Here is a 144,179-nt window from a genome sequence, read left to right on the forward strand (position 1 = left end):
ACAAAGACCGCTGCTCCATAACCAGTCCGCCAGCTATGAGCAGGCGGACAGACATCGCAGGAAATTAACCCAATCGAGTACGATCAGGTTGATTGACACCCCCCAATTGGCTGCGAGTCTGCAGGGGGCGGCGTTGCACCAGCAGCTCTTGTGAGCTGCTGGTGCAATGCTGAATACGGCGAGCGTATTGCTCGCCGTATTCAGCTTGGTCTGTCGGACCTGATCCGCACTGTCGGATCAGGTCCGACAGACCTTGATAACTACAGGCCATTGTCACCAGAGAGGGATGTAGTATTTAGCCACCAGAGAGAGAGCTGCAGTATATAGTCACCAAACAAAGAAAGGTGGAGTATATATTTACTAAACAAAGTGAGGTGCAGTGTATAGTCACCAAACAGAGAGAGGTGCAATATATAGTCACCAAACAGAGAGAGGTGCAATATATAGTCACCAAACAGAGAGAGGTGCAATATATAGTCACCAAACAGAGAGAGGTGCAATATATAGTCACCAAACAGAGAGAGGTGCAATATATAGTCACCAAAGAGAGAGAGGTGCAATATATAGTCACCAAACAGAGAGAGGTGCAATATATAGTCACCAATCAGAGAGAGGTGCAATATATAGTCACCAAACAGAGAGAGGTGCAATAAATAGTCACCAATCAGAGAGAAAGCGGCTGTATACAGTCACCAGATAGATAGCTACGATATATGTCACCAAACAAAAAGAGCTGCAGTGTATAGTCACTAAACCAAGAGAGCTGCAATATATAGTCACCAAAGAGCTTTAGTGTACGGTTACCAGACAAAGGCCCCGATGATCTAAAGTTCCACGAGATGGTGAGATATTCATAAAGGATCTGTCACCTTGCTGAGAAAGCCTACAATGTTTTGCAAGCAGTTGATATCAGTGTTTAAAGACACAATTCAAATCTTTACATAATTGCATATGTTTAACTTTGCAATGTTAAACATTATGCTAATATGTAAAACTATACATTTGTCCTTTATAACATATTTATATAAGGAAAAATAAATATTATTGTTTAAAAAAAAAATACATGCAAGAAAACCCCCAGCTGTTTAAAATCAATAGAATACTTAAAATACATACGGCTAGATTACGAGTTTTGCGGTATGAGTGAAAAAAGCAACGTTGAGGCTCATTTTCACTACCGCTGGTATTACGAGTTTTGCAGGTATATCTGTACCGCACACTTTTTTGGCCGTAATGCAACGTAACTACCTCAGCTGTTAAAAATGGGACTTCCATAGTGCCGGTATTACGAGTTTGCCTGGGAGGCAAAAAAGTGAGCCGTACTGCCCATAACTACAAGATCCGTACCGCCACCTGAAAGTCAGTAGTTATGAGTTTTATGCTACAATGCCGTAACATAAAACTCATAACTTAAGTGCTAAAAAGTATACTAACACCCATAAACTACCTATAAACACCTAAACCGAGGCCCTCCCGCATCGCAAACACTAAAATTATTAATCCCTAATCTGTCGCTCCGGACATAAACATATTAACCCCTAAACCGTCGCACTCCCGCATCGTAAACACTAGTTAAATATTATTAACCCCTAATCTGCCACCCCAATGTCGTTGCTACCTACATTTATTAACCCCTAATCTGCCGCTCTGGACATCGCCGCTACTATAATAAACATATTAACTCCTAAACTGCCGCACTCCCACATCATAAACACTAGTTAAATATTATTAACCCCTAATCTGCCGCCCCGATGCTGTCGCTACTTACCTACATTTATTAACCCCTAATCTGCCACCCCAATGTCACCACCACTATACTAAAGTTATTAACCCCTAAACCTAACCCTAAGTCTAACCCTAACGCCCCTAACTTTAATATAATTAAAAGAAATCTAAATAAATATTACTATCATTAACATTATAATTAAATAATTCCTATTTAAAACTAAATTCTTACCTAGAAAATAAAACCTAAACTAGCTACAAAATACCTAATAGTTATATTGTATCTAGCTCTGGTTTTATATTTATTTCACAGACAAGTTTGTATTTATTTTAACTAGGTAGACTAGTTAGTAAATAGTTATTAACTATTTACTAGCTACCTAGTTAAAATAAATACAAATGTACCTGTAAAATAAAACCTAACCTGAGCTACACTAACACCTAACCTTACACTACAATTAAATAAATTACATTAATTAAATACAATTAACTAAATTACAAAAAAAACCCCACTAAATTACACAAAATAAAAAAGAAATTATCAAATATTTAAACTAATTGCACCTAATCTAATAGCCCTATCAAAGAAGGCCCCCCCAAAATAACCCCCCCTAGCCTACAATAAACTACTAATGGCCCTTAAAAGGGTTTTTTGCGGGGCATTGCCCCAAAGAAATCAGCTCTTTTACCAGTAAAAAAAAATACAAACAAAACCACAACAGTAAAACCCACCACCCACACAACCAACCCCCCAAATAAAATCCTATCTAAAAAAACCTAAGCTCCCCATTGCCCTGAAAAGGGCATTTGGATGGGCATTGCCCTTAAAAGGGCATTTAGCTCTTTTTCTTCCCACACCCTAATCTAAAAATAAAACCCACCCAATAAACCCTTAAAAAAACCTAACACTAACCCCCCTAGATCCACTTACAGCTTTTGAAGACCGGACATCCATCCTCAATGAAGCGGTAGAAGTCTTCATCCAAGCGGGCAGAAGTCCTCAACGAAGCCGGGAGAAGTCTTCATCCAAGAATTCTATCAGCTAATCAGAATTCAAGGGACGCCATCTTGGATGACGTCTCTTAAAGGAACCTTCATTATTCGTTAGCCGTGGAAAGAAGAAGATGCTCCGCGCCGGATGTCTTGAAGATGGAGCCGTTCCGCGCCGGATGGATGAAGATAGAAGATGCCGTCTGGATGAAGACTTCTGCCGGCTTGGATGAGAGCTTCTGTCGGCTTGGATGAAGACTTCTGCCGCTTCATTGAGGATGGATGTCCGGTCTTCAAAAACTGTAAGTGGATATTCGGAGGTTAGTGTTTGGTTTTTTTAAGGGTTTATTGGGTGGGTTTTATTTTTAGATTAGGGTTTGGGCAGAAAAAGAGCTAAATGCCTTTTTAAGGGCAATGCCCATCCAAATGCAATTTTCAGGGCAATGGGGAGCTTAGTTTTTTTTAGATAGGATTTTATTTGGGGGGTTGGTTGTGTGGGTGGTGGGTTTTACTGTTGGGGGTTGTTTGTATTTTTTTTTTACAGGTAAAAGAGCTGATTTCTGGGCTTCCTACCTTTAAAAATACATGCTTGTGGGGGGAGGAGCTAACTCTTGAAGCGGCAGGATGCGTCTTGATGAAGCTCCTGAACAAAATAGAAAAATTTGAACTATTCGAGATTATTGAGAACAAATTTGCGGTAACAAATGCTTTATTGAGTGAAGCAGAAACATAACATATAATTTGATTGAAGTTTGGAAGTGGAAATTTGACGGTTATCCTGGCCTATGTTCTTCAAGAACGCTACATGCAATCCTGGGCCTAGCTTATTTTTTGTGAACCTTGTGGCGGCAGCTGCTGCATAAATAATAAAGACTACCAGCTGCGTTTAGCCCACTCGCTTCTTGTTCACTGTGAGGACATAACATAGAGGTTAGCATGCATACTCTGGCTGGATTACATGACCTGCTGGACGCCTTTCAAGCCGTAATGGAAGATACGATCAAGATGGCGTTTCAACCTCCAGCTGTTCCTGCTTTGATGCCAATTCCTCAGCCTAATCCTATTTTGCTGAAGCAAGGTGGTGGCGGCGCTATGGGGCCCCGGTGCTTGCTGCTTACCTTCAGTACGACACAGCCTGACTCGAAGCTGGGCCGTTTTGCAGCGGAGGAGATGAGGAGGCCTGACATATAAATGGATACTGGCTGCTACCCTGAAACTTATACCTGGAGCTGCGTGAAGGCCTTTGCCGATATGGAGGAAGCCGATGGTAAGGATAGAGCAACAGGAGACGAGACAACAAAGCGGCACCGGACAGCTGAGAATCTGATGTCTACAGGGATCGCAACCCGGTACCCCTTGGCAGTATATGGGTGTAATATCCCTAATCATCTGTGCATCACGATATTATTTGGGACTTGTTGGCCGGCTAACGGTAAGACACTGCTGGGGGCTAATGCCTATGGTCCGGTGGATAGTGGTACTTTGGGCAAATCTCCAAAGGCTGGTGTTGGATGAACTCTCGGGACATGATACTGGCAAACACGAACTGAGCAAGTTGCCTGTGCCTTGATTTTTGCTGCTTGAAACTGTTTAAACCTCTTTAAGGATAGCATGCTTGGATTGTTGTTATTTGGTACCACTAAGTTAAGAGTTCATAGTTCCAAGAACAAATGTTTTCTTTGTGTTCATTGATGTTCCAGCTTTGATGTTGTATTAGGCATAAGAGCTTGTGTTAAAAATAAGAACGAACTATAGATAGACATCTTATTAGCATATATATTTTTACTATGCTCTATGTATCTTTTGTTTTTGAGCATTATATAGTACAGGTAGCCCTCAGTTTACGCCGGGGTTAGGTTCCAGAAGGAATGGTTGTAAATCGAAACCGTTGTAAATTGAATCCCAGTTTATAATGTAAGTCAATGGGAAGTGAGGGAGTTAGGTTCCAGGCCCCTCTCACAATTGTCATAAGTAACACCTAATACATTATTTTTAAAGCTTTGAAATGAAGACTTTAAATGCTAAACAGCATTAAAAACCTAATAAAATAATCACACAACACAGAATATATAATTAAACTAAGTTAAATTAACAAAAACATTTGCTAAACAGCATTATAAACCTAATAAAACAATCACACAGCACAGACTTCACTTGCATTTTTCGGCAAACAGTTCTTTCTATGCATTCCAATCTGGACTGATTTATAGACAGGAAGATCTTGTTCCTTTGAAATCTGCTCGATAGCTCAGGTCTGGTTAAACTGATTCATTTCAGCTTGCTTGGCTTTGCTGCAACACAAGCGAACAGCTCCACCTACTGGCTATTTTCACAAATGCACTGCTTCTCAATGCTTTTCAATAGTAGTCACATGACTGGAAAAAAAGGTTGTTATTCTGAAACGGTGTAAATTGAACCGTTGTAAACCGAGGGCCACCTGTACTTAAATTTGAATATACCCACCATCTTATTAGGCAGATAGCTGTTATCTATGAATATTTCTAGTTTCATGCGGAATTAATGTCCATTACATATTATAGTTAAATGTTGTTTCCCTTGTCTGCGGCCGGGGCGGGGGAACACGTTTTAGATAATAGTTGCTCCCAGATTGGTGGATACATGCTACGCTCTGATATCACTAATTTATTTAATTAGTCTGTGTTAATACTAAGTTTTTTTTTTTAGTTTTTTTTTTTATATGCAAGCAGCACCAGATGTGTATAACTCTATATAGAACACTCCTATCACCTAGCTAACTCTATTCTGATATAGGTTCATTAGACAGAAATTAGAAATATGCTGGTTATATCCAAGTATATCCAGGTGGGCCTAATAGGGCTATAATTTTTTTTTTTTTATGACCTACTTTGAGTTATCTCTGTCTCTTTTTCACTTAGTTTGTTTATGAAAGAATATGGGATTGTATATATCTGGGGATCTAAACTTTGCTTTCTCAAATATATGTGTCATGTACTCTATGGGGAAATTGGTCCCTAATGTGATTCATTGAGTCAGCGCTAACGATCCTACGAGTGACTGTGCAATATACTTAGTTGTTTAGATTACTGCATCATTAGATGTGCTATATATTTTGAACATTATTACTTTGCCACGGGGGATATGCTGCTATCCAGCGTCCTTAATACAATAGAAATATATGTGGTATTCCAGTGGTTATGTTCTAGAGAGTCATGTACTGGTGAGGCGGTAAAATTCCTATATATCTTTATTCATTGGTGAAGGGTAATCAGTGAGGGAGGCCTCTCTTATAAGAGGTAAGATTGCTACAAGTCTTTTACATTATGCTTTGCTCCCCCCCCCCCCCTACCATTTTGCTTACTGGTTAAGCTTGGGGGCACAGACCCCACTCGAAACTCCTAATAACTGTTTATATATGCTTTTTACTAGCGATAATTGAAATGTTCCCCTTCCCCTTTAAAATGAGGTGTTATTTTTCCAGGCTATATTGCTATATTTACAGTGTGATCATATAACATGTGAACTCGATTCTTTTATTTGGTTATTTATAATCTTCTGTTCTGACATCCGAGTATGATGATGTATATTTTTCTGTGTATTTTGTTTGCAAGAACCTCAATAAAAAAAAAAAAATAAAAAAAAAAAAAGAGCTGATTTCTTTGGGGCAATGCCCTGCAAAAGGCCCTTTTAAGGGCCATTAGTAGTTTATTGTAGGCTAGGGGGGGGGGGGGGCCTTCTTTTTGCCCTGCAAAAGGCCCTTTTAAGTCTAGGGTTTTTTTTATTTTTGGGGGGGAGGCTTTTTATTTTGATAGGGCTATTAGATAGGGCTATTGTTTTTGTAATTTAGTTAATTGTATTTAATTAATGTAATTTATTTAATTGTAGTGTAAGGTTAGGTGTTAGTGTAACTCAGGTTAGGTTTTATTTTACAGGTAAATTTGTATTTATTTTAACTAGGTAGCTAGTAAATAGTTAATAACTATTTAGTAACAATTCTACCTAGTTAAAATAAATACAAACCTGCCTGTGAAATAAAAATAAAACCTAAGCTAGCTAAAATGTAACTATTAGTTATATTGTAGCTAGCTTAGGGTTTATTTTATAGGTAAGTATTTAGTTTTAAATAGGAATTATTTAGTTAATGATAGCAATTTTTATTTAGGTTTACAGGTAAAACTCGAAAAATTAGAATTTCGTGCAAAAGTTCATTTATTTCACTAATGCAACTTAACAGGGGAAACTAATATATGAGATAGACTCATTACATGCAAAGCAAGATAGTTCAAGCCGTGATTTGTCATAATTGTGATGATTATGGCTTACAGCTCATGAAAACCCCAAATCCACAATCTCAGAAAATTAGAATATTACATGCAATCAATACAACAAACATTGTACATACCTGTAGAACAATATCGGACCTCTGAAAACTATAAGCATGCATACTGTATGTACTCAGTACTTGGTTTGGGCCCCTTTTGTAGCAATTACTGCCTCAATGCGGCGTGGCATGGAAGCTATCAGCCTGTGGCACTGCTGAGGTGTTATGGAAGACCAGGATGCTTCAATAGCGGCCTTCAGCTCTTCTGCATTGTTCAGTCTCATGTCTCTCATCTTTCTCTTGGCAATGCCCCATAAATTCTCAATGGGGTTCAGGTCAGGCGAGTTTGCTGGCCAATCAAGCACAGTAATCCTACGGTCATTGAACCAGGTTTTGGTGCTTTTGGCAGTGTGGGCAGGTGCCAAGTCCTGCTGGAAAATGAAACCAGCATCCTCATAGAGCTCATCTGCGGAAGGAAGCATGAAGTGCTCCAAAATTTCCTGGTAGACGGCTGCGTTGACCCTAGACTTAAAATGAAGCACAGTGGACCAACACCAGCAGATGACATGGCTCCCCAAATCAACACAGACTGTGGAAACTACACACTGGACTTCAAGCATCTTGCAGTGTGTGCCTCTCCATTCTTCCTCCATACTCTGGGTCCTTGGTTTCCAAATGAGATGCAAAATTTGCTCTCATCAGAACTTTGGACCACTGATGAACAGACCAGGTCTGTTTTTATTTAGCCCAGGTACGACGCTTCTGACGTTGTTTGTTGTTCAGGAGTGGCTTGACAAGAGGAATACGATATTTGAAGCCCATGTCCAGGATCCGTCTGTGTGTGGTGGCTCTTGTGAAAGTCCCCAACACTTTTGAATGGCCTTTTCCTGACAATCCTCTCCAGGCTGCGGTCATCCCTGCTGCTTGTGCACCTTTTTCTTCCACACATTTTTACCTTCCACATAACTTTCTATTAATGTGCTTTGATACAGCACTTTGGGAACATCCAACTTCTTTTGCAATTATCTTTTGAGGCTTTCCCTCCTTATGGAGGGTGTCAATGATGGTTGTCTGCACAACTGTCAGGTCAGCAGTCTTTCCCATGATTGTGATTCCTACTGAGCCAGACTGAGAGACTATTTAAAGGCTCAGGAACCCTTTGCAGGTGTTATGGCTTAATTAGCTGATTAGAGTGGGACACTTTGAGCCTAGAATATTGCACCTTTTCACAATATTCTAATTTTCAGAGATTGTGGATTTGGGGTTTTCATGAGCTGTAAACCATAATCATCACAATTATGACAAATCACGACTTGAACTATCTTGCTTTGCATGTAATGAGTCTATCTCATATATTAGTTTCACCTTTTAAGTTGCATTAGTGAAATAAATGAACTTTTGCACGATATTCTAATTTTTCGAGTTTCACCTGTATTTTAATTATATTAAAGTTAGTGGGTGTTAGGGTTAGGGTTAAACTTAGGGTTAGGTTAAGGGGTTTATAACTTTTAGTATAGTGGCGGCGACATTGGGGGTGACAGATTAGGGGTTGATAAGTGTAGGTAGGTGGCGGCCATGTTGGGTTCGGCAGATTAGGGGTTAAAAGTGTAGGTTGGTGGCGGTGACATTGGGGTGGCAGATTAGCGGTTAATAACTGTTATGTACGTGGCGGCGACATTGGGGGCGGCAGATTAGGGGTTAATAAGTGTAGGTAGGTGGCGGCGATGTTGGGGGCGGCAGATTAGGGGTTAATAAGTGTAGGTAGGTGGCAGCAACATTAGGGGTGGCAGATTAGGGGTTAATAACTGTAATGTAGGTGTCGGCGATGTCGGGGACGGCAGATTAGGGGTTAATAAGTATAATGTAGGTGTCGGCGATGTCGGTGGCAGCAGATTAGGGGTTAATAAGTATAATGTAGGTGTCTGCGATGTTGGGGGCGGCAGATTAGGGGTTAATAACTGTAATGTAGGTGGCGGCGACATTGGGGGCGGCAGATTAGGGGTTAATAAGTGTAGATAGGTGGCGGCGATGTCGGGGGCAGCAGATTAGGGGATAATTAGTGTAGGTAGGTGGCAGCAACATTAGGGGTGGCAGATTAGGGGTTAATAACTGTAATGTAGGTGTCGGCGATGTCGGGGGCGGCAGATTAGGGGTTAATAAGTATAATGTAGGTGTCGGCGATGTCAGTTGCAGCGGATTAGGGGTTAATAAGTATAATGTAGGTGTCTGCGATGTTGGGGGCAGCAGATTAGGGGTGTTTAGACTCGGGGTGTATGTTAGGGTCTTAGGTGTAAACATAACTTTTGTTTCCCCATAGGAATCAATGGGGCTGCGTTATGGAACTTTACGCTCCTTTATTGCAGGTGTTAGGCTTTTTTGTTATAAGACTCTCCCCATTGATGTCTATGGGGAAATCGTGCATGTAAAACCAGCTCAAAGCAGCGCTGATATTGGAGTGCGGTATTGAGCTCAATTTTGCTCTACGCTCACTTATTGCCTGCTAACGTGGGGTTTATGATAACCTGTAATAGCAGCGCTGTAGGGAGGTAAGCGGTGACAATAACTTGCAAGTTATCACTGAGCAGCTCTTACCGCAAAACTCGTAATCTAGCCGATAGTATTGTAGAATAGGTTTCATATACATGATACATTGTATATACATGTATTGAAATAGCTCCTATAGTTTTAATAGTAAAGATTTTTTTTTTTGTCTTTATTATTAAGATAGATCGCAGACTTGGCATAGATGTGACATTCAGTGTGAGTTAGCTGGGCGTTCCATTGGAGTAACCTGCAGTTTACTTATATAGTATATATATAGTGCAATATATATACAATATATTGCACTATATAGTATATATATATAGTGCAATATATATATATATATATAGTGCAATATATTCCATGCAGAAAAGAGTCAGAGCTTTTCCTCTTGAGAAAGCCCTGTTGCAGACTAGAAGAAACGCGTAGAGGTGGCGGCTAAGCACTGTCAGTCACCAAAGAGAGCTACATTATGTAGTCACCACACAAAGAGATGTGCTATATATGCTGCAGTTACCAGAGAGAGGTGCTGTATATAATCACTAGAGAGAGCTGATGTATTTAATCACCAATAAAGAGAGGTACAGCATATAACCAACAGAGAGGGGTGCAGTACCAAACAAAGAGAGATGCAGTATATAATCAAAAACAAAAAGAGATGCAGTACATAGCCAGCAGAGATGGCAGTGTTTAGTCTCCAAAGAGAGCTGCATTATGTTGTCACCACACAAAGAGATGTACTATATATGCTATAGTTACCAGAGAGAGGTGCTGTTTATAATCACCAGAGAGAGGTGATGTGTATTATCACCAGAGAGAGGTTCAGTATATAGTCACCAAACAAAGAGAGGTGCAGTATATAGCCTACAGAGAGGGGTGCAATTAGCAATATATTAGTCACCAAACAAAGAGAGGTGCAGTATATAATCAAAAACAAAAATAGGTGCAGTACATAGCCAACAGAGACGGCAGTGTATAGTTTCCAAAGAGAGCTACATTATGTAGTCCCCACACAAAGAGATGTACTATATATGCTTTAGTTACCAGAGAGAGGTGATGTGTATAATTACCAGATAGATGTTCAGTATAAAGTGACCAAATAAAGAGAGGTGCAGTATATAGCCAACAGAGAGGTGTCAAGGTATATGTAAGGTTAATAAATATATATATTTTAATCATATATTTTAAGGTTAATAAATATATATATTTTAATCATATATTTGGCTAGTCAGTAGCAAATGATTCATTCATTCAGAAAAACTGACTTCACTCATGTCCCATCCTCCCACATTCAGTATGCAAAGTTGTTTTAAACATCCAAATGAGGACAATAAAACATTTGGTCTGCTTAACTTAAAACAATCACTTAAAGGAATGTGCAAAAGTGATTTTGAGAAAGAACAGAGTTTATAGCTTGAGATAGGATAAAGCCATTGAGCCACTTCCAAACATCCCTTACCCCATACAGTGAGTGGGGACAGGGTGTCTGGGATATGTCTTTTGAGGCCTAATGAGATGGAAATTAGCTTGCTGGAATCTCAAAGGTACATGGTCATATATGGGCTTCCTGCCTGCTAAGGAGTCGATCTGTCTGGGAAGGGATCTGAGGATATAGGCATATTAAGGAAATTATGGCTTTTGACAGCTGCCTGTTAAGTGACCCCCTGTGAGCTATAGACACGTTACAGATAAGCTATTTTAAATTCAACTTTTGATACAGCCTACATGATAATAAAAAAAATATATATATAGCAATGTCTCATGGCTGTATGTTGTTTGAATATATATGTATATATAGATATGTGTGTGTGTGGGGTACACATGTGTACAGTATATTCACACACATATTAAACATGGAGACCTAAGAGCAACAATTTCAAGATGTTTTCACCTATATATATTTTTGGAAGCATAGAATACCTTGAGATTTAACATGAGCATTCTAACAATTATTTCTTTGGTTACATACAACAGTTGGACATGGGCATCAATTCATATATCCAGGAAGAAATACACAGAAATGTGAAACATGCTGTATTTGCATGAATGCCATATCAGGATTTTAAATGCTATCAATCTTGAATAGTTAGCAATATAAATTACTGTAATATAATATAATCTTAAAGACACATGATGTTTCATATCAAAATAATCAGAAAAATGATATGATACTACCCCATCTACAATTAATATTGTAATTTATTAATGCAATAAATTAGTATATGTTTAAAATAATAATTGTATGGAATAAATGTTAGAAATGATTAAATGTATTGCTGTATCATTTGCCACGCTGCCCCCTGATGGACAAGGTCCGGTGTTGCGATACAGGTATTGCAGCCAGGAGACGATTGGCTGTTGCAAGGATGCATCTCCTTGACAACATACATTCACAAGGTGAACCAATGGGAAGGGACAAGCACGTGGGCATGAACAAAAAAGATCATCAATGATTAAGATGTAAGGAGTAGTAAATGCAGACAAAAGAAGAGTTTTTTTGTAACTTGCTGAGACTGGTGATTGATATTGGAGGCCATACTTGGGAACACTTTCATTTCAGCAAGAAACTGAAAACTTATCTTGGTCTATGCGATAACTTTCCTTCAAATGAGATGATCTGAAGACAACTACCATTGGTTCAAATTGGTGAAGTATAATTGTTCAAATTTTTAATATTTGATACAAAGGTTATTGGTAAGAACATAGTCAATTTGTATTTAATAGATTTAAAGAGAGCAGTCTATATTTTAGCTCATATTCATAGTTTATGTATTGTTAAACAAATCCTTGATGCTAAATTGTTTTATCTGTGAAAATATACGCCTAGATTACGAGTTTTGTCGGTAAAGACCCGCGGTGCTAACAAGCCTTTTTTTCCAGCGCACCCTTAAGACAACGCTGGTATTACGAGTTGTCTGAATGGCTGCGTTAGCCTCAGATAAGTGAGCGTGGAGCCAAATTTAGCTCCACTTCAACCCGCAATACCAGCGTTGCCTACGGTAGCGGTAAACTGGCTAAACGTGCTTGTGCACGATTTCCCCATAGGAATCAATGGGGCTGAGCTGGCTGAAAAAAAACTAACACCTGCAAAAAAGCAGCGTTCAGCTCCTAACGCAGCCCCATTGTTTCCTATGGGGAAATTAATTTTATGTCTGCATCTAACACCCTAACATGAACCCCGAGTCTAAACACCCCTAATCTTACACTTATTAACCCCTAATCTGCGGCCCGCCCTACTGCTGACACCTACATTATATTATTAACCCCTAATCTGCCGCTCCGGACACCGCCACAACCTGTATTATAGCTATGAACCCCTAATCTGGTGTCCCTAACATCGCCGACACCTATATTATATTTATTAACCCCTAATCAGTCCCCCCCCAACGTCTCCACCACCTACCTACACTTATTAACCCTTAATCTGCTGACCGGACATCGCCGCCACTATAATAAAAGTATTAACCCCTAAACCGCCGCACTCCCACCTCGCAAACACTATAATAAATTTTATTAACCCCTAATCTGCCCTCCCTAACATCGCCTCTACCTACCTACAATTATTAACCCCTAATCTCCTGCCCCCAACGTCGCCGCAACTAAAATAAAGTTATTAACCCCTAAACCTAAGTCTAACCCTAACCCTAACACCCCCCTAACTTAAATATAATTTAAATAAAACGAACTAAAATTACTATCATTAAATAAATTATTCCTATTTAAAACTAAATACTTATCTGTAAAATAAACCCTAATATAGCTACAATATAACTAATAGTTACATTGTAGCTATTTTAGGATTTAGATTTATTTTACAGGCAACTTTGTATTTATTTTAACTAGGTACAATAGCTATTAAATAGTTAATAACTATTCAATAGCTACCTAGTTAAAATAAATACACATTTACCTGTAAAATAAATCCTAATCTAAGTTACAAATACACCTAACACTACACTATCAATAAATTAATTAAATAAATTAACTACAATGATCTAAACTTAAATACAATTCAATAAACTAAAATATAATGCAAAAAAACAAACACTAAATTACAAAAAATGAAAAAAATATTACAAGAATTTTAAACTAATTACACCTAATCTAAGCCCCCTAATAAAATAAAAAAGCCCCCCAAAATAATAAAATTCCCTACCCTAAACTAAATTACAAAGTAATCAGCTATTTTACCAGCCCTTAAAAGGGCTTTTTGCGGGGCATTGCCCCAAAGTAATCAGCTCTTTTACCTGTAAAAAAAAGAAATTCAATCCCCCCCCAACATTACAACCCACCACCCACACACCCCTACTCTATAACCACCCAATCCCCCCTTAAATAAACCTAACACTACCCCCCTGAAGATCACCCTACCTTGAGCCGTCTTCAGCCAGCCGGCCACCGATGGGCCAGAAGTGGACATCCAGAGCGGCAGAAGTCTTTATCTGATCGGGGCAGAAGAGGTCCTCCAAGCGGCAGATGTCTTCATCCAAGCGGCATCTTCTATCTTCAATCAACCGGAGCGGAGCCATCTTGAATCCAGCCGACGCGGAGCCATCCTCTTCTTCCGATGTCCTAAGGCCGAATGAAGGTTCCTTTAAATGACATCATCCAAGATGGCGTCCCTCGCATTCCGATTGGCTGATAGGATTCTATCAGCCAATCGGAATTAAGGTAGGAAAAATCTGACTGGTTGATGTAATCAGCCAATCGGATTGAACTTCAATCCGATTGGCTGATTGGATGAGCCAATAGAATGCGAGGTCAATTCTATTGGCTCATCCAATCAGCCAATTGGATTGAAGTTCAATCCAATTGGCTGATTACATCAATTAATCGGATTTTTCCTACCTTAATTCCAATTGGCTGATAGAATCCTATCAGCCAATCGGAATTCGAGGGACGCCATCTTGGATGATGTCATTTAAAGGAACCTTCATTCGGCCTTAGGACATCAGAAGAAGAGGATGGCTCCGCGTCGGCTGGATTCAAGATGGCTCCGCTCCGGTTGATTGAAGATAGAAGATTCCGCTTGGATGAAGACATCTGCCACTTGGAGGACCTATTCTGCCCCGATTGGATGAAGACTTCTGCCGCTCCGGATGTCCACTTCTGGTCCATCGGTGCCCGGCTGGCTGAAGACGGCTCAAGGTAGGGTGATCTTCAGGGGGGTAGTGTTAGGTTTATTTAAGGGGGATAGGGTGGTTTTAGAGTAGGGGTGTGTGGGAGGTGGGTTGTAATGTTGGGGGGTTGTATTTTTTTTTACAGGTAAAAGAGCAGATTACTTTGGGGCAATGCCCCGCAAAAAGCCCTTTTAAGGGCTGGTAAAAGAGCTGATTACTTTGGAATTTAGTTTAGGGTAGGGAATTTTATTATTTTGGGGGGCTTTTTATTTTATTAGGGGGCTTAGATTAGGTGTAATTAGTTTAAAATTCTTGTAATATTTTTTTATTTTTTGTAATTTAGTGTTTTTTTTGTATTATATTTTAGTTTATTGAATTGTATTTTAATTTAGATCATTGTAGTTAATTTATTTAATTAATTTATTGATAGTGTAGTGTTAGGTGTATTTGTAACTTAGGTTAGGATTTATTTTACAGGTAAATGTGTATTTATTTTAACTAGGTAGCTATTAAATAGTTATTAACTATTTAATAGCTATTGTACCTAGTTAAAATAAATACAAAGTTGCCTGTAAAATAAATATAAATCCTAAAATAGCTACAATGTAACTATTAGTTATATTGTAGCTATTTTAGGGTTTATTTTACAGGTAAGTATTTAGTTTTAAATAGGAATAATTTATTTAATGATAGTAATTTTAGTTCGTTTTATTTAAATTATATTTAAGTTAGGGGGGTGTTAGGGTTAGGGTTAGACTTAGGTTTAGGGGTTAATAACTTTATAATAGTACCGACGATGTTGGGGGTGGGAGATTAGGGGTTAATAATTGTAGGTAGGTGGCGGCGATGTTAGGAAGGGCAGATTAGGGGTTACTAAAATTTATTATAGTGTTTGCAAGGCGGGAGTGCGGCGGTTTAGGGGTTAATACTTTTATTATAGTGGCGGCTATGTCCGATCGGCAGATTAGGGGTTAATAAGTGTAGGTAGGTGGCGGCGACGTTTGGAGGGGACAGATTAGGGGTTAATAAATATAATAAAGGTGTCGGCGATGTTAGGGGCAGCAGATTAGGGGTTCATAGCTATAATGTAGGTGGCGGCGGTGTCCGGTCGGAAGATTAGGGGTTAAATATTTTTATTATAGGGTTTGCGATGTGGGGGGGGCCTCGGTTTAGGGGTTAATAAGTAGTTTATGGGTGTTAGTGTACTTTGTAGCACTGTAGTTAAGAGCTTTATGTTCTGGCATTAGCCCATAAAACTCTTAACTACTGACCTTTTTTTGCGGTTGGAGTCTTGGAGGTAGAGGCTCTACCGCTCACTTTCTCCAAGACTCGTAATACCGGCATTAGGCAAATCCCATAGAAAGATAGGATACGCAATTGACGTAAGGGGATTTGCGGTAGCCTCGAGTCGCGGGAATAAAGTGAGCGGTGAGCCTCTACCTGCCAAACTCGTAATACCAGCGTTAGGTAAAAAGCAGCGTTAGGACCCCCTAATGCTGCTTTTTAAAGCTAACGCAGAACTCGTAATCTAGGCGATAGAGTTATAACTCAGAGTTTGATTGTTGGCACAAATAATATATATAACTTTTAGTGTTTAAATTAGAGTATATATACTGTCCTATTGTTTAACTAAGCATTGTTAGAATTGTATTGCTTGGATATTAGCATTTAAAGATCTTGAAAACTCATTGTGTTAAGTGAATGAAATTCTACTGTGGATAAGGTGAACTCGTATGAACTCTGCATAGCATATTTTGATAGTTTTTAAACGCATATAATATTGACTCATACTCTGGTTCCTACAAATATATTTCAATTTGTTCATAGATATTAACTAATAATAAAGAATTCAGGTATTTATATTAATTTTATTGTCTTAGTATATATGCATATGTGATTGTGGGTTCAATTTAAAGAAAGATTGTTAAATATATTCAGTTATAACCCTGCCATATACTCACATATTATTTGGAGAGTACTGCTAAGATTCGTATAAATATACTGACAGAGGGGTACAATTAGAAATATATTAGTTACCAAACTTACAGCTAGATTGCGAGTTTGGCATTATGAGTCAAATAGCAGCGTTGTGGCCCATAACGCATCATTTTCCCTAATGCAGCCATTACGAGTCTTGTCAGGATAGGTGTAACAAAAGCCTTTTAGCCTGTAATGCAACGTCAGTACCGCACACGTAAAAATTATGTTTTTTAATGGGATTCCCATAACGCTGGTATTACGAGTACTGCTAAGATTCTTATAAATATACTGACATATTATATACAGGCGCTTGCATGAGATATTATTAATATTTATCATATTGATATAATATATTTGTAGTAAATAGAAATTATTATAAAAGAGAGAAGAAATTTCATATTTCAAAATTAATATTTTAAAAATATAGGTTTTTTTTGAAGATTGAAATATTGATGTTCATATTTTGAGATTGATATTGATATTTTGAAATATTATTAAAGATTAATTTTTGAAAAATTTATAAAAATATTAATTTTTAAAATTTCTAAATTAATCAAAAATATTAATTTTCATATTTCAAAATTCATAAAAATATTAATTTTTCATATATAAAATTCATAAAAAATATTAATTTTTCATATTTCAAAATTCATAAAAATATTAATTTTTCATATTTCAAAATTAATATTAATTTTTTTTGAAAGTATAACTTTTTTTCTCTCTCTTTTTATTGGTAAAATTTGTATTAGCGTTTTAATTTAACTAAATACTAAACCAATATAATAATGTCTGTAGCCAGAAGTGAATCTGTACATAGCGTTGAAAATGGTCCCCTGGCAATACCCCTTACTCGAGATCAGGTCCTTAAGAGGGACATAATAGACCACATTAAAGAAAAGCTTAATATTTCGGGTGAATTAAATGATTTTATGGATATGCTTGAAATTAAGGCTAAAAATATTACCGTTGATAATAATATGTGGAATGAAAACAATGAATTATTCCAAGAATTATTAATGATTAATCAATGCAAGACTCTCAAAAATCGAGACAAACTAATACTAAAATCTTGGCCCCTTGTGATATGCATTATTGATGAAATGTCGCTTTGTGTCATAGACAAAGAATTGCAAATACAGGAACTAGAAAGTAGTATTCGCTCCTCACGCAGATGCAAAGAGGATTTAAAAATAGCCAAAAATAAAATGGATGAGTTTGCCAAAAACCTAACCACTTTAGATAAGCATAACATAGACTTACTAGCACAGGTACAAGAGTTAAGTAAACAGCTTACGCAAAGCCAGAGAGAACTGAGTGATTTAAAAAGGTCATATCACCATAATGAAAACCCCTATATTAACAGTGAGAATAATGCAGATAATGCTAACACCCTTAGAGAACGCGTCAGGGGCGAGGTGCAGAAATATATGGAAGAGTGCAGACAAATGACCCCTGTTGGGTCAGAAATAGATTTTCCAAATAGGCAGTCACCTCATGATGTAAATTTAGGGAGCTGCTGCAACTCAGCTGATGAGGGGGAGGGAAACTTTAATAGATAGTCAGAGGGTAGAGCTAGATACCCAAATAGTCCACGTAATAATAATATATGTAGGGGGTCTCCCCATGGTGAAAATAGGGAACACTCAAACCCCAAAAATAAGGCTCCTAGAGAATCCCAAAATAGGTCTATTAAGGTATATGACTCCCATAAAATAGTTACTTTCCTAAAGGGTGCAGTACCTGTATTCTCCAACAAGGGAACAAACTCTGGAATTGATCACTTAGAGGCCTTTGAAAATGCATTAGCTATAATGTATGTTACAAGTGAGAAATTAAAAATTAAACTTCTGCCCTGGGTATTTGAAGGTAAACATCACAAATTCTTTGCTTCACTAAAGAATATGAATATTCATTCCTGTAGTGAAGTAAAATGACAGTGCAGAAAAGAGTTTGGGCAACATTGCACCAAAACTGCAGCGAAAATAGCTGTATATGGTTTAAAAAGTAGTGCGAATCAAAGTCCCATAGAGTTCCTTTCTGTATTGAAAAATGCATACAGCATGGCTGAAGATAATCCCATATTTGAATGCTCAGAATTTGTAAATTTATATTTTGAAGCACTTCCCACACCCATCAAAATTAATTTAGCTAGAGATTTTGATGACAACTGTTCCTTGGAGTGGCTGATCAAAGAGAGTACAAAGTTGTACTCTATTCAGCAGTCCAGTGAACAGGGGGTTAAAAACGAATCAAAACCCAAAATTGTGGCAGGAACTAGGGTGTCACCTGACCCCCTCAAGTTGGAGTCTAAAAAGAAAACCTACGCGGAGGTGGCCAGTCAAAACAGGCCATCTCCACAGAAGTTTAACTCTACCCCTTCCCCAACACGGGCTGAGGCGCAGAGAGACTATATCCAAAAGGGGGGACATAATCAGGTGAATAATTACTCACAAAGAGAATACTCACCAAATAATTGGTATCCGCCCAAGGGTAGATATAATAGATGGTGAAGATATTCTCAGGGTAACCAGACACCCCAAGTATATAATGCTCCTCAAAGTACTAATGCTGAACAAGCTGAACCCCAGGGGCAACCACGCCAGAATAGAAATAGCGGCCCTGATTCTGAGGGAACCCAATGGTCCAGGAATCATTATTATGGGGCACCAAGAGATAGGCCCAGGGGTAGAGGTAACTTGTACAATCAGGTAGATATGCTTTTTACCCAGTTAAATCGGTTGAGCGAACAATTTGCTAATATGAGTTAACCTTCTATGGCTCAGCAACCGAACAATACTTTTTTAGGGGTATAGCCAGTGGTCAGCAGTGGACCACAGGCACAGTCATAAATACTGCAGTATCACCTGAAAGGGAGGGGAGAGATATACAAAATGTAATGATAAATGTCAATGGTACTAATCATGTTCTCTCCCCACAGACCGGAAATGGACGATTTAGCTGTGATGACGAGCAACCTCGGCCTGAAAGCATTAACCAATCTTTTCCTTTGCAGTGTTCTCTTAACCTTATTTCCACAGATGCAGTACACAAGAATCCAGCCGACCCTGTCATAAAGGAGACCGGTAGGTATGAAGTTTCTTCTGCATCGGAAAACATGGTGGATTCAGGTAACAAGTGGCGAAGCCCACAGATGTATGATAATGCCAATTTTATGTGTGAAATGGTAGAAACTACAGGAAGATATTATGTATTAGCTGAGTCTGGGTCTCAGGCAACTATTTTATCCCACAGGTACTACACACAGCTAAATGAGCTAATACCCCACAAACCTAAAATAAAATAATTTTATGGTTCTCTAATAGGTGTTGGGGGTGACTCCCTAAAAGTCTACGGTACGACCTGGTTAAAAATTTAAATTGGGGAACAGGGACATAAGACACCCTGTCATTATAGTGTATCTGCCAACTGATCGTTTAATTATTGGTAGTGATCTCCTGAAGCGATTAAGCACCATAATTGATTGCATAAATAATGTAATTTGGTCACAAGTTAAAAGGCCTATCAATTATGAGAAATCGGGTATATCTCGCCCCCGACATAACTGTCACATGATGGAAGAGAAACCAGATGCTGTGGAGATTCATTTCAGGAATAACTCAGTACCTGAAATCACTATTTTACAAATAGATGATCAGACTCCTTTAAGTGGCTCTGATGGTAATACTTTTAAAATTTCGCCTGGAAAGATAGCGAATATTTCCTTAGACAGAGATGTATTAACCATATCTCTCCACAAGGGGGATCATAAAATCCCTAAGGGGGGGCCACGATCAATACCTCGCAGGGATTGAGAGAGTTAAAGAGTATCTATTTATCCCTATACAAGTGCATGACCTTGGTACGACAAAATATGCCAAATTGAACTTAAAACAGGAAGCTAGCTATATAAGCGAAGGTTTATTAGCACAGATAGCTGAACCTAAAGTGATTAAATATCTTTCTCCCCAAGACCACTGTGTCAACGGCCTGGATGGCAGGTTTGAAAGCTATAACATCACAGCTAAGTGCTTATTATCTGTCTCTTTAGGTAATAAGTCAGTGAAGCACCTGTTTTTAGTTTTAAATACTCCCCATAATCAAATATACATTGGCAATGATATCTTACATAGATATGCTATAAAAATAGATTTGATTAACTCTTGCCTCTGGAGCAGGTTAAAGGGGGACCCTGAAGTATTTCAGGATGAAAGTGCAGCCCTGAAATCGAACCAGCAATTGCCATATGCTGTGAATATGCAGATGTCTAGCGATGTTATAATTCCTGCCGGGGCTGATAAATTTATTTTACCATTACAGGTAAAGAGAGGCCAGAAATTAAAAAATTCTGAAACACTAATTTGCCTCTCCCATAGAATACAAAAGCTGGGTGTCACAATGACCTACACTCCTTTGGTAAATATTGGAACTATTCCAATACATGTTATTGTGCATAACATGACCCCACAGGATATAAACTTATCCAAGGGGACTACCATAGGATACGCGCTGGAATCAAGTTATTACCCTTTTGGATTCCAGAATAATGTTATTGGGCTAATACCTGAAGGATACTTAACTGAAAAACAATTAATAGAACAATCCGTTGCCTCTATGACAGAGGGTCTATTAACTATTCCTTTTTTTCCCTTCAGCTCAGAGGAAGGCATCTGTAAAATTGAAGAAGCCTCTCTAGTATTTGATCAGCCGATCAAACAGCAAGATAACCCCAATGCCCAGACTCATGGGGGCAATGTAAATTATAATCAAGGGGATCTCACCTCTAGGTTGGAAGAAGCCTATAAAATAGGACAGCCTGAAATCTTTCCAGGATTTCAGCAAATAGTCGAAGAGCAAATATCCTTAGCTAATGGCTGTTCCAGCGATGATGAACACCAACAGCTGCGAGAACTCCTGATGGAATACAAGGATATTTTTGCTAGGGACTCTTATGACTGTGAGACTACAGACTTGCACATTGCAAGAATACAAACAGATCCCAATGCGCCACCTGTCTTTGTTAAACAATACAGACTTCCTTTAGCCTCATATGATTCTCTCGCAGAAATCATAAGGAACCTGAAAGAAAGGGGTATTATACGACAGGTGCACAGCTCTTATAATAATCCTATTCTAGGTGTTCTTAAGCCTAATAGATAATGGCGTTTGTGTGCTGACTTAAGGTAGCTAAACAAACGAGTGTACATGTCTGGCTGGCCTGTGCCATATATTGACCAGTGCCTAGAACAAATGCAGGGATCCAAAATATTCACTGCCATTGATTGTGCACAGGGATATTGGACCATAAAAGTACATGAGGAAGGTCAGTATAAGCTGGCATTCTCATTCCAAAAGGTCCAATATGCATTTCAGAGACTCCCTTTTGGATACATAAATTCTGGACATGAATTTGCTGTATTCATTCATAAGGCTATGCCTGATGCACTGGAAAGGGGGACCTTATCTTATGTTGATGATGTTTTGATCAAAAGCACAGACTTTGAAAAACACATCGCAGAGCTTAAACACGTCCTCAGCCAACTTAAAAGGGCAGGTGTCAAATTATCCCTACAAAAAGCTCAATGGTGTCGCACTCGTGTAAACTTCTTGGGACATGAAGTTACTTCTGAAGGGCTAAATCCTCAGAAGAAAAAGGTGGAAGCTGTAGTAAATTCTAAAAACCCAACTAACTTAAAGGAATTGAGATCATTCCTGGGTATGACAAATTATTCTCGCAAATTCATTGATAATTATGCAGAGTTAGCTAAACCACTACTACTTCTTCTAAAGAAGGATGTGAAATGGCACTGGAGTGAGTCTCAAGAGAAGAGAAGTGGTAAACCTTTCTTCTTAGAAACAGGTTACACAGAGGTAAGCATGAGTGCTGTTTTATACCAAAAGCATGATAATTTAAACAAAGTCATTGCTTATGCAAGCAAAACTTTATCCCCAGTAGAAATAAAATTTAGCGATTGCGAAAAAGCCCTCTTATCTACTGTATGGGCTCTACAAAATTTCCGCAGCTATGTACAGGGTGAGAAAATTATTGTAGAAATGGCCCACCAGCCTTTGCTATATTTGCAAAGTGAGAGAATAAGAGATGAAAATGTGTCTAATAGCCGCATAACAGCGTGGACTCTTTCCTTACAAGGCTGGCCCTTAGAAATTCGCTACAAGCAGAATAAAAAGAATCCAGTTGCACAGGGACTCGCTGAGCTCCACGACTGTACTGCTAGGGATCCTGGGGAAGAATTATCACATGATGATTTTCTGGAGGAACAATTGCTTTCCCCATATAAAATGTACAATGAGGACCATTGTCAAACATTACCTTGGGTATATGTTGATGGTTGTTCTTACCATGCCACTATTGATAATGAGCGCAGACTAGTCGCTGGCATTGGTATAACTTGGGCAAATGGATTCCCAAATATATCTATAGGTTTCAACATTGGACCATGATCCAGTCAAGTTGCAGAACTCACTGCTATTCTAAAAACCATTGAAATGGCTATTGAACATGGTATTCATGAATTTGTGATCATAACTGACTCAAATTATGTGCGTGACAGTTTTGTTGAATACCTGCCAACTTGGAAAAGAAATGGCATGCAGAAAAGCAATAACAAACCAGTCAAACATGGCAAGTTGTTCTGCGAGATTGATAATCTGGTGGTATCCAATGATTTGACAATACACTGGAAAAAGACCAAGGGTCATTCCAGGGTTCTAGGCCCAGATAAGGAAGGCAATGATCTTGCGGATTCATTAGCCAAACAAGGAGCCATAACTGGAGAACTCCTTGATATTGACCACTTAATGGGTGCAATTCAGGTAGAAGCCATTACCAGAAACCAGGCAAAACAACAGAGTGAGCCTAACTTGGTACAATGGAGTCAGGATTCTCCTAGTGAGGACCTGATCACTAGTCAAAAAGACGACCCCCATTATAGGCACCTTCTATAAACACATAGAAGATCCTGAAAATAACCCCATATCAAAAGATGATTGTATTGGCAAAGAAGATCTTAGAATCTTATTTAAATCCAGAACACAATTCAAGTTACAACATGGTTTATTAATTAGAACCTCCAAAACTGGCATCCAGCAATAGGTAGTACCCACCAAGTTCAGAGGTCTAATGCTTCAACATGCCCATGATGCTCCCACATCCGGTCATCGTGGTGCCAAACTCATGTATGAAATATTGCATGATTATGCCTTTTGGCCACACATGTTGAAAGATGTTCAAACCTACTGTCAAGGGTGTTTAATCTTTCCACAGTTCCAACCCACTGCGCCAATGCATAGAGCGCCATTGCAGAAAAGGGGAATGGTCATGCCATGGTCATATATACAAATTGATTTTATTGGTTCAGTAACTAGGTCATCACGAGGTAACAAATACATGTTAACAGTAACATGCCTGTTCACTAAATGGGTAGAGTGCATCAGTGCACCTAACAATAGTGCTGAAACATGCGCAGCATTGCTCATCAACCATGTGTTTTCCAGATTTGGTTTGCCCCACAGAATCGAGTCAGATCGGGGAACCCACTTCACTAGCGAAGTGATGACCAAAATGTGGAAAATACTAGGGGTAAAAAGAAAGCTCCATATTGCTTATAGAGCTGCTTCAAGTGGTGGTGTAGAGTGTTACAACCAATCCATTGTTAAAATCCTCAAAAAGTTTGTGAGTGAAACGGGTAAAGACTGGGATGTAAAACTACCTCTAGTCTTAATGGCATTAAGAGCAAATCCAAGTAGTGCTACCAAGATGTCACCTTTTGAACTGATGACTGGTAGAAGAATGATTCTTCCTCAGCATCTGCTGTACCGTACATCAGACCAAAATTTGATAAACGCTGCCAATACACATCAATATGTGGAGAACCTAAGAAAGCATCTGCAATATGCCTTTGCTTTTGCTCAAAGGAACTTAGAAAAAGCCACAACTGCCACTAAAACCTATTATGATCTCAAAACATCCAAAAAGGAATATGAAATAAATGATAAAGTTTATCTTTATAACTTTGGAAGAGATCAGGTTAAGGAGAAGAGATTTCTTCCATCATGGAAAGGTCCTTTTGTCATTACTGACAAAATATCTCCAGTGGCATATAAAATACGGATCCCCAAAAATGAAAGTTTCATAGATAAATGGGTCCATATCAATCAATTGTGAGTGTGCCATCCTAGATCCAAACTACAAGTCATAGAGGGAGAATGAAGTGTCATATCCCCAAATGCACTAAAGACATACTGTAGTTTAAAGATCCCTAGCTGATAAGCATGAAGGCTAAAAAATGATGGACTCTCTACATAGAAGACTGTCTATGATGCGTACAGTCAACATCCTCACCAAATACCATTGACTTTAAGCCAATTTAAATACATGTGTTCTACATCTATTTAAAATTGGAAGGGGGATTTATGTCAAGGTATATGTAAGGTTAATAAATATATATATTTTAATCATATATTTTAAGGTTAATAAATATATATATTTTAATCATATATTTGGCTAGTCAGTAGCAAATGATTCATTCATTCAGAAAAACTGACTTCACTCATGTCCCATCCTCCCACATTCAGTATGCAAAGTTGTTTTAAACATCCAAATGAGGACAATAAAACATTTGGTCTGCTTAACTTACTTAAAACAATCACTAAAAGGAATGTGTAAAAGTGATTTTGAGAAAGAACAGAGTTTATAGCTTGAGATAGGATAAAGCCATTGAGCCACTTCCAAACATCCCTTACCCCATACAGTGAGTGGGGATGGGGTGTCTGGGATATGTCTTTTGAGGCCTAATGAGATGGAAATTAGCTTTCTGGAATCTCAAAGGTACATTCTCATATATGGACTTCCTGCCTGCTAAAGAGTCGTTCTCTGTGGGAAGGGATCTGAGGATACAGGCATATTAAGGAAATTATGGCTTTTGACAGCTGCCTGTTAAGTAACCCCCTGTGAGCTATAGACACATGTTACAGCTAAGCTATTTTAAATTAAACTTTTGATACAGCCTACATGATAATAAAAAAATATATATAACAATGTCTCATGGCTGTATTTTGTATGAATATATATGTATATATAGATATGTGTGTGTGGGGTACACATGTGTACAGTATATTCAGACACATATTAAACATGGAGACCTAAGAGCAAAAATTTCAAGATGTTTTCACCTATTATATATATTTTTGGAAGCATAGAATACTTTGAGATTTAACATGAGCATTCTAACAATTATTTCTTTGGTTACAGACAACAGTTGGACATGGGCATCAATTCATATATCCAGGAAGAAATACACAGAAATGTGAAACATGCTGTATTTGCATGAATGCCATATCAGGATTTTAAATGCTATCAATCTTGAATAGTTAGCGATATAAATTACTGTAATATAATATAATGTTAAAGACACATGATGTTTCATATCAAAATAATCAGAAAAATGATATGATACTACCCCATCTACAATTAATATGGTAATTTATTAATGCTATAAATTAGTATATGTTATAATAATAATTATATGGGATAAATGTTAGAAATGATTAAATGTATTGCTGTATCGTTTGTCACGCTGCCCCCCGATAGACAAGGTCCGGTGTTGCGATACAGGTATTGCAGCCAGGAGACGATTGGCTGTTGCAAGGATGCATCTCCTTGACAACATACATTCACAAGGTGAACCAATGGGAAGGGACAAGCACGTGGGTGTGAACGAAAAAGATCATCAATGATTAAGATATAAGGAGTAGTAAATACAGACAAAAGAAGAGTTTTTTTTGTAACTTGCTGAGACTAGTGATTGATATTGGAGGCCATACTTGGGAACACTTTCATTTCAGCAAGAAACTGAAAACTTATCTTGGTCTATGCGATAACTTTCCTTCAAATGAGATGATCTGAAGACAACTACCATTGGTTCAAATTGGTGAAGTATAATTGTTCAAATTTTTAATATTTGAAACAAAGGTTATTGGTAAGACCATAGTCAATTTGTATTTAATAGATTTAAAGAGAGCAGTCTATATTTTAGCTCATATTCATAGTCTATATATTGTTAAACAAATCCTTGATGCTAAATTGTTTTATCTGTGCAAATATAGAGTTATAACTCAGAGTTTGATTGTTGGCACAAATAATATATATAACTTTTAGTGTTTAAATTCGAGTATATATACTGTCCTATTGTTTAACTAAGCATTGTTAGAATTGTATTGCTTGGATATTAGCATTTAAAGATCTTGAATTCTCATTGTGTTAAGTGAATGAAATTCTACTGTGGATAAGGTGAACTCGTATGAACTCTGCATAGCATATTTTGATAGTTTTTAAACGCATATAATATTGACTCATACTCTGGTTCCTACAAATATATTTCAATTTGTTCATAGATATTAACTAATAATAAGGAATTCAGGTATTTATATTAATTTTATTGTCTTAGTATATATGCATATTTGATTGTGGGTTCAATTTAAAGAAAGATTGTTAAATATATTCATTTATAACCCTGCCATATACTCACCTATTATTTGGAGAGTACTGCTAAGATTCTTATAAATATACTGACAGGGGGGTACAATTAGCAATATATTAGTTACCAAACTTACAGCTAGATTGCGAGTTTGGCGTTATGAGTCAAATAGCAGCGTTGTGGCCCATAACGCATCATTTTCCCTAATGCAGCCATTACGAGTCTTGTCGGTATAGGTGTAACACAAGCCTTTTAGCCTGTAACGCAACGTCAGTACCGCACACATAAAAATTATGTTTTTAAATGGGATTCCCATAGCGGTGGTATTACGAGTTTTGTTGTGAGGCTAAAAAGTGAGCTTTACACTCTAAAATGACAAGATCCGTATCTAAAATCAGTAGTTATGAGTTTTACGCTACAAAGCTGTAGCATAAAACTCTTAACTAATGTGTTAAAAAGTACATTAAACACCCATAAACTACCTATTAACCCCTAAACTGAGGCCCTCCCACATCACAAACACTATAATAAATTTATTAACCCCTAATCTTCCGCTCCCGACATCGCCACTACTAAATTCTTTATTAACCCCTATTTTGCCGCTCCCCAACATCGTCACCACTATACTAAAGTTATTAACCCCTAAACCGCTGCCCTCCCGTATCACAAACACTATTTAAATATTATTAACCCCTAATCTGCCGTCCGCCCACATCACCCCCACTGTATTTAAGTTATTAAGCCCTACACCGCCGCCACTATAATAAACATATTAACCCCTAAACCGCAAGCCCCCACAATGAAATACACTAAATTAAACTATTAACCACTAAACCGGAAGCCCTCAGACATCGCAATAAACTAATTTAAACTAGTAACCCCTAAACCTAATGCCCCCTAACTTTATATTAAAATTACAATTTCTCTATCTTAAATTAAATTAAAACTTACCTGTCAAATTAAAAAAAACTATTTTACCTGTAAAAAAAATACAAAGATCCCCAAACAGTAAAACCCACCACCCAACCATTCCTCCAAAATAAAAAACCTAATTCTAAAAAAACTTAAGCTACCCATTGCCCTCAAAAGGGCATTTGGATGGGCATTGCCCTTAAAAGAGCATTTAGCTCTTTTACTGCCCAAACCCTAATCTAAAAATAAAACCCACCCAAAAAACCCTTAAAAAAACCTAACACTAACCCCAAGACGATCCACTTACAGTTTTTGAAGTCCCGCTTGAACAATCTTCATCCCGGTGGAGAAGTCCTCATCCAGGCCGCGAGAAGTCTTCATCCAGACGGCCTCTTCAAACTTCATCCCGGCGGAGAAGTCCTCATCCAAGCTGTGAGAAGTCTTCATCCAGGCAGCCTCTTTAATCTTCATCCCGGCGGAGAAGTCCTCATCCAAGTGGCGAGAAGTCTTCATCCAGGCGACCTCTTCAATCTTCATTCCAGTGGTGTGGAGCGGGTCCATCCTGAAGATAAACGGTGCGGAGCATCCTCTTCATACAGTCGCTGCCGTATACTGAATCTTCAATGCAAGGTACGTGATTTAAACAGCCAATAGGATTTAAGCAGCTCTCATTCTATTGGCTGATTCATCATCCAATAGAATTAGAGCTGCTTAAATCCTATTGGCTGATTTGAACAGCCAATAGGATTTTAGCAGCTCTCATTCTATTGGCTGATTCAAATATTTCAGCCAATAGGAATGCAAGGAACGCCATTTTAAATAGCATACCTTGCATTGAAGATTCAGTATACGGCGGCGACCGTATGAAGAGGATACTCCGCACCTTATGTCTTCAGGATGGGCCCGCTCCTGCGCCACCGGGATCAAGATAGAAGATGCCACCTGGATGAAGATTGAAGAGGCCGTCTGGATGAATGACCTACAAAAGGCAATTTTAAGGGTCATTGGTAGTTTATTCTAGATTAGGTTTTTTATTTTGGGGTGTTTTTTTTTTTAATGGGTATTAAAATAGGAATAAAAAGAGAGAAGCGGGGCGGAGTCAGCAACTAAACAATGCAGACGTGTTTGTGCAGAGCTCCTGCAATGGACCCTGCTATAAACCTTTTATCTTGGGCTATATTAGTTTGATTTGCCCAATTATGTGCCCAATGCACTGAGGACCATTATGGCTATGATTGGATGCCACTCAATTGTATGTCCGCATCGGGTGTGCTTGCAGACCACTATCCAGCCTCAAGAAACACTGAGGCTTCTGTGACCTTCAATGCAGTGGGCCCTGCTGGAGGGGAGCTGCACCGGAGAGGCTAGGGAGCTAGGCAAGACATGCAAGCAGCCACATCCACAGACAGAGGACTGAGGCTAAATGTTTACAAGTAGCCATTGGGAACCCCTTATGACGTGCTGCTTGCTCACTTTGGGGAACTTTCTAGCGCCATCTTGACTGCGCAGCACATATTACTTGTGGAACAGGGTTGGCTCTCATGGCGGAGCATCTGGATGAGGGACTGGCTTCCTGAAGGACAGTGCGCTGCCTGCAAAGAATTGTAGCCCATGGCCCCTGCTTGTCGCAGCACTCTTTCGCCTAGAAGACACGCAACGAGGTATGGAAAAGCCCGGCCCAAACTGCTACACAGCTGTTGTGCGCAAGCACTCGGGGAATCACCACTGCATTTCATTTATATGGCAAAGGGCAGCAACCAACCATGGGACTGAATAGGCCATTGGGCTCCGTAGTGGGTGAAGCTGCCCGGGACTTGTGGGGATTTTGTTCCCATCGATTCGGCTGATCCTTGCTCTGCAGCGGGCTGGGGACAGCTAAGCTGATTGCCTAACATGCGGCAGGAGCCGCAGATGATCGCAGACACGGACTACCACAGTCGTTTCGACATTTGGGACATGCGGCAGCACAGCAGTATGTGGAGACCAGACAACATTGTGGAACTTTCTATGATGATAGATCTCAGAAGCCATGGACCTGTAATTATATATGGGACAATTGCTTGCTTATAGTTAGTTGTCTGCTTAGCAAAAACGATATATAAGTGTCAGTGTAGTTATTTTCACTGCCTATGACATATAACACAGCTTGCTAGTTAGTGGCTTAATAGCGTATTATTTTGTGATCTAGATGGAAATTTGAGCGCCTAGACCTATGCGTAACACAGAAGGCATTTTCTTTAGCTATGTCTGAGAGTGTTTTTGATTTCTGTGATGTCTCTCTGGGATGATTTGGAGGGGTTTTAGAGACTTATATAAGATATATTATTTTGTCATCCTGTCTTTCTTACATGAAGATGATACATGCTGCCACATAGTTACTATGGGGTTTTTTTTGTTTTTTATCTGTAATGTTTTATACTGCTTGCTTCACCCTTCCACTACGGTTCATCTATTAGCCACAGGAAAATGCATCCTATGGTCCACATCCACAAACCACGGTTATATATGTTTAACCTTAGAAATAACTGAATAGTCCTTTCTTTTCCAGGTGCCCAGAAAAGTCACAGTGGATCTATATAGTAGTGTATCCATCTGATACTCCACCCTAGGTACTGAAGATATATAGTATGTACTTGAGTGGTGGGTTTGTGTTTTCTTACCCTCTTTACTATTAACAATTTCCCTATACTATCTTACCCTTTATCTGGCATGAGGTATCACTGCAATACCACACTTAGCTATCTTCCTCCAATTTAGGTACAGTGTGTGCTAGGTATGGTGTGTGCTGGGCACTATGTATGTAGTGCGTGTTGGGCACTGTGAGTGTTAGGTACAAAGTGCGCTAGGTTCAATACGTGCTAAGTACTGCGTGTGCTAGGTAAAGGTGGTGCCGGGTACGGTGTGTGCTAGGTACAATGTGTGCTAGGTACAATGTGAGCTAGGTACGGGGTGTGCTAAGTACTCTGTGTGCTAAGTACTCTGTGTGTTAGGTATTCTGTGTACTAGGTATTCTGTGTGCTAGGTATTCTGTGTGCTAGGTACTCTGTGTGCTAGGTACTCTGTGTGCTAGGTACTCTGTGTGCTAGGGACTCTGTGTGCTAGGGACTCTGTGTGCTAGGGACTCTGTGTGCTAGATACTCTGTGTGCTAGATGCTCTGTGTGCTAGATACTCTGTGTGCTAGATACTCTGTGTGCTAGGTATTCTGTGTGCTAGATACACTGTGTGCTTGATACTCTGTGTGCCAGACACTCTGTGTGTTAGGTATTCTGCGTGCTAGGTATATTGTGTGTTAGGCACTCTGTGAGCTAGGTACTCTGTGTGCTAGGTACGGTGTGTGCTGGGTACGGTGCGTGCGAGTTACAGTGTGTGCTGGGTACGGGTAGTGCTGAGTACATTGTGTGCTGAGTACAATGTGAGCTGGGTACTCTGTGTGCTAGGTACGGTGTGTGCTGGGTACTCTGTGTGCTAGGTTCTCTGTGTGCTAGGTTCTCTGTGTGCTAGGTACAGGGTGTGCTAGGTACAATATGTGCTAGGTAAAATGTGTGCTAGGTTCCATATGTGCTAGGTTCCATGTGTGCTAGGTACTGCATGTGCCAGGCAAAGGGGGTGCCAGGCGCGGCGTGTGCTAGGTACAGTGTGAGCTAGGTACAGTGTGAGCTAGGTACAGTGTGAGCTAGGTACAACGGGTACTTGGTACAATGCGTGCTAGGTTCCATGCGTGCTAGGTTCCATGTATGCTAGGTACTGCATGGGCCAGGCAAGGGGGGTGCCGGGTACGGTGTGTGCTAGGTACAGTGTGAGCTAGGTACAATATGAGCTAGGTACAATGGGTACTAGGAATTGCGTGCTAGGTACAATGTGTGCTGGGTACTGTGTGTGCTAGGCATAGTGTAGGCTAGGTACAACGGGTGCTAGATGTAATGTGTGCTAGGTACAGTGTGGGATAGGTACAATGTGTGCTAGGTACAATGTGTGCTAGGTACATTGTGTGCTAGGTACATTGTGTGCTAGGTACAATGTATGCTAGGTACAATGTGTGCTAGGTACAGTGTGTGCTAGGTACAATGTGTGCTAGGTACAATGTGTGCTAGGTACAATGGGTGCTAGGCACAAGGTGTGCTAGGTACAATGGGTGCTAGGTACAATGGGTGCTAGGTACAATGTGTGCTAGGTACAATGTGTGCTAGGTACGTGAGCTAGGTACAGTGTGTGTTAGGTTCAATGTGTGCTAGGTGCTGCATGTGCCAGGTAAGGGAGGTGCCGGGTACGGCGTGTGCTAGGTACAGTGCGAGCTAGGTACAGTTTGAGCAAAGTACAGTGGGTTCTAGGTACAATGTGTGCTATGTACAATGTGTGCTAGGTACAGTGTGTGCTAGGTGCAGTGTGTGCTAGGTGCAGTGTGTGCTAGGTGCAGTGTGTGCTAGGTGCAATGTGTGTGCTAGGTGCAGTGTGTGTTAGGCTTAATGTGTGCTAGGCTCAGTGTGTGCTAAGTACTGCATGTACCAGGCAAGGGAGGTGCCGGGTACGGCGTGTGCTAGGTATATTGTGAGCTAGGTACAGCGAGTACTAGATATCATATGTGCTAAGTACGGTGCATGCTGGGTACAGTGTGTGCTAGGTACAGTGTGTACTAGGTACAATGCGTGCTAGGTACAATGTGTGCTAAGTGCAGCGCGCGTTAGATGCAATAAGTGCTGGCTACAGTGAGTACTAGGTTCACTGTGTGCTAGGTTCTGCGTGTGCTGGGCAGGGTGGGTGCCCGGTACGGCGTGTGCTGGGTATAGTGTGATCTAGTTACAGTAGGTTCTAGGTACTATGTGTGTTGGGTACAATGTGTGCTAGGTATGACATGTGCTAGGTACAAGGTATGCTGGGTACAATGTGGGTTAAGTATATTGTGTGCTGGGAACTGTGTGCGCTGGGTGTGGTTTATGCTAAATACATGGAGTGAAGTACAGTGAATGTGTGCTGGGTACGGCATGTGCTAGGTGCAATGAGGGCCAGGTGTAATGGGTGTTAGGCACAATAAGTGCTGGGTAAAGTATGTACTAGACACAATGTGCATCTCACTTGTCTCTGGAATTAAATCTAAGTTATAAGTATCACCCCTCCCCCCCCCCTTATTACTAGAGCCCACACTAGGGTTCCACCTTGGTGAGCTATTTTCACCACAAATCCCTGCAATTTACTTATGATATATCAATGTTTGAACAGCTATTGCAATCGGACCTGAGTGTCCGATCCTTTTGTTTGTGTATATTTGAACAGGGGTCCTGTGTGTCCCCAAGTGTTACCTTTCCCTGCAATTTATCTACGATATATCAATGTTTGAACAGCTATTGCAATCGGACCTGATTGTCCGATCCCTTTGTTTGTGTATGTTAGATCAGGGGTCCTGCGTGTCCCCAAATGTTACTTTTCATTCTAAAACCGAATAAAAATTCATTTAAAAAAAAAAAAAAAAAGAGAGAAGCGCTCAACCTGGGAATGAACAATAGCATAATAGCTTGTTCTATGGCTAAGCCAAGAAGAAGCCTCTTTTTGCTCAACATGTGCCGTTCACAGAGAAGAACTTTCCTGAAGCATATCAGTCTGATCCTGACTTCACAGTACAGTCCAGCCCCGAAATACCAGGCAATCCTTCTCTGAATGAGAGAAACAGCAAAACCCAAGACGTACATTTCGGCCTATTGTGGGCCTCGCCAGTGAGGTGCAGCCATAACCCTCTAGGCACACTAAGCAACGGGTCCATGTCTAGATTCCCACATCACACTTAGGGAGACTTCCCTAAGTGTCATAATTTGCATAAATAAAAATAGAGAAGTGCTCAACCTGGGAACGAACAATAGCATAATAGCTTAGTCTATGGCTAGTTACCACCCAAGAACCAGCCTCTGTTCCAATCAGCCAATAGAATGCAAGCTCAATCCTATTGGCTGATTGGATCAGCCAATAGGATTGAACTTCAATCCTATTGGCTGATTGCATCAGCCAATATGATTTTTTCTATCTTAATTCAGATTGGCTGATAGAATTCTATCAGTCAATCGGAATCTAAGGGACACCATCTTGGATGACGTCACTTAAAGGTACCTTCATTCAGCTTTAGTCGTCGGAGGAAGAGGATGCTCCGCGTCGGATGTCTTGAAGATGGACCTGCTCCGGGCCGGATGGATGAAGATAGAAGATGACGTCTGGATGAAGACTTCTGCCCGTCTGGAGGACCACTTCGCCCGACTTGGATGAAGACTTCTCCTGGCTTCGTTGAGGACTTTGGCCCGGCTTGGATGAAGACTTCTCCCAGTAAGTTGATCTTCAGGGGGTTAGTGTTTTATTTGTAGGTTAGGGTTTGGGTGGCGAAAGAGCTAACTGCCCTTTTAAGGGCAATGCCCATCCAAATGCCCTTTTCAGGGCAATGGGGAGCTTAGTTTTTTTTAGATAGTATTTAATTTGGGGGGTTGGTTGTGTGGGTGGTGGGTTTTACTGTTGGGGGGGTTGTTTGTATTTTTTTTTACAGGTAAAAGAGATGATTACTTTGGGGCAATGCCCCGCAAAAGGCCCTTTTAAGGGCTATTGGTAGTTTAGTTTAGACTAGGGTTTTTTTTATTTTGGGGGGGCTTTTTTATTTTAATAGGGCTATTCAATTCGGTGTAATTATTTTAAATATCTGTAATTTGTTTATTATTTAGAGTTTGTTTTTAGTACTTTAGCAAATTTAATTTAATTTAGGTAATTGTATTTAATCTAGTTAATTTATTTAATTGTATTGTAGTGTTAAGTGTTAGTGTAACTTAGGTTAGGTTTTATTTTACAGGTACTTTTGTATTTATTTTAGCTAGGTAGTTATTAAATAGTTAATAACTATTTAACTTACACAAAAATTACTGCGCTTGCTGTCTGTACAATTGGTCAACAAATAATAATTAATTAATTCACCCCAAAGGGACTGGTGGTGAAAATACAACTTCAATATGAGTGTACAATACAATAAATGTCAGTATTGGAACTTCTAATATCAAAGTTAGACTTCTAATATCAAAGTTAGACTTCAAAACACACTCTATATTTATAATGGATATCACAATCAATATAGTAGCTATTAAATGTGTTTATGATAAAAAAGAAGAACCAACAGGCATATCTTTCATGACTTAAGGAGTAGGGTAGAAATACCAATAATGTTACTGCCAATAGGACCTCTTCAATCCTCCCAGTAGATTTCTCCTTAGTGATCAGAGTGGTGGTGCTGCTCCTTCACACAGGGCACTCAGGGGTGCGCTGATTATAAAAACTGGAACAAGAAAAGCACAGAGCGCATCCACGACTCAAGGTGAATCAAAAAACAATTTATTCCAAGCAATTAATATATTGCACTTACAACTTTTAAAAAGTCCTGATAGGTGGGACGAAACGCGTAGACGGAGGAGCAGCCCGTCATTGGTCATCACTATTTCCGGCAGCCGCATTGGAATTCAGAACAAGCCGAGACAAGCCGGGAGAAACAGCCTGCCAATAGCGAACTATTGATATTGAGTGTGAGCAGTGTATCCGGCTGATAAGTACTGCAGAAAGTTCATTGAGCTAACGAGTTGGAGTGTTTGTTTAAGGCGTCACTTTTTAATACTTCTTGTAAGTGCAATATATTAATTGCTTGGAATAAATTGTTTTTTGATTCACCTTGAGTCGTGGATGCGCTCTGTGCTTTTCTCGTTCCAGTTAATAACTATTTAATAACTATTCTACTTAGTTAAAATAAATACACACTTGCCTGTAAAATAAAAATAAACCCTAAGATAGCTACAATGTAACTATTAGTTATATTGTAGCTAGCTTACGGATAGATTTAGAGTTCTGCGGCCAAAGGGGTGCGTTAGCTACGTGTGTATTTTTTCCCCCGCACCTTTTAAATACCGCTGGTATTTAGAGTTCACAGAAGGGCTGCGTTAGGCTCCAAAAAGGGAGCGTAGAGCATAATTTACCGCCACTGCAACTCTAAATACCAGCGGTGCTTACAGACGCGGCCAGCTTCAAAAACGTGCTCGTGCACGATATCCCCATAGGAAACAATGGGGCAGTTTGAGCTGAAAAAAAACCTAACACAATTGCAAAAAAGCAGCGTTCAGCTCCTAACGCAGCCCCATTTTTTCCCTAACATGTACCCCGAGTCTAAACACCCCTAGCCTTACACTTATTAACCTCTAATCTGCCGCCCCGCTATCGCTGACCCCTGCATATTATTTTTAACCCCTAATCTGCTGCTCCGTACACCGGCGCAACCTACGCTATCCCTATGTACCCCTAATCTGCTGCCCCTAACACCGCCGACCCCTATATTATATTTATTAACCCCTAATCTGCTGCCCCCAACGTCGCTGCCACCTACCTACAATTATTAACCCCTAATCTGCCAACAGGACCTCACTGCTACTATAATAAATGTATTAACCCCTAATCCGCCTCACTCCCGCCTCAAAAACCCTATAATAAATAGTATTAACCCCTAATCTGCCCTCCCTAACATCGCAAACACCTAACTTCAAGTATTAACCCCTAATCTGCCGACCAGACCTCGCCGCTACTCTAATAACTGTATTAACCCCTAAAGCTAAGTTTAACCCTAACACTAACACCCCCCTAAATTAAATATAATTTTATTCTAACGAAATAAATTAAATCTTATGAAATAAATTATTCCTATTTAAAGCTAAATACTTACCTGTAAAATAAACCCTAATATAGCTACAATATAAATAATAATTATATTGTAGCTATTTTAGGATTTATATTTATTTTACAGGCAACTTTGTATTTATTTTAACCAGGTACAATAGCTATTAAATAGTTAAGAACTATTTAATAGCTACCTAGTTAAAATAAATACAAAATTACCTGTAAAATAAATCCTAACCTAAGTTACAATTAAACCTAACACTACACTATCATTAAATAAATTAAATAAATTAAATACAAATAAATACAAATAAATACACTAACTAAAGTACAAAAAATAAAAAAAGAACTAAGTTACAAAAAATAAAAAAATAATTTACAAACATTATAAAAATATTACAACAATTTTAAGCTAATTACATCTACTCTAAGCCCCCTATTAAAATAACAAAGCCCCCCAAAATAAAAAAATGCCCTACCCTAATCTAAAATAAAAATTGTAAAGCTCTTTTACCTTACCAGCCCTTAAAAGGGCCTTTTGCGGGGCATGCCCCAAAGAATTCTGCTCTTTTGCCTGTTAAAAAAACCCATACAATACCCCCCACATTACAACCCACCACCCACATACCCCTAATCTAACCCAAACCCCCCTTAAATAAACCTAACACTAAGCCCCTGAAGATCTCCCTACCTTGTTTTCACTACGCCGGGTATCACCAGTCTTCATCCTATCCGGCAAGAAGAGCTCCTCCAGAGAGTCCAAAGTCTTCATCCTATCGGGCAAGAAGAGGTCATCTGGACCGGCAAACATCTTCATCCAGGCGGCATCTTCTATCTTCTTCCATCCGGCGCGGAGCGGGTCCATCTTCAAGCAGCCGACGCGGAGCCATCCTTCCTCACTGACTGACTAACGACGAATGAAGGTTCCTTTAAGGGACGTCATCCAAGATGGCATCCCTCAAATTCTGATTGGCTGATAAGATTCTATCAGCCAATCGGAATTAAGGTAGGAATAATCTGATTGGCTGATGGAATCAGCCAATCAGATTGAAGTTCAATCGGATTGGCTGATCCAATCAGCCAATCAGATTGAGCTTGCATTCTATTGGCTGTTCCGATCAGCCAATAGAATGCGAGCTCAATCTGATTGGCTGATTGGATCAGCTAATCCGATTGAACTTGAATCTGATTGGCTGATTCAGTCAACCAATCAGATTTTTCCTACCTTAAATCTTGGATGACGTCCCTTAAAGGAACCTTCATTCGTCGTTAGTCCGTCGGTGAGGAAGGATGGCTCCGCGTCGGCTGCTTGAAGATGGACCCGCTCCGCGCCGGATGGAAGAAGATAGAAGATGCCGCTTGGATGAAGACATCTGCCGGTCCGGATGTCATCTTCTGCCAGGATAGGATGAAGACTTTGGACCCTCTGGAGGAGCTCTTCTTGCCGGCTAGGATGAAGACTGCGGACCCTCTTCTGGACGGATCGGTGATACCCGGCGTGGTGAAGACAAGGTAGGGAGATCTTCAGGGGCTTAGTGTTAGGTTTATTTAAGGGGGTTTGGGTTAGATTAGGGGTATGTGGGTGGTGGGTTGTAATGTTGGGGGGGTATTGTATGTTTTTTTTTACAGGCAAAAGAGCAGAATTCTTTTGGGCATGCCCCGCAAAAGGCCCTTTTAAGGGCTGGTAAGGTAAAAGAGCTTTACAATTTTTATTTTAGAATAGGGTAGGGCATTTTTTTATTTTGGGGGTCTTTGTTATTTTATTAGGGGGCTTAGAGTAGGTGTAATTAGCTTAAAATTGTTGTAATATTTTTATGTTTGTAAAAAAATTTTTATTTTTTGTAACTTAGTTCTTTTTTTTTTGGTACTTTAGTTAGTGTATTTATTTGTATTTATTTGTAGGTATTTGTATTTAATTTATTTAATTAATTTATTGACAGTGTAGTGTTAGGTTTAATTGTAACTTAGGTTAGGATTTATTTTACAGGTGATTTTTTAATTATTTTAACTAGGTAGCTATTAATTAGTTCTTAACTATTTAATAGCTATTGTGCCTGGTTAAAATAAATACAAACTTGCCTGTAAAATAAATATTAATCCTAAAATAGCTACAATATATTTATTATTTATATTGTAGCTATATTAGGGTTTATTTTACAGGTAAGTATTTAGCTTTGAATAGGAATAATTTATTTAATAAGATTTAATTTATTTCGTTAGAATAAAATTATATTTAACTTAGGAGGGTGTTAGTGTTAGGGTTAGACTTAGCTTTAGGGGTTAATACATTTATTAGAGTAGCGGTGAGGTCTGGTCGGCGGATTAGGGGTTAATAATTGTATGTAGGTAGCGGCGACATTGGGGGGGGCAGATTAGGGGTACATAGGGATAATGTAGGTTGCAGCGGTGTGCGGTCGGCAGATTAGGGGTTAAAAAAAATTAATAGAGTGGCGGCGATGTGGGGGGGCCTCGGTTTAGGGGTACATAGGTAGTTTATGGGTGTTGGTGTACTTTAGAGCACAGTAGATAAGAGCTTTATAAACCGGCATTAGCCCAGAAAGCTCTTAACTCCCTGCTTTTCTCTGCGGCTGGAGTCTTGTCGTTAGAGTGCTAACGCTCACTTCAGACAAGAAGTACCGGCGTTAGAAAGATCCCATTGAAAAGATAGGATACGCAAATGGCGTAGGGGGATCTGCGGTATGGAAAATTCGCGTCTGGAAAGTGAGCGTTAGACCATTTCCTGACTGACTCTAAATACCAGCGGGCGGTAAAAACCAGCGTTAGGACCTCCTAATGCTGGTTTTGACGGCTAACGCAAAACTATAAATCTAGGCGTTAGGGTTTGTTTTATAGGTAAGTATTTAGTTTTAAATAGGAATAATGTAGTTAATGATAGGAATATTTATTTAGATTTATTTAAATTATATTTAAGTTAGTGGGTGTTAGGTTTAGGGTTAGACTTAGGTTTAGGGGTTAATAACTTTAATATAGTGGCAGCGACATTGGGAGCAGCAGATTAGGGGTTAAAAAGTGTAGGTAGGTTGCGGCGACATTTGGGAAGGCAGATCAGTGGTTAATAAATATAATGTAGGTGGCGGCGATGTTGAGGGCAGCAGATTAGGGGTTCATAAATATAATGTAGGTGGCGGTGATGTCCGGAGAGGCAGATTAGGGGTTAATAATTTAATTTTAGTGTTTGCGATGCGGGAGGGCCTCGGTTTAGGAGTTAATTGGTAGTTTATAGGTGTTAGTGTACTTTTTAGCACTTTAGTTATGAATTTTATGCTACGGCGTTGTACCATAAAACTCTTTGTGGCAAACCTAGCCACTTCTGGACTATAACGTAAGAAAGGTTGTCTGTGACAGACCCTTCGGTCAGGACTGAAAGTGTTAACTTTATTTTCTAACCACAAGTGGCTGGCTCCAGCTACAATCTAATTAATGCTTAGCATTCTATTGTTTGATCACCCCCAGAGAGAAACGCCTAAGTGATAAGGAGAGTCAAGAGTGTCCTGTGGTTGAAGTGTTTAAGTAATATAATCCTATTGTATCATGTCAAGGGCGCTTCTCCCTTTTATCTAATGTACAACATTCTTTCCACCCCCATCTGGGGGGGGGGGGGTCAAAAACCTGTATAAATCTGTATGCTGCCTTCAAATAAAGTGTTATTCTGTTTAAAACCTGAAAACTGGCTGGGTTGTGAACTGCTGATTCCCTATGCAGGACATTGTTCCCTGGTGTTAACCCTTGGTATCCGGTTGGTACCGTTACAATTGGTGGCAAGCGACGGAATGAACCTTATCGCCCAGAAGAGCAACTACACAAGCCAGTAACCTCAGGAAGAGGGGGATTACTACAATACTGACTAAGATGGAAGGAGTACCAGGGACCGAAGTGAATGGAGATGGATTATTCTAAGCTAAAGAGACAAACGTAAAAGGAACTGCTAGAAGCCAGGGGAAAGATAGGCAGCAGCAAACCCAAGGCTATATTAATTGCTGAGCTGATGGAGGGAGACAGAGCTTGCAGCGCTACGCCTCCAGCAGCCATGGAGGAGACCCTATACCAGAGGGAAATGAGGACCAGGCTGGAATTTTTACCCCAACCTGTACCACGGGATATGCTATCCGTGGTAATGGCAGATGTGCAGGAGTACGTGATGGCACACAGTCCGCGGAATGCATCCTCCCGAGCAGAATCCATTTTGGACGCACTCAGCAACCCAGTAAGACCCAAAATCCCATACCATGCATTTAAAATGTTTTGTGAGGAGAAGGATGAGATTGATGGGTATTTACAGGATTTTGAGAGACTGTGCGAGTTACATGATTTGGAGCAGTCCGTATGGGTGCCGGTGCTAGCAGGCAAGCTAGCCGGTAGGGCAGCGGAAGCGTATCGCGCTGTACCCAGGGAGGACAGCAAGGATTACGCTAAAGTGAAGAGAGCGATCTTGGAAAGATATGCCATTACCTCAGAGGCATACCGGCGCAAGTTTAGAGGCCTGCGCAAGCCAGAAAGAGATTCCCATGCAGAGTGGGCCCACAAGCTGGATCAAGCATCTCAGGGGTGGATACAGGCCAGCCAAGCTACCACCATGGAAGAATTGCGACAACTGATGCTGTTGGAGCAATTCTTTAACGGCTTGTCCCCAGAAGCCCAAGAATGGGTGAGAGATCGAAAACCCCTCACCTTAACCGAAGCCGCCAGATTAGCAGACCAGCATTTTGATGCCAGGAGGCACCATGGACTACAGCCTAACAACGGACGGGCTAATATACAATGCCACACCTGCAAGCAGTGGGGACATATGGCACGTGAGTGCACCCAAAATCGGAGCAGACAAGCTTGGAACCAGGTCAGACAGAACCTGGCCCCAAGGGCGGCTGCTCACCATTACCAAACGGAGCCAGCCGCTCATGAGGTGTTGAGCACCCAAGCCGAGGAACCCCTGGGAATTCTGCATGAGGTGATGTCGGTCCAGGGACTTCGGGATTCGGGAGCTACTTTAACCCTGATAGCTCCCCATTTGGTGCCGGATACAGCACCCACTGGCGGATCCGTAGCAGTACGAGGGGCAGGGGGGAGCAGTATACCGATTGCCCACTGCTAGAGTGGAGTACAGACCCCCAGTCACCCCAGCAGCTGCCAGTTACCAACCCCCGGCGCACCGCTATACCACACGGCCTCCGGCCACGAACTACCCTCAGAGAGCCCGGTTCAATTCGCGGGGCTACTCACAACCTATTCGGTGCTTTGGATGTAAGCAACTAGGGCACAAAAGACCAGAGTGTCCCCTAAATGCAGCGAATCAAGCACAGTCCTGGAGAAGACCCGCTGGCGGAATCCCACATAATCCTCAGCCTGTGGCCCGCTACGTAGAGGCGCCAGAATGCTGGGGCAGCCTACATGAAGCAGACCCCGTGCAAGCTGCCCACCGGAATAACCGGCAACGGGTTAAAGTGAATGGGAAGGAGGTCAGTGGTCTACGGGATACTGGTGCTACCATGACCTTGCTTCAAGAGAACTTGGTGCCTGAGAAACAGCACACTGGAGACACTGTGGCTGTGAGGGTAGCAGGGGGCACTGTGTTCCGCCTACCTGTTGCCAGGGTACATTTGGATTGGGGAGTGGGCGCTAGACTTGTGAATGTGGGGGTCAAGAAGGACTTACCTGCTGATGTTCTCCTTGGAAATGACTTGGCCCCCCTTGTTTCTGCCTATGCTCCCATGGATCCCGCTAATGTTAACCCTGTGACTACCCAAGCCCAGTCCCTCCGGGAAGAGACGCTTCCATGTTTGGGGTGGGGGCAGTACTGAGCCAAGTTGGAGCAGATGGCGGAGAACACCCCGTAGCTTACTTGAGCCGAAAGTTGTTGCCCCGGACATCCCCAAGCCGATCCGTTGGGATCAGACTGTGTATGCCGGCTTGGTTCTGGGGGAGCATTGTGGCAAACCTAGCCACTTCTGGACTATAACGTAAGAAAGGTTGTCTGTGACAGACCCTTCGGTCAGGACTGAAAGTGTTAACTTTATTTTCTAACCACAAGTGGCTGGCTCCAGCTACAATCTAATTAATGCTTAGCATTCTATTGTTTGATCACCCCCAGAGAGAAACGCCTAAGTGATAAGGAGAGTCAAGAGTGTCCTGTGGTTGAAGTGTTTAAGTAATATAATCCTATTGTATCATGTCAAGGGTGCTTCTCCCTTTTATCTAATGTACAACATTCTTTCCACCCCCATCTGGGGGGGGGGGGGGGTCAAAAACCTGTATAAATCTGTATGCTGCCTTCAAATAAAGTGTTATTCTGTTTAAAACCTGAAAACTGGCTGGGTTGTGAACTGCTGATTCCCTATGCAGGACATTGTTCCCTGGTGTTAACCCTTGGTATCCGGTTGGTACCGTTACACTCTTAACTACTGACTTTTAAATGCGGTAGGACTCTTGACACGAGAGGGTGTACTGCTCACTTTTTGGCCTCCCAGGACAGACTCGTAATACCGGTGCTATGGAAGTCCCATAGAAAAAAGACTTTACGAAGTTTACGTAAGTCGTTTTGCAGTAAGGCCAAATAAGTGTGCGGTGACCCTAAACCTTCAAGACTCGTAATACCAGCGGGCGTAAAAAAGCAGCGTTAGGACCTCTTAATGCTGCTTTTTTACCCTAACGTACAACTCGTAATCTAGCCGTAAGAAAGGTGCAGTATATAGCCAACAGAGAGAGGTGCAGTGTATTGTCACCAAACAAACAGGTATATTACGAGTTATGCATGCTATAGGGAACAAAAGTTGCGTTATTTCACCCTCTATAGCGCAGCTATTACAAGTTTTGAAACAGCCGGCTTGTGCGTGCAATATGGTTGCATTGAGCTCCATACCGCACAAAAAACAAGCACTGTTTTGACATGCTCGTGCACGCTTTCCCCATAGACATCAATGGGGAGAGTGGGCTAGAAAAAAACCTAACACCTGCGATCGCGGAATGAAAAGCTCCGTAATGCAGCCCCATGATGTCTATGGGGAAAAAAAGTAAAGTTTAAACCTAACACCCTAACATAAACCCCATGTCTAAACACCCCTAATCTGCTGCCCCCGACATCGCCGACACCTACATAATGTTATTAACCTCTAATCTGCCGCTCCCGATATCGCCACCACCTAAATAAATCTATTAACCCCTAATCTGCCGCTACCGATATCGGCGCCACTATACTAAAGTTATTAACCCCTATTCCCTCGCAACCCCAACATCACCCACACTATAATAAATCTATTAACCCCTATTCCACTGCTCCCCGACATCGCCACCACTAAATAAAGCTAATAACCCCTAAACCTCTGGCCTCCCACATCACTACCACTAAATAAACCTATTAACCCCTAAACCGCCAGCCCCCCACATCGCAACAACCTAAATAAAAATATTAACCCTTAAACCTAACCGTAACCCTAAACCTAACACCCCCTAACTTTAACATAATTAAAATAGAGCTAAATTAAAGTTACAATTATTAACTAAATAATACCTAAAACTAAATACATACTTACCTGTGAAATAAAACCTAAGCTAGCTACAATATAACTAATAGTTATATTGTAGCTAGCTTAGGTTTTATTTTTATTTCACAAGTAAATTTGTATTTATTTTAACTAGGTAGAGTAGTTATTAAATAGATATTAAATATTTACTAACTACCTAGTTAAAATAAATACAAACTTACCTGTGAAATAAAACCTAAGCTGCCTTACACTAAAACCTACCATTGCAAAAAATAACAAACAAAATTATCCAAAATAATAAAAATTATTCCTATTCTAATACCCTTTTAAAAAAATAAAAAACCCACCCCAAAATAAAAAAACCTAATCTATAATAAACTACCAAGGGCCCTTAAAAAGGGCCTTTTTGTGGGCCCTTTTGTAAGGCATTGCCCTAAAGATAACAGCTCTTTTCCTACAAAAGAAAAACAACAGTATACAAACCCCCACCCCTAAACCCACAAAATAAAAATAAAGTAAAACCTAATCTACCCATTGCCCTGAAAAGGGAACTTGTATGGGCATTGCCCTTAATAGGGCATTCAGATCTTTTATGAAATGCACTCCTAATCTAAAAATAAAAACCCACCCCGAAACAAAAAAAAAAACATTACACAATTATCCAAAATAATAAAAATTATTCCTATTCTAATACCCATTTTTTTTTTAAAAAAACACCCCAAAATAAAAGAAACCTAATTTAGAATAAACTACCAATAGCCCTTAAAAGGGCCTTTTGTAGGGCATTACCCTATAGATATCAGCTCTTTTTCTGAAAAAAAATACAAAGACCCACTAACATTACAAACCCCCACCCCACAAACCCCAAAATAAAAAAAAAAACTATCTACAAAACCTAATCTACCAATTGCCATGAAAAGGGCATTTGTATGGGCATTGCCCTGAAAAAGGCATTCAGCTCTTTTGCTGCCCTTAAAAGGGCATTCAGCTCTTTTAAGAGTGCCCACCCTAATCTAAAAAAATAACCCACCCCAAAAAACCTTAAAAAAACCTAACACTAACCCCTCTTTAGGTACTCACATTTGTTGAAGTCACGCTTGAATGATCTTCATCCCGGCGGCTCCATCTTCATCCAGGCGGCATCTTCATCCAGGCGACTCCATCTTCATCCATCACAGGACCGGCATCTTCATCATCCCTGTGGAGGCGGAGCAGCGATGCGCGGAGGCGGAGGTCCAGGCATAGGTCCAAGGCGGAGGTCCAGGCAGAGGTCCAAGGCAGAGGTCCAGGCAGAGGTCCGTCGATCTGATGTGGAGGTCCTCTTCATGCGATCGTCCGCCGCACACTGAGGATTGAAATGCATGGTACCCCTTTTATACTGGTGGTACCATTGCATTCCTATTGGCTGAAAAATTAAATCAGCCAATAGGAATTAGGGCTGCTAAAATCCTATTGGCTGTTCAAATCAGCCAATAGGATTTAAGCAGCTCTCATTCTATTGACTGCTTCGAATCAGCCAATAGAATGAGAGCTGTTTAAATCCTATTGGTTGATTTGAACAGGGCAATGTAAAAGAGCTGAATGCCCTTTTAATGGCAATGCCCATACAAATGCCCTTTTCAGGGCAATGGGTAGCTTAGGTTTTTGTTAGAGTTAGTTTTTTTATTTTGGGGGGTTGGTTGGGTGCTGGGTTTTACTGTTGGGGGGTCTTTGCATTTTTTTACAGGTAAAAGAGCCGATTTCTTTAGGGCAATGCCCTACAAAAGGCCCTTTTAAGGGCTATTGGTAGTTTATTGTAGGCTAGGGTTTTTATTCTATTTTGGTGGCTTTTTTATTTTTTTAGGACTATTAGATTAGGTGTAATTGTTTTTATTTTGGATAATTTCGTTTGTTATTTTTCGTAATTTAGTGTTTGTTATGTTTTGTAATTTAGTATTTTTTATTTTTTATAATTTTAGACTTACATTTTTTTAGTAGTGTTAGGTTCTTTTTAATGTGTAATTTAGTTTTTTTAATTGGTAGTTATTTTAATTTTAGTATAATAGTTATGTTAGGTTAATTGTTAGTTTAAACTTAGGTTTTTTAATTTTACAGGTAAGTTTTTATTTATTTTAAGATAGGGATATTGTAATTTTATTTTAAAGTTAGGGGGTTGTTAGGTTTAGGGGTTAATAGTTTAATTTAGTTTTTTGGGATGTGGGGGGCTGGCAGTTTATGGGTTAACAACTTTATTTAGTGGCGGCAATGTCGGGAAGAGGCGGAATAGGAGTTAATAGCTTTATTATAGTGTCAGCAATGTTGGTGTGTGGGGGAATAGGGGTTAATAACTTTATTATAGTGACGGTGATGTCGGGGGAGCGGTGGAATAGGGGTTAATAGCTTTTATTAGTGGCAGCGATGTCGGGAGCGGCAGATTAGGGGTTAATAGCTTTATTTCGGTGTCTGCGATGTCGGGGGCGGCAGATTAGGGGTGTTTTGACTTTGGGTTTATGTCAGGGTGTTAGGTTTCAACATAACTTTTTTCCCCCATAGACATCAATGGGGTTGCCTTATGGAGCTTTTCATTCCGCGATCGCAGGTGTTAGTTTTATTTCTAACACTCTCTCCCCATTGATGTCTATAGGAAAAGCAAACCTTGGATTTTGTGCGGTATGGAGCTTAACGCCACCATAACACACGCACAAGGAGGCTTTTCTGAAACTTGTAATGGCAGCGCTATGGAGGGTGAAATAGCACAACATCTGTTGCGTTTGTTTCGCACCCTCTATAGCGCAAAACTCGTAATCTAGGTGATAGAGAGTTCCTACCTGTCCCACACATTGCTTCTTTCCTTATTAATCACAAAGTTAAACCCAGGACTCCCAAACCATTCCTAGAAATATAAAATTTTACTCACTCTATTTGTATTTCTTGGCTCCACCACAGACCAACTTCACTCTGCACCCCCCCCCCCCCAACACTGGCAAGTTGCCAACCACATCCATTGGTCCTTTATAAACTATTATAGATTGTGTAAGGTATAAAAAAGATGTACAAATTTAAAAGCACCAAATCCTGTACATATTTACGTGTCTTATGTTCTGGCCTTTGTATATCCCTTAGTTTTATTTTTTATTTTTTTTTAAATAAATTTTTATTGAGACATTAAATGGAAATAACAGAAAAGAAAGTAAGTCCCAGGGTGAAACAAATACAATAAAAATAACTGATGCATTTCACATAAGGAAGGTATACAAGGATTAATACATTGGTGTGCTAATATAGTATTTGTTATAGTAATATCTAGTCAATAGAAGTTCAATATTTATTTAAGAGTAGGAGACAATGACATGGGGGATATCTAGGACAAAAACAGAGGGAAAACAAATGACCTTAGTTATAGCACCACCTTTAGGACCTTAAATATGAAATGGAAACAGTGTAAACAAAACATGTGTAAGTGGGACGTATAGGAATGAGGACTCGATTTTTTAATGTTAAAGGTAGCAAGTGGTCCCTACTCCCAGAGAAGAGGTGTTCTATAAGCTGAGAATAGTGAGAGATAGGGAACTGGTATTTATCAGGCCTCCCGTAGGCCTGAGTGTATGGAGGGAAGGGAAACGCAGCAGGCAAGAGCCGCTCATAATGGAGGGGAGAGGGGGAGGGGGGGAGGGGGCGGAGCTAGATAAATTATTATGAAGCTACAAACTACAGGACTATTTAAAGTGAAATGAAGTTGGATATGAGGGCTTTTAAGTACACTCCTACACAGCGCCTCTCGTAGATTAAAACTAGGGCATGTAGAAGTAAGGGTAGATTTCTAGAGGAGATACTAACAGGGGGGAGCATTTTTATAGATACAAAAGGTAAAGGATTACTACATGAGCCCCTCTCCTGGGGAGGTGCCAACTATAGGCGATGTGGGTAAAAGGAGAAGGGATATGACCCGCAGGTATTAATCGCCGGCGGGAAAGGGAGGAGAGGGGTGAGATGGAAATGGGAGGTATCTGAGAAAGTTATATCCTGAAAAAGCTATAGGTCCCCCATGTACAAGCTTAAAGGAGGTTAGTATAGGAATAAAATATATAGCAATACTTGGGATAGCATGTGGTATACTATTGCCCTTATAACAAAACTTGCAATATAGCTCACATATATATCCATAATTAGTAAAAGATGGGAGCAATAAACAGAGTGGGAGCACACTTGAGAATTTTCCCTTGAGGTAATTTAAGTCATAATAGCAAATTTCACACTAAGATAAACCTATGAGCTAAGGACTGAATATCTCTGAGTAGACCAGCTATGAGCAATAGACATTAAGATGCTGAATTTACAATACAATAAGTGTGTGCTCAATATGGGAGCAAAAAAAAAAAAAAAAAGAAAAAAAATCATGTTCCAACATGTAGTTGAGAAAGTTCTATTACACAAGTAATGCATACAGTGGTCACAGACATAACTTTAGACCCTTTAAAAGAGAGGAAAATAAACTGGCGTTCAGGTATCCATATAGAATTAAACTGTAGGCAGAGGACATGGTCTAAAATATATCTGCAGATATGTTAGGACAGAGGAGACCAATCTTCAGGGAACAGCACGGCATAGAAAAAGAGTGTGACACTGATATATTCACTTATGTGAGTCAAGATAAATGGGATGAAAACAGGCTATAAGCAAACATATAGATAACGATGAACAATAATGTGAGCAAAATATTAGAAACTTACAGCTTCAAGTTGACTAGAAAGTATAGATGGCATACATACTATGAAAGATATGGTGAGAACATGGTAGTGTATTACAGATCCTCTTGATGGTCAGCAACGGTTGTTAGCTAAAGACAAGGCATGTGTGTCACCCTATACATATGTACAATTAGAGCTGAATACTTATGATGTAGTATTTGAGCTGCAGCAAACTAGTTGTTGAACAACCCTGAGATGATTAGCCAGAGAATACTGCTCAGTTGTCCGTTTACATCGGCATAGCGTTTATTCCTAAATTAGAGCAGGCTCTGTCATTTTGATAAAAAAAACAAAAAAAAGGTTCAGGCAGTCTAGGAAGATTAATGTATCCGGCGTTGTAGCCATCATAAATGTCTTCCAGGACCCTCGGTATCTGCAGAGGCGTCGGCTGCTTCACATGGTCATGATAACCGGAGCAAAAGTTTCAGTAAGGTTCAGTTAGTGGGAATACATATATATGTATAGGTGTGGGCTAAGCAACAGAAAGTAGAGAAAAGAAAGTTGTATTCACATGTGCCCCGTGAGGCAATCTAATCTGTTGTGAGCTTCCTTATAGATGTTCTTCTAGCCAATGCCCGCCGCAGCTATTATACAGGCCTCTAGATGTCTGCCTGGCAAGAGAGGACCGCAGGGCCATGATGACATGTTCCACGTAGATCTTCCGTTAGGTAAGGTTGGAGGATTGTGGGTATCTAACAGTCTGGAGGGCGAGAAACCTAAGGCAGCTCCGGAGTTCATGTTGTGTGATGGCGCTCTCATAGAGTCCATCAGGTAGGTGCGCAGCTCCATAATTTTTACTGAGCTAGTGACCAGCGCAGTTGATCCGGAGACTGATATTCTCAGGCTGTCTGTCGGGTTCCCGCTGCCTTGGTGGTAGCGCTGCCTGGGACCTCCAGTTGACACAGGGGCTGCTTTCTGGGACGCAGAGATTTCGGTAGCATATAGGGTTTGCATGCTAACAGTGCTTGGGATTCCTGGGTTGTCACCGCCATCTTGCGTGCCATGTGGTGTAGGGAACTGTTCGCTAAGCTGTAGAAATAAAAGGCTCATCTCTGTAAAGTGAGCATCCAGAGCGCCGCCAAAACGATCTTCAAACTTGTGCAAGGCAACTTCTAGGTCCATTCTAGTGGGATTAAGAAAGGGACTCTTCAGAAGTGTTAGCAAGAGTTATACCCGGACTGCTCCGTCAAATCCAGTAGTCTCTAGACTGTATCGCTGTTAGGGTAGCCTTTTAGCCCGCAAAATGACCAATATTATTTGATCTGCTCTCCAGAGAGTAAATAACAAAATATGCTTGAGTTTAAGAGTCCTTAATTTGCTTAAAATACTGATTTATTTGTTCATATGGCAGGAGCTCTAAAAAGATACGTCCTGCTGCTTCAATTGCTAGCTCCGCCCCCCCCTTAGTTTTATTTTTAATAGATGTTTATTTTGAAGCTCTAAAGGAAAATAAATAAATCTTTAGAATTTGTTTTAAACAGGTATATTTTTTCTAAATTAGTTTCCAGTAGCCCACACATTTGGTGAGAGGTATATTACATTATTTCATAATACTGTACTAAGACTTGTAGCTTTTAATTACACAGATGCTTTGCATAACATATTTAGGAAGGCATGTGATTACCATAGTTCACATAGCACCTGTCATTAACTCTTGAGTGCACCATCAATCCTGCGTGTGAAATAAAGATAAGGATTCTCAGCGTTTTGTTAGTAAATATGGGGCAATATTAAATAACAGAGGACACAATCTAGTAATTACAGGGGCAATCTTGTGTGAAAATAAAAAAAATTGTATCATTTTTACTTTTCATACTTAAATTTAATTCCTGCTAAAGGGTTAAACTGATAATTAAATACACACACATCTGTCATGTTGCCATGAGCACTTGTTGCTGGCTCCAGCTTGGCATTTCCATTCCTGTTACAGAAACACTTCTTCTAGTTCTTGGTCTGTTTGCTGTACAGATCACATTACATTTATATACATGTCCTAACCATTCAGCAGCATCCAAGATCTTTCACACCATCCAGTAACTAATTTTTAGACCCATGTATCAGGATATTCTTGACCTCTACCTCTTCTTTTATAATTTGTATTAACTGTATACAGGCTGGTATGTTCAGCATTACAAACACTCTATAGTGCAATTATGTAAAAACTGCCAAATCTGTCACATACTCACAAAGCTATTTGCAATGTGTTTTGGACTTACAGATAGATGAATACATTCTTTGTAGACTTTTAATACATACTCATATTGATAATTAACATGTTGATAAAGGTGCACAAAGCACAAAAATACTTTATTAATTTTAAGACAATGGTTGTCCTTCTCAGAGGCGTAACTAGAAACCACAGGGCCCAGGTGCAAGAATCTAAGAAGGGCCCATCCAAGCCACCCCCCCCCAAAAAAAAAGGTGAATTCGAGATATATATATATATATATATATATATATATATATATATTTTTTTTAACATTTAACACAGAAAAATGTGAATTAGATTACATGTCTGCAAAAGGAGGTACCCTGTGTCCACAGTCTGTGAGATGGTCTGACCGCCTATTACTGTATATAGTGACACTGTTTAACCCACCAGTACTGTATATAGTGAGTTAGTGACACAGTTTGTAATCTGCCGGTGAGATGGCTGGCCTGACCCTACCCGCTCCAGTACTTTATAAAGTGACCACAGTAGTCTGTGACATGGTCCAGCCCCCCATACTCTATATAGTGGTACTGTACAGTGACACTGTTTACCCCCTGCCCCCCCATGCTGTAGTAACAAGGTCTGTAATTTGCTGGTTCCACAAATATACACACACACACACATACATGCTTAAATACACACACAGTCACATACATACATACATACACACACACACACACATAAACACCAATGGGTAAAACAGAAATACTAACCCCTGTAGTCAGAGACAGAGACACTAGTGAAGCATCATGTCACACTCACATGATACATGCATAAATACACACACAGTCACATACATACATACACACATACACACACACACACACACAAATACTGATGCGTAAAACAGAAACACTAACCCCTGTAGTCAGTGAAGCATCACGTCACACTCACATGATATCACTGCAGGCAGTGGCAGGTCAACATTTTTTATTAGGGGGGGAATACAATTTTTTTTATTTTTTTTTAAGCTGGGCCCCCATCCTCGGGGGGGGGGGGGACCAGTCGCAGTTGCGACCTCTGCACTCCCTGTAGTTCTGCCCCTGTTTTGAAGTTTAAATGCAGTGAGTGCAAATGACTAAAAATAGCTTCAGCACAAACCTTTAAAATGGCAAAATCTTGAAGACGTTATAGCCTATGAAAATGTGGTTGTACAGTTTACAAGTGGAATGTGATCGTCAGTGATTTATTATGTGTATGCTTTTATGACTTGTGTTTTTTTGTGTAAAGTATTAAGCTGTTTTTTTTTTCTTTTTTTATTTCAGTCAGTGTTACAGTTGGGGGAAGGCAATACCTCCTTGGTTCTATGACACTGCTGGGCAAGTAAGTAAAATACATTTAATCTAAATGCTCTATAATGACATCATCCATTTATGTGTATCACAATTCTATAGACCTGCCCTTGTAGTTATTTTAAACATAGCTGTAAAAAATGTATTACAATTATTTGTTTTGATATATTTAGTATTGTTCACTTTAGCTTCTGCATATACATGCAAATTCATTCTACAAGATTCTAGACAACAAATTATCTTTCTTTTATCGTTTTAAAATTATAGAACACTTGTTATTGGTACAGAAGAGTTAACCAGATTACTACTAGCACTAAATATATCATATCATGGAAATAGTCTAATTATATCTTTTTGCTTGAAGACTGATTCTTTAGGGAGATTGAAAGACTTTTCAGCGAAGTAGAGAAATCTTATACTAGTCCAGAGATGTAACTAGAAACCACAGGACCCAGGTGCAAGAATCTAAGAAGGGCCCACTCCCCCAAAAAAGGTGAATTTGATAAATGTCTTTCTTTTCTTTTTTTTAACACAGAAGAAAAAAGTTAATCAGATTACATTTCTGCAAAAGGAGGTACCCTGTGCCAGTCTGTGAGATGGTCTGACCCCCTATTACTGTATATAGTGACACTGTTTAACCCACCAGTACTGTCAAGGTATTTGAAATATTATTAAATAATATATAGAGGTATATTTGTCTTTATTTAATAGATCTGTGGATATGAACATGGTCTGTAGACAAAGGTTTGTTCCTAAGAGATCTCCCACATTCATTATGTAAAATTATGCTGAACACACAGGGGGAGACAATGGAACATTTGGCCTGCCAAATTTCAGAACAGTCACTTAGAGGAATGTTGGGGGAAGTAATTTTGAAAGAGAACAGGATGAGTCATAAAAGGCAAATTAAGAGGATAGATTGTCAGATAGGTAACACCACACAAAATATATGGAGACGAAATGTCTGAAATACCCATCTTGGAACTGATCAAAATCATAGAGAAACCGCTTTTATACACATAGGTGTTAATCATCCTTAAACATCAAATACACATCTGCACTACTAGCTAAACAGGAAATATGCTGCATTAAGACTTTTACAACTACTCGTGGATTGACCCCATGTGGTGAGTATGAGACAAAAAGTCTGGCAACTGAAGTTACTGAAAAGTTAGAATGTTAGGATAATACAGTGAAGGCCCATGACTTACATTATGATTTCAAAACAACTGTATATATTTTAATGGATATGAGATGTATATATATATATATATATATATATATATATATATATATGTATATATGTGTGTATATATATGTGTATGTTTTGAAAGCATGAATATCTTAGCCTCTGTGTGTTTAAGAACATGAATAGATGTTTATGGACCTGAAGAGAAGTGATTATTAACATTTATTTTTATTTCAGATCTACATAGACAGGATTCACTTGGAATACAGTACAATACTGAATTAAAAATAAGCTATTATTCACATATAAATGCCAGGATACCGATAACATTGTAATGCATTTTAAACTAATAATTAGCAGTATTAAATTACCTAAATAAAATAAAATATTAATAATATAACATATTTGGTATCAGAATAATCAGAAAAAATAACCTAATATTAACCATCTGTAATTGGGGTTATATATGATTAATGCAGAGAGTGTGATCTGATTAAATAACCATTTTATGAAAGAAATTTTTTTTTTTAACTTGCTTAAAAATGTTAGAGATGGTCTTGTTGTATTTGTTTGTTTGTACGTCTGCTGCCACCTGGTGTTATGTTGCGAGAACTACAGCCAGAAGGTTCTCTCTGGTTGTTAAAAATGAAATTTCCAAGGGCCAATCCGATTTAGACTTCCCAGATAACCAATGGGAAGGTCAGCTCCCGCAGGGCCACCCACAATTTACCAGTGATGGGAAAACCAAATAAAAAGTGAATGCAATGGAGAGAAAGGGACAGATTTTCGGCTGAAGCTAAAACTTGTAACTGGTTCCCGCTGGTGTGAGATACCACTTTACTTGAGCAAAGCGAATCTACCCTTCTCATTGATTGCGATATACACTTATTGGTGATCTGAGGTAAAATAATTCCTACCAAGGAACATCGGATATCGACTGCTTTTTACTTTGGTAACGTATTCAAGGTTTTGTAAGATAAGTTATATGCATAGTTAATTTGTATTTAATAGATTTAAAGAAGCAGTGTGTTTTTCTCAAGTTAGCATTTCACAGCCTATATACATATATTGTTTAAATCTGCGTCTGAGTGACCAAGTAACTCATCTATGCAAATTCTGATATTGTCAGTTAATTTTGTATTAGGATAAATTGCAGTTAAATAGCAGAATATATATATTATCCTATTGTTTTATAAACACTGTTTAGAATTGTATTGCTTAGATGTTAAAGGTTTTTAGTCCCATTGTGTTAAATAAATAAAAGGCTGAATTGTGAAGGTATATTTTTCTGGGTTCTGTAAGAAGGATAGCATATCTTAAGAGTTGGTTTTAACGCATATAAACTTTTATTTAGTTTCCTTTTATTGCAAATATAGTTCAATATGTTCATGGATATTAACTAAATAAAAGAATTCAGGTATTTATATTAATTGTATGGTCTAGTAGGTGCATGGTTGATAAGGGTTTCTATTTCTTTGTATTGTGTTTATAACCCTGCCATAAACTTATATATATTATTTGGATAGCACTGCTAAGATTTTCATAAATATACTGACATAATAATTGGAGGCACTGTTCTGAGATTTATTAATATTCCATCATATTTGATATAATATATTTGTAAGTAAATAGAAATTATTATAAAAGAGAAAAAAAAAAAAAAAAATCATATTTCGATATTAATATTTTGAAGATATAATTTTTTTTTTGTGAAAAGTTGAAATATTAATTTTCATATTTCGAGATTGACATTAATATCTTGAAATATTATTAAAGATTAATTTTGAAAAATTAATAAAAATATTAATTTTTCATATTTCAAAATTAATCAAAAATATTAATTTTTCATATTTCGGAATATTAATTTTTCATATTTCAAAATTAATAATTTTTTTTTGAAATATAACATTTTTCTCTCTTTTTATTGGCAAAAATTGTATTAGCATTTTAGTTAAATAAATACTAAACCAATACAATAATGTCTGTAGCCAGAAGTGACTCATTTAATTCTATACATAGCAATGAAATTGGTCCCATAACCATACCTATTACTAAAGGTCAGGTCCTTAAGAAAGATATCTTAAGTTACCTTAAAGGGAAGTTTAATATTGCGGGTGAATTAAATGATTTTATGGATATGCTTGAAACTAGGGCTAAAAATATTACCGTTAATAATAATATGTGGAATGAAGAGAATGAATTCTTCCAGGAATTATTAATGATTAATCAATGCAAAGATCCCAAAAAGCGAGAAGAACTAATACTAAAATCCTGGCCCCTTTTAATATGCATAATTGACGAAATGTCGTTTTGTGTCACAGACAAACGATTGCGAATACAGGAGCTAGAAAATAGTATTCGTTCCTCGCGCAGACGCGAAGAGGGTTTAAAAATAGCCAAAAATAAAATGGATGAATTTGCCCAAAACCTAGCCACCTTAGATAAGCACAATATGGACTTAATCGCGCAGATACAAGATTTAAATAAACAGCTTGCGCAAAGCCAGAGAGAATTAAGCGATTTAAAAAGGTCATATCGCCATAATGAAAACCCCTATATTAGCAATGAGAATAATACAGATAATGCTAACTCCTTTAGCGAACGCGTCAGGGACGAGGTACGAAAATATATAGAACAACATAGACAAATGACCCCTAACGGGTCAGAAGTAGATTTCCCAAATAGACAATCCCCTCAGGATGTAAATCCAGAGGACAGCTGTAGCGCAGCTGATGCAGGGGAGGGAAACTCTAACAGAGAATCCCAAAATAAGTCTGATAAAGTCTATGATTCACATAAAATAATCACCTTTGTACAACGCGCAGTACCTATATTCTCCAATAAGGGAACAACATCTGTAATTGATCATTTACAGGCTTTTGAAAATGCGTTAGCTATAATGAATGTTACAAGTGAGAAATTGAAAATTGAATTTCTGCCTTGGGTATTTGACAGTAAGCATCACAAATTCTTTGCTTCACTAAAGGATATGAATATTCATTCCTGGAATGGGGTAAAACAACAATGCAGAAAAGAATTCGGGCAATATCGCACTAAAACTGCCGCAAAAATAGCGGTATATGGTTTAAAGTGTCGTGCGAATCAGAGTCCAGTCGAATTCCTTTCTGTATTGAAAAATGCGTACAGTATGGCTGAAGATAATCCCAGATTTGATGGCTCAGAATTTGTAAATTTATTTTTTGAAGCATTGCCTACACCCATCAAAATCAACTTAGCTAGAGATTTTGATGAGGACTGCTCATTGGAATGGCTGATCAAAGAGAGTACGAAGTTATACTCTATTCAGCAGTCCAGTGAGCAGGGGGTTAAAAAGGAGTCAAAACCCAAAATTGTGGCAGAAACTAGGGTGTCACCTAGCCCCCTCAATTTGGAGTCCAACAAGAGGACTTATGCAGAGGTGGCCAGTCAAAACAGGCCATCTCCACAGAGGTTTAATTCTGCCCCTCCCCCTACACAGGTTGAGGCGCAGGGAGACTATAACCAAAGTGGGGGACATAATCAGGTGAATAATTACTCACAAAGAGAATACTCACCGAATAATTGGTATCCGCGCAAGGGTAGATACAATAGACGGCGAAGATATTCTCAGGGTAACCAGACACCCCAGGTATATAATGCTCCCCAAAGTACTAATGCTGAACAAGCTGAACCCCAGGGGCAACCACGCCAGAATAGAAATAGTGGCCCTGATTCTGAGGGAACCCAATGGTCCAGGAATCAGTACAATGGGGCACCAAGAGATAGGCCCAGGGGTAGAGGTAACTTGTACAATCAGGTAGATATGCTGTTTACCCAATTAAATCGGTTGAGCGAACAAATCGCTAATATGAGTCAAAAATCTACGGCTCAGCAACCGAACAATACTTTTTTAGGGGTACAGCCAGTGGTCAGCAGTGGACCACAGGCACAGTCATAAATACTGCAGTATCACCTGAAGGGGAGGGGAGAGATATACAAAATGTAGTAATAAATATCAATGATACTAATCATGTTATCTCCCCACAGACCGGAAACGGACAAATTAGCTGTGACAATGAGCGACATCAGCCGGGAAAAATTAACCAAACTTTTCCTCTGCAGTGTTCTCTTAACATTATTTCCACAGATGCAGTACACAAGAACCCAGCTGACCTTGTCATAGGGGAAACAGGTAGGTATGAAATTTCCTCTGCATCGAATGACACAGCGGATCCAGGTAAAACGTGGCGAAGCCCACAGATGTACAAGAATGCAAATTTTATGTGTGAAATGATAGAAACTACAGGAAGATATTATGTACTAGTTGAGCTGCAAGATTCAGTCTCCAACCCTATCAGGGGATTAATTGACACTGGGTCACAGGCAACTATCTTATTCCACAGGTACTACACACAGCTAAATGAGCTAACACCCCACAAACCCAAAATAAGAGAATTTGATGGTTCTCTAATAGGTGTTGGGGGTGACTCCCTAAAAGTCTACGGTACTGCCTGGTTAAAATTTAAATTGGGGAACAGGGTCATAAGACACCCTGTCATTATAGTGGATCTGCCAACTGATCGTTTAATTATTGGTAGTGATCTCATGAAACGATTAAGCACCATAATTGATTGCATAAATAATGTAATTTGGTCGCAAGTTAAACGGCCTATCAATTATGAAAAATCTGGTATATCTCGCACCCGACACAGCTGTCACGTGGTGGAAGAGAAACCAGATGCTGTGGAGATTCATTTCAGGAATAACTCTACACCTGAAATCACTATTCTGCAAATAGATGATCAGACTCCTTTTAGTGGCTCTGATGGTAATACTTTTAAAATATCGCCTGGAAAGATAGCGAATATTTCCCTAGATAGCGATGTATTAACCATATCACTCCACAAGGGGGATTATAAAATCCCTAAGGGGGGAGGCCACACTCAATACCTCACAGGGATTGAGAGAGTTAAAGAGGATCTATTTATCCCTATACAAGTGCATGACCTTGGTAAAACCGAGTATGCTAAAATAAACTTAAAACAGGAAGCTAGCTATATAAGCGAAGGTTTATTAACGCAAATAGCTGAACCTAAAGTGATTAAATATCTTTCTCCCCAAGACCACTGCGTCAACGGCCTGGATGACAGGTCTGAAAGCTATAACATCACAGCTAAGTGCTTATTATCTATCTCTATTGGTAATAAGTCAGTGAAGCACCTGTTTTTAGTTTTAAATACTCCCAATAATCAAATATACATTGGCAATGATATCTTACATAGATATGCCATACAAATAGATTTGATTAATTCTTGCCTCTGGAGCAGGTTAAAGGGGGACCCTGAAGTATTTCAGGATGAAAATGCAGCCCTGAAATCAAACCAGCAATTGCCATATGCTGTGAATATGCAGGTATCTAGCGATGTTATAATTCCTGCTGGGGCTGATAAATTTCTTTTACCCTTACAGGTAAAGAGAGGTCAGAAATTAAAAACTTCTGAAACACTGATTTGCCTCTCCCATAGAATACAAAATCTGGGTGTCACAGTGACTTACACTCCTATGGTGAATATTGGAACTGTTTCAATACATATTATTGTACATAACATGACCCCACAGGATATAACCTTATCCAAGGGAACTACCATAGGATATGCACTGGAATCAAGTTATTACACTTTTGGATTCCAGAATAATGTAATTGGGCTAATACCTGAAGGATACCTAACTGAAGAACAATTAATAGAACAATCCTTTGCATCCATGCCAGAGGGTCTATTTAATGTTCAATCTATTTATCCCTTCAGCTCAGAGGAAGGCATCTGTAAAATTGAAGAAGCCTCTCTAGTGTTTGATCAGCCAATCAAACAGCAAGATTACCCCAATACCCAGAATCATGGGAGCAATGTAAATTATAATCAAGGGGACCTCACCTCTAGATTGGAAGAAGCCTATGAAATAGGACAGCCTGAAATATTTCCAGGATTTCAGCAAATAGTCGAAGAGCAAATATCCTTAGCTAATGGCTGTTCCAGCGATGACGAACGCCAACAGCTGCGAGAACTCCTAATGGAATACAAGGATATTTTCGCTAAGGATTCTTATGACTGTGGTACTACAGACTTGCACATTGCAAGAATACAAACAGATCCTAATGCGCCACCTGTATTTGTCAAACAATACAGACTTCCCTTAGCCTCATATGATTCTCTTGCAGAGATCATAAGGAATTTGGAAGAAAGAGGTATTATCAGACAGGTGCACAGCTCTTATAATAATCCTATTCTAGGTGTCCTTAAGCCCAATGGACAATGGCGTTTGTGTGCTGACTTAAGACAGCTAAACAAACGAGTATACATGTCTGGCTGGCCTGTACCATACATTGACCAGTGCCTAGCACAAATGCAGGGATCCAAAATATTCACTGCCATTGATTGTGCACAGGGATATTGGACCATAAAGGTACATGAAGAGGACCAATATAAGCTGGCATTCTCTTTCCAAAAGGTCCAATATGCATTCCAGAGACTTCCATTTGGATACATAAATTCTGGACATGAATTTGCTGTATTCATGCATAAGGCTATGCCTGACGCACTGGAAAGGGGGACCTTATCTTATGTTGATGATGTTTTAATCAAAAGCACAGACTTTGAAAAACACATCACAGAACTTAAACACGTCCTCAGCCAACTTAAAAGGGCAGGTGTCAAATTATCCCTGCAAAAAGCTCAATGGTGCCGCACTCGTGTAAACTTCTTGGGACATGAAGTTACCTCTGAAGGATTAAATCCCCAAAAGAAAAAGGTGGAAGCTATAGTGAATTCTAAAAACCCAACTAACTTAAAGGAATTGAGATCATTCCTGGGTATGACAAATTATTCTCGCAAATTCATTGATAATTATGCGGAATTAGCTAAACCACTACTACTTCTTCTAAAGAAAGATGTGAAATGGCACTGGAGTGAGTCTCAAGAGACAGCCATCAGAGAGCTGAAGAGAAAACTCACTCAAGCACCTTGCTTAGCGTACCCTGAAGGTGGTAAACCTTTCTTCTTAGAGACAGGTTACACAGATATAAGCATGAGTGCTGTGTTATACCAAAAGCATGATAATTTGAACAAAGCCATTGCTTATGCGAGCAAAAATCTATCCCCAGTAGAAATAAAATTTAGCGATTGCGAAAAAGCCCTCTTATCTACTGTATGGGCTCTACAAAATTTCCGCAGCTATATACAGGGCGAGAAAATTATTGTAGAAACGGCCCACCAGCCTTTGCTATATTTGCAAAGTGAGAGAATAAGAGATGGGAATCTGTCTAATAGCCGCATAACAGCGTGGACTCTTTCCTTACAAGGCTGGCCCTTAGAAATTCGCTACAAACAGAATAAAAAGAATCCAGTCGCACAAGGGCTTGCTGAGCTCCACGACTGTACTGCTAGAGATCCTGGGGAAGAATTATCAGAAGATGATTTTCTGGAGGAACAATTGCTTTCCCCATATAAAATATACAATGAGGACCATTGTCAAACATTACCTTGGGTGTATGTTGATGGTTGTTCTTACCACGCCACTATTGATAGTGAGCGCAGATTAGTCGCTGGCATTGGTATAACTTGGACAAATGGAGTCTCAAATATATCTGTAGGTTTCAACATTGGGCCAAGATCCAGTCAAGTTGCAGAACTAACTGCTGTTTTCAAAACCATTGAAATGGCTATTGAACATGGTATTCATGAATTTGTGATCATAACTGACTCAAATTATGTGCGTGACAGTTTTGTTGAATACCTGCCAACTTGGAAAAGAAATGGCATGCAGAAAAGCAATAACAAACCAGTCAAGCATGGCAAGTTGTTCTGCGAGATTGATAATCTGGTAGTATCCAATGATTTAACCATACACTGGAAAAAGACCAAGGGTCATTCCAGAGTTCTAGGTCCTGATAAGGAAGGCAATGACCTTGCGGATTCATTAGCCAAACAAGGAGCCATAACTGGAGAACTCCTTAATATTGACCACTTAATGGGTGCAATTCAGGTAGAAGCCATTACCAGAAACCAGGCAAAACAACAGAGTGAGCCTAACTTGGTACAATGGAGTCAGGATTCTCCTAGTGAGGACCTGATCACTAGTCAAAAAGAAGACCCCATTGTAGGCATCTTCTATAAACACATAGAAGATCCTGAAAGCAACCCCATCTCAAAAGATGATTGTATTGGCAAAGAAGATCTGAGAATCTTAATAAAATCTAAATCACAATTCAAATTACAGGATGGTTTGTTAATTAGAACCTCCAAAACTGGCATCCAGCAGTGGGTAGTACCCACCAAGTTCAGAGGTCTAATGCTTCAACATGCCCATGATGCTCCCACATCTGGTCATCGTGGTGCCAAACTCACGTATGAAATATTACGTGATTATGCTTTTTGGCCACACATGTTGAAAGATGTTCAAACCTACTGTCAAGGGTGTTTAATCTGCCCACAGTTCCAACCCACTGCACCAACACATAGAGCGCCATTGCAGAAAAGGGGGATGGTAATGCCATGGTCAGATATACAAATTGATTTTATTGGTCCGGTAACAAGGTCATCAAGAGGTAACAAGTACATGTTAACAGTGACATGCCTGTTCACTAAATGGGTAGAGTGCATTAGTGCACCTAACAATAGTGCTGAAACATGTGCAGCATTGCTCATCAACCATATATTTTCCAGATTTGGTCTGCCCCAAAGAATCGAGTCAGATCGGGGGACCCACTTCACTAGCGAAGTGATGACAAAAATGTGGAAAATACTAGGGGTTAAAAGAAAGCTTTATATTGCTTATAGAGCTGCCTCAAGTGGTGGTGTAGAGCGTTACAACCAGTCCATTGTTAAAATCCTCAAAAAGTTTGTGAGTGAGACAGGTAAAGACTGGGATGTAAAACTACCTCTAGTCTTAATGGCATTAAGAGCAACTCCAAGTAGTGCTACCAAGATGTCACCTTTTGAACTGATGACTGGTAGAAGAATGGTTCTACCTCAGCATCTGCTGTACCGTACATCAGACCAAAATTTGATAAACGCTGCCAATACACATCAATATGTGGAAAACCTAAGGAGACACCTGCAACATGCCTTTGCATTTGCTCAAAGGAATTTAGAAAGAGCCGCAACTGCCACTAAAACCTATTATGATCTCAAAACATCCAAAAAGGAATATGAAATAAATGATAAAGTTTATCTTTATAACTTTGGAAGAGATCAGGTTAGGGAGAAGAAATTTCTTCCCTCATGGAAAGGTCCTTTTGTCATTACTGACAAAATATCTCCAGTGGCCTATAAAATACGGATCCCCAAAAATGAAGGTTTCATAGATAAATGGGTCCATATCAATCAATTGCGAGCGTGTCATCCCAGATCCCAACTACAAGTCATAGAGGGAGAATGAAGTGTCACATCCCCAAATGAACTAAAGACATACTGTAGTTTAAAGGTGCCCAACTGATAAACATGAAGGCTCAAAATAACAAACTTTCTACATAAGAGACTGTCTAGGAGATGTACGGTCAACATCCTCACCAAATACCACTAACTTTGATCCAATTCAAATACATGTGTCCTACATATTTTTGAATTGGAAAGGGGGATTTATGTCAAGGTATTTGAAATATTATTAAATAATATATAGAGGTATATTTGTCTTTATTTAATAGATCTGTGGATATGAACATGGTCTGTAGACAAAGGTTTGTTCCTAAGAGATCTCCCACATTCATTATGTAAAATTATGCTGAACACACAGGGGGAGACAATGGAACATTTGGCCTGCCAAATTTCAGAACAGTCACTTAGAGGAATGTTGGGGGAAGTAATTTTGAAAGAGAACAGGATGAGTCATAAAAGGCAAATTAAGAGGATAGATTGTCAGATAGGTAACACCACACAAAATATATGGAGACGAAATGTCTGAAATACCCATCTTGGAACTGATCAAAATCATAGAGAAACCGCTTTTATACACATAGGTGTTAATCATCCTTAAACATCAAATACACATCTGCACTACTAGCTAAACAGGAAATATGCTGCATTAAGACTTTTACAACTACTCGTGGATTGACCCCATGTGGTGAGTATGAGACAAAAAGTCTGGCAACTGAAGTTACTGAAAAGTTAGAATGTTAGGATAATACAGTGAAGGCCCATGACTTACATTATGATTTCAAAACAACTGTATATATTTTAATGGATATGAGATGTATATATATATATATATATATATATATGTATATATGTGTGTATATATATGTGTATGTTTTGAAAGCATGAATATCTTAGCCTCTGTGTGTTTAAGAACATGAATAGATGTTTATGGACCTGAAGAGAAGTGATTATTAACATTTATTTTTATTTCAGATCTATATAGACAGGATTCACTTGGAATACAGTACAATACTGAATTAAAAATAAGCTATTATTCACATATAAATGCCAGGATACCGATAACATTGTAATGCATTTTAAACTAATAATTAGCAGTATTAAATTACCTAAATAAAATAAAATATTAATAATATAACATATTTGGTATCAGAATAATCAGAAAAAATAACCTAATATTAACCATCTGTAATTGGGGTTATATATGATTAATGCAGAGAGTGTGATCTGATTAAATAACCATTTTATGAAATAAATTTTTTTTTTTAACTTGCTTAAAAATGTTAGAGATGGTCTTGTTGTATTTGTTTGTTTGTACGTCTGCTGCCACCTGGTGTTATGTTGCGAGAACTACAGCCAGAAGGTTCTCTCTGGTTGTTAAAAATGAAATTTCCAAGGGCCAATCCGATTTAGACTTCCCAGATAACCAATGGGAAGGTCAGCTCCCGCAGGGCCACCCACAATTTACCAGTAATGGGAAAACCAAATAAAAAGTGAATGCAATGGAGAGAAAGGGACAGATTTTCGGCTGAAGCTAAAACTTGTAACTGGTTCCCGCTGGTGTGAGATACCACTTTACTTGAGCAAAGCGAATCTACCCTTCTCATTGATTGCGATATACACTTATTGGTGATCTGAGGTAAAATAATTCCTACCAAGGAACATCGGATATCGACTGCTTTTTACTTTGGTAACGTATTCAAGGTTTTGTAAGATAAGTTATATGCATAGTTAATTTGTATTTAATAGATTTAAAGAAGCAGTGTGTTTTTCTCAAGTTAGCATTTCACAGCCTATATACATATATTGTTTAAATCTGCGTCTGAGTGACCAAGTAACTCATCTATGCAAATTCTGATATTGTCAGTTAATTTTGTATTAGGATAAATTGCAGTTAAATAGCAGAATATATATATTATCCTATTGTTTTATAAACACTGTTTAGAATTGTATTGCTTAGATGTTAAAGGTTTTTAGTCCCATTGTGTTAAATAAATAAAAGGCTGAATTGTGAAGGTATATTTTTCTGGGTTCTGTAAGAAGGATAGCATATCTTAAGAGTTGGTTTTAACGCATATAAACTTTTATTTAGTTTCCTTTTATTGCAAATATAGTTCAATATGTTCATGGATATTAACTAAATAAAAGAATTCAGGTATTTATATTAATTGTATGGTCTAGTAGGTGCATGGTTGATAAGGGTTTCTATTTCTTTGTATTGTGTTTATAACCCTGCCATAAACTTATATATATTATTTGGATAGCACTGCTAAGATTTTCATAAATATACTGACAGTACTGTATATAGTGAGTTAGTGACACAGTCTGTAATCTTCCGGTGAGATGGCTGGGCTGACCCTACCTGTACCAGTACTTTATAAAGTGACCACAGTAGTCTGTGACATGCTCCAGCCCTCTGTACTGTATATAGTTGTACTGTATAGTGACACTGTTTACCTCCCCGCCCCCCCCATGCTGTAGTAACAAGGTCTGTAATTTGCTGGTTCCACAAACATACACACACACACACATACATGCATAAATACACACACAGTCACATACATACATACACACACACACATACATGCATACATACACACACAGTCACATACATACATACACACACACACATACATGCATAAATACACACACAGTCACATACATTTACACACACATAAACACCAATAGGTAAAACAGAAACACTAACCCCTGTAGTCAGAGACAGAGACACTAGTGAAGCATCACGTCACACTCACATTATATCAGTGCAGGCAGTGGCAGGTCAATGTTTTTTATTGTTTGTTTGTTTTTTTAAGCTGGGCCCCCCACCCTTGGGGGCCCGGTTGCAGTTGCGACCTCTGCACCCCACTGTAGTTCCACCCCGGTCCTTCTTATATAAACCCTCTGGTAGCGTGTGGGCTATAACATAACCAGGAAGTTAAGGATTGTTGTCTTATTTTCTGTTAATAGAGCTAAACAAGCGCTAGAACTTTGACTTTTCTACTTGGTGAAAACCCCAAACCAATAGCACAGATTGAGCAAAACAAGTCCACAATAATAGATTAAAGGGTCATTAAAATTAAATAAATGTTTCAGGAATCAGATAAAGCATGCAATTAAAAAAAAACTTTCCAAGATACTTAGCAAAATGTGCACATTCTTTTTATATACACATTTTCTGAGGCTCCAGCTCCTAGTAAGAATGTGCAAACTGCAGAGTATATATGTATATGTATTTTGTGGTTGTTACATGATACAGTTGGAGGGAAAATTGGATCAAATATAAATTTTGCTACAAAATATTTTACTAATCATTTCAAATTTAAAGTAAGTGCTATTGCATTGTCTTTGTATTGTTTATTTCTCAGCTGTTAAATTCTACTGTACTATGAGGAACAGTAATTACATCACAAGAATCTCACTTCTTCTTACCTTTTGTTTCTAAGGGAGAAAGTATTTTTTTACCATTTATATATAAAGTGACAAAAAAAATATTTTCTTTCCCTTTAAATTTAAGTATTAAAGTATTATCTGATCATTGCACAGTTATTATACATTTTGTAAAATTGCAAAAAAACATTCTTTTAGTGCTGTAATAAAACTAAAATTACTGTTATTAACCATCCTCTCTTGTTCTTATAACAATCTTGCAATATGGAAGTAAGGTGAAAGCAGTAGCTGATCTACTCAACAAAGAGCCCTGGTGCAAAAAAATTTTGGACTCTCCAAAGGTAACTCAGTAGTATGAAAATAGTAATATGATACATGCTGCTATGTATAATCATTTTGAGGATACATAGATAAGATGAACCTGCAACATGCACTAATAAAATGTTCCCTAGCATTAGGATTTTACACATTCTGAACTTGCCTATGTATAAACTGGCTGCTATTGACCCCCCCAGCACTTGGGCTCTGGTGCCATTGCACCTGCTGCACCAATTGTAGTTCTGCATCTGGGTACATGCATGCACTTATGTTAACATGTACTGTGTCATTTTAGGACATCCTTTCCCTCCCTCCTCCATCATTTAAAACTCCATCCTCCCTCCTGTAAAACTCCTTCTTCCTCCCTCCTATAAAACTCCCTACTTCCTCTTCTGAATCTCACTTCTTCATCCTGTAAAACTACAACCTTTCTGCTTTCTCCTTCCTGCTGCCTCCTCCCTCCTCCTTACTGCTTCCTTCCTGTTCCATGCTTACTTATCTGTTATTATTATTATTATCATTTATTTGTATAGCGCCGCCAAATTCCGTAGCACTGTTCTACCTGCATCCTCCTTTCCCCTCCATGCTGCCTCCTCCTTTCACCATGCTTCCTCCTCTGTCCTCCCTGCTCCATGCTGCCTCCTCCCTGCTCCATGCTTTTTACTCTGTCCTCCCTGCTCCATGCTGCCTTCTCTGTTCTCTCTGCTACCTCCTCCATGCTCCATGCTTCCTTCTCTGTCCTCCCTACTCCATGCTGCCTCCTCTCTGCTCCATGCTTCCTCCTCCCTACTGCCTCCTCTGTCCTCCCTACTCCATGCTGCCTCTTCCCAGCTGCCTCCTATGTCCTCCCTGCTGCCTCCTTCCTAATCCATGCTGCCTCATCTGTCCTCCCTACTCCATTCTGCCTCCTTTCTCTTCCATGCCTCCTCCCTCCTTTGTCCTCACTGCTCTATGCAGCCTCCTCCCTCCATTGTGCAGATTCAGAATGACTTTTAATGAAAAGTTCAGTAATTATACACCCGAGATCTCCTATCTTTTAGCTCTTATAACTTTTGTGTGTAATATATTTTTACAATAATTTTTATTAGTGTTAAAATGAGTGTAACTGTACTTTGTAATGTATTATTGAAGTGTTGGGTGAAACTTTTTTGTTGTGGAAAACTGTTAACTACACCTCTTTGAGCGCGGAAAGGATTGTTGCGTAGGCTTGTAATATCTGTGCAATGAAAATTGATAGTGAAAAGACCATATCGCGCACAGAAAACTCAACAAACCCCATAACAGTAAAACCCACCACCCACACAACCAACCCCCCCAAATAAAATACTAACTAAAAAAACCTAAGCTCCCCATTTCCCTGAAAAGGGCATTTGGATGGGCATTACCCTTAAAAGGGCAGTTAGCTCTATTGCAGGCCCAAACCCTAACCTAAAAATAGAACCCACCCAATACACCCTTAAAAAATCATAACAATAACCCCCTGAAGATCGACTTACTGTTCTGAAGACCGGACATCCATACTCAAAGAAGCGGCAGAAGTCTTCATCCAACCAGGCCGAAGTCCTCAACGAAGCCGGGAGAAGTCTTCATCCAAGTTGGGCGAAGTTGTCCTCCAGACGGGCAGAAGTCTTCATCCAGACGGCATCTTCTATCTTCATCCATCTGATGCGGAGCGGGTCCATCTTCAAGACATCCGACGCAGAGCATCCTCTTCATCCGGAGTCTTGATTCCTATGGGGAAATCGTGCATGAGCACGTACAACCAGCTCACCGCTGACTTAAGCAGCGCTGGTATTGGAGTGTGTAAGGAGCACAATTTTGCTCAACGCTCACTTCTTGCCTTTTAACGCCAGGTTTGTAAAAACCCGTAATACCAGCGCTGCATGTAAGTGAGCGGTAAGAAAAAACTGCTCGTTAGCATTGCATAGCTTCTAACGCAAAACTCATAATCTGGCCGTAAACTTAAACTAATCTAAAATTACAGAAAATAAAAAAGGCTAACATTACAAAAAATAATAAACCACCTTTTCCAAAATAAAAAAATTAAAACTAATCCCTATGAAAATAAAAAGCCCCCCCAAAATAAAAACACCCCCTAATCTAAGAATAAACTACCAATAGCCCTTAAAATAACTTTTTGTAGGGCATTGTCCTAAAGAAATCAGCTTTATAACATTAAAAATATACTAAGCCCCCCTCTAACATTAAAACACCCCACCCTACAAACCCCCCAAAATAAAAAAAACCTAACACTAATAAACCTAAACTACCCATTGCCCCGAAAGGGCATTTGTATGGGCATTGCCCTTAAAAGGGCATTCAGCTCTTTTTCAATTTTTCCAAAAACCCTAATTTTAAAAAGAAAAAAAATCTTTAAAAAAAACCTAACACTAAAGCCCCAAATAGGTACTCCCGGTTCCTGAAGTCCGTCTTCATCCACAGTGAAGGCGGCATGGAAATGTGGAGCAGTGTTCCCAGATGTGGTGATCCTCTGCGGCGGTGGTCCTCTGTGGCGTGGAGGCTCCTCTTCATGCAATCATCCACCGCACACTGAGGATTAAATGCAAGGTATTTATTAAGGTATCAGCCAATAGGATGACAGCAACTGAAATCTTATTGGCTGGTGAACAGCCAATAAGATGGGAGCAACTGAAATCTTATTTGCTGGTGAACAGCCAATAAGATTTCAGTTGCTCTAGGTTTCAGTGTGCAGCGAAGAACGCATGAAGAGGAGCCTCCATGCTGCAGACGAGCGCCACTGCCGGGGACCGCCACCGAGGACCGTCGCCACCGAAGATCGCCATCGCAGAGGATCACAACATCTGGGAACACCGCTCCGCACCCCCTTCACTGTGGATGAAGATGATGGACCTGCCTGGAAGAAAACCTTCTCCACCGGACTTCAGGAACCGTGAGTACCTATTTGGGGCTTTAGTGTTAGTTCGTTTTTAACATTTTTTTTTTTAGGGTTTTTTGGGCAATGCCCTGAATGCCCTTTTAAGGGTAGTAAAAAAGAGCTGAATGCCCTTTTAAGGGCAATGCCCATACAAATGCCCCTTTAGGGGCAATGGGTAGTTTAGGTTATTAGTGTTAGTTTTTTATATTTTGGGGGGTTTGGTGAGTGGGGGGTTTCAATTATATTGGGGCGATTAGTAATTTTTTCGGTAAAAGAGCTGTTTAACTTAGGGCATTGCCCTACAAAAGGCCCTTTTAAGGGCTATTGGTAGTTTAGATTAGATTAGGGTTTTATTTTGGGGTGGCTTTTTTTTTTTTTTTTTTTTAAAAGGGGCTATTAGATTAGGAATTTTTATTTTTTATTTTGGATAATGAAGTTTTTTTTCAGTAATCTTAGCTTTTTATTTTTTGTAAACTTAGTTTTTTTTATTTTTTGTAATTTTAGTTATTGAAAAGGGGGATAGGGACAAGGGGGATAGGGGGAAAATGGGATAGGGACAGGGGGACAGGGGAACAGGCGATATGGGGATAGGGACAGGGGATAGGGAACGGGGGGCAGGGGGACAGGGACAGAGGAATAGGGGGATAGATGAATAGAGGGATAGGGATGGATAGGTATATTTCTTTTATTAAACATTTTGGCCCGTGTACACAGGCTTTACCACTAGTGTTAAATAAAACACTAGTAATACTCTCCCTCATTCGAATCCCCACTGCTCTAAATAAGACACTCTGGGCTAGATTACAAGTGGAGCGCTATTTGGGATTTCGCTATAACGCTAATTGCACTAGAAATAAACTTTTTGCATGTATCGGGTTGCGATGTTATTACAAGTTGAAAGTAAAAAGTTATCACACTTGCACTAACCCGATGCGCGCAAAAAGCCGAACTTACAATATTGCATGTGTGTTCACGTAATCCCCCATTGAAGTCAATGTAGAAAAATAAGTGGAAAATAAACCTAAAACTCACAGTAATATTTCAGTAGTGAAATTAGGTTTATTGAATTAACAGAAAATGTGCAATATGCATCAAAACAAAATTATACAGGTGCATAAATTTGGGCAACCTTGTCATTTTGTTGATATGAATACCTGTAACTACCTAGCACTGATTAATTGGAACACACAATTGGTTTGGTGAGCCTTGAAATTCATAGACAGGTGCATCAAATCATAAGAAAAGGTATGTAAGGTAGCCAATTGCAAAATATCGGAGAGGCAAAGGCAAAGGATGGTGAGAACGGTCAAAAACAACCCACAGACCACCTCCAAAGACCTACAACATCATCTTGCTGCAGATGGTGTTACTGTGCATCGTTCAACAATTCAGCGCACTTTGCACAAGGAGAAGCTGTATGGGAGAGTGATGCGGAAGAAGCCTTTTCTGCACACACGCCACAAACAGAGTTGCTTGAGGTATGCAAACGCACATTTAGACAAGCCAGCTTCATTTTAGAAGAAGGTGCTGTGGACTGATGAAACAAAGATAGAGTTATTTGGTCATAACAAGGGCCGTTATGCATGACGGAAAAAGAACACAGCGTTCCAAGACAAACACTTGCTACCCACAGTAAAATTTGGTGGATGTTCCATCATCCTGTGGGGCTGTGTGGCCAGTGCCGGTACTGGGAATCTTGTTAAAGGAGAGGGTCGCATGGATTCCACTCAATATCAGCAGATACTTGAGAATAATGTTGAGGAATCAGTCAAAAAGTTGAAGTTACGCCGGGGCTGTATATTTCAAAAAGACAACAACCAAAACACCGCTCAAAATCTACTCTGGCATTTATGCAGAGGAACAAGTACAATGTTCTGGAATGGCCATCCCAGTCCCCAGACCCCTAAATATCATTGAAAATCTGTGGGGTGACCTGCTCGGCAACCATCAAACCTAACTGAACTGGAGATGTTTTGCAAGGAGGAATGGTCCAAAATACCTTCATCCAGAATCCAGACACTCATTACAGGCTATAGGAAGCATCTAGAGGCTGTTATTTCTGCTACTAAATATTGATGCAATATTTCTGTTGGGGTGCCCAAATTTATGCACTTGTCTAATTTCGTTTTGATGCATATTGCACATTTTGATGCATATTGCACATTTTCTGTTAATCCAATAAACCTCATTTCACTAATGAAATATTACTGTGTCCTTCAGTTATTTGATAGATCAAAATGAAATTGCTGATCCAAAAAATCATGGAAATTGTCAGGGGTGCCTAAACGTTTGCATACAACTGTATATATACTGTATATATATATATATATACAGTTAATATAAAACGTCTACACACCATTGTTAAAATGTCAGGTTTCTGTGATGTTAAAAAATGAGACAAAAATAAATCATTTCCACCTTTAATGTGACCTATAAACTGTACAACTCAATTAAAAAACAAACTGAAATCTTTTAGGTGGATGGAAGAAAAACAAAAAAAACTAAAATAATGTGGTTGCATAACTGGGGATGTAGCTGTATTCAGAAATAAAGGGACATTATACACTCATTTTTTCTTTGCATAAATGTTTTGTAGATGATCTATTTATATAGCCCATAAAGTTTTTTTAAAAATAAATGTATAGTTTTGCTTATTTTTAAATAACATTGCTCTGATATTCAGACTCCTAACCAAGCCCCAAAGTTTTATGTTAATACCATCAGCTATCTTCTCCAGCTTGCTGCTGTTTGTGTAAAGGGTCTTTTCATATGCAAAAGAAGGGGGAGGGGGGGAGTGTCTTATTTGCCACTTGCAGTGGGCTTTCCAGCTACCTTTTCAACAGAGCCAAACTGACAGCTTCTAAGTAAGTTTTTAAACAGTTTTATACTGGATTTTTATATCAGTATCTGTGCATCTTATTCTTTATAGTAGTGTCTATTACATGCAATTATATGAAAATGAGTGTATACTGTCCCTTTAAGCAATCCAGTCAAAATCATGTTAAATAGGAGTCAGCATACACCTGCCATCATTTAAATGGCCTCTGATTAACTCCAAATAAACTTCAGCTGCTCTAGTTGGTCTTTCCTGAAATTTTCTTAGTCGCATCCCACAGCAAAAGCCATGGTCCATACAGAGCTTCCAAAGCATCAGAGGGATCTCATTGTTAAAAGGTATCAGTCAGGAGAAGGGTATAAAAGAATTTCCAAGGCATTAGATATACCATGGAACACAGTGAAGACAGTCATCATCAAGTGGAGAAAATATGGCACAAGAGTGACATTACCAAGAACTGGACGTCCCTCCAAAATTGATGAAAAGATGAGAAGAAAACTGGTCTGGGAGGCTACCAAGAGGCCTACAGCAACATTAAAGGAGCTGTAGGAATATCTGGCAAGTACTGGCTGTGTGGTACATGCGACAACAATCTCACATATTCTTCATATGTCTGGGCTATGGGGTAGAGTGGCAAGACAAAAGCCTTTTCTTATGAAGAAAAACATCCAAGCCAGGCTACATTTTGCAAAAAACACACCTGAAGTCTCCCAAAAGCATGTGAGAAAAGGTGTTATGGTCTGATGAAACCAAGGTTGAACTTTTTGGCCATAATTCCAAAAGATATGTTTGCCGCAAAAACAACACTGCACATCACCAAAAGAACACCATACCCACAGTGAAGCATGGTGGTGGCATCATCATGCTTTGGGGCTGTTTTTCTTCAGCTGGAACTGGGGCCTTAGTTAAGCTAGAGGGAATTAGGAACAGTTCCAAATACCAGTCAATATTGGCACAAAACCTTCAGGCTTCTGCTAGAAAGCTGAACATGAAGAGGAACTTCATCTTTCAGCATGACCAGTGGCGTCACTAGGGTTGGTGTCACCCGGTGCGGTAAGTCATGGTGTCACCCCCCCCCCCCCCAGAAAGCAGACACAGGCAAACACACATACAAACACTCAGACACACTTAAAAACATACTCAGATGCACACACAAACACTCAGACACACTTAAAAACATACTCAGACACACACACAAAAACACTGAGACACACAAAAACTCAGACACACACATACAAAATATGTAAACTGCACTGCATTAAATATAAAGCTCATGCCTAGAGCTGCTCCCTGGCTCAGCAGAACATCAAATGAAAGATAAACAGAGCACTCTAAAATAAATCACTGAAGAAAAGGTTTAGGCGCGCAAACTATGAAAATTCTGCTCTCTGACTCTGTTCCAAGTCTGTCAGTGCACAGCCCTGGGCCGCATGTCACTGAGCAGTGAGCACAGATAGGCAGGCAGGTTTAGGCTATCAGCGCAACTTTGCAAGCCCCACGGCACACCCACAACATTCATAGTGAAATTGGGCAGGGGAGGAGCAAAGTACAAACAAGCAAAAGCAGCCGGGAAAACTATTTTTTGAAATTGCAGCACTGGCTCAAGGGGCAAAAAAATTGTGTGTCTACAACTTCCCCAGTCCCACTAATGTTCACAAATGCCAGCCTCTAATAAAATAATCTATGCATCTCAACATTGTATTTCTTTGAATTTCAATAAAATTAAAAAAAAAAAAAAATTTTTTTTTTTTGGTGTCACCCCCTGGAGGGTGTCACCCGGGTGCAGCCCGCCCCCCCGCCCCCCCCTAGTGACGCCACTGAGCATGACAACGACTCAAAGCATACATCCAAATCAACAAAGGAATGGCTTCACCAGAAGAAGATTAAAGTTTTGGAATGGCCCAGCCAGGGCCCAGACCTGAATCCAATTGAAAATCTGTGGGGTGATCTGAAGAGGGCTATGCATAGGAGATGCCCTCGCAATCTGACAGATTTAGAGTGTTTTTGCAAAGAAGAGTGGGCAAATCTTGCCAAGTCAAAATGTGCCATGCTGATAGACTCATACCCAAAAAGACTGAGTGCTGTAATAAAATCAAAAGGTGCTTCAACAAAGTATTAGTTTGAACACTTATGCAACCATATTATTTTATTTTATATTTTTTCTTCCCTCTACCTAAAAGATTTCAGTTTGTTTTTCAATTGAGTTGTACAGTTTATAGGTCACATTAAAGGTGGAAAAAGTTCTGAAATGATTTATCTTTGTCTCATTTTTTTACATCACAGAAACCTGACATTTTAACAAGGGTGTGTAGACTTTTGATATCCACTGTATATGTATATATATATATATATATATATATATATATATATATATATATATATATATATATATATATATATATATATATATATATATGTGTGTGTGTGTGTGATGTTTTTTGGGTAAAATATGCTGTATATCTATATTATATATAGGTATATATATATACAGTATATATATATATATATATATATATATATATATATATATATATATATATATATATATATACTGTATATATATATACCTATATATAATATAGATATACAGCATATTTTACCCAAAAAACATCACACACATACTATATATATATTTAGAAACAAATAAACCATATTCTGCTATGTGCAGAACATTGGAATATGAAATATTTTCAGTAAAGACCCACACACAGTTCAATTCGTTATTTAATATGAATATTGCATAACTATACTTTTACATATTTTCATCTACTTAACTGCATCGGTGTCCAATGCAATTTTATATATACTGTATATATATATATACATGTATCCATCTTAAGACAGGTATATGTATGTATGTCTATGTTAAAGCCCATTGCCTGTCTTTTTTCCCCTAAGACCTGACACCTCATATATTTGAACTCTTATAATTTTTATTAGATGGTGTTAGCATGAGTGTAACTGTACTTTGTAATGTGTTTTTGTTGTGTTTTGTGAGACTTTTTTGTTTTGCGAAACAGTTAACTACAGCTCTCAGGACATGCTAACCGGACGTGCGTTAATTTGAATTGCGCTCAGCAATCGTGTTTACGTTCAACTTGTAATACCAGCGCAATTTAACCTGTGCGCAAATAATCGCGAAAATCCGATGGATTTCTGCTCCACTGATAATCTGTCCCACTGTCATCTATTCTTAAAATACTACCTAAAGGGATAGCAATGTCAAAATGAAACTTGCATGGTTCTGACAAGCATGTCATTTTAAGACTTAAATTAACTTCCATTTTCAAATTCACTTTGTTCTCTCTGTATCTTTTGTTGTACTAGCCTACAGTTAGCTGTTGATTGGTGGCTACACATATTTTGTTTCTTGTCATTGGCTCATCAGATGTTTTCAGCTATCTCCCAGTAGTGCATCAATCTAATTTGCTTAATTCTCTTGATATCCTTTGCTTAAAGCTCAGTAGCTTCTGATTGGTGGCTGCACATAGCTGCCTCGTGAGATTGGCTCACCCATATGCATTGCTATTTCTTCAACAAAGGATACCTAAATAATTATGCAAATTAGATAATAGAAGTTAATTGGAATGTTGTTTATAATTGTATTCTCTACCAGAATAATGAAAGAAAAATGTTGGATTTAGTGTCCCTTTAATGTATTTCCAATGACTGTAATACCAGCTGCAGAGTATAGAATGTATTAGAAATTGCATTTTAAGGTTTATGTGTGGATATGAATTAAAAATGGGTTAACCTTGCAGGTAAAATTATATCTCATTATGTTATCACTTTATGTACACACACTTGCTTCCTTATCTTGTGCTTGTTTGTAAACCAAACCCCAATACTTAGAGAGAACAATGGAAAATTATCAATTTATTAGTTATCTCGTCTACCCCCCACCGGGAGTGTAATTTCTTCTGCTGGCTGTGTTTGCATTGCCTGTTAATAGCTTGGACGTAGGTCCAAAAACTTTCAGTATAGGTGGGGTTACCACAGGCTAAATCAGCTATTTCAAATGCCGAAATAAGGGTAAATGAGATACTTGTATGCAATTCAATAAACTCAAGGAAGTAAAATAGATCATTTGGAACAAATTAAAGGGGAGAAAATGTTTAGGTAAACTGTCTCTTTAATTTGTCAATAAGATGAAATTGGTTCCTGAAAAAATGTGTCTTTGATCCATTATGTCTCATTACTGTAGTCAGTCTCACAAGTCTGTACTTAGTAGAGGCTACTGCTTCATTACACGTTTCCAGCATAGAAAAATAATCTGGAGCATTGACATATACTTATTCTCACAATTTTAAAATATGTTTGTTTTCTTTTTTTCTGTTCTGTATTACTTCTGTAAAAACACAGCACCAGTGCTCAACTTCCTTTGAAATGGGAACTTCTTAAGGCCGGAAGAAGTAATGGAAATGTCTTATTCATGCATATGAGGAAATGCTTTCAAGAAATGAAAAAATAATGAACCTTAATCAAAGACTTGGCTTAAAAAAAAAAAAAAAAAAACTCTTCATACTCTTGGTCCCTTCCCATTATAACGATAAATAATTTATCTGAGTAGATAGCATGAGAATTGAAATACACTCTTAAAGTAGAAAACCCACCAGAACAACATTTTAAGATAATTTCCTCCTTTGCTCCACATTTATATTCTTTTGAACTTGTTTTACATTTTAAAGTGCAAAAATAAGAAGATTAAAAACAATCTAGACATTAATAATACAAAAATAACATTTACATGAAGGCATATTTTAGTATTTGAAAGATTAAAAAAGTGATAAGTAATATTTAACATTCGTGTCAACAGTTTAATATTCGTGAAAAGCTATAATGCCTTTAATAACCTTAAAGGGAAATGAAACACAATTTTTTTCTTTCATGATTCAGATAGGGAATACAATTTTAAACACCATTCCAATTTACTTCTATTATCTAATTTGCTTAATTTACTTGATATTTTTTTGTTGAAGAAGCAGCAATGCACTTTTGGGAGTTAGGTAACGCATATTCAAAATATTGACAGACCGACAAGAAACTGCCTTTCTAGCCTCATCGGTCTGTCGATATTTTCAAAGAAAGGGGATGTGGCTGAGCAGTGCCGGTGAGGGGGGATGTCAATGGGAGCGCAACATCACCACCTGCATCATCGACATCACTGATCATCCACATTTTGCTGTGGCCAGGGGGCGGGCCCTGTTTAGAGTAGGCGTACACGGCACTCAATGAAACTAAAAATAGTTTCCGTGTAGGTACACTCCAAATATTGCCAGCGGGACCCAAATTGCACTACACCTACACTATCTACCTCAGGCTGCTACCCTCCTTGCAACCTGCACTTCGCTGATTATTATTATTCTTTATTTATAAAGCGCCAACAGATAAAAAGATAAAAGTACAGTACAATACAATATAAAAGACACCGTACAATGTTTAACAAATACAGGGGGAATGAGGGCCCTGTTCTTGTGGGAACTTACAATCTAGATGGGTAGGAGGGTTAGAAACAGGAGGTGGGGGCTGCAAAAGTGGGAATGATGTTAGTGTGGAGTTAGATGAGGCAGCTATTAGGCAAGTGGAATTTATGTGTTACTGATTTGGAGTTAGGCTTCCCTGAACAAAAAATTCTTTAGGGAGCATTTAAAGGAGGAAAGGTTAGGGGAAAGTCTGACAGCTCGAGGAAGTGCGTTCCAGATGGTTGGTGCCGCACGAGAGAAGTCCTGTAGTCTAGCATGGAAGGAGGTGATGATAGAAGATGCAAGGAGCAGGTCATTGTTGGATCTTAGGGGGCGGGCTGGAGTATATTTGTTGATGAGTGAGGTCAGGTTGGGGGGGCTGCGTTGGTAAGGGCTTTGTAGGTCAGGGTGAGAATTTTGAATTGAATTCTGCTGGGAATGGGGAGCCAGTGAAGGGACTCGCAGAGAGGTGCAGCAGATACAGAGCATCGGGAGAGGTAGATTAGCCTAGCAGAGGCATTTAGGATGGATTAAAGAGGGGAGAGGCGAGAGAGAGGGAGGCCAGTGAGTTGGTTATTACAGTAGTCAAGTTTGGAAATTACCAGGGAGTGGATTAGCTGTTTAGTAGTTTCAGCACCCAGAAATGGATGCATTTTGGAGATATTGCGTAGGTGGTTGCGACAAGATGAAAAGAGCAATTGGATGTGGGGTATGAAGGACAGATTGACGTGTAACTCCTAGGCAGCGGACTTGGGGTGATGGAAAGATAGTGGTGTCACCAACAGTGATTGAAAAGTTAGAAACCGGGGTAGAATTAGAGGGGGGGATTACAAGGAGCTCAGTCTTGGACATGTTGATTTTTAGGTGGTGAGAGGCCACCCAAGAAGAAATGCCAGATAAGCAGATACTGATGTGAGAAAGGACAGAAGGAGAGAGTGCAGGGGTGGATAGGTAGATCTGAGTATCATCACCATAGAGGTGATAGTTGAAGCCATAGCTACTGATGAGTTTACCCAGTGAGGAAGTATAAATAGAGAAGAGTAGAGGACCCAGAACAGAGCCTTGTGGTACTCCAACAGACAGAGGCAATGGAGAGGAGGAGTCACCAGCAAAGGAGACAGAAAAGTACCTATTAGAGAGATAAGAGTGGATCCAGGAGAGGGCAGTGTCAGAGAGCCCAAGGGAGCTGAGAGTCCATAGGAGAAGGGGATGGTCAACTGTGTCAAAGGCAGCAGACAGGTCAAGTAAGATAAGTATTGAGTAGTAGCCATTGTCTCAGTTGAGTGTTGTGGGCAAAAGTCAGATTGCAAGGGGACAAGCAATGAGTTGGAGGACAAGAAGTGGGTTAGGCGCTCGAAAACTAGTTTTTCCAGGACTTTTGAAGCTAGCGGAAGCAGTGATATGGGGCGGTAGTTTGCTGGAGAATTGGGGTCGAGGAATGTTTTTTTTGAGGATGGGGGTGACCTTTGCATGTTTGAAGGAAGATGGGAATGAACCAGTAGTAGAGGGATAGGTTGAATATGTGAGTAAAAGCTGGAGTGAGGGTAGAAGACAGAGAAGGTATTAGATGTGAAGGGTCAAGTGGGCAGGTAGTGAGAGTGAGGAAGACAATAGGGAACTCACTTCATTCTCAGTGGTTGGGGGGAAGGTGCTGAGAGTGGTAGAAGGGGTGGCCGGACTTCAGGAATGGCGAGTACCTATTTGGGGCTTAGTGTTAGGATTTTATTTTATTTTTGTTTGTTTTTTATTTTTAAGATTAGGGATTTAATGGTCTGGAAAAGAGCTGGATGCCCTTTTTTAAGGGCAATGCCCATACAAATGCCCCTTTAGGGGCAATGGGTACTTTAGGTTTTTTTAGTGTTAGTTTTTTTGTATTTTGGGGGGTTTGGTGGGTGGGGGGTTTTACTGTTAGGGGTGATTTAGTAATTTTTAAATGTAAAAGGGCTGTTTAACTTAGGGCAATGCCGTACAAAGACCCTTTTAAGGGCTATTGGTAGTTTAGGTTTTTTGGGGGGTTTTTTGGTGGGCTTTTTTATTTTCATAGGGATTAGGTTTAAAAAAATTATTTTTGATAATTTTGTTTATTTTTTTCTGTAATTTTAGAGTTTTTTATTTTTTGTAATTTTAGATTATTTTTATAATTTAATGTTAGGTTTTATTTAAGAGTAACTTAGTATTGAGGTTAATTTAGGGGGTGTTAGGTTAGGGGGCTTAGTAATGAAATTAGTTATTTGCATTGTGGGGGAGTTGGCGGTTTAGGAGTTAATAGGTTAATTAGGTTTATTGCGATGTGGGGGTTTGGCGGTTTAGGGGTTAATAGGTTAATTAGGTTTATTGCGATGTTGGGGGGTTGGCGGTTTAGGGGTTAATGGGTTATTAGGTTTAATGCGATGTGAGAGGTTGGCGGTTAAGGGTTTAATATTTTAAATATGTAATTTGCGCATTAGGGTTTAATTACTTTATTATTTTGCAATGTGGGGGGTTTCAGTTTAGGCGTTTGTTAATACTTCATGCAAGAGGTTAGGTTTTTTTGTTATACTTTGTGTGCGCGGTTACGTGTTTTTTATTTATTTCTTGCGGGCGGTTACATGTTTTTTTGATATTTCGTGCGGGCGGTTGCATGTTTTTTTTTTAAGGCTTCGGGTTTGCCTATGCTGCATCCAGGTTGATTCCAAAAATGGTAGGGTGGTGGATTCTTTCACCACCCTGCCATTATCGGAAACCACCGTGATGCAACTTTGCTGCATCCAGGTGGATTCTTTTGGCTGCGCGCCCAGCCAACATTCTTTTGACTGCCTCACGCAGCCAACATTCCTTTGAGGATGCATGCGCAACTGGCGACACTCACTACATCTGTACACACATATACATATATATATATATTCCTATTTAGAGATGTATGTATCTCTGTGTTAAAGCCCTTTGCCTGCCTTTTTTTCTAACACCTGAGACCTTATGGCCTCTATTTATCAAAGCGTCAACTATGGTGCATTCGCGGGTGTCAATACGCTTGCCAAACTTCGCCATACATTGCAGCCGCGGACCATAATACGCTCGCCATATTTATAAATAAAAACGTCCAAAACATGCACGTCAATTACGGTGCGAAGAGGATCAGACTGTTGTTAACTAACAGTCATCGATGTTGCAGCGATTCAGGCTTTTCCCAACTTTATTTATATCATTGCAGTACAGTCCACGAACATAGCACATACCTTGTCAGCACATGATTGTATATAGATATTGTCATTTGGTTTGTTTAAATAGAATTTTAAAGATAGCAAGTAGCGACATATTCTTAGCAAAATGGAGAGGGAATTATGTTTTTTAAAAATTGTATATACTGTACATAATTTACTATGATTACGTTATATTTGCAACTTCTATGTGTGTGTATATACAGAGTATATGTATTTGAGATCTATCACTATTTGAAAGGGATAGGAAATAAAATATTTAATTTACAATAGTGGGAGCTAGCTGCTAATTGAGCCTATTATGTAGTTCTTTTGTCTTTGTATATTTATTATTGCGACAAGTTAGGTGAAAAACTGTGCACAAAATATGTAATCCCTGATTTTTAAAGAGAGACAAAGTTGGAGCATAATCCATCCAAAGCAATTTTTTATCTCTATATCTAATAATTCATTAAATGTAGATCAATAATATATATATTTTTTTATTATATTTTTTTATTATATTTAATAGTTTGTAATTGACTTGTTAGGTTATATGTTTCATTGTCTTGCAGCATCAAACATATATATATATATATATATATATATATATATATATATATATATATATATATATATATATATATATATATATATATATATATATATTCCTTGATATCTCTATCTGTATGTATGTACATATTGATCTATGTAATTTTTAAATAGAATGATAGATGTATTTATGTATATATCTTTTTTATTTTTTAAATTTTCATATATATTTTTTATAAATTAATGGGACACCAATATCATAGAAAATTATTTCAAGCGACAATACAAACCTTGAACTTTTTACTTTCAGAATTATGATTGAACATTCAATTGAAATTCATTTTCAAAATTACTACTATTAACCATTTTAATTAGTTCTTTGGTTATCTTTATTTTAAAAAGAAGGAATCTAGGCTGAGTAGCAAGATAAATTCAATTGAACCCCCATGGAAAAGCACTATTTCATTGGTGATGTTCAATCAGCAAGGTCAACTCATGTTTTGATTAAAAATGTTCACAATTCATAAATTGAAATGTTTGTTTAAAATACAGATACAAATAGACTGATGACAATTTGAGAATGTGACTATCTTACAAAGTTTTTTAAAATTGTACGCTCTATCTGAAGCATGAACAACAAAATTGATGCTCATTTTCACTTTAATCCTCAGATAACCTTTAATAATTGAAATAGCAATGCACATGTGAAAGCCAATCATATATTGAGTCCGATTTAACAAATATCTACCGGACCTGACCCGACAGTGTGGATCAGGTCTGACAGACCTTGCTGAATGCGGAGAGCAATATGTTATCTGTATTCAGCATTGCACCAGCAGCTCTTGTGAGCTGCTGGTGCAACGCCGCCCCCTGCAGACTTGAGGACAATTGGCCACCTTCAGGGGATGTCAATCAACCCGATAGTACTCGATCGTTTTTAATTCTTGAGATTCCTGTCTGCCTTATCAGAGCCGGAGGACAGGGTTATGGAGCAGCAGTCTTTAGACCGCTGCTCCCTAACTTGTGTTTCTGTTGAGTCCTAATACTCGCCAGAAACACAGTCCCTTAATAAATGTGCCTCAATATATCTATGTGCATTCATCAATCAGCAGCTATATAGTTTATCGGCATATTATCGTCTATAAATTGTATTTAAAAGAATTTTAGAAACCAAATGTATAAGAAATATAAAAAGTTACCACATTTTATGCTATTTATACATATTTCTCAATAAAAAAAAATTCTATGTCACTTGAAATAAATATTTAAATGAATACAGCAACACAATAATTAAGATTAAATATATATTTATTAAAAAAATTATTATTATTTTTTTTTTAAACTTTTTTTTTTTTTTTTTTAAACTCTTTTTTTGGAGGGGTAATCTATATTTTTGACAAACAGATGTCTTTTTTTATTAAAACTGATTCATGGCCTCCTGCATTGCCCGGACAGCCCTTGATACTATTTCCAGACCTTGAGCAAGGTCTCTAAAAATTTCGACCATGAAGGGCCCATTTTGGGTGCCATGATCTTGATCTAGAAAAAGACCAAAAAAACATATGTTAGATAAAATCTTAATAAAGATACAATTTGTAAAACATTATATTCTTTTTACTTATATTCCACTCTCGCCACCTCCTCTTGCACTACATCTGGTGAAATTTCTACGTTGATATGCACTTCTCAGCATTGTTGAAGCCTGATTCCTCTCTGAGTACAGAGAATGTCAGAGGGATGTGAAGGGAGTATCACTTATTGAATACAATGATTTCCCTAATGGGGGTCTATTTTATAGGTTCTCTGTTATCGGTCGTAGAGATTCATCTCCTACCTCCCTTTTCAGATCGACGATATACTCTCAATTTACCATTACCTCTACTAATAACTGTTTCAGTACTGGTTTGGCTATCTGCTATATGTGGATGGGTGTCTTTTGGTAAGTATGTTTTTATTACTTAAGGCACCCCAGCTATGGTTTGGCACTTTATGCATTTATATAAAATTCTAAATATATGTATTGTACTTATATTTGACATGAGTCAGGTTCATGTATTTCCTTCTGCAGACTGTCAGTTTCATATTTGGGGAAAATAAAAAATTTTAAGAATTTTTTTTCTTACCTGGGGTTTAGTCTTTTTTTCAATTGACTACTTTCTTGCAAATTGCGGGTGGTATTAGGCCCACGGGTGTGCCAAATGCTAGACTTTATTGCGTCATTCTTGCCGCGAGAATTTTTTTGGCGCAAAAAATACGTCTATGACGTAACTTTGTCACACGGTTGCGTCATTAGTGACGCGAGTGTGTCATTTCCGGTTATTATTGGTGCCAAAAAACTTTCAGTTACGTTGTGCGTCATACTTGGCACATATGCAGGATAGATAGATATTATTTCTCTGTCTGTCTGTCTGTTTCTCTCACTTTTTAAATATGTAGATATACATACATATTTAAATATATTTTTTGGATTAAGAATACAGGGAGTGCAGAATTATTAGGCAAATGAGTATTTTGACCACATCATCCTCTTTATGCATGTTGTCTTACTCCAAGCTGTATAGGCTCGAAAGCCTACTACCAATTAAGCATATTAGGTGATGTGCATCTCTGTAATGAGAAGGGGTGTGGTCTAATGACATCAACACCCTATATCAGGTGTACATAATTATTAGCCAACTTCCTTTCCTTTGGCAAAATGGGTCAAAAGAAGGACTTGACAGGCTCAGAAAAGTAAAAAATAGTGAGATATCTTGCAGAGGAATGCAGCACTCTTAAAATTGCAAAGCTTCTGAAGCGTGATCATCGAACAATCAAGCGTTTCATTCAAAATAGTCAACAGGGTCGCAAGAAGCGTGTGGAAAAACCAAGGCGCAAAATAACTGCCCATGAACTGAGAAAAGTCAAGCGTGCAGCTGCCAAGATGCCACTTGCCACCAGTTTGGCCATATTTCAGAGCTGCAACATCACTGGAGTGCCCAAAAGCACAAGGTGTGCAATACTCAGAGACATGGCCAAGGTAAGAAAGGCTGAAAGACGACCACCACTGAACAAGACACACAAGCTGAAACGTCAAGACTGGGCCAAGAAATATCTCAAGACTGATTTTTCTAAGGTTTTATGGACTGATGAAATGAGAGTGAGTCTTGATGGGCCAGATGGATGGGCCCGTGGCTGGATTGGTAAAGGGCAGAGAGCTCCAGTCCGACTCAGACGCCAGCAAGGTGGAGGTGGAGTACTGGTTTGGGCTGGTATCATCAAAGATGAGCTTGTGGGGCCTTTTCGGGTTGAGGATGGAGTCAAGCTCAACTCCCAGTCCTACTGCCAGTTTCTGGAAGACACCTTCTTCGAGCAGTGGTACAGGAAGAAGTCTGCATCCTTCAAGAAAAACATGATTTTCATGCAGGACAATGCTCCATCACACGCGTCCAAGTACTCCACAGCGTGGCTGGCAAGAAAGGGTATAAAAGAAGAAAATCTAATGACATGGCCTCCTTGTTCACCTGATCTGAACCCCATTGAGAACCTGTGGTCCATCATCAAATGTGAGATTTACAAGGAGGGAAAACAGTACACCTCTCTGAACAGTGTCTGGGAGGCTGTGGTTGCTGCTGCACGCAATGTTGATGGTGAACAGATCAAAACACTGACAAAATCCATGGATGGCAGGCTTTTGAGTGTCCTTGTAAAGAAAGGTGGCTATATTGGTCACTGATTTGTTTTTGTTTTGTTTTTGAATGTCAGAAATGTATATTTGTGAATGTTGAGATGTTATATTGGTTTCACTGGTAAAAATAAATAATTGAAATGGGTATATATTTGTTTTTTGTTAAGTTGCCTAATAATTATGCACAGTAATAGTCACCTGCACACACAGATATCCCCCTAAAATAGCTATAACTAAAAACAAACTAAAAACTACTTCCAAAACTATTCAGCTTTGATATTAAGGAGTTTTTGGGTTCATTGAGAACATGGTTGTTGTTCAATAATAAAATTAATCCTCAAAAATACAACTTGCCTAATAATTCTGCACTCCCTGTATAGATAAATATTTATATATACATGCATAATATATTTTTTAAATATTTATCTCTATGAGTAAACTTTCTTGCAGCATGGTTAATAATTATGATGTTGCATGAATTGTCTTTTTTTTTTTTTTTTTAATCTCCTTTCTTAGTCTTTATATATGTCTCCATAAAATAAATAATGATGATAATTTACAGGGGAATACAGAAATTATGGGGTGTTGAATGACATCAAATGTCTGGATGCAATTAAGTCAAATACATTGAAAAACAACAAATAAAAAATAAGATGGTCCTGCTTTAAGAAAACTTAAATTATTATTAAATAAATATATAAAATAAATGTAAGATATTTACTGAATAGAATAAAATACATATGATTAGCTCATAAAGACATTTCAAAATCAAACTTTTTTTTAAAGATATGTGTCATTTAAGTATACATAATATTTAAGTACAATACACAATACTTACATGCTCGAATGAGCGAACGCAAATCATGATACCGCTCAGACTCGCGTCTACAGAGGTCTGAAAACCTCCGTAGGCAACTGCACCTAGAACGACGGACACCTGACACTCTTCTCATTCTCCGCATCATCTCATAGATGATGCGGTCCCTGTCTTCATGTACGATTCCTTGGACACCTCCTATGCGCCTGGGGAAGTACTTGTTCATCCCATAGACCAGAATCAACAACTCACCCTCAGAGAATATCGGTGGTCGTTGTGCCATCTTTGTAACTGAAAATAACACACAAACAATTTAAATAACACACAAACAATTTAGGACATACACAAACCACCGGTGGTTAAAATTACTCAAAACTTTTAAAACACTAAAAGTGCATATGCAATAGGATAGAGTCTAATCACTGAAAACTCCAGTCCAAATGTTGTTGTCACTATTATCAACCACGTGACAGTTGTGATTACGTCAGACGCCAAAGTTTGCCGATGGAGGAGAAAGGAAGATTAGCTACTAGTAGGACCCGGACACCACAAATCAGGTGATTCACGTTCCCGGTTGAGACTCTGAAAAGAAGAGAGTCTGTCCAGGTAAGGTCCCGTAGCTTCAAGGCACTTACAAGTTAAAGTGTTGTACGGTTTGGTTTCAGTGACACCCTCTCCTACTGGCTATATGAGACTGTTTTTAAATAGTGACAACAACTGTGGTTAACTGGCTATAGAACTATACACAATTTTGAACATTACACTGCTTTTGATCACATAGATCGTTGTTTGGCCTCAAATCGTTATAACACGATTAACCATTTGGACTGGAGTTTTCAGTGATTAGACTCCTATTGCATATGCACTTTTAGTGTTTTAAAAGTTTTGAGTAATTTTAACCACCGGTGGTTTGTGTATGCCCTAAATTGTCTGTGTGTTATTTAAATTGTTTGTGTGTTATTTAAGTGTATCTATTAAATACTATTACTTATCATCTTGCAAACTACATTATATATATTTAATTATTATACTTTTTAGGATTATATTTATAAAGATTTATTAATAATTTTATAGGAAATTATTGTGTTTTTATACCTAGCTTTTTTAGCGCCACATCTATTATTTATTTTATCTCCTATGTTTTCTATGTTTTCTATTATTACTTTGCTTTTAATTAAATTGTTATTACTTGTATGATTGTTCACATTTCTAAATATGTATATTCTATTTTCATTATACAGCTGAGGTCCGAAGGGCTTTGGGACCCCCTCCAGGATCTATGATCTCCTCCTCAGGTAACAAAAAAAAAGATCAAACATGAATGTTATGTGTGCTCAGATTATCAGGATTGTCAATAGCTCAATGTGAAAGTTAAATTTGTATTAATGAAGAATATCACTTTCATAAACATTAATGTGAAATAACATAGATTGTTTAGATAATTTCTCATTTCATAGTATTTTATTATTATCGGTTATTTGTAGAGCGCCAACAGATTCCGCAGTGCTATAAACAAAGGGGAGTACAACAAAACAATTAAAGGAATCAAATGGGTAGAGGGCCCTGCCAAGAGTTGCACTGTTGTAATCCACTCTTAAGAAGGTGATCTACAAACAGCTGGACTCTTAGGCTTACATGCTATGGGGGTTCAGGGGATAGCAATGGAGGAGTGGAACTGGTATAAAGTAAGGTTAGCATAGGTTGTATGCATCCTTGAACAGTAGAGTCTTTAGGGAGCGCTTGAAGCTTTCAAAACTAGGGGAGAGTCTTGTGGGGCGAGGCAGAGAGTTCCACAAGATGGGAGCCAGTCTGGATAAGTCCTGTAAATGGGAGTGCGATGAGGTAACCAGAGAGGAGGAGAGTAGGAGGTCATGAGCAGAGCGAAGGGGACGGGAGGGAGAGTATCTGGAGACAAGGTCTGAGATATAGGGGGGAGCAGTGCAGTTGAGGGCTTTGTATGTCAGAGTGAGAATTTTGTGTTTGATCCTAGAGGCAAGAGGAAGCCAGTGAAGGGATTGGCAGAGAGGAGCAGCAGATGAAGAGCGACGTGTAAGGAAGATGAGTCTGGCAGAGGCATTCATTATGGATTGTAAGGGAGCTAGGCAGCAGGTGGGGAGACCAGAGAGGACATAGTTGCAGTAATCAAGGCGGGAAAGAATGAGAGAGTGGATTAAAATCTTAGTTGTATCTTGTGTAAGGAAGTGTCTAATTTTGGAGATGTTTTTAAGGTGGAAGCGGCAGGCTTTAGCCAAGGACTGAATGTGAGGAGTGAAGGAAAGATCTGAGTCAAATGTGACCCTGAGACATTGGGCATGCGGGGTAGGGGTAATGATGGAGTTGTCGACAGTCATAGAGATATTGGGGGTGGAGATTTTGGAAGAAGGGGGGAAAATGAGTAGCTCAGTTTTGGAGAGATTTAGCTTGAGGTAGTGGGAGGACATCCAGGAAGAGATGTGAGAAAGACAGTTAGTGACACGGGTTAGCAAGGAAGGAGATAGGTCTGGTGCAGAGAAGTAGATTTGGGTGTCATCGGCATACAAATGATATTGGAAACCGTGGGACTTAATTAGGGAGCCTAGTGATGACGTATAGATTGAGAAGAGAAGGGTACCAAGGACAGAGCCTTGCGGTACTCCGACAGAAAGTGGTGACGGGGCAGAAGAGGCCCCAGAGAAGGCTACACTGAAGGTACGGTTTGATAGGTAGGAAGAGAGCCACGAAAGGGCTATGTCACCGATGCCGAAGGATTGGAGGGTTTGGAGCAAAAGAGGGTGGTCAACAGTGTCAAAGGCTGTGGACAGATCAAGGAGGATAAGCAGAGAGAAGTGGCCTTTTGATTTTGCTGTACGTAGGTCGTTGGTGACCTTAACAATAGCTGTCTCTGTGGCGTGATAGGGATGAAATCCAGATTGCAGCGGGTCAAGAAGGGAGTTTAACGTAAGGAAATGGGATAGGCGTGCATATACTAATTTTTCAAGAAGCTTTGAAGCAATAGGGAGGAGGGAAATAGGGCGGTAGTTGGATGGGGAGGTAGGATCAAGGGAAGGTTTTTTGAGGATAGGTGTGACCAGTACATGTTTCATCGATGAGGGAAATGTACCAGTGCTGAGGGAGAGGTTGAAAATGTGTGTTAGTATAGGGGTAAGGGTAGCAGAGAGGGAGGGGAGTAGCTGTGAGGGGATAGAGTCAAGGGGACAGGTAGTGAGGTGAGAGCGCAGTATAAGTGCCGAAACTTCTTCCTCAGTAACAGGGGAGAATGAACTAAGTTTCAGGTTATGAGGGTTGTGGTTGAGTGAGAGTTTTTGAGGGGTGGAGAGAATGGAATTATGTTGAGAGCTGATTTCATGTCTGATGGAGTCAATTTTGGTAATGAAGTGACTGGTAAAGTCTTGAGCTGACTGAGAAGTTATATTAGGAAGTGGGGGAGGGCGGAGGAGAGTATTGAAAGTGGAGAACAGACGTTTTGGGTTTGAAGAAAAATTAGAGAATAGGACAGTCAAATCATGTTAGTTCTCATTTAAATAGAACATTTATTTTAGATACACATACGGAAATGTAACTATTGTTAAATTTAAATATTTTTAATATCTTTAGTTAGCCATAAATTTACAGGGACATGAAACACAAACCCTTATTCAGTGGATTAGGATAGAGAATCCTAGATTAAAGGGACACTGAACCCAAATTTTGTCTTTCACAATTCAGAGAGAGCATGCAATTTTAAGCAACTTTCTAATTTACTTCTATTGAATATGATATATGTTTTATAATATGCCCCTTTAAAATTAAAAATGTATATCAACATTTGTATTTATTTTATCCATTTAAGATAACCTAAACTATATAAATCATTAATGTTAAAATACAGTGTCTTACAATTTCGATCTTGATATGATTTATTTAAGATATATGTTTAATATCATATGCATTTAATCCTTCAAATTACATTAAGTTACATAACAATATATATTTAATTTTTCATTTCTTTAGATATCGAACATGCATTTGAGGTTTCGGAGGAGATCGACTGTTGTCTTCGAGTGATGAGAGATCTGACGGAGGAGTCGTCCCTGGGAGAGACACAATATCCCGAATCCCAGGAACAGGGAATCTCCCAGGGGACATCAGATATGGAATCTCTCATCCTTTCTGCCCCTCCTGACCCAGAAGACACAGCTGCTCTGGACCCTGGTGCCCCTCCTGCCCCTGTTGGTCATGCCCCATCAGCTCATGGCTGTGCTGATCCTGGCCATGAACTGCCTCCCATCAATGATGAGGAGGCAGTTGTGGAAATGTTAAATCTGGCCAGGCAGTACCGGGAAGATCACCATGAGTTGCATGGGGTATTAAGATTATCTGTTGAGCAACAGGGGCAGATATTAGAGAGGGGCATTACAGTAGATAGGGAAAGATTAGATATAGAGAGGGAAAGGTTGAGGATAGAATCAGCTAGAATAGATTTAGAGAGGGATAGATTTATTTATGAAAGGCAGAGGGATAGTGATAGATTAAACTTTGATAGGGAAAGATTAGAATTAGATAGGGCCAGGGCAGCTGAAGAGCAGTTAGAACGCCAGCGCCGGGAGAGGGCAGATGAAGACAACATGCTTTTTAATCGTCAATTGTTTTTAACTTTTGGGAGAGAGCACCCCCCCTCTCTCCATCACCTAAAAAAAAAATATTAGGGTGTTTTAATTTGCTCATTTTATTAGGGTTTTTAATATGCACATTATTTTTAAGATTAGTTTTATTATGTATGTTCTTCTTTTTATTTGTAATTTGTATTTTGTATTTGTTTTATTCTGTATGTATGTTTTTATGTTTTTATTAATTTTAATTAAAAAATATGAATTTAATATATTTTAATTATTAATAAATGTTTTTATGTTGTTAATATTTTTAATTAAAAAATATGAATTTAATATTTTTTAATTATTAATAAATGTTTTTATGGTGTTAATATTTTTAATTAAAAAATATGAATTTATTATTTTTTAATTATTAATAAATGTTTTTATGTTGTTAATATTTTTAATTAAAAAATATGAATTTAATATTTTTTAATTATGATTAAATGTTTTTATGTTTTTTTTGTATACATTTTTTTTAATAATTATTAATAAATGTGTTTGTTATTACTTGATTCACACGTTACAAATGACTGATGTTCAAATTCAATGCAGGTGTAAGATATTATCTATTCTTATTATTAAAGGTTACATTTAATAAACATATTTAGATAGAATTTTGAAATTAAAATATAATATTGAGCTTTTGGATAAACAACTCAATTAGAATAAAGGTTACATGAATCAATAATTATAATTAAAATATTCATCGTTAACATGTGATATTCATTTATATGTATCTTTTTTTAAATTGTGTAAATTTAAAAAATTTTACAATAAAAAAAATCTAATTATTTAAAAAAAAATTAAACATTTCACGGGACAATTAACCCTACATTATACCTAGTAACTCCTATCCTGCCCCCCCTATACCGCCGCCACCTATAATAAAGTTATTAACCTCTATCCTGCGGATCCCGGACCTCGCCACAACTAAATAAATAGTTTAACCCCTAAACCGCTGCTCCCGGACCCCGCCGCAACCTATATTAAACTATTAACCCCTAATGTGCCCCCCCTACACCGTCACCACCTATAATAAATTTATTAACCCCTATCCTGCCCCCCTACACCGCCATCACTGTAATAAAATTATTAACCCCTAAACCTAAGTCTAACACTAACCCTAACAACCCCCTAACTTAAATATTAATTAAATAAATCTAAATAATATTTCTCTTATTAACTAAATTAATCCTATTTAAAAATAAATACTTACCTTTAAAATAAACCCTAAGATAGCTACAATATAAATAATAATTATATTGTAGCTATCTTAGGATTTATTTTTATTTTACAGGCAACTTTCAATTTATTTTAACTAGGTACAATAGCTATTAAATAGTTATTAACTATTTAATAGCTACCTAGCTAAAATAAAGAGAAATTTACCTGTAAAATAAAAACTAACCTAAGTTACAATTACACCTAACACTACACTATACTTTAATAAATTATTCCTATTTAAAACTAAATACTTACCTGTAAAATAAACCATAAGATAGCTACAATATAATTAATAATTACATTGTAGCTATTTTAGGATTTATATTTATTTTACAGGTAACTTTGTATTTATTTTAGCTAGTTAGAATAGCTATTAAATAGTTATTAACTATTTAATAACTACCTAGCTAAAAGAAATACAAAATTACCAGTAAAATAAATCCTAACCTAAGTTACAATTAAACCTAACACTACACTATCATTAAATTAATTAAATAAATTAGCTACAAATAACTACAATTAAATTAAATTAAATAAACTAACTAAAGTACAAAAAATAAAAAAAGCTAAGTTACAAAAATAAAAAAAATAAGTTACAAACATTTTAAAAATATTACAACAATTTTAAGCTACTTACACCTAATCCAAGCCCCCTAATAAAATAACAAAGCCCCCAACATAAAAAAATCCCTACCCTATTCTACATTAAAAAGTTACCAGCTCTATTACCTTACCAGCCCTTAAAAGGGCCTTTTGCGGGGCATGCCCCAAAGAATTCAGCTCTTTTGCCTGTAAAATACAAATACAAACCCCCCCCAACATTAAAACCCACCACCCACATACCCCTAATCTAACCCAAACCCCCCTTAAATAAACCTAACACTACCTCTCTGAAGATCATCCTACCTTGAGCCGTCTTCAGCCAGCCAACCACCGATGGAACCGAAGAGGAGATCCGGAGCGGCAGAAGTCATCATCCAAGGGGCACTGAAGAAGTCTTCCATCCGATGAAGTCATCATCCAGGCGGCGTTGAAGAGGTCTTCCATCCGATAGAAGTCTTCATCCAGGCGGCGTCTTTAATCTTCATCCATCCGGAGCGGAGCCATCTTCAGACGAGCCGACGCGGAGCCATCCTCTTCTTCCTGACGACTAACGACGAATGAAGGTTCCTTAAAGGGACGTCATCCAAGATGGCGTCCCTTCAATTCCGATTGGCTGATAGGATTCTAAGATTCTAAGAATTAAGGTAGGAAAAATCTGATTGGCTGATTGATTGAATCAGCCAATCAGATTCAAGTTCAATCCGATTGGCTGATCCAATCAGCCAATCAGATTGAGCTCGCATTCTATTGGCTGTTCCGATCAGCCAATAGAATGCAAGCTCAATCTGATTGGCTGATTGTATCAGCCAATCGGATTGAACTTGAATCTGATTGGCTGATTCAATCAGCCAATCAGATTTTTCCTACCTTAATTCCGATTGGCTGATAGAATCCTATCAGCCAATCGGAATTGAAGGGACGCCATCTTGGATGACGTCCCTTAAAGGAAACTTCATTCGTCGTTAGTCGTCGGGAAGAAGAGGATGGCTCCGCGTCAGGTCGTCTGAAGATGGCTCCGCTCCGCTCCGGATGGATGAAGATTGAAGACGCCGCCTGGATGAAGACTTCTATCGGATGGAAGACCTCTTCAGCACCGCCTGGATGATGACTTCATCGGATGGCAGACTTCTTCAGCACCCCTTGGATGATGACTTCTGCCGCTCCGGATCTCCTCTTCGGTTCCATCGGTGGTCGGCTGGCTGAAGACGGCTCAAGGTAGGATGATCTTCAGGGGGGTAGCGTTAGGTTTATTTAAGGGGGGTTTGGGTTAGATTAGGGGTATGTGGGTGGTGGGTTTTAATGTTGGGGGGTTGTATTTTTATTTTACAGGCAAAAGAGCGGAATTCTTTGGGGCATGCCCCGCAAAAGGCCCTTTTAAGGTCTGGTAAGGTAATAGAGCTGGTAACTTTTTAATGTAGAATAGGGTAGGGAATTTTTTTATTTTGGGGGGCTTTGTTATTTTATTAGGGGGCTTAGATTAGGTGTAAGTAGCTTAAAATTGTTGTAATATTTTATAAAATGTTTGTAACTTATTTTTTTTATTTTTTGTAACTTAGCTTTTTTTATTTTTTGTACTTTAGTTAGTTTATTTAATTTAATTTAATTGTAGTTATTTGTAGCTAATTTATTTAATTAATTTAATGATAGTGTAGTGTTAGGTTTAATTGTAACTTAGGTTAGGATTTATTTTACTGGTAATTTTGTATTTCTTTTAGCTAGGTAGTTATTAAATAGTTAATAACTATTTAATAACTATTCTAACTAGCTAAAATAAATACAAAGTTACCTGTAAAATAAATATAAATCCTAAAATAGCTACAATGTAATTATTAATTATATTGTAGCTATCTTAGGGTTTATTTTACAGGTAAGTAATTATTTTTAAATAGGATTAATTTAGTTAATAAGAGAAATATTATTTATATTTATTTAATTAATATTTAAGTTAGAGGGGTGTTAGGGTTAGTGTTAGACTTAGGTTTAGGCGTTAGTAATTTTATTACAGTGACGATGGTGTAGGGGGGGCAGGATAGGGGTTAATAACTTTATTATATTGGCGGTGGTGTAGGGGGGCAGGATAGGGGTTAATAGGTATAATATAGGTTGCGGCGGGGTCCAGGAGTGGCGGTTTAGTGGTTAATACATATATTATAGTTGTGGCGGGGACCGGGAGCGGCAGTTTAGGGGTTAACAAATTTATTATAGCTTGCGGTGGGCTCCGGGAGCGGCGGTTTAGGGGGTAATAACTTGATTTAGTTGCGGCAGTGTAGGGGGGGACAAATTAGGGGTGTTTAGACTCGGGGTACATGTTAGGGTGTTAGGTGTAGACAGCTCCCATAGGAATCAATGGGATGTCGGGCAGCAGCGAACATGAACTTTCGCTATGGTCAGACTCCCATTGATTCCTATGGGATCCGCCGCCTCCAGGTACGCTGGGCTGGAAAAGTGCCGAGCGTACCTGCTAGTTTTTTGATAACTAGCAAAAGTAGTCAGATTGTGCCGCACTTGTGTGCGGAATATCTGTAGTGACGTAAGCATCGATCTGTGTCAGACTGAGTCCGGCGGATCGAAGCTTACGTCACAAAATTCTACTTTTGCCGGTGTCTAGGGCTTGATAACTAAGGTGAATCAGCCTCGCCACAAATACGCTGCAGAATTCCAGCGTATTTGAGGTTGACGGCTTGATAACTAGGGGCCAGAGTCAAGTGTAGATCTCAATTTTTTTATTTAATGAGATTTTATTAAACATGTGTTTCATCAACTTTACATTTAACAATTGCAACATTTGCCAAAATGAACCACTTTCAATCAATGGCTTTACAATGATATACAATATCATTCCTTGAAACGACAATATTTGCTCAACAGTAATCCAAAATATATCAGCTTTTGGAATATAAATAATAATGTAAAGTAAAAATAAAAACACAAATAAAAACTGTATGTTGCACAATCAACATTATTGCCCAAAAACCGCTTGGATATAGTCTGCTCGAGCTTGGACTCCCAGAGCATCATGCTCCAGGAATGGGTCAATGTATTGACCATACTATTGGTTATCCAAGCTCTCCAGATCTATATCCGGGATTTTTAGGGCAATATTATGCAACATACAGCAAACCATAAAAATTAAGGAGACTTTGGAGGGGGCGTACTGAAGAACACCACCAGAGATGTCCAAGCAGCGGAAACGGCTCTTCAGTACGCCAAAGGTGCGCGCAATCACCAATCTTGTTGCGATGTATGCACTGTTGTAGCGCACCTCTTCCACTTCGTTGGGGTTTTGGACGGGTGTGAACAGCCACGGAAGACACGAATATCCAGAATCACCTGCATAAACAAAATAGATCATTGACATTAGCAATCAGAATGATTAAAATAGATCATATACATATGTTAGAGTATCTAAGAGATATTTACCTATCAGGATTCCCTCTGGCATTTGGCCCTCCTGGAAGCGTTGGTATATGGCCGAATTCCGGAGGATGAAGGAATCATGATTGCAGCCAGGGAGTCCAGATCGAACACTCATTATCCTCAACCTGGCGTCACAGATGACCTGGATATTCAGCAAGTGGTTGAATTTCCTATCCCGGTAGGGCTCTTCTTGACCACTGGGAGGCTGCACCAAGACGTGGGTGCAGTCTATGGCCCCCAATACCTTTGGCAATCCAGCTCTTAGGTAGAACTGGAGCTTGACAGCATGCCACTCCTCCGGTGTATTTGGGAAGGGGACATGATGGACTAGGCGTTGGTGCAAAGCATTCAGGACAACCTTCAGATGACGTGAGAAGGTTGCCTGGCTCAGACCAACGCCTAGACCTGTCACAGCCTGGAATGACCAAGTTGCCAAGAAATAGAGGACTGCAAGCAATTTAACCATCCCAGGGATTGCCCTAGTTCTTCCAGTGAGTGGCTCGAGAGAGTCCGCGATCTCAACATAGAGCCTCTCAATAGAGGCCCTATCTAGTCGAAATCAATGGACCACCTCTCGGTCACTGAGGGCATGGAGCCCAATCCTTGGGTAGAGAACACTTGGCACTCGCTGGCGTCTTTCTTGTCGCACTGCAGCCATCAACACCCGTCTTGCCCTGCGTCTCCTTAATAAAAGAACAAACTGGACAGCATTGAGGATGTCCATTCTCAAAGCTCCACCAAATAATAATGAAATGCAGTGATTGAAGAGCCCCTTTTATAACGCCTAGTCTCATAGATGTAAACGTTTTCAGTAATTGAATAAATGATGCGCCAAACATTACCTAACAAATTACTTGCACATTTTGATTACTATCGCGTCATTTTACGCGCAATTAAATTGACTAATTTATTCCAAAAAACTTATTTGTGTTATTTCTTGCGTCATTTGACGAGCACGATGGGATGTCCAAATGAATATCTGATTAAGCCATCCAGGTGTGTTTATTGGCTCTAGTTTCAATGTATTTGGCTCTAGTTTCAATGTTATTTCTGATTTTTCTGTGTTTGGATGGCAGCATTATGAAGGTTAAAAAGGTCAGGGATTACTGTGTTTTTAAGATTAAATATTAAATAAATAGTGTTGTATTAACATTTGCAAACCTAAATAACAAAAAGAATGCAATGTCGAACATTATGATGTGAAATATTGTTTGATATCCTTTATGTGATTCCTAATACCATTTAAAAATCATTTCAATGTATTTTGAAAGTGCAAAGTTAAAAAGTGACATAAATGTAGCAAAGCACAATTTTAAAGGGCATTTTAGAACCAAAAAAAGGATCATAGCAACTGAATGAAAACCGTAACAAAAGTGACTGACCTTTTAAGCCTCCACGATACTGTCATACAAACATAAAATCAGAGTTCATGTCATGCCTATGTAAATATGCAGGTGTTGTGCATAATTAATTGATAGCCTAATTTGTATTGTGTATAATTAATTGATAGCATTATTGCTGTGCAGTGTTTTCATTATTTTGCTATCCTTTGTGTGAATGTGCTTTTCTTTTTTAAATCTTTTAAATTGCTGTGCAGTGTTTTCATTCTCTTGCTATCCTTTGTGTGAATGTGCTTTTCTTTTAAATTGCTGTGCAGTGTTTTCATTCTCATGCTATCCTTTGTGTGAATATGCTTTTCTTTTTTAAAATCTTTTAAATTGCTGTGCAGTGTTTTCATTCTTTTGCTATCCTTTGTGTGAATGTGCTTTTCTTTTTTTAAATCTTTTAAATTGCTGTGCAGTGTTTTTATTCTCTTGCTATCCTTTGTGTGAATGTGCTTTTCTTTTTTAAATCTCCTTAATTGCTGTGCAGTGTTTTCATTCTTTTGCTATCCTTTGTGTGAATGTGCTTTTCTTTTTTAAAATCTTTTAAATTGCTGTGCAGCGTTTTCATTCTCTTGCTATCCTTTGTGTGAATATGCTTTTCTTTTTAAAAATCTTTTAAATTGCTGGGCAGTGTTTTCATTATCTTGCTATCCTTTGTGTGAATATTCTTTTCTTTTTTAAAATCTCCTTAATTCCTGTGCAGTATTTTCATTCTTTTGCTATCCTTTGTGTGAATGTGCTTTTCTTTTTTTAAATCTTTAAAATTGCTGTGCAGTGTTTTCATCCTTTTGCTATCCTTTGTGTGAATGTGCTTTTCTTTTTTAACATCTTTTAAATTGCTGTGAATTGTTTTCATTCTCTTGCTATTCTTTGTGTGAATATGCTTTTCTTTTTAAAAATCTTTTTAATTGCTGTGCAGTGTTTTTATTCTCTTGCAATCTTTTGTGTGAATGTGCTTTTCTTTTTAAAATCTTTGAATTATAGGAAGGGAATGGTATTTATAAAAGGGTATACATATTTAATAATGCTTTCCATTGAGTTTTATTAGGTGATATGCTTCACTCTAGCAGCATCGAACATAAGATTTCTCCCATTGACTACTATAGCATCCGCGACCTCTAAGGCGGCGGATTGAAAACTAGGTATGCTGCGTCGGATAAGACGCGAGCGTAAGTGGTCATTTTTTGATTACTTTGAAAAATATTCAAATTGTGTCGAATAACTCGGCGAATGCACACAATTCCGCAACATTTCCAGAGGTTTTCTATTCGCAGCGATCTGCGTCGAACTGAGAGCGCTAGATAGTATGTTACGTCACAAAATTCGAATTCTTCCGATCTTGAGACTTTGATAACTACGGCGATGCAATCTCGCGACAAGTACGACGCAGAATTCTGCCGTATTTTCAGTTGACGCTTTGATAAATAGAGGCCTATATCTTTGAGCCCTTATAACTTTTTTGTGCATTTTTTTCGGATTGATGGCTGCACATATATAGGGGATAGATGTTTTTCACACAGTGGATAGTACTACAAGTAGGCCAGCAATAAGCAACCAAAAAACACAGTAAAATCTTAAAACTGTGAAAAAGTGATCAATAGAAGAAAAGGTATTTTGGATGCGCCTAAGTATTTCTTTTTTAGGAAATACTATGTCTTAAACTGCTGTGCTACTGTATTAATGTTCATAGGTTTAAGAATATTTGTATTTGGGCAGAACAAATAAATTAAATAAATACGAGTTATATTGCATGAGGTGAAGTAATTAATTCATATAGGAAAAAATATTTGAAAAAAGTAATCGAAAATATATATTACTCGTCCTAACTCCTAAAGCCCGTTCACACGGGCTATTTGTTTGCAGTACAGCGGTCCCACCCCTTGCTCTCTCTCCCCCTCTCTTTTGTGCTCTCTCTCCCCCTCTCTTTTGCGCTCTTTCCCCCTCTCTTTTGCTCTCTCTCTCACCTCTCTCTTTTATGCTCTCTCTCCTCCTCTCTTTTGCGCTCCCTCCCCCTCTCTTTTGTGTTCTCTCTCGCTCCACCTCTCTTTTGCTCTCTCTCCCCCCTCTCTTTTGCTCCCTCTCCTCCCCCGCTCTTTTGCTTTCTCTCTCCCCTCTCTTTTGCTCTATCCCCCCTCTCTTTTGCTCTCTCTCCCCCTCTCTTTTGCGCTCTCTCTTCCCATCTCTTTAAAGCTCTCTCCCCCCTCTCTTTTGCGCTCTCTCTTTTGCGCTCTCTCTCCCCCCTCTTTTGCGCGCTCTCTCTCCCCCTCTCTTTTGCACTCTCTCCCCCTCTTTTGTGCTCTCTCTCCCCCTCTCTTTTGTGCTCTCTCTTCCCCCCTCTCTTTTGCGCTCTCTCTCCCCCTCTCTTTTTCTCCCTCTCTCCCCCTCTCTTTTTCTTTCTCTCCTCCCTCTCTTTTGCTCTCACTCCCCCTCTCTTTTGTGCTCTCTCTCCCCCCTCTCTTTTACGCTCTCTCAACCCCCTCTCTTTTGCGTTCCCTCTGTCTTTTGCGCTCTCTCCCCCCTCTTTTGCGCGCTCTCTCTCCCCCTCTCTTTTGTGCTCTCTCTCTCCCCCTCTCTTTTGCTCTCTCTCCCCCTCTTTTGCTGTCTCTCTCCCTCTCTTTTGCTCTCTCTCTCTCCCCCTCTTTTGCTGTCTCTCTCCCTCTCTTTTGCTCTCTCTTCCCCCTCTCTTTTGTGCTCTCTCCCCCCCTCTCTTTTGTGCTCTCTCCCCCTCTCTTTTGCGCTCTCTCCCCCCTCTCTTTTGCGCTCTCTCCCCCCTCTCTTTTGCACTCTCTCCCCCTCTCTTTTGCGCTCTCTCCCCCCTCTCTTTTGCGCTCTCTCCCCCTCTCTTTTGCGCTCTCTCTCCCCTCTCTTTTGCTGTCTCTCTCCCCCCTCTCTTTTGCTGTCTCTCTCCCCCCTCTCTTTTGCTATCTCTCTCCCCCCTCTCTTTTGCTGTCTCTCTCCCTCCTCTCTTTTGCTGTCTCTCTCCCCCTCTCTCTTTTGCTGTCTCTCTCCCCCTCTCTCTTTTGCTGTCTCTCTCTCTCCCTCTCTCTATCCCCCCTCTTCTGCTCTCTCTATCCCCCCCTCTTCTGCTCTCTGTATCCACCCTCTTCTGCTCTCTCCCGCAAGTTTGCGGTAACATTAACCAGCCACTTGTAATGGATGGTTATTTCTCGTGCGCCAGTAAACAGGCAAATTTGTCCATTAAAGGGGCTCGATAAATTACCTGTCCACTTGTAATTAAGCCCTAAATTTATTAAGATCTCAGGGATATTGGGATATAAAAATTATCTCTTATAAATCTGGTAAGTTTGTCAATATTAGCAATATACAACATGGGTTAAAATGTTTTCTTCATATAAATTAATATACAGACTGTCTCTCCCCCTCTCTTTTGCGCTCTCTCCCCCTCTCTTTTGCGCACTCTCCCCCCTCTCTTTTGCACTCTCTCCCCCTCTCTTTTGCGCTCTCTCCCCCTCTCTTTTGTGCTCTCTCCCCCTTTTGCGCTCTCTATCCCCCTCTCTTTTGCGCTCTCTCCCCCTCTCTTTTGCGCTCTCTCTCCCCCCTCTCTTTTGCACACTCTCCCCCTCTCTTTTGCGCACTCTCCCCCTCTCTTTTGCGCTCTCTCCCCCCTCTGTTTTGCAATCTCTCCCCCTCTCTTTTGCACTCTCTCTCCCCTCTCTTTTGCTGTCTCTCTCCCCCTTCTCTTTTGCTTTCTCTCTCCCCCTCTCTTTTGCTGTATCTCTCCCCCTCTCTTTTACTGTCTCTCTCCCTCCTCTCTTTTGTTGTCTCTCTCCCCCTCTCTTTTTTGCTGTCTCTCTCCCCCTCTCTCTTTTGCTGTCTCTCTCTCTCTCTCTCCCTCTCTCTATCCCCCCTCTTCTGCTCTCTCTATCCCCCCTCTTCTGCTCTCTGTATCCACCCTCTTCTGTTCTCTCCCGCAAGTTTGCGGTAACATTAACCAGCCACTTGTAATGGATGGTTATTTCTCGTGCGCCAGTAAACAGGCAAATTTGTCCATTAAAGGGGCTCGATAAATTACCTGTCCACTTGTAATTAAGCCCTAAATTTATTAAGATCTCAGGGATATTGGGATATAAAAATGATCTCTTATAAATCTGGTAAGTTTGTCAATATTAGCAATATACAAAATGGGTTAAAATGTTTTCTTCATATAAATTAATATACAGACTTCACAGACTGTGCACTAGCCGTGCTCTCTCTGTCCCCAGACCCTGCAAGCTCTCTCTCTGTTGCCAGCAGCTGTGCACTGCTATCTCTCTAGCAGCCTTAGCTCTCTCTGTCCCCAGAAGCAGCCATGCACTCCACTCACAGTCACACATTCCCCTCTTTCTCTAGTAGCAGCACGTACTTCCTATATCTGCAGTAGTCAGCGCTCATTACTTTCCCAGCTGCAAGCTTTCCTTTCTTCTCTCTGCGTTCTGGGAGATTACATTCAAAAACTTACAGGCGGCTTCAGGAGAGAGCAGTATTGTGGTCCCTTCAGGGCTTTTCGACTTCTAAAAAGAGGGACATTTTAGTGTCCCCTCAAATATATCTGGGAGCAACAGGACCAAAGGTTAAAATAAAGGACAATCCCTTTAAAAATGGGACTCCTGGTCCCCCTAGTCTATCTTCAGCTGTGCTAACTATATTCATTACCAAATATTTGCTCTATTAGGATCCAAACTGCCCTTTTGTTACTGGTGATCTATATAGCATCTGACACATGTCAATTTCCTATATGCTACTAAATGGACGTTAAAACTCAAATGCTTTGGTCATGTGTAAGAGCAGCAATAAAAAATGTATAAATATTTTTGCATGCATGAAGGTTAAGTTAAAGATGATTAAATTGATATGTAAACTAACAGAAAGTGCATGTTTATTCACAGTGTATCCTTAGGAGTAGAGGTTGTTCATCCAAATAAATAAATGCAATATTATCCATATCGACACTGTGTTATCCAGAATCAGGGGTGCACTAAAGATTATGGGGTCGATTTATGAAGCAGCGGATGCTGCTTCCGACCCACTCTGCGTCAGTTCCGCCTGAAGCGGAAGTTAAGAAGCAGTGGTCCTAAGACCGCTGCTCCTTAACTTGTCCGCCACCTCAGAGGTGGCGAATAGCAATCAGCCAGATCGAATATGATCGGGTTGATTGACACCAAGAACTGCTGGTGCAATAATAAATGCCGACAGCGGCGGTCATGATTCGCTATAGCGGATCATGTCTGTCCGCACCATGGTAAATTTACCCCTATATATCCACAGGGAGCAAAATATGTTTAAAGGGACACTCAGGTTTTATTAAATTTTAATGATTCAGATACAGCATGTAATTTTAAACAACTTTCCAGTTTACTTCCATTAAATAAAATGTGCACATTCTTTTATATTTACACTTTTTTGAGTCACCAGCTCCTACTGAGCATGTGCAAGAACTCAGACTATACGTATATGCATTTGTGATTGGCTGATTGCTATCACATGGTACAGGGGGAGTGGAAATATACATAACTTTGAAATGTGTTAGAAAATAATCTACTACTTATTTGAAATTCAGAGTAAATGCTATTGTATTGTCTTGTTATCTTGCATTTGCTGATTATGCAAATCTACTGTGTTTACTGGTCCTTTAATGAAATAAAGCATCAAAAAGGGGCAGAACTCACAAATTGTTGCTCTGTTACTTTGGATTAATTATTATGATGTACGACTATATATTTATTCTTAAAAGATGATAATACCCCCTCCACTATTAACCCCCTCACAAGGGGAGTGCATTTGCCTCCTTCGTGATGAGCCAAAAGAGGAAAAAGGTGGACAGTAGTGGAATTTGTCTCTTTTCTGAGCCTTATTTATTCTTGTGCAAGTAAAACACACTAGGATCTGGATTTGCACAGATCCTAGTGTGTTGAACTTTCAAAGAGTTAATGGGGCTCCTGCTATTATCCCATAAACTGCCAGACCCCATCACAAAAAAATCCCTCTTATGCTATTAACCCCTAAAACACCAGACCCCTTTGCAAAAACAAATAGTTATTTCTACTGTCCAATGTCTGTCTGTCTGTTATCCAGCATCTCTAGTATCTACAACATTTTTTCCAAAGAATCTTTATCCAAAGTATGTTGATCTGAAGAATTTTGACCAAAGCATCTTTATCTAGAAAAGTGTGGCACTGTCTTCTTTCTGAGTTTACAACTTTTATACAATTGTTTCAACCATTATTTTCTTCCTATTGGCCAATGTTTTTCTAAAATAAACCCATAGCAATAGTCATTGATCCTATGGGGCCCATTTAACAAGGAGCGGATGGACATGATCCAATATTGTGGATGATTTCCGTAGCACATCGATAAATGCCGACAGCATTTATCATTACACCAGGGGTATCAATCAACCTGATCTTATTGGATCGGGTTGATTTCTTGCGAGTTCTGTCCGCCACCTCAGAGCAGGCAGACAGGTTATGGAGCAGTGGTCTTTAGACAACTGCTTCATAACCTGTGTTTCTGGCGAGCCAAATACAGGGCTTGAAGCTCTATACGGAGCTTGATAAATATGCTCCTATTTGTTGATTTGAAAATACAAATCAGCTAATAGACAGCTAGATTATGAAGTTTGAGCGCTATAGGGATTTTATTGACCGCCACAAAAGCAGCAATATTTCACCTACCTATAGCACTGCTATTACAAGTTTTAAAAAAGCAGGCTTGTGCGGGCAATATGGTTGCGTTGAGCTCCATACCGCACCGAAATCAAGTGCTGCTTTGAAGTGCTCGTGCATGATTTCCCCATAGACATCAATGGGGAGAGCTGGCAAAACAAAAGCCTAACACCTGCGATCACGGAATGAAAAGCTCCGTAATGTCTATGGGGAAAGAAAAAGTAAAGTTTAAACCTAACACCCTAACATAAACCCAGAGTCTAAACAGTTATTAACCCCTAATCTGCCTCCCCCGACATTGCCGCCACCTACATACAGTTATTAACCCCTAACCTGCCTCCCCCGACATCGCCGCCACCTACAAACAGTTATTAACCACCAAATCTGCTACCCCCAACGTCGCCGCCACCTACATAAAATTATTAACCCCTAATTTGCCACTCCCAATATCGCCGCCACTATACTAATGTTATTAACCCCATAAACCTTTGGCCTCCCACATCACTACCACTAAATAAATCCATTAACCCCTAAACCTAACCCTAACATAACCCCAAGCCTAACACCCCCTAACTTTAACATAATTAAAATACAGCTAAACTAAAGTTACAATTATTAACTAAATAATAACTATTTTAAACTAAACCTCTGGCCTCCTACATCACTACCACTAAATAAATAGTTATATTGTAGTTAGCTTAGGTTTTATTTTTATTTCACAGGTAAGTTTGTATTTATTTTAACTAGGTAGACTAGTTAGTAAATAGTTATTAACTATTTAATAACTACCTAGCTAAAATAAATACAAACTTACCTGTGAAATAAAACCTAAGCTACCATACACTAAAACCTAACATTACAAAAAAAATAAACACTAAAATTACTAAAAATAAAAATAACTAAATTACATTAAAAAAAACAAACACTAAATTACAAAAAATAAGAAACAGATTATCAAAAATAAAAAAGAATTACAGCCCTATCAAAATAAAAAAGCCCCCCCAAAATAAAAAACCCTAGGCTACAATACACTACCAATGGCCCTTAAAAGGGCCTTTTGTGGGGCATTGCCCCAAAGAAATCAGCTCTTTTAGCTGTAAAAAAATACAAACACCCCCCAACAGTAAAACCCACCACCCAACCAGCCAACCCCCCCAAATAAAAAACCTATCTAAAATAACCTAAGTTCCCCATAGCCCTGAAAAGGGCATTTGTATGGGCATTGCACTTTAAAGGGCATTTAACTCTTTTACATGCCCAGACCCTAATCTAAAAATAAAACCCACCCAAAAAAATGTTAAATAAACCTAACACTAACCCCCAACGATTCACTTGAAGTCCCGCTTGAAGGATCCATCCAGCCGGCGAAGTCCTCATCAATGCGGCAAGAAGTCTTCATCCAGGCGGCATCTTCTATCTTCATTCATCTGGCGCTGAGCGGGTCCATCCTGAAGACATCCGGCGTGGAGCATCCTCCTCATACGGTTGCCGCCGTAAACTGGAACTTCAATGCAAGTGACGTCATCCAAGATGGCGTCCCTTGCATTCCTATTGGCTGAAATATTTCAATCAGCCAATAGGATTAGAGTTGCTAAAATCATATTGGCTGTTCCAATCAGTCAATAGGATTAAAGTCTCATCCTATTGGCTGTTCCAATCAGCTAATAGGATGAGAGCTGCCCAATTTTTGTTATTTTTCGTAATTTAGTTTTTTTTTTTTTTATTAGATACTTTTTGTAATTTTTAGAGTAGTGTTAGGATTTTTTTAATGTGTAGTTTAGTTTAATTGGTAGTTAGTTTAATTGTAGTTTAATAATTAGCTTAGTTTAATTGTTAGTTTAAAATTAATCTATTTAATTTGACAGGTAAGTTTTAATTTAAGATAGGGAAATTGTAATTTTAATATAGGGGGGCGTTTAGGGGTCAATAGTTTATTTTAGTATATTTTGTTGTGGGGGGTTTTCGGCTTAGGGGTTAATAGTTTATTTAAGTATATTTTGTTGTGTGGGGCTTGCGGTTTAGGGGTTAATAGGTTTATTATAGCGGCAGTGTGGGCTGACGGCAGATTAGGGGTTAATTATATTTAAATAGTGTTTGCGATGGGGGGAGCGGCGGAATAGGGGTTAATACATTTTAATAGTGGTGGCGATGTCCGGAGCGGCAGATTAGGGGTTAATAACTTTATAATAGTGTTTGCGATGCGGGAGGGCCTCGGTTTAGGGGTTAATAGGTAGTTTATGGGTGTTAGTGTACTTTTTAACACTTTAGTTATGAGTTTTATGTTACAGCTTTGTAACGTAAAGCTCATAACTACTGACTTTAGATGGCGGTACGGATCTTGTCAGTATAGGGTGTACCGCTCACTTTTTGGCCTCCCAGGCAAACTCGTAATACCGGCGCTATAGGAGTTCCATTGAAAAAGGACTTTTTTAAAAGTGCGGTACTGACGTTGCGTGACTGGCGTGCGGTACACCTATGCCGACAAGACTTGTAATAGCAGCGTTAGGGAAAATTAAGCGTTATGGGCTATAACAATGCTATTTGACTCATAACGCAAAATTCGTAATCTAGCTGAGAATTAGCCATCATTCTTTTGTTTTTTTAAAATGTATTTTTTGTTTAAAAAAAAACTTTTTATGTAACTTTATTATTAGTAATTTTGGAAAAGAAATTTTAAAAAGTATTTATTTCATTTACTTTTTGTATTATTTTGTTTATTATTTTCAAATACATTTTTTTGTAACATTTAGATTAGTGGTGAGTTTAAGTCTGTGGTTGGTTTGCACTCGGGTGTTTAGGGGAGTGGTCAGTTTAGGTTGGTGGGTTTGTGTTGAGGTGAGTTTACTATGATGTGTAAATAGTGATTAAGGAGTTAATAGTTGAGAGAAACTGATACAGCAGGGTGCATAATTTTGTGCTAAGATGAGCGCAAACAACAACTCTCCCTCATGCATTACAAGATGTCGGTTAAAATGTTTAACCAAAGCAAACACATTTGATGCATGTATAGTGCACCCTATACTTTCAACACTAAGTGCAAAAGAGTAATAGGGGCCGAATTATCATGCTCCGAATGGAGCTTGATGCCCCTGTTTCCGTGCGAGCATTCAGGCTTGTGGGAAACAGTAGTTATGAAGACCGCTGCACCATAACTGTTCCACTGCCTCTGAGGCTGCGGCCTTCAATCCGCCCGATCCTATACGATCAGGCTGATTGACACCCCTTGCTAGTGGCCGATTGGCTGTGAATCTGCAGGGGCGGTATTGCACAAGCAGTTCACAAGAAGTGCTTTTGCAATGATAAATGCTGACAGCATATGCTGTCAGCATTTATCGATGTGCGGCGGACATGATACGCTACATTGTATTATGTCCGCTCGCACTTTGGTATATTGGCCCCGAAGTGTGCTATCTGCACTTGCATAACAAGTCATTGGTCCTGTTTTGCAACAGTATTTGAAATACTGCTTTATCTTTTAGATCTTTTGAAAACCATGTATCAAGTGTTATCATTTCTTAATGTGCATTGGTAAAACATGTTTGTTATATAGCAAAGATCTGCACTACTTTGAGAGGAATTTTTGCAAACCATCAGATTTCCATCATGAATTGTAGCTGAAGGGTTTAACAATGGTTGCTATGGCAGTTAGGGGGCAGTCGGGTTTATTAGTGATGGAGGTTGTGGTGGTTAGGGGCCTAATAGCGAAGGGGGCTTTAAGTGGCGGGGGTTATTGCAATGGAGCGTTGTGATGGTTTAGGATTTATTTGAATTGATGTGTCTGGCAGTTTGGTGGTTAAGAGTGTAACAGCACAAGTAGTTAGGAAGATAATGCTTTTTTATTTTTTTTTAGATTATTTTTTGTGCCTTGCAGGACATTGTGTTAGCTCAAACTACTTTTCCTTGAACTAGAGCAAAATAAATAGCCCTCAAAATTATTCTGAGGCCCAAAATGTGAACGAGCTCTTTGAAGTTTGAGAACAAAATGGAAGCAGTATGGATTTTGTGTGAATATTAGCGTCCCATACTAGTTCTTGCAATCTGGCCAGGCCCATAGTTATGTAGGCTCAGTAATGCACCAAGTACATACAAATTAGATCATGTCATTTTTGCATTAGTGTCCATTTAAATGCACATTTGTGGTTGCAACAAAGTATTTGGAGATTTAAAGATTTTAATTATAAAAGTGCTTAAAATGATATGAAATACATATTTGTCCATGAGGTTCATTTGAAACAAAATGAAACAACTGAGCTGCTATGTGTTTTCGTGTGCAAATTTAAACCATTTGAAATGGGTCATTCTTTGTGCTTATCTTACGAAAAAAAATGACTTAGAAAATCTATTAAGCTTTAAAGTAAACTGAGCACAAATCATATTACAATAGCTACAACAATACTCTGGTGGGATATAAAATTGATTTCTAATACTAAAGCTTTATTAAGCAGTTTGTTGCTTTACATAATTGTAGCTGATTTTTGTCTTTTTAATTAAGACTATGTTTCACTGTACAATCTTTGCTGAGGTGTGTTTATTATGGCAGCATTTTATGATGTATGAATTATTTATCATCTCAGCAATATAAACAGTGAAAAGACATAAGTTTGTTTCCATACTTAAAGGGATATTCCGGTCAAAATTTAAATGCACATAGATGAATTATATCTTTGAATAGAGCCATATTTTCTATATAAATGTATTGGCAAAAATGCTTCTAGTAAAAGTCATCAATGTTTTTGTGTTAATTTTTCTCTGCACGTGCATGCGAGACATAGCTAGATATTCTCAGTGCACCAGCATTTTAAATACAGCAGCTATTCAAAGCACCAGGGGGGTTTGTATCATGTCAGCAATTAACAAATTGAGTCATTACTAGATGGTACAATCACTTTAGGCTCTCTAACGCCTAGATTTGGAGTTTTGCGGCCAAGGGGGTGCGTTAGCTATGCGTGCTTTTTTTCCCCCGCACCTTTTAAATACCGCTGGTATTTAGAGTTAACAGAATGGCAGGGTTTTCAGTGCGTTAGGCTCCAAAAAGGGAGCGTAGAGCATAATTTAACGCCACTGCAACTCTAGATACCAGCGGTGCTTACGGACGCGGCCAGCCTCAAAAACGTGCTCGTGCACGATTCCCCCATAGGAAACAATGGGGCTGTTTGAGCTGAAAAAAAACCTAACACCTGCAAAAAAGCCGCGTTCAGCTCCTAACGCAGCCCCATTGTTTCCTATGGGGAAACACTTCCTACGTCTGCACCTAACACCCTAACATGAACATTACATTTATTGAAGTGGCGGCGATGTCCGGTTAGGCAGATTAGGGGTTAAAATATTTAATATAGTGTTTGCGATGTGGAGGGGGGGGCTCGGTTTAGGGGTTAATAGGCAGTTTATGGGTGTTATTGTACTTTTTAGCACTTTAGTTAAGAGTTTTATGTTACGGCGTTAGCCCATAAAACTCTTAACTACTGACATTTAAATGCGGTATTAGTCTTGACAGGAGAGGCTGTACCACTAAATTTTTCCAAGACTCGTAATACCGGCGTTAGGAAAAGCCCATTGAAAAGATAGGATACGCAATTTACGTAAGTGGATTTGCGGTATGCTCGAGTCGCGGAAAAAAATGAGCGGTACACCTGTACTTGCCAGACTCGTAATACCAGCGGGCGTTAAAAAGCAGCATTGGGACTTCTCAATGCAGCTTTTTAAGGTTAACGCAAGACTCGTAATCTAGGCGAAGATCTTTTGCGCAGATTTTTACACTAACAAAAATCCCCCAAAAAATGTGTTTTGAAACAAATCACTTTTACAGTATCTAGAACCTTGTCATCTTCTTCCTGGAATAAGCAAAAACAAACCTTCTGTACAATGAGTTTTGGAACATTTGCTGATATTTTAAAGCATGTCTCTTAGTGGTTTTAATGATTTACAGTATGCCATACAACCTTTTGTAGTCAAAACTGACTTGTCTATTTTCTACTGTTAATTTTATGTGCCGTTGAAGACGCATCACACAAGAACGCTTAACTTACCCTGAAATAATACATACAGTATACTCACACAAGGTAAGACACTTACATAGAAAATTATGGACTCGATCATTTTCCATATAACAATACTTGAGGAAATTTGTTTTCCATAGACCTATAAAAGAGTAAAGAATGGTGCAGGATATATATGTTATCACTACTAACAAGAAACACTTTTCTTAAAGGGACAGTCTAGGCCAAAATAAACTTTCATGATTCAGATAGAGCATGTAATTTTAAACAATTTTCCAATTTACTTTTATCACCAATTTTGCTTTGTTCTCTTGGTATTCTTAGTTGAAAGCTTAACCTAGGAGGTTCATATGCAAATTTCTTAGACCTTGAAGGCCACCTCTTTTCAGAATGTGTTTTAACAGTTTTTCACCACTAGAGGGTGTTAGTTCACGTATTTCATATAGATAACACTGTGCTCATGCACGTGAAGTTATCTGGGAGCAGGCTCTGATTGGCTAGACTGCAAGTCTGTCAAAAGAACTGAAATAAAGGGGCAGTTTGCAGAGGCTTAGATACAAGATAATCACAGAGGTTAAAAGTATATTATTATAACTGTGTTGGTTATGCAAAACTGGGGAATGGTTAATAAAGGGATTATCTATCTTTTAAAAAAATAAAAATTCTGGTGTAGACTGTCCCTTTAATGCCACGAGATAGTAAAAAACATTTGCACACTGATTTTGTAAATAAGCTTCAATTTCTTTTACATTTCTCTTAGCTACCCTAAGCATAACATGGGTGCATTCTACTTTCCAAGACTTTGGGAATTCCTCCTGTTTTGTAAACCCCCTATCATCATTCAGAGACAGGAGGAACATAAATATACTTTAAGCACGGTATAGTCATGTCTGCATTAAAGGTACATGAAACCCAATATTTCTCCTTTATGATTCAGATAGAGAATGCACTTTTAAACAACTTTCCAATTTACTCCTATCGTCTAATTTTCTTTGTTCTTATGTTATCCTTTGTTGAAAAGCATACCTAGGTAGGTTAAGGAGCTGCTGATTAGTGGCTGCACATATATGTCTTGTCATTGGCTTACCAATGTGTTCAGCTTGCTCCTAGTAGTGCATTGATGTTCCCTCAACAAAAGATACTAGGAGAATGAAACAAAATTGATAATACAAGTAAAATGGAAAGTTGTTTAAAAATGTATGATCTATCTAAATCATGAAAAAATTGGGGTTTCCCATCCCTTTAATACCCCAGAAGCTTAGAGAAAATTGACTTAGCAGTTCCGTTGATAAGACCTTCAAAATACTGAAAAATTCTCAAGAAGCCATGAAGTGTATAGAGGCCAACATTCGTCCTAACTCTTATACAGCCATATTAGTCGAAATTAAATATGGGCTAGAAGTTATCCTTCAACAACTAATTCAAAGCAAGGAGACTTGAACAGGTCAGCTGATGCTTTTCCACCATTTAAAAAAAAAAATGTAATATAAGCACTGGGCTAGTCTTAAAAATAAAGATTAAACAACATTCAAATCCTCTGATGCAGTTTTCAGGGTGTTCACAGCCTTATATGTAAATTGCCTTGTGCATATCTGAGTTCTACCCCAAGATGGATCTCCTTTTTACATTTCTCTTAGCTACCCTAAGCATAACATGGCTGCATTCTACTTTCCAAGACTTTGGGAATTCCTCCTGTTTTGTAAACCCCCTATCATCATTCAGAGACAGGAGGAACATAAATATACTTTAAGCACGGTATAGTCATGTCTGCATTAAAGGTACATGAAACCCAATATTTCTCCTTTATGATTCAGATAGAGAATGCACTTTTAAACAACTTTCCAATTTACTCCTATCGTCTAATTTTCTTTGTTCTTTTGTTATCCTTTGTTGAAAAGCATACCTAGGTAGGTTAATGTCAGATCCTTCCTTTTTTCTCTGCTCACTGCCCCTTTAATGAATGCACCTGCCTATTTAAGACACACCTTTGCCTCTCTTCTATGCTGGATTATCTGCAATTCTCAGTGAACTGTGTGTGAAACTGAGCCAATTCCGGCTCCACCTAATTTCCCCAGCATCTCAGAGCGGCACTCTCGCTCTCGCTACTAACAGCAGCTTGTACTTTCGGCTTGTCTCAGACCAGTATCGGCTGCTACCCGCTGACGTCATCAGCTATCGCCTGGAGCCATTCTCACACAGCTCCACGCTGCAAGCCGCAAACCTCCGCGGTCTCTCATATAACTTTGCACACCTCTGTTTCCAGAACTGATTATCAGGTCGTATGTTTACCAATACTATTACTTGATACCTTATATTACATTCGCTTCAGTATCTACTTTGATCAATATCTCACTGATTATCTGGACAGTATTATTGCATGAACCTGAACTTTAATCCTGCCTAATTAGTTTACTGCAGACTACAGTGTTTGTAGGATAAAACTATCTAGCTGGCAAATATTAACACAGATAGGTTAACCTAGCAAAAGTCTTATTCTGTTAACCAACCTGTAACACTATACATATTTTTTGTCAATTCCTATAATAATTGCTATAAGAAATCCTGTATGTTTCACTTCCCATAGTGAACAAACAAACAAGAAATATAATTATAACAGTATAATCCAGCCTCTAAATACAGGTATAGCACTATGGATATGACAGAAATTGCAAACCAAATTGCCACTTTAACTCAACGTATGGAATCTGTAAATTTAACTCTCAGAGATGTGCAAACTGAAAATCAGGTGCTCAAAGATTGCCTTAGAGATATGTATACTGCTAAAACTGCACATTCAGAAGCACATCCTGAACCACAGGTGTCTTTTCCTGACAAATTTAGTGGTAATAGAGCAATGTTTAAGGAATTTAGAAATGCTTGTCTTTTGATGTTTGAACTAAAACCCAGAACTTATAGCACTGATAGAATTAAGGTATTGACTACTATCTCTTATTTAAGGGGTGAACCCCGTGTCTGGGCGGATAGTTTGTTTGAAAATCAGAATCCCATTCTAAACTCTATACAGGATTTTCTAAAGGCACTATCCTCACTATATGAAGATCCTTTTAAACAGGAATCTGCCGAATCCTCTCTCAGGGCCTTGAGACAGGGCAGACAACCTGTAGAAAATTATATATCACAATTTAAAATCTATGCAATTGAATCAAAGTGGAATGAACCCTCGCTTAGACATCAGTTCAGGATTGGGCTTTCAGAAGATATCAAAGATGAGCTCTCCCGTACTGGTGTACCACAGCATTTGGAGGATCTCTTCACACATTGTACTACAATTGATAGGCGTATAAGGGAACGCAAACAAGAGAGGGCAAACACCCCAACCTCATACAAGAGACAGAATACTCCACCAGTACCCTCTAGGGATAATGAGACTCCAATGGATATTGGATTTATCAGAGGTCCTTTATCACCTGAGGAGAAGGGCAGAAGACGCACTCATCGTCTGTGTATGTACTGCGCTGCCCCTGAGCATGACCTGACAGCATGTCCTCTCTTAAAAAAGACAAAAAACGGTAAGACTTCTTCAACATTTCTTAGCCTTTCAGTAAACAGACCAAAACAACCACATATTTCTATGTCTTTTACTTTACAGTGGGATCTACATTGCCTAAAGATTGATGCGATTATTGATACAGGCGCTTCAGGAAATTACATTGATTGTGATTTTGTAAATAGAAATAAAATACCCTCACAAGCAAAAATGTCTCCTGTTTCTATAAATTTGGTTGATGGGTCTTCATTATCCTATGGTCCAGTAACTCTTGAAACCACTCCCTTACTTATGTGCACCTCCACAGGACATAGAGAATCTATCAGCTTTGACATTATACCTAGTCCTCTATATCCTGTTATATTAGGTCTTACTTGGTTACAACTACATAAACCTATCTTTGACTGGCACAAATTGACTATAGACCTAACGTCTACCTACTGCTCTCAAACTTGTTTCCCTCTCAATAACATTCTTCTCTCATCTACTTCTCAGTTGCCATCCGAATACACTGATTTCCAAGACGTATTTAACAAGACTGATGCACAGACACTTCCGCCACACAGGACCTACGACTGTCCTATAGACCTCTTACCTGGCTCCACAATACCAGTGGGTCACATATACCCCCTATCTAAACCCGAATTAGATCACCTAAAATTATATCTACAGGAAAATCTAGCAAAAGGGTTTATTAGACCTTCCACCTCACCTGCTGGCGCAGGTATATTTTTTGTTAAAAACAAAGATCAGTCACTCAGACCAATTATTGACTACAGGGAGTTAAACAAACGTACCAAGAAAAATCGCTACCCATTACCCCTCATCCCTGAATTGATAGAAAGATTGCGCACTGCCAAAGTCTTCACAAAATTGGACCTCAGGGGTGCTTACAATCTTATAAGAATGAGAGCTGGAGATGAATGGTTAACAGCTTTCAGAACTCGTTATGGCTTGTATGAATATACCGTTATGCCTTTTGGGTTATGTAACGCTCCAGTTACATTCCAATGTTTCATAAATGACATTTTTAAAGACATTTTGGACACCTTTATAGTAGTTTATCTTGACGACATCTTGATCTATTCTGATACTATACAACAACATGTGACCCACGTGAGAACAGTATTAGCAAGACTTCGTCAACATAAGTTATACGCTAAACTAGAAAAGTGTGAATTTCATTGCAGTCAAGTCACTTTCTTGGGTTACATTATATCGAACACTGGTATTAAGATGGATGACTCTAAAATCCATGCTATCACTCAGTGGCCTACCCCAAAAAAATCGCAAACAAGTACAAAGATTCCTTGGTTTTGCGAATTTCTATCGAAAATTTATTCGTAATTTCGCCCAGACTGCTAAACCACTTACTGATTTAACAAAACACACAAACACTTTTAACTGGACATCTGACTGTCAGAGAGTCTTCCAACAGTTGAAAACTGACTTCACCACGGCACCTATTCTTAAATTCCCAGACCCAGATTTACAATTTATTATAGAGGTTGATGCGTCGGATTATGCTCTGGGGGCAGTGTTGTCACAGAAACAATCACTTACTGATGTGATGCATCCTGTCGCCTATCTTTCCAGGCTCATGCTACCAGCTGAACGAAATTACCCCATAGGGGAAAAGGAATTACTGGCCATCAAAACTGCATTTGAGCAATGGCGACATCTATTAGAGGGAGCTTTACACCCTATTATCGTTATTACAGATCACAAAAATTTACAATATTTACAACAAAGTAGGACTCTCTCCTCCAGACAACTCCGCTGGAATCTCTATTTCTCACGATTCAATTATCTCATCACCTACAGACCTGGTAGTCGAAACGGCAAAGCTGACGCCCTCTCCCGCAAAGACAATAGACCTCTCAATGTGGAAACCCCGTCTACAGTTATACCCTCATCAAACTTTTTAGGTCTACTCGTTCATAAAGATCCTCAGTTCCAGAAAGCTCAAAATCAGGATTCCACAAAACCAACTCATCTTCTGCATAGAAATCCAGATGGTTTATATTACCATGGTAAACATCTATACATACCACCTCAGTATAGAATTTCTCTTTTACGAGCTCATCATGATTCCCCACTCACGGGACACTTAGGCATACAAAAAACTCTAGAGCTACTTAAGCGTAATTACTGGTGGCCAACTATGCTTTCCTCTGTAGAAGACTATATTTCAAATTGTGGTATTTGTGCCACATGTAAACCATCACATCAATCTCCAATGGGACTTCTACAACCATATCCAGTTCCAGAAACCCCTTGGACTCATCTCGCAATGGATTTTATTGTCGATCTACCAAAATCTTTGTCCTACACCTCCATTTTTGTAGTAGTTGATTTACTAACAAAGATGGCGCATTTCATACCAGCTATAGGAGTACCCACTGCACAACAAACTTGCGACTTGTTTATCAGGAACGTTGTTAGATTACATGGGTTGCCTATGGTACTCCTTTCGGACAGAGGATCACAATTCACCTCTCGCTTTTGGAGACATTTATGTAATACTCTACAAGTAACTCAAAAGCTCACAACTTCATATCATCCACAAACGAATGGACAGGCAGAGCGCACCAATCAGTGGTTGGAGCAGTACCTCCGCTGCTTTTGCTCCAACCAACAGGATCAATGGGCTGACCATCTAGCTCTGGCAGAATTCGCCTACAACAACGCTAAGAATTCTTCAACTGGCTTTAGCCCTTTCTTTCTCAATCATGGACTCCATCCCAGAATCAGCTTCCTTCCTTATACACCATCTCCCTGTCCTAAAGTCAACGACACTGTGAATGACATCTCCCAGACTTTGTCAGTTGCTCGAGACAACATAAAACATGCACAAGCATCCCATAAACGTTATTATGACTTGCGGCATAAGCCTCAACCTGTCTACCAGGTTGGACAACTAGTCTGGTTGTCAACTAAAAATTTGCGCTTACATACACCCTCCAAGAAAATGAGTAAGCTATTTATAGGTCCTTTTCCTATAATTGCCGTTAGGAATCCAGCTACTGTCACTCTACAACTGCCTCACTCATATAAGTTGCACCCGACTTTCCATGTCTCCCTGGTTAAACCCTGTCTTTCCGACAGATTTGCCGTGGATTCTGTTACACATGTTCTTTCCCAGGATTTGGAATATGAGATAGAAGCTATTCTTGACTCCAGGAGGCGAAGGGGTGTTTTGGAATATCTAGTACGATGGAAAGGGTATGATCATTCTGAAGACTCATGGGAACCTGCTACTTCAGTCACGGCCCCCAGGTGTGTTTCACTTTTCCACCGTAGAAATCCGGAAAGACCTTGTCCTTAGAACCCTCGCTGTGGGTGTTCTTGGGGGGGGGATATGTCAGATCCTTCCTTTTTTCTCTGCTCACTGCCCCTTTAATGAATGCACCTGCCTATTTAAGACACACCTTTGCCTCTCTTCTATGCTGGATTATCTGCAATTCTCAGTGAACTGTGTGTGAAACTGAGCCAATTCCGGCTCCACCTAATTTCCCCAGCATCTCAGAGCGGCACTCTCGCTCTCGCTACTAACAGCAGCTTGTACTTTCGGCTTGTCTCAGACCAGTATCGGCTGCTACCCGCTGACGTCATCAGCTATCGCCTGGAGCCATTCTCACACAGCTCCACGCTGCAAGCCGCAAACCTCCGCGGTCTCTCATATAACTTTGCACACCTCTGTTTCCAGAACTGATTATCAGGTCGTATGTTTACCAATACTATTACTTGATACCTTATATTACATTCGCTTCAGTATCTACTTTGATCAATATCTCACTGATTATCTGGACAGTATTATTGCATGAACCTGAACTTTAATCCTGCCTAATTAGTTTACTGCAGACTACAGTGTTTGTAGGATAAAACTATCTAGCTGGCAAATATTAACACAGATAGGTTAACCTAGCAAAAGTCTTATTCTGTTAACCAACCTGTAACACTATACATATTTTTTGTCAATTCCTATAATAATTGCTATAAGAAATCCTGTATGTTTCACTTCCCATAGTGAACAAACAAACAAGAAATATAATTATAACAGTTAAGGAGCTGCTGATTAGTGGCTGCACATATATGTCTTGTCATTGGCTTACCAATGTGTTCAGCTTGCTCCCAGTAGTGCATTGATGTTCCCTCAACAAAAGATACTAGGAGAATGAAACAAATTGATAATACAAGTAAAATGGAAAGTTGTTTAAAAATGTATGATCTATCTAAATCATTAAAAAAATGGGGTTTCCCATCCCTTTAATACCCCAGAAGCTTAGAGAAAATTGACTTAGCAGTTCTGTTGATAAGACCTTCAAAATACTGAAAAATTCTCAAGAAGCCGTGAAGTGTATAGAGGCCAACATTCGTCCTAACTCTTATACAGCCATATTAGTCGAAAATATGGGCTAGAAGTTATCCTTCAACAACTAATTCAAAGCAAGGAGACTTGAACAGGTCAGCTAATACTTTTCCACCATTTAAAAAAAAAATGTAATATAAGCACTGGGCTAGTCTTAAAGATAAAGATTAAACAACGTTCAAATCCTCTGATGCAGTTTTCAGGGTGTTCTCAGCCTTATATGTAAATTGCCTTGTGCATATCTGAGTTCTACCCCAAGATGGATCTCCTTTTCATGATTACCAACCTCTTTCTTATAAACAGTTTTATTAGCCCAGCCTCTTTTACAAACAGGTCCCCGCTCTTTTGCCTTTACACGCTCTCTGACACATGCTAGCCTTCACCTACTTTCCCTTTCCATTGGACGAGCCATAATATGAGATTCAGCTGCTCTCACTTTTCTCTGTGATGCTGGCCTAACCACTGCCATTTGTAGTGAACCTAGAAATTTCTGGCCATTCCCTGGCCAACCCCCTCTAACAGCTCTGGTCACCATTGAACAACCCTTCTAACAGACTACGCCCCTCTTATAGCTCTCTGAAGCCCTGGAACATCTCCTCTAAATGTCCCTGGTTTAGCATTTACATGATCCAACTTGGAATTGACTGAATTGCTGTATTATCAAGTGTTTTTTTTTTTAATATATATAGATTAACTGAGACGGAGTAAATATGGAAGGCAAAGAACGGAAAATAGCATAAAGAAAAGAGCAGTTGTTTTTTCTAATAGATAGAAAATATCACTATTAAGAAAAATAAATGAATATTTTATCTGAGCATGAATACAAATATAATTGAACAAATTACACACAGCAAATAACAAGAAACAAATGTTGCAATATGATTAAATTACTGCTATTTAGACAGATATGTTTCACTTGGGAAGAGCTGGGAAGGTATTCAATATGTTATATAGTTTTCAGAGAAAAACTTTAGTATAGATTCAACCACTTTTAAAATGTATATATAATCCATATTAACATCTCAATAGAAGGAAGATTGCCCCTCCTATTTGTTCGTTCCCCTTATAGTTAAAGGGACAGTAAAGTCAAAATTAAACTTTTGTGATTCAGATAGGGCATATCATTTGAAACCACTTTCCAATTTACGTTTATCATCAAATTTGCTTTGTTTGCTTGGTATTCTTAGTTGAAAGCTAAACCTAGGTAGACTCATATGCCAATTTCTAAGCCCTTAAAGGCCGCCTCTTATCTCAGGGCATTTTGGCAGTTTTCACAGCTAGAGGGTGTTAGTTCATGTGTGCCATTAGATAACATTGTGCTCACACCCATGGAGTTACAAGTCTGTCAAAAGAACTGAAATAAGGGGGTGGTCTGAAGACGCTTAGATACAAGGTGATCATAGAGGCAAAAAGTATTTTTATATAACGTGTTGGTTATGCAAAACTGGGGAATGCGTAATAAAGGGATTATCTATCTTTTTAAACAATAAACATTCTGGAGTAGACTGTCTCTTTAAAGTAACTAAATAGGTCTTTGTCTTGATGATAGTTTTTTTTTTTTATATTACACAAATAGCAATCAATAAAAATTAATATAGCCCCTGGCGTGGTCTCATTTCACAATACGCTTTGTGTAATGCCTATTTAATTATAGGCTAATCTTCTATGATAATAGATTTATTAATGCAATAGCTGCACACCTACCTGTATTGACCCAGAACTGGAATATTACTTTTACAATGTCCACAGGAAGGATATGTGTTCTTTCAATAATTTGATCTCTTATTTTCTTCTGTGAATTATTCATAAAAGGTGTGGCATGCACAGTAAGGGCTGATTTGAATTCAATATGAAAGATCTGCATCTAAATGTGTTATTTTTGTAAGAATAATAAAGTAAAAGCTTTTTAAAATTAAACTTGAACCAATGGAGCTGTATCAGTTATGTACAACCTACTAATGTTTGTTAGTCATCAGGCATTTACTGTTACTTCTCATTGGTTCAAAGGTAATACCTGTTAATGTTCACTGGTTGGTAGATTCTTCCTGCTAATGCTCAATAAGCCAATGAGTAGGAAGTGCACTGGTATATTAGTTTTAATGTAAACAGCTTTTATTTCATACCTATCAGAAACAAAGGCCCACTTGTTTTAATTCTGCTTTTACAGGCTGTATTTCATATTATCCATTTGAGAATGTACACAACTTATATTAGTACAGACAAGTATGATAGCATCTTTCTTTACTCTAAAGAGGCTGTGTACTATAAAATAATTTTCCCTTTATATATTTCCAATAACTTTTAATACCAACTGTAAAGTATACAATGTATGAGAAATTGCTTATTTAGGTTTATTTGTGTATATGAAATAGCTGGTTTTGTTATTTGAAACTTCAACCTATTAAAAAGGGTTGAGCTTACCGTTAAAATCAGATCTCATTCTCATTATATCACTTTCTGTACACACACATGCTTCCTTATATCTGTCTGTATATCGTATCATGTCCGCTGCACATCGATAAATGCCAATAGCATACGCTGTTGGCATTTATCATTGCACCAGCAGTTCTTGTGAACTGCTGGTGCAATACCGCCCCCTGCAGTTTCGTGGCCAATCGGCCGCTAGCAGGGGGGGTCAATCAACCCAGTCGTATTTGATCGGGTTGATTTCTGTCCGCCGCCTCACAGCAGGCAGACAGGTTATGGAGCAGCAGTCTTTCAGGCTTGCCGGAAACGTACAGAGCTTGATAAATTGACCCCTTAGAGAGAACAATGGAAAATTAAACATTTTTATTACTTATCTCTTCTACACCCCACTGGGAGTGTAATTTCTTCTGTTGGCTATGTTTGCATAGCTTGTTTATAACCTATACTTAAAGGGACACTGAACCCAAATTTTTCTTTCATGATTCAGATAGAGCATGCAATTTTAAGCAACTTTCTAATTTACTCCTATTAGTAATTTTTCTTCATTCTTTTGCTATCTTTATTTGAAAAGCAAGAATGTAAGTTTAGAAGCCGGCCCATTTTTTCTTCACAACCTTGGTTGTTCTTGCTGATTGGTAGGTAAATGCATCCACCATTAAGCAAGTGCTGTCCAGATAGCAAGAGAATGAAGAAAAACTGATAATAGGAGTAAAAATTTGGTTTTAGTATCCCATTTAGTATAGAAACTTGCAGTATACGTAGGGATACCACAGGTTAAATTGGCTATTTCAAATGCCAAAATAAGGGTAAAGATGCTTTTTGTAAACAATGTCATACACTCCAGCAGGTAAAATTGATAATTTTGAACAAATTAAAGGGGAGGAAAATGTAGGATACACTGTTCCTTTAATGATGTGAATCTAAAATAATGATTTGAGTCAAACTGTTAAGAGCCACTAGAGGGCAGCTCAGACCCAAGAATATATGATAGTAGAATTATTTTCTTCACTGAAAGATACAGATTTCAAACAGTATAAAAACAATGCATTCATACGTATAACATGTACACCTACAGCGTTTCCCCCTATATTTGCATTTAATTAAAAGCAAGCAAAATACAGTTACAAAACCCTTTATCCAAACTGCTTATTACTGGTAGGTTTGAATTTTGGAATAGTTTGTATTTCAGAATATTCACATCTGTAAAATGGGCAATATTTGCATGTCATAATACAGCTTATACATGCAACTTAAAGGGCCATTAAACCCCAAAAAATTCCTTCACGATTCAGATAGAGAATACAATTTTAAACAACATTCCAATTTACTTCTATTATCTAATTTGCTGCAATCTTTAGATACCCTTTGTTAAAGAAATAGCCATGCACATTGGTGAGCCAATCACATGAGGCATCTATGTGCAGCCACCAATCAGAAGCTACTGAGCCTATCTAGATATGCTTTTCAGGAAAGGAATATCAAGACAATGAAGCAAATTAGATAATAGAAAAAAATTGGAAAGTTGTTTAAAATGGCATTCTTTATCTGAATCATGAAAGAAAAAAATTGGGTTTAATGTCCCTTTAAGGTAGTTTTATATCAATTTTAATACTTTTGAATGCATATCACCATCAGAAGGATAGCACAGAACTGTAATCAGAATGGTAATAGTTGTTTGAAATAAATATAAACTAGACTATACATTTTAGAACACAAAAACCAAAGACTCAGGCAGAGAAAACTGTAACTTACTAGAGGGGAAAATCTTAATTTTAAATAATTCTCTTTAAAAAAATAATATATATATATATATATATATATATATATATATATATATATATATATATATATATATATATATATATATATATATATATATATATATATATATATATATATGGAAACCAAGAGGAAAAAGAGTGTAGTGTCCAAAGAAATGAACAATACACCCAGGGACTGCGCTTTGGATTAGCCTTATAAAAAGGGAAAATTATTAAGAGTTTTTATATCTAAAAAAATTATCCCAGGCTACCAATGTCTGTATTAACAGGCGTTGTAGGTATATATTCTACTATAGCGGAAAGGAGGCTCAGAGCTGCTATTTCACAAAGAGGAAGTAATATCCCTATTATGCTTCCAAATATTAAAGAATGTGTGAGGAAAGGTATTGTGAATTTAGCGCATCTAATATTTTCCTTTATAAATTTCCTAGCTCATATAAAATGATGCTATCATTAAAGATGTAAACGAATACTTTCAAAAAATGTCTATATAGAAATAGATGTATGTTCTATATATCTATATATATCTCTTACTATCTAGACAATATAGTCTTGGAAAATGTATCTAGAGAGATATATATGTTGAGAATAAAGGATGATACCAATAAGTGAGGACTGATATTGTCTAAACAAATGTTAAATACAACAAATGTCCAAGAAAGTAACACAAATTATTACAGTGGATAAATTAATAACGAATAAAATGCATTAAAAATAGGCTAAGAATGTTGGTCATATAAATTGAACACAATGACATATGAACATATAGCACAGATGCCAAAAAGGTCTGCAAAGTCTAAATGTAAATCCACAATTAAAAAGCATAAAACAAATAACACCAGGTTATGCTCTGTAGCGTCGACAAAGTTTATAATACACCCATCTGAGTATCAACGGTGATATTGAGATTTTATAATGTCCGTGGTGACTTTTCAACAAACGTTGCGATATGAGGAACGTAAGGATATCTTGTCCGTTACTACATCAAGATGGGTACTCACCAGACTTCACCTCAATCATATGAGGTAAGTATCTCGCCCAAAGCTGTATTAAATTATGATGGTTTATGCAGTCTGTGGCCGAAGGTGTAAGGTGCTGTATCCCCGTTCTTCCTCAGCTGGTACTAAGGGTCTGTATAGAACTCCGGGATGAGCGTGCATAAAACAAGGAGAAGAGCTAATAGTGTGATACCGTTTATTTTATAAAAACAAATATACACATATAAAGGAATCCTTTGTAAATATGCTTACTAGAGTTAACCTCAACACATGAGGTATATAACAGGTAAAAGAATATCGCCTAGATTTAGAGTTTTGTCGGTAACGACCCACGTAGCTAACGCTGGCTTTTTTCTGGCCGCACCTTTAAAATAACTCTGGTATTGAGAGTCCACAGAATGGCTGCGTTAGGCTCCAAAAAGGGAGCGTACAGGCATATTTAACGACACTGCAACTCTCAATACCAGAGTTGCTTACGGACGCGGCCAGCCTCAAAAACGTGCTCGTGCACGATTCCCCCATAGGAAACAATGGGGCTGTTTGAGCTGAAAAAAAATCTAACACCTGCAAAAAAGCCGCGTTCAGCTCCTAACGCAGCCCCAATGTTTCCTATGGGGAAACACTTCCTACGTCTGCACCTAACACCCTAACATGTACCCCGAGTCTAAACACCCCTAACCTTACACTTATTAACCCCTAATCTGCCGCCCCCGCTATCGCTGACCCCTGCATATTATTATTAACCCCTAATCTGCCGCTCCGTAAACCGCCGCTACTTACATTATCCCTATGTACCCCTAATCTGCTGTCCCTAACACCGCCGACCCCTATATTATATTTATTAACCCCTAATCTGCCCCCCACAACGTCGCCTCCACCTGCCTACACTTATTAACCCCTAATCTGCCGAGCGGACCGCACCGCTATTATAATAAAGTTATTAACCCCTAATCCGCCTCACTAACCCTATAATAAATAGTATTAACCCCTAATCTGCCCTCCCTAACATCGCCGACACCTAACTTCAAACATTAACCCCTAATCTGCCGACTGGAGCTCACCGCTATTCTAATAAATGTATTAACCCCTAAAGCTAAGTCTAACCCTAACACTAACACCCCCCTAAATTAAATATAATTTAAATCTAACTAAATAAATTAACTCTTATTAAATAAATTATTCCTATTTAAAGATAAATACTTACCTGTAAAATAAATCCTAATATAGCTACAATATAAATAATAATTACATTGTAGCTATTTTAGGATTAATATTTATTTTACAGGCAACTTTGTAATTATTTTAACCAGGTACAATAGCTATTAAATAGTTAAGAACTATTTAATAGTTACCTAGTTAAAATAATAACAAAATTACCTGTAAAATAAATCCTAACCTAAGTTACAATTAAACCTAACACTACACTATCATTAAATTAATTAAATAAAATACCTACAATTATCTACAATTAAACCTAACACTACACTATCAATAAATTAATTAAATACAATTCCTACAAATAAATACAATTAAATAAACTAACTAAAGTACAAAAAATAAAAAAGAACTAAGTTACAAAAAATAAAAAAATATTTACAAACATTAGAAAAAATTACAACAATTTTAAACTAATTACACCTACTCTAAGCCCCCTAATAAAATAACAAAGCCCCCCAAAATAAAAAAAATGCCCTACCCTATTCTAAATTACAAAAGTTCAAAGCTCTTTTACCTTACCAACCCTTTGCGGGGCATGCCCCAAAGAATTCAGCTCTTTTGCCTGTAAAAAAACACATACAATACCCCCCCCAACATTACAACCCACCACCCACATACCCCTAATCTAACCCAAACCCCCCTTAAATAAACCTAACACTAAGCCCCTGAAGATCTTCCTACCTTATCTTCACCATACCAGGTTCACCGATCTGTCCAGAGTCTTGATCCAAGCCCAAGCGGGGGGCTGAAGAGTGATGTCCATCCTCGGGCTGAAGTCTGGATCCAAGCGGCGGCTGAAGAAATCCATCATCGGGCTGAAGTCGGAAGTCCATCATCGGGATGAAGTCTTCTATCAAGCCGCATCTTCAATCTTCTTTCTTCTGGAGCGGAGCGGAGCCATCTTCTTCCAAGCCGACGCGGAACATCCTCTTCAACCGACGACTAGACGACGAATGACGGTTCCTTTAAGGGACATCATCCAAGATGGCGTCCCTCGAATTCCGATTGGCTGATAGGATTCTATCAGCCAATCGGAATTAAGGTAGGAATATTCTGATTGGCTGATTGAATCAGCCAATCAGAATCAAGTTCAATCCGATTGGCTGATCCGATCAGCCAATCAGATTGAGCTCGCATTCTATTGGCTGATCGGAACAGCCAATAGAATGCAAGCTCAATCTGATTGGCTGATCGGATCAGCCAATCGGATTGAACTTGATTCTGATTGGCTGATTCAATCAGCCAATCAGAATATTCCTACCTTAATTCCGATTGGCTGATAGAATCCTATCAGCCAATCGGAATTCGAGGGACGCCATCTTGGATGACGTCCCTTAAAGGAACCGTCATTCGTCGTCTAGTCGTCGGTTGAAGAGGATGTTCCGCGTCGGCTTGGAAGAAGATGGCTCCGCTCCAGAAGAAAGAAGATTGAAGATGCGGCTTGATAGAAGACTTCATCCCGATGATGGACTTCCGACTTCAGCCCGATGATGGATTTCTTCAGCCGCCGCTTGGATCCAGACTTCAGCCCGAGGATGGACATCACTCTTCAGCCCCCCGCTTGGGCTTGGATCAAGACTCAGGACGGATCGGTGAACCTGGTATGGTGAAGATAAGGTAGGAAGATCTTCAGGGGCTTAGTGTTAGGTTTATTTAAGGGGGGTTTGGGTTAGATTAGGGGTATGTGGGTGGTGGGTTGTAATGTTGGGGGGGGTATTGTATGTGTTTTTTTTACAGGCAAAAGAGCTGAATTCTTTGGGGCATGCCCCGCAAAGGGCCCTGTTCAGGGCTGGTAAGGTAAAAGAGCTTTGAACTTTTGTAATTTAGAATAGGGTAGGGCATTTTTTTATTTTGGGGGGCTTTGTTATTTTATTAGGGGGCTTAGAGTAGGTGTAATTAGTTTAAAATTGTTGTAAGATTTTTCTTATGTTTGTAAATATTTTTTTATTTTTTGTAACTTAGTTCTTTTATATTTTTTGTACTTTAGTTAGTTTATTTAATTGTAGATAATTGTAGGTATTGTATTTAATTAATTTATTGATAGTGTAGTGTTAGGTTTAATTGTAACTTAGGTTAGGGTTTATTTTACAGGTAATTTTGTAATTATTTTAACTAGGTAACTATTAAATAGTTCTTAACTATTTAATAGCTATTGTACCTGGTTAAAATAATTACAAAGTTGCCTGTAAAATAAATATTAATCCTAAAATAGCTACAATGTAATTATAATTTATATTGTAGCTATATTAGGGTTTATTTTACAGGTAAGTATTTAGCTTTAAATAGGAATAAGTTATTTAATAAGAGTTAATTTATTTCGTTAGAATAAAATTATATTTAATTTAGGGGGGTGTTAGGGTTAGGGTTAGAATTAGCTTTAGGGGTTAAAAAATTTATTAGAATAGCGGTGAGCTCCTGTCGGCAGATTAGGGGTTAATTATTGTAGGTAGCTGGCGGCGACGTTGTGGGGGGCAGATTAGAGGTTAATAAATATAATATAGGGGTCGGCGGTGTTAGGGGCAGCAGATTAGGGGTACATAAGGATAACTTAAGTAGCGGCGCTTTGCGGTCGGCAGATTAGGGGTTAATTATTGTACGTAGTTGGCGGCGACGTTGTGGGGGGCAGATTAGGGGTTAATAAATATAATATAGGGGTCGGCGGTGTTAGGGGCAGCAGATTAGGGGTACATAAGGATAACTTAAGTAGCGGCGCTTTGTGGTCGGCAGATTAGGGGTTAATTATTGTAGGTAGTTGGCGGCGACGTTGTGGGGGGCAGATTAGGGGTAAATAAATATAATATAGGGGTCGGCGGTGTTAGGGGAAGCAGATTAGGGGTACATAAGGATAACTTAAGTAGCGGCGCTTTGCGGTCGGCAGATTAGGGGTTAATTATTGTAGGTAGTTGGCGGCGACGTTGTGGGGGGCAGATTAGGGGTTAATAAATATAATATAGGGGTCGGCGGTGTTAGGGGCAGCAGATTAGGGGTACATAAGTATAACGTAGGTGGTGGTCGGCAGATTAGGGGTTAAAAAAATTTAATCGAGTGGCGGCGATGTGGGGGGACCTCAGTTTAGGGGTACATAGGTAGTTTATGAGTGTTAGTGTACTTTAGAGCACAGTAGTTAAGAGCTTTATAAACCGGCGTTAGCCCAGAAAGCTCTTAACTACTGACTTTTTTCTGCGGCTGGAGTTTGGTCGTTAGATTTCTAACGCTCACTTCAGACACGACTCTAAATACCGGAGTTAGGAAGATCCCATTGAAAAGATAGGATACGCAATTGACGTAAGGGGATCTGCGGTATGGAAAAGTCGCGGCTGAAAAGTGAGCGTTAGACCCTTTTTTGACTGACTCCAAATACCGGCGGTAGCCTAAAACCAGCGTTAGGAGCCTCTAACGCTGGTTTTCACGGCTACCGCCAAACTCTAAATCTAGGCCTATGTGATTCACAGTGGCAGTAAAAACATGTTTTTTGCAAGCATGTCAGTCGATAGAAATACACTACCAGGACCGGGCAGTATTATATCGCCTCTGTATATATATATATATATATATTTGACAAATTCTGGATTTTGGAATAATTCTGGATTTGAGGATTTGCAACTGTAATGTGTTGTATTCCTTGGTTAAAGGGACATAATACCCAAATGTTGAAGCCCTTAAAAGTAATACAGCATAATGGTAAAACTCTGACTAGAAAATATCACCTGAACATCTCTATGTAAAAAAGAAAGATATTTTACCACAAAATGTCCTAAGTAGACACATACCATTGTAAAGAGAATTTAAGCAGCCAATCAAGATTCTAGTCCTGGGGCTTGCAAGGAAGCATGCATCTGGCATGTGCAGGCACAGTCATGTTATTTAGTTTAAGGAAGTTTACTAGTAAATCTCACAAGATTTTAGGGAAATTTCATAAGATCAAAGTGTGACATGATCACTGATTAAACTGATTGGCTGTTGTTTTTTTTCAACATCCAACTGACAGTAGCTGAAGGATAACTGTTAATAGAATACTTACTATTGTGAGTTGAAGATATTTTGCGGTAAAGTATCTTTATTTTTTACATAGGAATGTTAAGGTGATATTTTTTTTGTCAGCTTTTTATAGTTATCTGGCATCACTTTCAAGTGATTTAGCATATGGGTATTATGTCCTTTTAATTATTATACAATTAAAAATATTGTACTCCTTTATATCTTTTGCTGTGTCTGAGTTCTTGTTTTTCTTAATACATATCTTGCACTGTGTGTATATAAATATATATGGGTTCGCTCTCTTTCAGTCTGAGAAAGGGAGACAGACCCCAACACTTCACTGTATACAATAAATGTGTGATTTATCTTTGCACAAAACCAGTAAGCATGGTAGTTTTGTTATATCATATATACAGTATATATATATATATATATATATATATATATATATATATATATATATATACTGTATATATAACATATGTAATTAAAATCTATAAACAAATCCTTTGAAGATACCAATAGAAACAAAGAAACAGATTTTGACGGCAGATAAGAGCCATAGGCCCAGCAAGTTTCTCCTAAATGTATAAACAATAGGAAGGGAATACTGTACTCTGGTGTTTATAAACCACTTTATTGTAAAACAAAAAAAAAATACATTCATATCATAAAAATAAAACTCATATACGCGCCCCTGTCCACCGCAGTTCGCCTCTGGCTGGCTGAATTCCTCTGGCGGAATTCAGCATTGCACACAAGCGCTATTTTGCAATCCCACCCCCTGCTCGCGCACAGCCAATCACTCATGGGCAGAAGCTGTCAATCTCCCTGGTCGGGGTAGGGAAGCAGCGGTCAGATGACCGTTGCTTGTTAAATATATGGCGTGCAGGTTCTCTTGTGAGAACCAGCAGTCGTAGGCAGGCGAAAGCCTGCCGAAGAGGTTGATAAATCGACCCCTCTGTGTGTAGTGTGTATATATTGTAGATGCATATAGACAGGTACAAAAAAGAGAACAAGTTCCCAAAGCGCCAACTATATAGTGCTTAAAAGTACCCACCAACTAAATAATAATTAATAAGTCAAATAAACACATACAAATAGGGATATCAAATAAACAATGCTCAATCCTAATTGGAGATTTAGCCTATAACTATTGCACACTAAATCTCATATGACTTAATCTATAAGGCAAATAAACACATAGGAATAGGGGTGTCGAATAAACAATACTCAATCCTAATAGAAGATTTAGCCTATAAATAATGCAGACTAAATCTCTATATTATAGCAAATTGATAAAGTATGCTCTTACCAAATATGTTCAAAAAACCGAAAAAACATAAATCAATAGCTGCAGTTCATATATACATATAGAGTCCACAGTCTTTCTCCACACTTTCCTGCTGCTCCTTTAAATCCACTGGTGTGTATTCCATGGATACAAAAAGTAAAGATGATCCCTGTCAAGAAACAAGAAAACAGGAGTGCAGATCCGTGCACCAAGACAGTACACGGAAAATCTAAGTGTAGATTTAAAAAACTTTTTAATGTGTAAAACGAACATAAAAACATCCAAACATTAGAGTAAACGCTCACATTAAATGCCCTCAAACATGTGAGGTATGTATGCGCATCTGTGTGTGTCTTAAAAAGAACGTCCCACCACTGGTCTCCTCCTCTCACTCTCCTGTAGTATTCAATAGCCAGCGAGTAAGTCCTCTAATAAATGTCAGGACCCTCTCTTGTTCCATTCCGATAAGCGCTGCTCAGTTTAAAGCCGGCTCCAGCAGACGCTATCCTAATCGTCAGAGTACGTCCTACGTTGTCGTCAAGTGGGCGTGGCCTAACGCGTTTCGCGAGGCTCCTCCTCGCTTCGTCAGAGGCAATGCCCACATTCCTCGTCACAGCCTTTTTATATCCTCAACACCACTCAATCCTATGCGGTGTATAGGACCTTGTGAATTGTGCAATATATGCTCAGATTGTTTATTCCAGCATGCCTTAAATTTCTAGCACTTTAGTCCACTGTGATTATTTTCTAAACAATCATAAATAAATCATTGCAAATTCACACTGCATATATCTATAAAAGCGCTGGTCTTACAATTAATCACAGATTAATAAATACATGCACAAAACCATATATACGTAAAATATTGAATACTATACTTATATTAAAAACCCCATAATTTCATGTTGTCTAAAAAATCAATCTAAAATCGAAATTATATCTAAAAACATTTCCCAATTACTCATACCTATTTCATAAAAAAATAGTAATAAAAGCCCATATTCCCCTGCTCAGAGTTCATTATTAATACTGTTAAAGGGAAATACAAAGATTATGAAATTACATTGAAACTCCTTCCATATTAATGTCAATTCTTATAGGGTCATTTATAAAATAATCATGAAATTCATTGGTACTATTATATATATATAATTTCCTAGAGCGCAGTATACCAAGCGCTCCAATAAAAATGTGTGATAGTTATGAAATAATAAATAATAAAACACCTATTCCTAAAATGTACCTTATCCATATATATGGAGACCTGACAAAAAGGTACAGGTAACATGCACCTTCCTAATTTCAGGTGGCATGCACCTTCCTAATTATGTCTAAGAAGGAGGATGGGGAAAAAAGGAAAACGAAAAAGGGGAAAAAATTAACCCTCAAAAAGAGGGGGGGACTCAGGTAAGAACTAAGAAAAAACTCAGATAAAAAAAACCTTAAAAGAGTGATATATATGTGTAACAGAGAGGCAGTAGGATCTGTAATATATTTTGGGTAGGCAGAGACAAGCAAGTAACTACTCTTGGTAATTGTAGCAGAGAGGCAGTAGGATCTGTAATATCTTTTTAGTAAGCAGAGACAAGCAAATAACTACTCTTGGTAATTGTAATAATAACCCCTTTCCACCAAGAACTAGACGACACATAGCTTGGGAGTCAACAACAACTATTTCTTCAACAGAACAAAAATAACAAACACTTTTTAAAAAGCAGTCTCCCCTACAAGGGGTTTCCCAACTGAAACAGCAGGGAGTTTAAACAGTAACATACAGTTTAACATACATTTTAACCATTAGCCTAAATAACAACTCCTGCATAGTTCATAAGTGGCGAGTTTTGCCACAATGCTCCCCCAGAACCAAGCCGGCATACCCAGTCTGATCCCAACGGATTGGCTTGGGGAGGTCCGGAGGAGTGTTCACAGATCAAGGTTCAAGTTCAGTTTGTCTGGACAACCCGTTGGCATTGCCGTTTTGCTTCCCAGGTCGGTAATGGATTGTTAAGTCAAACGGCTGCAGCGCCAAACTCCAGCGCAACAGCCGGGCATTGTCTCCGGATACCCTGTTCAGCCACACCAACGGGTTGTGATCTGTGAGCAGGGAAAATTGTTGTCCATATAGATATGACTGAAGTTTCTTGAGGGCCCACACCACGGCCAGGCATTCCTTTTCGATGGCGGCGTAGCTAACTTCTCGGGGTAACAGTTTCCTGCTTAGGTAGGCCACAGAATGCTCGCTGCCATCAGCCCCAACTTGGCTCAGCACGGCTTCCAATCCAAACATAGAAGCGTCTGTATGGACAAGAAAGCGCTTAGTTGGATCTGGGGCAAGGATAGGGGCATTTACGAGATCGTTTTTCAGTTCTTGGAATGCTTGTTCACACTCTGGGCTCCAGGTAACAATCTTAGGAAGGTTTTTACGGGTGAGGTCGGTGAGGGGTTTGGCTAGGGTACTATAATTAGGTACAAACTTCCTATAATAGCCTGCAGTACCTAGAAAGGCTAGCACTTGGGTCTTGGTACGGGGAGTTGGCCACTTGGCTATGGCCTCTACCTTGGCCGGTTCGGGCTTCTGCTGCCCGCTACCTACTCGGTGCCCTAGGTACTGGACCTCCGCCATCCCTATATGACATTTGCTAGGCTTAAGGGTTAATCCTGCCTCCCTAATGAGATCTAGGATCGCCCCTATATGGTTCAAATGCTCGTCCCAGGAGCTGCTAAATATAGCTATGTCGTCTAAATAGGCGCATGCGTACTCGTGGGACCCATCCAGTAGCCGATCTACCATTCGCTGGAAAGTAGCCGGAGCGTTCTTCATCCCGAATGGCATGACCTTGAATTGGTACAGGCCAAACGGGGTGATGAACGCTGATTTGGGGATGGCATCCTCGGCTAGTGGGATCTGCCAGTACCCCTTACACAGATCTATGGTGGTGAGGTACTGGCCTCGAGCCATTTTATCTAGGAGCTCATCTATCCGGGGCATAGGGTAGGCGTTAGAGACAGTTTTATCATTAAGTTTCCGGTAGTCTATGCAGAAGCTGGTCGTGCCGTCCCGCTTCGGCACTAGAACTACCGGCGAGGCCCAGGGGCTGTCCGAGTGCTCAATCACTCCTAACTGTAGCATCTCGTCAATCTCCTTCCGCATATGTTCTCTCACCGATTCTGGTATGCGGTAAGGAGGTTGACGCATGGGGAGGTGACCTGGGGTTTCTACCCTATGGGTGGCCAGTCGAGTATATCCAGGCACGTTGGAGAACGTGTCTCTCTTTTCCTGTAGTAGCTCTGCTATTTGAGCTCGTTCCCGAGGACTTAACCGCTCACCCAATTGTACCTCTCCCAGACCTTCATTCCGGTTCTTCATTCCTAGGAGGTCGGGAAGAGGTAAACTGTCTGCGTCGTCCGCGGCAGGGGCGCAAATAGCATTCACCTCCTCTGCGCGTTCATGGTACGGCTTCAACATATTTACATGGAGCATGCGTCTACCGCCTGCTCCAGTACATGGGCCGATCACATAGGTGGTGTCAGATTTGTTCCACTACCTTGTATGGGCCCTGCCAGGAGGCCTGCAGTTTATCATTTTTGACCGGTTTTAAGATTAGCACCTTCTGCCCAGTCTGAAAACTGCGGTCCCTGGCGCCCCTATCATAGCAACGGCGCTGACGGGTTTGAGCCGCTTGAAGGTTGGAGCGGACGGTCCGAGTCAGGGCCTCCAGGTGCTCCCTAAACTCCAGCACATATGGTACGATAGGAGCCAGTAGGGGAACTTGGTCAGCGGTACTAATATTATGCAGTTGGCATAATCGCTCAAAGTCCTGTAGGTACCCATCGATATCCTCTGTGTCGGTATGATCCTTGAATGCGTGGTAGGGAATCTTAGCTTTCCCTGTACCAGCACTGGAGTGTACTGGTTTGTCGGGTCACCATCAAGTACTCATGTACGTCTACTGATGTCCGTGTCAGGAGCTCCTCCGAATGGGGTAGCGGAAAAGAAGCCAACCGGGTCCCCATCTCTTTTTGGAATTCAGTTTCGTTGTTCGCCATGGGTACGGCCGTACCTGCTACCCGATCTCCCTCCATGTGCTCTGCAATCAGCCTTGCTTTGGTTTTATTGCTGGCAATAATTCCTCTCACCTCCAGTAATTCCTTCAATGCAGTTCTCTTTAGTCTGGTATAATCTGTCCCCATTCACTGTCTGTTCATATACATCACATGTCCTACAACTTGCTGTGCGGTTTGAATCCCGTTGCTTGCCACCAATTGTAACAGAGAGGCAGTAGGATCTGTAATATATTTTGGGTAGGCAGAGACAAGCAAGTAACTACTCTTAGTAATTGTAGCAGAGAGGCAGTAGGATCTGTAATATCTTTTTGGTAAGCAGAGACAAGCAAATAACTACTCTTGGTAATTGTAGCAGAGAGGCAGTAGGATCTGTAATATCTTTTTGGTAAGCAGAGACAAGCAAATAACTACTCTTGGTAATTGTAGCAGAGAGGCAGTAGGATCTGTAATATCTTTTTGGTAAGCAGAGACAAGCAAATAACTACTCTTGATAATTGTAATAATAACCCCTTTCCACCAAGAACTAGACGACACATAGCTTGGGAGTCAACAACAACTATTTCTTCAACAGAACAAAAATAACAAACACTTTTTAAAAAGCAGTCTCCCCTACAAGGGGTTTCCCAACTGAAACAGCAGGGAGATTAAACAGTAACATACAGTTTAACATACATTTTAACCATTAGCCTAAATAACAATTCCTGCATAGTTCATAAGTGGCAAGTTTTGCCACAATATGCTCTGTTCATATATCTAAAAATGCTGCTAAATCTATATCCCGGTTCATACCCTCTGGACCCACAGCTTCCAATTTGTGGATCCAGTAGGTCTCACGCCATCTTAGGAGGAGTAGCCTATCTCCTCCCCTAATCGGGTTTTTAACATGTTCTATTCCTAAAATACTCAAACCTGTATTATCACTGTTATGTGCTTCAGGAAAATGTGCTGGCACACCGTGGTTATCCAAGCCATTGTCTATGTTTCTCAGGTGTTCGTTAAATCTCGTCTTCACGGGGCGTTTCGTGCGATCTACATAAATTTTATCACACGAACACCTTAAAAGATAGACAGCATAGCATGTTTTACAATTCATTAGGCCTTTAACTCTAAATGTTGTTTCGCCTTTTTTCCTCCCAAAAGTACAATTGTTTTTTTCCATGTGTGTACAACAGTTGCAGTTTTTTCTACCACACTTGAAAAATCCCTCTGTATTTTTCCTTAACCAATTAGTGGATTTCTCAGATTTTAACATACTGGGGCTAATCCTGTTTTTAATATTTGAGTTTCTCTTAAAAATAACTTGTCCCCTGTCATTCAATATATCTCTTAAAATTGGATCTTGCATTATAATTGGCCAGTGTTTCTTCATGGCTTTTTCGATTTCTCTTGAGGCTCTATTAAATTTTGTTACTAATTGTACCTTTCTCTTACTACTATCGCCCCTATTCTTTTTCCTCTGATTTGTACCTCCAATAAGTTTATCCCTATCCATTATGCCTACAGTTTCCCGAATCTCCATCAAGTGATCATTTTGATATCCCTTCGCTAAGAATCTGTTTGTAATTACTTCTGTCTGCAGCTACTTCCTAATCCCTATCTTTGGTGCAGTTTCGTCTCGCTCTCTGAAATTGGCCTAGGGGGATGTTTCTAATCCACTTATCATGATGGCCACTACTGGCGTGGAGATACCCATTAGTGTCCGTGATTTTCCTATACAGGTTCGTGTAAACCCTACCTTTTTCCTGTATAATTTCCAGATCCAAAAAATTAACCTTATCTCTACTGCATTCCATTGTAAATTTAAGATTAAAGAGGTTTTTATTAGTATATTCCACGAACTGGTTAAGCTCCTCTATAGAGCCCTACCAGATCATAAGAACATCATCTATGTAGTGGTACCATTGTATTATGTTACACTTAAAAGGGTTATTTGTGTTGAAAACAAATAGATCCTCCCACCACCCCATGTAAAGATTCGCAAAGGTGGGGGCGAATTTTGTACCCATTGCGGTACCTCTTATTTGGAGGAAATATTTGTTTTCAAACACAAAATAATTTTTGGTTAGAATAAACTCCATGGCTTTCTCCAAGAAACTCATTTGTATCTCATTGATGTAACCGCTTTTATTACAAAGCTTTGGTTTGTAAAGCACTTTTATTGCTCTTGAGAAAGACGGCTGGGACCGTTGAAACGCTTTTGTTGAGCCAAATAAAGACAAACTTTTTTACTGAATCTGTGATATTGTCTTTTCATATTGGGAAGGAGCCGGTAACCTGCAATATACACTAGTTATACAACCGAGGAAGGAAAGGAAGATACCAACGACTGATACAAGCTGAACCAGCGCCTCCAGCTAGCACACCAAATTTTAAAATAATTGTCTAAAATATTACACTGTGTGTCCTAATGTCAGCATCAATGTTTATCTTTAATACAAATTTCACATATACATACTTTCAAAGTATAATACATAATGTAATGTAACAAATGGCACTTACAAGTCTGAAGAGTGATCAATGACACAAGTATCGAGCAATTTGATTAGTTAGTGATAGTTTAAAATGTATATTTGAATCAGACTGACTGATGTGATAAATCATGGGATTATGCATATTCCAATCCAAAGTGGTTGAAAAAAATCACTTGTGTGTGGGTTGTTTAGTTTGCATCATAATTGGTGCGAAAAGTGTTGAGTCAAATTTGGTGGGACGGGGAGAGTGGGACTTGTATTATATGCGTTAAACATGATGCAAATAGATTTATTAAAAAAATAAAAAGGAAGTTAGCTATATTATGTTGTGTATTTATTTCATTGTTATCTCTATATCTATTAGTGCAACAAGTTTGGGGAAAAACTTTGCACCAAATTTGGAGAAATAATATTGTCCCCTTGCTTGTTAATTAAATACAAAGATGTAACATAATCCATAAGTAGTAATGTATTTTTCATTTTTATCCTTATATCTACTAGTTCACCAAATGTGGAGCAATAATATTGTTTGATTTAGAAAGGGTATACAATTTTAATAAAGTTTCTAATTTAATTTTAGTATGTAATATGCTTCATTCTCTTGCAGCATTGAACATAAGCTTTCTGTGTTTTCAGACTCCCATTGATTTCTATGGCATCTGCGGCCTCAAGGGTGGCGGTTTGGAAACTAGGTCCACTGCGTCGGAATAGACGCGTGTGTACCTGTTTAATGTTTTAATAATAAAAGTAAATTAGAAACTTTATTAAAATTGTATACCCTTTCTAAAGCAAACAATATTATTGCTCCACATTTCGTGCACTAGTAGATATAGGGATAAAAATGAAAAATACATTACTACTTATGGATTATGTTAAAACTTTGTCCAAACTTTGCCCCAAACTTGTTGCACTAATAGATAAAGAGATAAAAAATTAAATAAATACACAACATAATAAAACTTCCTTTTTTAAAAAAAAAAAAAAAAATCTATTTGCACCATGCTTAAGCCATGTAATACAAGTCCCACTCTCCACCTCGCACCAAATTTGTCCCAACACTTTTTGCATCAATTATGACGCAAACTGCTAAACAACCCACACACTAGTGAATTTTTGAACCACTTTTGATTGGAATATGCATAATCACATGATTTATCACATCAGCCAATCTGATTTACGTATATAATTTAAACTATCACTAATGAATAAAATTGCTTGATACTTGTGTCATTGATCACTCATCAGAACTTGTAAGTGCCATTTGTTACATTGTGTATTATACTTTGAAAGTGTGTACATGTGAAATTAGTATTAAAGATAAACATTGATGCTGACATTAGGACACACAGTGTAATATTTTAGACAATGATTTTAAAGTTTGAATTGATGTTTGATTCAATATAATGTTAAGCTGATAGCTCAAAGGGAAAGCCCACCTAACATTAAACTGTTATGAATCAGATTGTCAGGGTGCCAGGAATCAGACTGAAGCGAGAAGTGCAAAAAATAATCACACCTTTATTAATAGCAAAAAATAATAAAAAGTCCACAAGTCAAATAACGAGCCAGGAGTCAAAACCAGAGCTGGTAGTCAGACGAGCCGAGTCAGGAGCAAAAGCGAATAGTCAGACGAGCCGGAATCAGCAACAAGGAAAACAGCAGAGTCAGGAACAAGCCAGCGATCAGGAACCAGGAAGGATGTCAGGCAGCCAGGTAATACACAGGAACTCTCACAAACAGGTCTGAGACAACGCAAAGGGAAAGCATACTGAACAGAGGCCCTTTAAACAATAAGTGATGACATCACAATTCTGAGACTGCATCCTGTCTCACACGGATGATGCACACCAGTCTGGCTATAAAAGGAAGTGCAGGAAATGAGCAGCATCCCCCACAATGCACCATAGTCAGGAAGAGAGGTGAGTAAAATGGCTGCCAGCAGCACATGGCAAACAAAACAGGGAAAAACCCTGACACAGATACAGCAGAAATTAAAATCACCTCTTTACTGTCATGCTATTTTCAGTGTATTTCTTCCTTCTCCTGAATTTATTTTTCAGTAAGAAATGTCATCTTATATGCCAGCCCATTTTATAACACCTGTGTAGGGGTGTTTTTTAAAACTAGATTGCAATCAAAAGGGGTTACACAGGTACAGAGAGAAAACTGGCCCAGCTCTTAAAATATCCCTTGATTGCAAATAAATACATATGATACCCTGATTACATGTATATTCGCAATTATTCCTGCTCAGAATAATAATAAATGTACACTATATACATATAGTGGTATAAATAAACACAGAAATATGAAAGACAACATTGTTTAGAACAAAAAAATGAATTTAGGGACATGTAAATATGTTTGCAAAAGATTTCTGACATAACACACACACACACACACACACACATATATATATATATATATATATATATATATATATATATATATATATATATATATATACACAAGTATGTGCAAAGATATATGTACAAATTCTAGCATTAATAATCATTTATAAAAAAAACCCATAAGATAAAAGCATATGATGAATCCTAGAAATACAAATACATATTAATTTATGTGAAAGTATCATATAACAAATAAATATAAAAATAACTTTCTTTGAGATATTGTTTGTTAAGGTATAAATGTAGCTATTTCTTGGGCATTAACAGATGAAAAATAAAAGATTAGCTTTAGAGAAATGTGCTTGTTCATGGACAGTAATGAAATGGTATAAATCAAGTTGGGAAAAAACAGAATAACCGCGACATTGATGACTGTTAGTTAACAACAGTCCGATGCTTATTGTGCCGTACTTGACGCGCGTGTTTTTGACTTTTTTTTTTTATAAATAAGGGCATCGTATGTGGATCCGCGGCAGCGATGTCTGGCAATGTCTGGAGAGCATATTGAAGCCAGCGAATGTACCGAGATTGACGCTTTGATAAATATCCCTAAATCCTACAACACTCTTTCCAGACTGGATATATTCTTGATATCAGAATCTCTATTGGCAAGGGTCACGGAGACAACATTTTTGGAATTTAGTCTCTCAAATCACTCACCAATCACTTTAACATTAATTGAGCCACACAAAACTAATTTTAATGCTTTTTTCTTTCCTCCTTTTCTTGCCAAATTGGTAAAGTTTGCGGAATTTTTATGTTTAAATCTTTTTATTGAAACATTTTGTTCAAACAAAACCTTATAAACAATAAGTGATATATGAAAACTTTACTTCTCCCTTCCTTGAAATTTCTGTGCTCTATTTATCTTTTTTTGGTTGAAGTAATTTTTTCCTATCTAAGAACCTATTGGGAGTCGTATTGAAATCTCCCATAATTATCAGTTTTACATCCAAGAATTTATCTAAAATCCTGTATATCTTTCCCCAAAATTTCCAGTCTGTTTAATTGGGCCCATAAATATTCCCAATTATATACTCATTACCATCTAGGTTAATATGAATAAACATGTATCTCCCTTCCTTATCCACTAATTTTTGCTTTATTTCATATTTTAAATTGTGATTTAACAAAATGGCTACCCTTCTCGCTGCCTTTGAATAAGATGCACTGATGACCTCCCCAATCCAGTTTGCTCTGATTTTGGAATGCTCCAAATCGGATAAGTGTGTTTTCTGCAAGCATGCAATGTCCACTTTTTTTTTACTTAGGTAATTTATAATAGCTTTCCGTTTTATTGGCGAATGGATTTCACCCACATTCCATGATAACAGTTTAACCATTAAGTAAATTTAAGAGAAGTAAAAAAAACCTGATGACTTTGAGGCTGGAGGAGAGAGAAAAAAGAAAAAAAAGAAAAACCCAACACCTAGCACCATACATTTTAGTTGCCAAATTGCATCTGCATCTATCTCCTTTAGATAAATATAGCTGGTTTCCCCTTCCCCCCAAAAAAGAAAAGAAGACCCTTATTACAGTTCTAATTTTCAAACAACTGTACAAATATAAATGATGCACTTGTATGAATGCCATAAGCTTTACAGTGACATTCCTTCATATACAAGCATTAACCTTGATATTCCACTGGTATACTACCAGTAAGAAACCTTTCTTGTTGTAATTTAGAGCCAGAGCAATAGGCATCTATTTATCATAGCGTCAACTTACCTGCATTCGCCGGCACCAAAACGCTTGCCTAAGATCGCCTAACATTGTTGCCGCAGACCTGAATACGTTCTCCAAAATTATCAAAAAAGCTGTCAAAAAGTCACGCACCAAGTACGGGGTGATGAGCAGCGGACTGTTGTTAACTAACATTTATCGATCTCGCTGCTATTCGGCTTTTTTACAGCTTTCTTGGTACCCTGTCACTAAACACCCACACTATACTATACTGATAACCCCCTATACCGCCGCTCCCAGAGCCCACCGCAACTCTAATAAATGTATTAACCCCTAAACCGCTGCTCCCAGACCCCGCCGCAACTAAATACAAGTATTAACCCCTAAACCACCGCTCCCGGAGCCCACCGCAACTCTAATAAATGTATTAATCCCTAAACCGCTGCTCCCGGACCCCACTGCAACTAAATACAAGTATTAACCCCTAAACCGCCGCTCCCGGAGCCCACCACCACCTACATTATACTTATTAACCCCTATTCTGCCGCCCCCTACACCGCCGCCACCTACATTATATTTATTAACCCCTAATCTGCCCCCCTACACCGCCGCCACCTACATTATATTTATTAACCCCTAATCTGCCCCCCCACACTGCTGCCACTATATTAAATTTATTAACCCCTAAACCTAAGTCTAACCCCCTAACTTAAATATAATTTAAATAAATATTCTTATCATTAAATAAATTATTCCTATTTAAAACTAAATACTTACCTATAAAATAAACCCTAAGCTAGCTACAATATAACTAATAGTTACATTGTAGCTATTTTACGCCTAGATTATGAGTTTGGCGTTAGCCTTAAAAAGCAGCGTTGAGAGGTCCCAACGCTGCTTTTTTCCTAATGCTGGTAATACGAGTCTGACAGGTACAGGCTCACCGCTCACTTTTCTTCTGCGACTCGAGGCTACCGCAAATCCCCTTACGTCAATTGCGTATCCTATCTTTTTAATGGGATTTGCCTAACGCAGGAATTACAAGTCTTGGAAGAAGTGAGCGGTAGACCCTCTCCTGTCAAGACTTCTACCGCATTTAAAAGTCAGTAGTTAAGAGTTTTATGGGCTAGCATAAAACTCTTAACTAAAGTGCTACAAAGTACACTAACACCCATAAACTACCTATTAACACCTAAACCGAGGCCCCCCCACATCGGAAACACTTAAATAAATATATTAACCCCTAATCTGCCGACCGGACATCTCCGCCACTGTAATAAATATATTAACCCCTAAACCGCCGCACTCCCACCTCGCAAACACTAGTTAAATTTTAATAATCCCTAATCTGCCATCCCTAACATCGCCGACAACTACTTACATTTATTAACCCCTAATCTGCCACCCCCAACGTCGCCGCTACTATATTAAATTTATTAATCCCTAAACCTAAGTCTAAACCTAACCCTAACTTAAATATAATTTTAATTAAACAAAATAAAATTACTACAATTAAATAAATTAATCCTATTTAAAACTAAATATTTACCTATAAAATAAACCCAAAGCTTGCTACAATATAACTAATAGTTACATTGTAGCCAGCTTAGGGTTTATATTTATTTTAAGGCAACTTTGTATTTATTTTAACTAGGTAGAATAGCTATTTAATAACTACCTAGCTAAAATAAGTACAAAATTACCTGTAAAATAAATCCTAACCTAAATTACAATTACACCTAACACTACACTATCATTAAATAAATTACCTAAATTACCTAAACTACTACTACAATTAAATACAATTAAATAAAATAAACTAAATTATGAAAAAAAAACCACTAAATTACATTAAAAAAAAAAGAATTACAAGAATGTTAAACTAATTACACCTAATCTAATCCCCCTAATAAAATAAAATAAAAAAATCCCCCCAAAATAATAAAATTCACTACCCTATACTAAATTACAAATAGCCCTTAAAAGGGCCTTTTGCGGGGCATTGCCCCAAAGTAATCAGCTCTTTCACCTGTAATAAAAATACAATACCCCCCAAACATTAAAACCCACCACCCACACACCCAACCCTACTCTAAAACCCACCCAATCCCCCCTTAAAAAACCTAACACTAACCCCCTGAAGATCTCCCTACCTTGAGTCGTCTTCACCCAGCCGGGCACAAGTGGACCTCCAGAGGGGCAGAAGTCTTTATCCAAGTGGCATCTTCTATCTTCATCCATTCGGAGCGGAGCGGATCCATCTTCAAGCCAGCCGACGTGGAGCCATCCTCTTCAAACGACCTCCTAACACTGAATGAAGGTTCCTTTAAATGACGTCATCCAAGATGGCGTCCCTTGAATTCCGATTGGCTTATAGGATTCTATCAGCCAATCGGAATTAAGGTAGGAAAAATCCTATTAGCTGATCCAATCAGCCAATAGGATTGAAGTTCGGCTGGCTTGAAGATGGATCCGCTCCGGATGGATGAAGATAGAAGATGCCGCTTGGATGAAGACTTCTGCCGCTTGGAGGACCTCTTCTGCCCGGATCGAATGAAGACTTCTGCCCCTCTGGAGGTCCACTTGTGCCCGGTTGGGTGAAGACGGCTCAAGGTAGGGAGATCTTCAGGGGGGTAGTGTTAGGTTTTTTTAAGGGGGAATTGGGTGGGTTTTAGAGTAGGGTTGGGTGTGTGGGTGGTGGGTTTTAATGTTGGGGGGGTATTGTATTTTTTTTACAGGTGAAAGAGCTGGTTACTTTGGGGCAATGCCCCGCAAAAGGCCCTTTTAAGGGCTATTTGTAATTTGGTATAGGGTAGGGAATTTTATTATTTTGGGGGGATTTTTTATTTTATTAGGGGAATTAGATCAGGTGTAATTAGTTTAAAATTCTTGCAATTCTTTTTTTTTAATGTCATTTAGTGTTTGTTTTTTTAGTAATTTAATTTATTGAATTTAATTGTATTTAATTGTAGGTAGTTTAGGTAATTTATTTAATGATAGTGTAGTGTTAGGTGTAATTGTAATTTAGGTTAGGATTTATTTTACAGTTAATTTTGTACTTATTTTAGCTAGATAGTTATTAAATAGTTAATAACTATTTAATAACTATTGTACCTAGTTAAAATAAATACAAAGTTGCCTGTAAAATAAATATAAATCCTAAGCTAGCTACAATGTAACTATTAGTTATATTATTGCTAGCTTAGGGTTTATTTTATAGGTAAGTATTTAGATTTAAATAGGATTAATTTATTTAATTATGTTAAATTTATTTCATTTAATTTAAATTATATTTAAGTTAGAGGGGGTTAGACTTAGGGTTAGACTTAGGTTTAGGGGTTAATAAATTTAATATAGTAGCGGCGATGTTGGGGTGGGAAGATTAGGGGTTAATAAATTTAATATAGTTGCGGCAACGTTGGGAGGGCAGATTAGGGGTTAATAACTATAATGTAGGTGTCAGCAATGTTGGGGGCAGCAGATTAGGGGTTCATAGGGATATTGTAGGTGGTGGCGGTGTCCGGAGAGGCAGATTAGGGGTTAATAATATAATGTAGGTGTCAGCTATAGCGGGGGGTGGCAAATTAGGGGTTAATAAGTATAATGTAGGTGTCGGCAATGTCGGGGGCAGCAGATTAGGGGTTAATAAGTATTAATAGGGGTGTTTAGACTTGGGGTTCATGTTAGGGTGTTAGGTGTAGACATAGATTCATTTTCCCCATAGGAAAAAATGGGGCTGCATTAGAAGCTGGACACTGCTTTTTTGCAGGTGTTAGTTTTTTTTTTTCAGCCAGCTCAGCCCCATTGTTTCCTATGGGGAAATCGTGCACAAGCACGTTTAGCCAGCTTACCGCTACCGCAAGCAACGCTGGTATTACAGTGAGATGTG

This window comes from Bombina bombina, chromosome 4 (assembly GCF_027579735.1).
Source record: "Bombina bombina isolate aBomBom1 chromosome 4, aBomBom1.pri, whole genome shotgun sequence".
NCBI lineage: Eukaryota > Metazoa > Chordata > Amphibia > Anura > Bombinatoridae > Bombina > Bombina bombina.